Here is a 107,887-nt window from a genome sequence, read left to right on the forward strand (position 1 = left end):
ACATGGTTTATGGCTCAGTATTTATACAAACCTATCCCACTGTGATTTCTCCTGTAAGCCATGATCAAACTAACAAGTTAATGTGGTGCTGTTCACTTCACTGCAAACAGCAGAGTGTGCAGTTTATAAACAATTATCAGTGGTGCTTCACATGCGGTAGCAGCAAGCCAGTGTTTTGATTTACATTGTGTTATCCAGTCACTAGATTGAGACTGGTAACCACATACATTTCTCAGATAAATAAACCAGGTTCTCCTACTGCATTTATCAAACAGAAAAAGTCTTTTATTCAGCTACAATCAGATCTTGTAATCCTGCAACGGATTAATCAACAGCCCTTTGTATAATATTTTCCTTTGCCAGTTTTTCCAGCCTTTTCTCTTCCATAAAGGCACTCTCTTCAAAACATCCACAATTTTCACCTTAACTATTTATAGATTCTTCTCATAAATGTTCACATTTAATGGGTCTCATTTCAGATAGAAAGAAACGTATTTGGTTTCCCCTCTTTTGAGAAGAGCAGTCTCAGGCTGCACGGAAGGTGGCTGAATCGGAGAAGCCCAATTTATTTTACCCATTCAGTAATATTTAATTCATGTTTGTGATAGTGGCAAATATCTGTAGCTCGAGTGCAGAATGAGGGTGTCGGTTCATTCTCCAAGCTTAGGGAATGTCAGTGTTGGCGTTCACCATTCCTTAAATTCCACTGAAGATGTTACCTAGCCTGGTAATAAAACGTTTAGATACCAATTCACAAGCTCAGAGATTGATTCTTGTTGTTTAAAGCCAGTTGAGCTCCAGATGAATAACTCCCCTTTAGGGAAGAGGAGAGCCACCCGGTCATATACTATTCCTAAGGGTCTCCTTTTGGGGGGGGCAGGGGGGAACCCTTTTCTTTAAATGCAATTGCTGAAATGCCATTAGTGTGTTGTCCTTATGGGATCTCTAAAATAGGCTTACTTTTAAAAAACTCCTTCAAACATTAGCAGACCCCTCCAAAAAATGTTAAGGACAAGCCCCCTGATTTCACTCAGAGGCTCCAGCCCCCCTTCTTGTCAAGTGAGGGCCCTTCAATCTCTTTCGCCTTCTAAAATGTTTTTTAAAGTAACCTTTAAAAAGTGAGTGGAAGTCAGTAATAGATACAAGTCAGTGACTCATCCGTAACTGAAAAGGAGGAAGAAAACATCACCACGAATTGTGAAGGTGTTGATTTTCAAGCTCTCTTCGCCTCTTATAAAAGGAGGCAGATTCTCAAGGGGCTAATGAAGGGGGAGGAAATTCCCCCTTTCAGTGGTTTCCTTTCTCCGCAAAGGCAGGCAGGCAGGCAGGCTCTAATCTGGAGTCAAGAGGTCTGATGCTTTTCTTGGAAGAGGATAAACTGAGGCACAAGGAAAGTCAAGATGGCTGGAGGGGGGAACCCGATTGGATCCTGCTGGACCATTACTCTAGGAGGAGGAGGGGTATGCGAGTGTTTTCCTGAGCAGAGGAGTGACGTCATAGTTGTCATGGCATCAGTATCTATGGAATGAAAATCATCGTTGTGACTTTAGATGAGTTGGGTGGGGAGAACATGGCTGCACCTTTGATGTAAAAATCCTCCTGGTATATTGCGTGACATCCACAGTAACTACTCCCTCCATTTGCTCACTCAGGTTGCTAATGTGCACCACAGCCTGACTGCAAGCTGGGGTTGTAAAATGTCTTTATTAGTTCTTAGCCATCAGGGAAAGGGATGGTGATAAGGAATTTTTATCACTATTCAAAAAAGGTCATATGCATCTTGCCAGAGTAATTAACAACAACCCCGTTAGGTAGGCCATCATACATTCCAGGAACAACTAATCTACTGCAGATCTTTATGTGCTGAGTTAATGGGTTTAATATTTGCAGGGTTTATGATGGGTTAGTGCACAGCCAGCTAGATGTTCAGACTGCATTTGGCATTTTTATCCACGCAAATAGTCCTTCCCAAGGACCTGGGATAGGCAGTTGTGGGTATCTGATGGTGTTAGAGGTATCATTGCAGGATGGAATCTGTTCCAACCAAGCTGCCTATTGACTGATAGGGATTCTGTGTGTGTGTGTGTGTGTGTGTGTATCTGTCTGTCTGTCTCTCTCCCTCTCTGTGTGTCTCTCCCTCCCTCTCTGTGTCTGTCTCTCTGTCTCTTTCTGTGTCTGTGTCTGTCTCTCTCTTTCTGTGTCTCCATCTCTGTCGCTGTTTCTCTCTCTCTTTCTTTCTCTTTCTGTCTATCTCTGTCTCTCTTTCTCTCTGTCTCTGTCTCTTTCTCCCCTACCTTGCAGAGAGGTCTTATGGAAATAAAGAAGGGAAAGGGAAATGTTTGTCCACTTGAGCTGCCGAAGGAAAGGCATACTAGAAATAAAGGCAACAATTGTATTTTGGAAGACAGCACTGAGAAAAGAAAGTAATATAGCTATCATTGCTGCTTGCTTTGAGGGGTCTCCCTCTTCTGCCTAAATAGGCAACTTGGGGCTGGGGAGACACAAAGCCTGTAAACTATGCAACAACAACAACAATTTATTATTACAGTCTTAGACCAGAGACCAGAACAAATAAAAGCACTGTGTATATATATATATATATATACTTAAAAATTATAGTATAAAATAATAAATAACAACTAAAATCTATAATAAAACCCAATGCCAAATTATACATGGTCTGACTCAGAGGTGGGTTTCAGCAGATTCTGACTAGTTCTGGAGAACTGGTAGCAGAAATTCTGAGTAGTTCGGAGAACCGGTAGTGTTAAGTTGGGTGAATGAGGACGCAGCAAGCCAGGCCGTGAGTGACAACAGCTCTTTATTGTATGGTGAGAACCCAGCAACTGACCTAGGGAAACAGCTCCCTTTATATACCTAGCAGCTGTGGTGGTCAGCCAATCAGCTGAGGGTCAGTTAGTTTAAACTTCCCGCCTAGCAAACCTATTTACATAACAGGTAGTTATGTAAATAGCCCCCATCTATTCTCTGCCTCCCAAGTCCCAGCTGATCGGGAGGGAATGGGGATTTTGCAGTATCCTTCCCTTGGAGTGGGGAGGGAATGGAGATTTTACAGTATCCTTCCCCTACCATGCCCACCAAGCTATGCCACGCCCTCAAAGCCACGCCCACAGAACCGCTAGTAAAAAATTTTGAAACCTACCACTGGTCTGACTATACGATAGTTGCAATCCCTAAACTGTGTGGCCCATTGCAGATTCAACGCTAAAAGGGAAAGGACTAAGCAGTGCGAAGGGTTTGCCACAATTGTTATATAACATTGTTATGGTGGAGAAGACATGTATTTGCGACGAATCCCCAGTGCTGCTGCGCAGAATCTGGCCACCTGTGCTGTAGTTATGGACGGTTCATCCTTCAGCAGCCACTGAAGATAGGTAGTGTCAGAACGGCCAGGATACCTAGCAGTTATTGGCAGAATATGTTTTTTTCTAATCTCCGTATAAAAGGAACATCTAAGGAGCAAGTGACCCACACTCTCCACCTCTCCTGCGCCGCAGGGACAGAGTCTTTCCGTGAATGGTATCCTTTTATACTTGCCATACAGGACGGCCGATGGAAGCGCATGGCACCGTGTGAGTGCAAATGCTTTCCGGTGGTTTGCTGACTCCAACTGACTAAGATAGCCGGCAGGAGCAACAAGACATCTAATGACATCTGGAGCCAGAAACGACGGAGTTTTCCCTAATTCGCCTGCCTCTCTTGTAAATGCCTGTAAATTATGCCTCTCTTGCCATTGGTGGATTTATCACCTGGCCTCTGCTTTTAAAAATATCCTTCCTCTTCAGGCTCCCTCACTGATGATTTTGCATCTGCAAATCCTGGCTCCCCTTTGAAGTTTTTCCTGTGGACTGATTCATGTTGTCTTTAATAACTGCACTGCTTTTAATAGGATTAAAAATAAACAGATTGTTATATTTGAGATGTGTCATCCTTTCACTGTGTTTGCAGTTTGGTACTTGAAAGCTGTATTATCAGCCGCTTCCAGTGCTGTGTGAACAGCAGATTGTAGCTCATAAATATTAAATATTGATTCAGATAATTATCAGTGATGCTTCCTATACAGAGGTGGAGAGCATCCCAACAACCCTGCAGAGCAGATTATTACCAGTCCATTTGGGAGACTGAGGTAGGAAAGCTGAGGCTGTGGCATCTCTGTGTTAATCCATGGCAGCTGGAAGTCAAATCAGAGCCTTTATGGATCGGATTCATAAAGCTATTAATTTAAGCTAATGAGCCAACATCTGTTCCTTTGAGGCAAACTTTCCACCTTGCCCTTTTCTCCCTATCCTCACTGCTCACACATAACCTTGAATTCTGTTCTTCCTTCCCCCTTCATTTTGCTCTACAACTGCAGACTGCAAGCCCGTTGGGAAAAATGGCAACAGGATTATTTCTGGATTTGTGCAGCAGCACCCTGCACGTGATACAAATTAATTAGGCAGCAAAGTAAACAAAGGGCAAATCCTAAATCCAAGACTATCTTGCTCCTATCTCTATTGTCATAGAGGCTGAAGAACGTTTGTCCACCTTTGTAGATTTTTTCTATCCATTTTCATCCAGCTTTTTTAAAAAAAAACACAACCCTCCTTAGGACCATAATATGTAGCAACAGCCACTCTTTCATTGGGAAGAGACATAATGGCAGGTTTGTAGGATGGAATTTTCTTTATCTTCTCTCCTTATACAACTAAATATTGTGGTGAATAAAGCTAAGCATTTTCTGCTGAAATACTATTGCCTATTTTTTCTCTGGTGCTTCCCTTTCCTTCTCTTCTCTTCCTCCATGGCTTTCCTTCCACTCCTCAGGCCAGCATCTATTATTCTGAGAGATCTTAGAGAAGCTGCAGAAATTAGAAAACAAAACAAAAATTACATCATCTTAACCTTTTGGGCTGCCCACTCTGCAAGCAAAATGCAAGCTAGAAACCAATGGCTCGGCCCAGTCAGAAGAAAGCTAATGGCCAGCTAAAAAGGCTTTAGAAAAACTGGGAAGTGCTTAAAGAGCATTAAAGATGAGACCTGAGAGTTGCAAAGAGAACACTTGTGCCAAAGGACCAGACAAACAGTAATGGGAGTTACAGGAAGGCCAGTATAGGTTTAATGTCAGGACAGCGATGGAGTAGCAAGAGCAGTTTGCTGGGGGGGACCTATGATCTGGAGAGGTGAGGGGCTTCCTCCATTGCATTAAAGCAGAAGCCCGAAGGCTTTTGCATCTTGTCAGGCAAGGGCTTCCCAGTCCAAAGGTGGTAATGCTCAGTAGGCCTTGCCAGGGCTTGGAGGCTAAACAGGACTAGCTGGGTTTCATACTTGGATGGCAGACCACGAGGCAGTCTCTGGGCTGTGGGCAAGTCAAAATGCATCCAGGACGAGACATGCAAATTACTGCCAAGAAAACTGCAGAGTTCTAATGTGATGAGGAAGGAACTGGCAAAGACCAGATTTAAGGCCTCCGTTCATGTAACCCATTTGGGCCAAACATCCCCCCTCTTAAGAGTTAGGATTAGGGTTAGGGTTGTTGGTTAAAACAGGAGGAGACCCTACAGGGATGCCACCTGAGGCCTTAGAGAAAAGCAAGATGTATATCTAGCAACCAAACCAGCTTTATCTGTCTCTTATTATACAGCTTGGATGCAGCTGATGCAAATTACACAATTTGAGGACACAGTCATGTCTTTGTGATTTGTTCAGACTCCTGGGCCTTTCTATGGGTGAAGAAGGTCCTTGGCATGTTCTAGAAACAGATGTTAAAACAAATGTCTTTCAACATTGTGCTATGCCATGGTTTGCTTAATAGTGGTGGACTAAATAAAGCCAGTTCACGGAGTTTGTTTTTTTTTAATTGATTTATATGCCGCCCTTCTCCGGAGATTCAGGGCGGCTTACAATGTGCTCAGCAATAGCCTTCATCCTTTTGTATATTTTATACAAAGTCAGCTTATTGCCCCCACAAACTGGGTCCTCAATTTACCTACCTTAGAAAGGATGGAAGGCTGAGTCAACCTTGAGCCTTGGAGAGATTCGAACCAGCAGAAATTGCAGGCAGCTGGTCTTAATATCCAGCTTAATAACAGGGTGCCTTAGACCACTGTACTGCCAAGGCTCTTTGGTTTGCACAGCCATTCACCAGCCTTTGCTTTCCAGAAATGTGTCACCTCCAAGTAGGTTAAAAATCTGAAGGACCCAGGACTGATCCTCCACATGCCTGGACAGGCAAAGATGTGCTATGAGGATCTAGGGGAGGTGGGGTTGGATTAGGAGCAGGGGGTCGTGGCTTCCAGTTCTGCCTCAGCTGCAGAAGCTCCCTGGGCAACTCATCTCTCTTAACTCAGCCTACCTCACAGGGTTGTCACTGTGATCAAAATACACAGTTTGTATTGCACTACAAGTGGATTATATCTATCTACTCAAAATACTAACACTTTGCATAAGGTGCGGACATAGATATGCCCAACATGGGTTCAGCATGGGTTCTGAACACCAGCTATGGGTGAGTCTGAGTGGCCCTGATGCAAGGGAGATGTTGGGCCAACTACATGAAGCCTTTTCAGGAAAGAACACGACCCATTATCAAAGCAACAGGCTAAGTAAGCAGTTTGCTAGCTCATTGGCACTACTAGAATTTGCAAGCCAAGGTAACTTGGCAAACCCAGAGGGTTTCACGTGTGGAGTACAGGAACCCAATAGGGGTCGGCAGCCCTGGCCAAGGTAAGCTGGACTACAAAGCTCATAACTCACTGAAGCTGATGGGCTGGGATAGTCGAACTGGGGCGGGCACGAGGCTGGCCAAAGCTGGTGGCGTCTGAGCTTGGTGGGGCCGATGAAAAGCCGTTTTCCTCCGCCTCGCCCGGTCTCGAGGCTCTGGTTTAGCTCGGTGCGGATGGTGGGAAGCCTCCACAGGCAGAGACGGGGCGGGCGAGCTCGGCTGGCGGTGGGGGCGGGACACTGCGGAGCGGCCAGGGCAGCGCCGGCAGGATCGCGGGCTGCGCGGCTGGCGGGCGGGCAGGTGGTGGCGCCAGCTCGCCCGTCCCCGCCCGCCGCCGCCCCCTCCTCTCTTTGCCTTCGCAGCTCGAGGCGGCGGCGGCGGCGGGACGATGGAGGGCGCTTCCTTCGGAGCCGGGCGGGCGGGCGCGGCGGTGGAGCCCGCGGAATTCGCCAAGCGGCCCCAGACCCTCCTCAGGGTCATCGCCGGGGTAAGAGCCCCCCTTCCTCCGCCCCCGATGCCCTTTGCTGCCCCCGGGAAAGGGAGTGACGCCTCAGCGCGGGGGCCGCTTGGCTCCTCCCGCCTTCCTTGGCACGGGGGCCCTGAGGCATCCCCCTCGGCCCATCATCCGCAGCCAGCCCGGTCCTTGGGGCGCGCCAAGCGGGAGCCGAACAGGTGGGTGGTGGGAGAAGGGGAGAGCCGGCCAGCCTCTTCCAGCGCTCCGATTCTCCCCCGGAGGTCCCCCTCCCCTCCCCCTCCTCCCCCCGCTTTGCCTTGGGAGCAACAAGCAGAGTCCGCCGGAGACGCGCCCCCCCCCCCGGTCCCCGCCGTGCCAGCCCGCCCTGCCCGGCCCTGCCGGTCGCCATCCCCGAAGCCAGACGTGACGGAGGCGCCGATTGCGGCATCTCGGCCGGCAACCTCTCCGCCGAGGGGGCTCCTCCCGTCTCGGGGCTGCCGGCTCAGCGGCGGGGAAGCGGGCGAGCCTCCCGCCGGGCGGAGGGGAAAGGAGGGCAGCGGCCGCCTTCAGGGGAGCGGGCTCGGGGCTTTGACGGGGTCCGCCGGGGAAGAGCTGCCCTCCTGCCCCACTTCGGCGGCGGCGGTGGGAGCCCCCGGCCCCTCCCTTTGCGAGGCCGCTTCTTCTGCGGTCCCCTCCCCGCCTTAGGTGGGCTTTCCTGCCGAGGCCCCCAAAGCGGCTGCGCTTCTGCTGCATCTTTTGAAGGGCAGGAGTGATTCCCTCGCCGTCTGCTTGGGTGAGGAAGGCGGTGGGCATTTAGGTAATGTCATTAATATACTACAGGCAATTATCCGAAATACTACCAGTAAGATAATTAAAAAGAAAAGGATTAAAAATCTATATTGGAAAAATCTATATTGGAAAAAGACCGGTGGTTGTTGTTGTTGGAAACCTGTAAACCTTGGTTTAATGTTTTAAATCAAGGGGGAAACACTGTCATGAAGCATACAGTACTTTTGAAGACAGGTTTTCCTTCATAACCTGTTTTGGATGTGTTAATTCAGACTGAAGGATAATCCAGAGGAGGCTGTCACCTGAGCATACACAGAGTATTGTATATTCTCCGCTTCCTCAGACCACTGGCCACATTCACAAGGAAACTCATTTCCTTAATTAACCCATTTTCTGGACCTGCACAATATCATGAATGCACTAAATTGGGATGGGTCTGAGCAATATGATAAACCAGATTAAAATTAGCCAAGAGTAGCATTTGAATGCATGCAGTCACTAGACCAGTGTTTCTCATGCTTAGTGACTTTAAGATGTGTGAACTTCAATTCCCAGAATTCCCCAACTAGCATTTCCCCAACTAGCATTTCCTACCTCAGATTGCTGGCTGGGGAATTCTGGGAGTTGAAGTTCACATAGCTTAAAGTTGCCAAGATTGAGAAATACTTCATTTGACCTTTCCGTGGCCTATTTAAATGTTTTGGCCTTTTTCAGGTATGGATTATCTTCTAGAAAATAGATGTGTTTATGGACAGGGGAGAGGGAGAAATAATGTATGGTCATGAAAGGAAAGAAAATTATCTGTGACAGTAACAGAGTGACATTGTTGAAGGCTTCTGTGTTGTGTGTAAGAACAGCAACATGTTTGTAGCCAGGGGCTCTAATGTTTAAAGATCACCTTTTCAGCCTTTAGGGTTCTTGTTCATCTCTCTGTACTTTGAGAGGGTCAGTAGATACCAACAAAATAGGTTTGATAAACCTGTTCACACTATTGCCCTGCTCAGGCTGCACCTATAAAGAGGGTGCAGTCTAGGGGGTTCCTGCAGCCCCAGAGAGGAACTGGCCACTCAGACACAGCTGCAAGTTGAGGCTGATCAAATCCAGAAAGATTCTCTTGGCAGCTGTTAAGATATAAAGCGAGCAGCCCTCATTTTAACTCCCCACCCCACCCATCTCCTGAATCTGATTGCCCATTTCTGAACAGCACTCGCTGCTACCTTCTATTTTGTGGGCACTCTCACAAAATGACTGCCACGGGCTGGGCTTATTAATGGCTGAACTCCCAAAATGGCTGTGACCATTTCCCGAATGCCCACTTATCAGAAGAGAAATAAATAAGATTGCTCCCCTCGAAATGCTTCTATCAGCTTGATTGGGTTTTTGCCTTTTTTTTCTGGGCAACTGACTGAGCTCCCAAATCAAGTTAAAATCAGCAAAATTCACCAATACGTGGTGAAGGTTGGCACCAGTCTGCCCACTCTTCTTCTGTAAAGCTGACCGTCTTTTCCAGAGCTGCGGCAGCTGCAAATTGGGTAAGCAGCCCCTCTGTGTGTTTTCGAGGCCTGCAATAAACATGCTGAGCAGCCCAGAGCCTCACTTCACCCAAAGGGTTTCTGCAGGCCCTCAAGCTTTCTCTGTGTCATATGGGAGTGTTTGCTTGCTGTTGCTAAACTTTGCATTAGTACTACATGCAGTACGAAGTTTATTACCTTGTCAACAAGGATTTTGCTGGGGACTTTATTAGATTCTTAAGGATGCTGTTCTCAGCCACAAGATGCAAGGATAACCGAGTCATCCAACCTGCAGTGGATGAGCTTCCATGATGTGGATGCTGACTGAGCTCAAGAGACGAAGGAAGCCAAATTTAGCAGTTTCACAAGCTGGAATTTCCCTCAGAATTTCCTCTGCTTGAGAACAGCAATGTCCAGGTCCTCAGCGAAGCCATTCTGGTATGATGACATGGCCCTTGGCTATTTCTTCCCTCCAAATGCGGCCTTTCCTTCCATCGAATTTGCTTCCTCTTCATTTTTTGGGTAGGAGAGGCCAGGAATACAGAATAATAGAAGGGACTTTGGAAGTCTTCCAGTCCAACCTGCTGCTCAAGCAGGAGACCAGCCTAGTCCATCTCAGACAAAAGGTTCTCCAGTCTCTTTTTAAAAAGCCTCCAATAAGCCCCCCACAACCTCTGGAGGCCAAACCAAACAAGCTCGGAATCCAATCTGTGTCGGTCACCGGGAAGAGAGGTTTAGTCTTCTGAGCTTTTGGGTTTGTGCTGAAGCAGGTAACATTCTGGTAGAGAGAATTTCTGCAAGGATGGGCTCCAGCACAAGATTGACTTCTTTCTTCTATGTAAAAATGGCTCTAATAATATTGCTACAGGTAGTCCTTGACTTGCAACCACTCCTTTAGCAATCATCTGAAGCTACAGTGGCACTGCAGAAAGTGACTTCCAACCGGTCCTCACTCTTACGATTGGCACAGCATCCCCACCCCCACAGGATGAAAATTTGGGTGCTTGGCAACCAGCAGGTATTTATGATGTTTGAACAATCCCAGGATCATACGATCGCCATTTGAAGTCTTCCCAAGCTGGTTTCCAATAAGCAAAGTTAATGGGGGAAGCTGGATTTGCTTAATGACCACATGAGCCACTTAACAACTACAGGTAGTCCTCAATTTGCAGCAGTTCACTTAGTGACAGTTCGAAGTTACAACATCACTGGAAAAAGTGGCATGACCATTTTTCACAGTTACAACCATTATAGCATCCCCATGGTCATGTGATCAAAATTCAGATGCTTGGCAACTGACTCATATTTATGACGGTTGCAATGTGCAGGGATCATGTGATTTTTCAACCTTCTGACAAGTAAAAATGGGGAATCCAGATTCACTCAACAGCTGTGGCAAGAAAGGTCGTAAAATGGGGCAAAACTCACTTAACAAATGTCTCACTTAGCAACAGAAATTTTGGGCTCAATTGTGATCGTAATTCAAGGACTACCTGTAGTGATTCAGTTAATAAATGTGGAAAAAAGGTCATAAAATCATAGTTGTTTTTAAGCAAAAGAGCTGTGGTTCTGTTTTGAAAAGTTTGTAGATTTCACCAAAGAAAGTAACAGTGATCTAAGAACTAGAGACAAATCAGGATGGGCTCGGGAACATAGTTCCATCAACGATGCTAGCAGAATTGGGTTCTGGGTAAGGTGTATTTCTGGAATCACAGAATGTAAAGGCTGGAAGGCTTCTTGAGATTATCTAGTCCAACCCTTTGCTCAGTGTAGAAATCCACTATAGCATCCATAGCAGCAGAGGTGAAATCTAAATTTTTTTGCTACCGGTTCTGTGGGCGTGGCTTAATTAGTGGGCGGGGCTTGGTGGTAAGGTGACTGGGTGGGCATGGCCAAGTCAATGTCACTTCTTTGCCCTTTTTTAACCTACAAAACAACACAACACTACTGGCTCACTCAATGTAAAAGCAGCTGTGCTAGACCCAAAATGGCCCCTGCAACAAGCAGGAACCTCACACAGCCACAAAAAGCCCAAAAAACAAACTTTCACACTTTACACACACAAAATTCCACATACAGCTTTGTGAGATTTTGTGTGTTTGTGTAGTTAGAGTGAAACACTACAGAAACACACTAAATCTCAGAAAGCTGCACAAATATTATTTTTTTTTATTTATTTTTTATTTTTATATAAAACCAGCTAAATTTAAAACTTCCTAAACTTTAAATGGCTAGGTCTAAAAAAAGAACAACTAAAAAAACCCCAATTAACTATTTTTTTTAAAGCTCCTAAAGGGGAAAAAAACTTACCCAATAGAACAGGGGTCTCCAACTTTGGCAACTTTAAGACTTTTGGACTTCAACTCCCAGAATTCCTCAGCCAGCTTTGCTGGGAGTTGAAGTCCATAAGTCTAGGCAGGCAGGCAGGCAGGCAGAAAGAGCTGCTCACCGATGAGCTTGATTGCAGGCAGGGAGATTCAGTTGCTTGCTGATGCATGGATTGCGATCGTCATGCGATCAGCAGCTAAGTTAAGCAAGCTGGAGGCTGGGAGGGGGAGAAAAAAAGAAACTTTTTTTCTTTTACATGGCTCTGGTGATCCTGATTAGCAGGCAACTCAGCTGGGATGTCAGAGCTTGGCTGGTCAGAGCCATTTAAAAGGAAAAAAAGGCTCTGATGATCGCGGGGCTCAGCTGGGCATAGGGGGCGGGGGCAGGGATTTTTGCTACCGGTTCTCCGAACTGCTCGCCGCCATCGCTACCTACTCACCTGAGCCGGTCCGAACCGGGAGCATTTCACCCCTGCATAGCAGCCATCCAGCCTCTATTGGAACACCTGTAATGAAGAGTCCAGTACTACTTTCCAAGGCACCTCTTACCATTATGCAATTCTTCTCAACATCCATTTGAAATCTACTTTCTTGTAAGTTAAGTCCATTATGTATAGATGCAGAATAGGTGGTACCTGGCTGAACAGTAGCATCTGTGGGAGGGATCTTAGTGTCCTAGTGGATCCCCACTTAAGTATGAGCCATCAGTATGCTGCAGCTGCTGAAAAGCCAATACAGTCCTGGGCTGCATCAACAGAGGATAACATCAGGATCACAAAAATTGGTGGTACTACCCTATATTGCGCTAGTGAGGTCACACTTGGAATATTTCATCCAGTTTTGATCACCACAATATAGAAAAGATGCCGAGGCCCTGAAGAATGTGCAGAGAAGAGCAACAAATTGGTAACAGGTCTGCAGGCTAAATAGTATGATGAACTTTTGCTAGATATACACTGACGATGTTACTTAATTTGGTAATGAAACATCTGCAAGAAAACCACCAAGTTCAGAGAGCACTAAGGACCCCACGGTTAACCCTGAGCTATAAATATTCTCTTCTATGGGAGCTAGGTATGTTTAGCCTATTGAAGAAAAGGATTGGGCGGGGGAGGCATGATTACTAATTTCCAGTACTTGAGGGTCTGTCACAGAGGAGAGAGAATCGACTTGCCCCTTGAGCAGGGGGTTGGACTAGAAGACCTCCAAGGTCCCTTCTATCCTTATTCTATGTTCTAAAAAGTTCAGATTTGTCGCAGCCTCTGAACAGTTCCACCTTCTACATGAAATACATACAAGTCACCAATTATATCTACTACAGACCTCTAACCACTTCTCATAACATTTTTCTTCTAGGACAGGTCCAGGACATGCTCCAGTTCACGGGTGGGTTCCACTTATCTTTGCTAGCAGTTCACAATGGGAGCGCACGTGCTTGCTTCTCTCTCGCGCAGCGCTTCCGTGATGACAGCTGGGCGGCTGGGCAGAGCCTCCCGACACTGTTACTACCGATTCGCAAGATTCGGATCGAACCGGTAGCAACCCACCACTGCTCCAGTTGGTCAGAAGTAGACATTGTGTTCTAGCTATATTTGTATAACCAATGCATAATAGAGAGGAACAAAGACTTTTCTTGATTTTGACACAAAACTTCTTTCTAGCATTGCCATTGCCTTTTATACAGCCGTCTTACACCCCTGGCTCATGTTCAGATTTGATCCATCAAGAAACCTAAATCCATGTTCCATGCACTGCTACCCAGCATGGTCTCCTGTATTCTGTACTGATGTCTTTGATATCTTTCTATAAGATTCTGCATATCCCGTTGAAATTCACATTGCTGGCTTCTGTCCTTTCTTCTTGGTTGTTGCATTTTTTAGCATTAGATCCTCCCATGCTATGTAGCACATTAGGCAGCAAGGGATCGCCAGCATTTTTGGTCTTGGATGAGTACTTCAGCATCTTCCCATGTGATGTTTAGAGGCTTTAAGTCTTCCATGAACACTCTTCACCGTGTAGTTTGAGGGTGTCCTCTTGGTCATTTGGCATGGGAGAGATCCCTCTCATTGCCTTCTTAAGGATTTGATTCTTCTCCATGCAGAAAACATGACCTGCATGTTGGAGTCTTCTGCATTCAACAATGTTATGTAATTTGCAGGAGAAACACTTTTGGAACACTAATAATACAGTAACATGGTCAAAATAGCAAATCTTTAGGATTCAGTGAAGGCATTTTTGTTGGAAGACGTTGAGTCTCTTGTTAATACTTGCTGACACCTTGTAAGTCTCGCTGGCTATTTGGATCACTATGGAAGTGAGCAAACGAAGTCAAGTTCCAGTGATATAGATGATGAGGGCCAAAATTTATTCATCCTCTGGAAAAAAGCTTTTGCTTTTCCAATGCGGTACTTAATGTCCTTCTCTGCATTTTGTGCAATTACACTACCCAAATAGGTAAACCTTCCTACGTCCTCAAGTCGCTGTGATCCGAGTGTAATTCCCTACTGTATATCTGTGCAGTGGAGCTCAGATACATGATCTTCTATTTCTCGGCACTTATCCTGAGGCCAATTTTGGTTTCTTCATCTAAAGCAGTCGTTACTTGTAGTTTTGTCTTATCTTTCTCAAGTAGCACAATATCATCTGCAAAATCCAGGTCACCAAGGCAGTCTTGGTCAGAATAACGAAAGCCTTTCCCAATGCGCGATGTATTTCGCATAATGAAGGCCACAAGGAAGAGGAGCGGTGACAGAATACAGCCTTGTGTAACTCTGGTAGTAATTTCAAACATATTCGTGAGATCATTTTTTGTCTTAACGCAGAAGCTTGATCGTAGGTATAAGTCCTTAAAGATAGTAATGAAGACCGTTGGTACACCGATCTGCCAGAGAGATTCCTGGTGGACATTGCCAAATGGTTTCTTGAAATCAATGAAGGTGATGGCCAGCAGATGTTGATATTTAATGCACTGTTCTGTGATATTTCGTAAGGTGAAGATTTGTTCACAGCAGGACCTTCTGCAGCGAAATCTGGCTTGTTCTCTCAGATGTTGGTACAGGGCACTTTGCAGCCACCTAAGGAGAATTAGGCAAAGGGTCTTTTCAGGCACTGAGAGGAGGGTGATGCCAGGTGATGCACTCTGAGTTGGTATCTTTCTTGTGGATTTTACCAATAGTCCCTCTTTGCAGGCCTCTGGAACTACACCATTTTGCTAACATTTATTAAACAATGTTGTCAGCTTTTTCATCTCAGCCCATTTGCCACATTTTAAGATCTCATCTGAGCCAGCTGTTGTTTTTAAAGCTTCTAATTGTCATCTTTATTTCTTCAGTTATAATTTCACAGTATTCACCTGAAGCTCTTATTAGGCCCACTCTTCATTAAAATTGTACATAGTGGGCGGGTTTGGCTGGTTAAGAATTTCCCAGAAACGCGCTCTACACGGGGCTACCCTTGAAAAGTGTTTGGAGACTACAGTTGGTCCAGAACGCAGCCGCGAGAGCTGTCGTGGGTGCACCTAGGTACACCCACATTACACTAATTCTCCGCGAACTGCACTGGCTCCCTATTGGTCTCCGGTCACAATTCAAGGTGTTGGTTATTACCTTTAAAGCCCTACATGGCTCAGGGCCAGGTTATCTTCGAGACCGCCTTCTGCCGCATAGTTCCCAGCGACTGGTAAGATCCCACAGAGTTGGTCTCCTCAGGGTCCCATCAGCTAAACAATGCTGGCTGGTGGGCCCGCGGGGAAGGGCCTTCTCTGTGGCTGCCCCAGCCCTCTGGAACCAGTTACCCCCTGAGGTCCAGACCATCCCCCACCCTATTGGCCTTCCGAAAAGCGGTGAAGACGTGGCTTTTCCAGCAGGCCTGGGGCCGTTGATCTCGCTGTTGCGATCTGGCGAGATCTGGCCATGAATGGTGTGAATGAGTTTTAATTGTTTTTAATGTTTTAATTTTTAATGTTTTTATATATATATTTTTAAATGCATTGTAAGCCGCCTTGAGTCTTCGGAGAAAGGCGGCATATAAGTTGAACAAATAATAATAATAATAATAATAATAATAATAATAATAATAATAATAATAATAATAATGAAGTTTGGATTTGAGTACAGCAAAAACCACTGGGAACATCAGGTTGAGAAAGTTTTAGAGAATGAGAAACTCAAGATCTTGTGGGACTTTAGGATTCAGACTGACAGGCACTTGGTCCACAACACACCTGACATAACAAGAGTTGAAAAGAAAAAAGTATGGTTCATTGACATTGCAATACCTGGTGATGCACGAATTGAAGATAAGCAGCAAGAAAAAAATCACAAAGTACCGGGACTTGCAAATTGAAGTTGAGCGACGGTGGAAAAAGAAATCGTGTGTTGTCCCGATTGTAATTGGAGCCCTTGGAGCAATATCCAAAGGGCTACCCCGCTATTTAGAAATTCTAAATTTGCCGGATTTGAACATTTTGACTCTACAAAAAACCACCTTACTCGGAACAGCTTACATCTTCCGACGATACCTTAACAGTTCCTAGGTCCTTGGTTAGGACTCGAGCTGCTGAGCTATTAACCAGCCTCAAAGGCTGTGAATCTCACTAAAGATTAAATAATAATAATAATAATAATAATAATAATAATAGTAATAATAATAGTAATAATAATAGTAATAATAATAATAATAATTGTTCAAATCCATTTTTTATTCTGCTCATCTTGGGTGACCAGAAGCTTCCCATTGTTATTCTTCATTGATTAAATTGGTCAATTAAATTTAATTGATTAAGTAAATTGATTCAAAAGAGACTGGACAAACATTTGTCTGAAATGGTATAGGCATAGGGCAGAGGTGGGTTTCAGCAGGTTCTGACCAGTTCGGGGAAACCGGTAGCGGAAATTTTGAGTAGTTTGGAGAACCAGTAGTGAAAATTCTGACTGGCTCCACCCCCATCTATTCTCTGCCCCCTGAGTCCCAGCTGATCGGGAGGAAATGGGGATTTTGCAGTAATCTTCCCCTGGAGTATTTTATTTATTTATTTATTTATTTATTTTGTCGCATTTCTATGCTGCCCAACTCCCAAGGGACTCTGGGCGGCTTACAACAAAGAATTAAACAATGCGAACAATCCCATAAAAATGTTAAAAAAAAACATTAAAAACTTTAAAAACGTTAAAACACATGCACTCCAAGTGGGGTGGGATTGGAGATTTTACAGTATCCTTCCCCTGCCACGCCCACCAAGCCATGCCACAACCATCAAGCCACACCCACAGAACAGGTAGTAAAAAATTTTGAAACCCACCACTGGCATAGGGTCTCCTGCTTAAGCAGCAGGTTGGACTAGAAAACCTCCAATTCCAATGCTCCTGTTCTGTTCTGTTCTGTTCATTTAGTCTAGTCTTCTCCGTATCTCTATTTCTATTGTATTGGTACCCTGGAGCCATTCTTCATTCCAGTCAGTTCTTAACTATATAATAAAAGTTTTGGAATCATTCTGATTAGCTGCTTCTTGCATGTCAATGCCTTTCCATTCCAACCATTCTTCCTTCTCTTTTTGGCAACTTCTCTTCCCCATATTTCCGGTTCGATTTTTTCCCCATTTCATCTACATCTTTGGCTGGTTTTGTTTTCATTTTATAACTTTTCTTTCATCAACCAGCTTACATGGTCTGTCTTGGATCCACTGTTCCTTCTGTTTTCCTCGTCTTCTTCCAATAATACTATGGGCAATTTATAATGGTATTTCTCACTTGTTGAGATTGTCCTAAACCTTGATAAGGTGTTTTCTATCATTCTTTTTTATATCTTCCTTAATTTCAATAATCACATTTTCCAAGCCTTTCTCTAACTCATTTATAACTAACACCTCAGTGCTCTGCTGTGTGTCCCTTGACACTTCTTTCTAGTTTGATGTGGAGCCATTGACACATATTTATTGGGAGCAATTATACAACCAACTCTTGAGTCCAGCTAATGATCCCATAGTTTGGCTGAACATCTCTATGAGGATCTCACAATCTTCCCTTTCTTCGGCCTCCTTCCTCCTCATCCACACCTCCCACCCCTTGAATCTCGATTGCTGTGCAAGACAGAAGCAGCTGGACTTTCTAAAGCAATTGACTTGCTTGCTTTGCTTGAAGTAGAAGAGAAACCTCTACATTTCCAAAAATGAACTGGTGCCGAGTGCCCCATCACTTAAAATAGATCAAACTTTTAAGTTGTTTCAGGTTTGTTCACTCCTGAGATTAGGTGGCTTTTAAATTAAATAAAAATTTCAACCAAAGATATTTGATTTATTTGAGGGCCACCCTCATAAAAATGACAGGTTTCAACAGGTTTCAAAGATTCCATTGCAGAAGGAAAATTTCTTGTGTGATAAACTCCTAAATCCTGAGATTCAGCAACATAATTTGGATTGATTTCCTTAATTTGCTAAAGCGTCCCCCACTTCCTGCTCCATCCTCAAAAGCCTGACTGATATTTTGGCTCATCTGTGACATGAATTAAACATGTCCCCAAGAACCTTTTTAACAGTTTTGCAGTTTGAAAAAAAAAAACCCTTTTGCAGTTTATTTAAGTGCTTAAAGCAATCTATTGAGAAAATTAGTTATGAAATTATAATATAAAACTGCCACTAAGATACAAAAATTGCATTCTAGAATTATGATATTTTAATTCAGCAACACCAGTGAAAAAGTAATAAAAAATTAGCCATATATCTCCATTTGATATTTAGCCTACCTTCAGATACAGGTAAATTGAGCAAGATTGTGAACCTTCTTAATATTCTACCTGTTAGCACCCACCCCTTTCCTAGGAAAATGAAATATTCTAGGAAATATTAAAAAGGCAGAATATTATATTTTCCCTAAAGGAGAAACATGTTTCTAAAGACAAATTCAGAGCCTCAGCCAATCTATCTCTAAGACAAAGGCTGGGCCAGCTTATCTACAATACAAAAGGCATGGTCCTCAGGACATGATAGGATTAGCCCTCACTCAAGATCCAAACCAGGACAAAATTGTGGGAAGTTAGCACCCACCCCTCTCCTAGGAAAGGAAAATATAATATTCTGCCTTTTTAATATTTCCTAAAATATTTCATTTTCGTTGGAGAGGGGTGGGTGTTAACTTCCTACACACCCAAATGTGTATCTGAATGTCCTATGTGCCACTTTGAAGAAACACTTGAGCACTTCCTTTTGTTTGCAAACCCTTCTGTGGCAGGAGATTTTTGTTCACTTTAGGCAACCAGACAAGTGTCTGTAAATTTCCTTATGTTTTCCTGGCAAGGAACAGCATCCAGGGCTGGCAGTTACTGCTGCCATTGGCATATTTTCCAGTTGTTCAGACCCATATCTGAGGCTGTCCCATCCATGGGTAGCTCAACCAGCTGTTTCCCTGGCATACCTGCTGTCCTTTAAATTTAGGGGCTTCTGTACTTGTGTAGGGCAGCCATGAATTCAGTCTGTCCCAAGGGATTCTTTCATGAAGGATCTCTGTGTAATTTGGCATGATGTGTCATAGCCAGGAGATCACTGGGGTTGACTCACTGCCGTCTATTTGAGTGTTCAGAGGTTTCGTCTTGAAGGGACTGTCCTTTAGCACCATCCAGGGGACTTAAGGAATGGCATGGATACAAATGGTCATTTCCAAATCCACTCTGGTCATGGTAGATGTGCTGATGCCTTCTGTAAGCGGGACAAAATACCTTCCCCAAATTGTGACTGTGGGGCTGAAAAACAAGCTATCCAAGATATAGCGGCAAAGTGCCAAAATAGAGACTTTGCTGTGACAAGTGGAGCAAAAAATTATATCTGTAATCTAAACATAATACTTTTTATCTTTATCTCCTATGTTTTGATCAAAACGTGATGTCAATGTGCCATACAATAAATAATAACCCCTGTGATTAATATTCCCCCCCCCCAAAAAGCTACCAGTCCATGGAAAACAACCCTGAATCTTCTGGGCCCAGGAATTCCCGGGTGGGTGCAGCCTCGGTCTCTTTCTGGGATTCAGCCAGGCCAGCTTGGCTTGGGAGAAGCTGCTTCCACAAACTATGCAGCAGTGGTGGGTTTTAACTGGTTTGCCCTGGTTCAGGCGAACTGGTAGTGGCGGCGGCGGGAGGCTCTGCCCACCCGCCTGGACGTCATCATGGACGCTGTGCGCATGCGCAGAAGCGCCACACGCTCACCGTTCCGAACCGGTAGCGAAGGTAAGTGGAACCCACTACTTCTATGCAGACATTCTTGGCTTGAGGCAAGCCAATTCTCTGCCATTTAGGGCATATCTTAAAGCAGTGGTCCCCAACCCCCAGTCCGCGGACCGGTGCCGGGCCGTGGAGTACCTGGCACCGGGCCGCGCAGCGGCCAGGGGACATGAACACTGCAGCGCAAAGGCTCCTGGGCCGTGCGCAATGGGCCGTGCGCAAAAGCTCCTGGGCCGTGCCCCCACCCCTGCACGCGCTCAGCGGGCCGCGGCGATAAAAAGGTTGGGGACCACTGTCTTAAAGGATACCTTATTCGATTTAAGATAATTGGGCTTTTTCTTGAACTGAATGTTTGACCCCTCAGCATTCCCCCTTCCAAATCAGATGAGTCCGTCTTCCAAAATCCAAAGGCTGCTAGAATGTTAGGAAAGAGCCCTGTTGGCCTCTTCCCTCTTCCTGCTAACTGGCTTTTGTCTGCAAGATGGCATTGGATTATATGTTTTTTCAATAGTCCTTTGCAATGCAAAATGAAGTTTTTGCTTAACTTTTTAGCATCATCATCAATATGATAGGAATTACAGTATGATTAAAGCGCACGTGCGCGCACACACGCACACACAGAGACTATGGCTTACAGTCCTCCCCTTCCTGTCCTTGGCCTTTCAGCTCCGTCCTCCATGCTCCCCTGCAGTCTCTTCCTCACTTGCTGGCTTTCCATCAGTTATGGTTGGCACTTCCTGTATACATTTTTTCCTAGCCGGGTCGTCCTTCGCTTTCGTCAAAGGAAGGAACAGCTACAGTTTTGTCAGGTTTCATGGCTGACATTCCTAGGAAGAGAAACACCTCTGTTTATCCAGGGGAGAATTTAACTGGCCAGCATTCATCTGATGCAAAGAAGAGGAGGCATCAGTGACTGAATAACAGATTAACAGAGTTGAAAGGGACCATCGAGGTCTTCTAGTCCAACCCCCTGCTCAAGCAGAAAACGCTATAATTCCAGACAAATGGCTCTCTAGCCTCTTTTTAAATGCCTCCAGTGTTGGAGCACCCACAACTTCTGGAGGGAAGTCATTCCACTGATTAATTGTTCTCATTGTCAGGAAATTTCTCCTTAGTTCTAGGTTGCTTCTCTCGTTGACTGGCTTCCATCCATTGTTTCTTGTCTTGCCCCCAGCTGCTTTGGAGAATAGACTGACCCCCTCTTCTTCTGAGGTGGCAGCCCCTCAGATACTGGAAGACTGTTATCGTGTCTCTCCTCATCCTTCTTTCCATTAGACTAGACATCTCCAATTCCTGCAACCGTTCTTCATATGTTTTAGCCTCCGATCATTGTAACTTTGAAGAGTCGCCACTGCCCACCATGGTTATTTCCTTGGAACAAAAGACCAGAGGCCTTCCATGAAATAAATGTGTTGCTCTGCATCACTGGTACAAGTTCCAAAAACCAGACATGCTTTGAAAAGTGAAAGTCCAGTGGAGTAGGACTCCAGGCAGAGATCTCCTCTATCTTGGCAATGAGTATGAATTTTTCAAAAACTATTATTTTACTTAAATATAGGCTCTGAAGTAACCCAAAGTAAGGAGCAGCAGGACAGGGGATTGAAATGCACATTGCTCCATTAAGGTCCCTGCCATCTTGCAACTCTTCTTGGCTTTGTTCCTGAACTTGCCCCAAACTTACCCTTTCCCATCACCACCATGCAACCTGTTTGCAGAATTGGAAGACCCTCTGTGTCATGTGGTGCAACCTGTTGCTCGATGCAGAAAGCATTTCAGACCGCCCAAGGGGGGGAGGTCATGAAAAATGTCTACTTGATGCCCTTTATCATACATAGAATCTCTGCCTCACAAATCTCACTGAATCTGTTATCATGGCCTTAATTTGCCCTGAAGATCTTGAGTTGCCTTTGATTTCTTCAGACACCGTCATCTGAGGCCATCCAATGCACCACAGGTAAATTAATTAAACTGGTTATCTAATCTGAACATTAATAGTATAAACCGGATATGTTGAGGAATTCACAGAGCAACTCTTGAGTAACAAGGGTATGCACATGAAAGCGATTGAGAGTAGTTATGAAATAACACAGCCAACACACAGATACACTGAGTTGTGTTTACTTTCAGGAAATAGTAATAAGGCACAGTCCAGTAAACAGTCCAGGTCATTCACATATAAAGCAGTAGATGGTTATACAATAGTCCAGGGATAATCCAGTAACAAAGTCTTCTTACCAGTCGTTGTAGTCATACACGATAAACAGTTGCAAACACAGCAAAAAGCACACAGCAAAACAGCAAAGATATCAGCAAAAAAGAAGCAAAGAGAAACAAACCAGGTTTCTAGCTCCCTTTTAAGGACATTGGCTACAGAGCTAACCAATCAGGACACAGTATGATGCAATACAGCAATACAGCAGTCTTAAAGCTATATTCATGGTTTATATATTGCCAACCCAACAAGTTAGGTAATAATCATTTCCTAACAGGATATCCCATTTGTTTTTGTCTAAGCACCCTCTACATTAGGAATTTTAAATGATGAATTTTCTGCTCACAATGCGCTGAGCACATTAGCATTGGTGCTGTAATTAAAATATGCCCCTTTCTGATCTTGCCTGGGCTTTAACTGAGAGGGATGCTAAACAAACACTTTTGAAGCTTTATAAGATTGTTGAAAATGTAGTGGTTCCTGCAGATCTCAGGATCTTGACTGATGCCTAAACTTGCACTAATTTAATGCAGACCCAAACTGCTGGGGAATTGCTAAGCAGCTTGGTGTAGGCTGAAGGCACCAGGCAGAAACCAAGAGACAGTGAGTTCGAGTTCCGCCTTAGGCATTAAAGCCTAAGGGTGGGATATAAATAAAAAATAAACGAGGCTATTTGGAATGGAGAATAGGAGATCCAAGGGCCCTGTCTCATATATTAACCATTGGGAGGTCAGGATTGGTCAGGATTTCCTTCTTCTGTGCAGGCCTGTTATCCAGGTGTTCTTCTTTTTGACAGCTTGTGTGTTGCCACTTCACAGTCCAGAGCCCAGCTTCCATTAGGCCAAAGCTGCTTCCGTGCTGCGCCTGAGAACTGCTGCTCTGGTCCTGCTAAGAAGCTCAGTTTCACAGGGGCTCTGATAGCCCCTCTTGACCGGAGGAGCTTGCAGGCAGGGGGGTCAAGGAGAGAAAAACATCAAGGCAAGGAAGGCTTGAAACGGACTTCCTCTTTTTTTTTTTTTTGAAAAAAACTTTATTGAGTTTTTTAAAAAAACATAAGTATATTGACATTTTCAATTAACATCAAATGTGCAGTGTTTTTACTATAAACAAAAAAATATTTGTGGTGATATTTCAAATTACTTTTTACCTTTGTTTAGCACACCTTTTACTCTTTCTTTCATTTTATCATGCATCCACTTATACCACCTTTCCCACTCAATATAATAATCTGACTTCTCATCATCATTTAATTCATGGGTTAGTTTAGTCATCTCTGTGCACTCCAATATTTTCCTAATTATAAGCTCTTCTGGTGGTTGGGTTTTCTTTTTCCAATACTGTGCATACGCCAGTCTGGCAGCTGTAATTATATGGGTCATTAAGTGGATCTTTTCCTTTCCGTATGGCTTCTTTACTACTCCCAGGAGAAATATTTCCGGTGTTAATTCAGTATCTTCCCCAATTATTTCGTGTAACCATCTCCTGATCTTACTCCAATATCCTTTCGCTTCCAGGCATGTCCACCACATGTGAAAGAAGGTGCCTTGACCATAGCCACATTTCCAACAATTAGGGTGTATATTAGGATATATCTTTGTTAGCCTGGCCGGGGCTAGATACCATCTATGGAGCATCTTGTAATGGTTTTCCTTGTATGTTGCCGCTCTAGTCAATTTAAGGTTCTTATTCCATGCCTCCTCCCATTCACTAAAATTTATATCTCGACCAATATTTTTCTCCCATGCGTTTATTTGATTCTTTGTTATATCCTCAGCCTTATCATCATCTAGTAAATAATTATACAATTTAGCCAAAATCTTTTTGCCTGTTCCCATCAGGACTTTATCCAACCCATTAGTTGCAAATTCTAATCCGTATTGTTCTTTGTCTTTCTGGTATCTAGATTTTATTTGTAAGTAGGTCCACCAATCTAAAATTATTCCTTGCTCTCTCAAGGTATCATTTGATTTGAGATTCCCTCCTTCATCTAAGACAGTGGTTCTCAACCTGGGGGTCGCGACCCCTTTGGGGGTCAAACGGCCATTTCACAGGGGTCGCCAAAGCCCTCTCTGGGCCCCCCCCCCACGCCTTCACTCACCCTCACCCTCTGCCTCTGTTGGATCGCCCGGTCGCCGTTCGCTTACTCCGCCCACTCCCAATCTATTGCTGCCTCCAGAGTCCCAGCTGATGGCTAGAGGGAAAAAAACTTTAAATTCTTGCGGAGGGGCTTCAAAGAGCTAGCTGCAAAGAGGTAAATTCCTGGAGCAAGTTTTTTTCCCCCTAGCTATGCTGGAAAGAGAAAACGAAAGCAGGGTCTTAGCTGCAAAGTGACAAAATGAGGCAGAGAGATTTCTTTTTCTTTTTCCTCACCAAAAAAGGTAGGTACAAAATTGCAAACTACAAACAGTGGGAAATTTAGGGCAAAAGAGGAGGTTCAAGATTTTAAAACACAAAAGAAAAAAAGCTCTATTTAACTAGGGAATTGTAATAATTGAGATACTATTAATTGTATATTGTGTTGAAAGCAGAAACGGTTAAGTTGTGGTTTGGAGGAATATATGGGGGAAATTATTTGGTTTATTATTATTGGTAAATATAATTACTTGATTTGTAAGAAATTGGATTGCATGGAAATAATTGGAATATTCATGTTCATATTGATTAATATACAAAAAAGATAGTTATATAACTAATTGATTTATATTAAAATGTTGAATTTGTATTAAACAACTGCATTACATAATTTTTTTTAATTTTTTTTAAAAAATTTGATTTATATGCCGCCCTTCTCCGGAGACTCAGGGCGGCTTACAATGTGCTCAGCAATAGCTTTCATCCTTTTGTATATTTATACAAAGTCAGCTTATTGCCCCCACAAACTGGGTCCTCAATTTACCTACCTTAGAAAGGATGGAAGGCTGAGTCAACCTTGAGCCTTGGCGAGATTCGAACCTGCAGTAATTGCAGGCAGCTGGTCTTAATAACCAGCTTAATAACAGGGTGCCTTAAACCCCTGTACTACCAAGGCTCTTATTAGGAAGAATTACCTAATGTGAGGATGGATATAAAAATAGATGACAATGCGAAGGGGTATAATATAGAATAGAAGGGAAAAATTGAATTTGATTAAGATTAGAGATGAGGATGAAGGGTAATATTGTTTTTTTAAAAAAATAGATGAGGAATAAATATGGTAAAAAGGAAATATAGAAATTGTAAATTTAATTGAAACGACTAAATACTGTGTTGGAAGAAATATCCTTCTGGGTTCTGCTCCAAGTGGGGAAAAAGACACTGGAAAATGGAGACTGCTTGGAAAGATGGTTTAATGGTGGACAGGATCACATGGCTTGATGGGGCCCATTGTGTTAGTTTCTGTTGCTATTGTGTTGCAAATGTCCTTTGACAAAGGATTGACTTTCTGCCTCTGGCCCATTAACAAAGGGTGGGGGGCAGGAAGGTGGGAGCTGCTTTGTCTGTAAAATATGCTTCTCCATTTCTCATCCAGGTAGGGAAATATAATATTCTGCCTTTTTAATATTTCCCAAAATATTTCATTCTTCTAGGAAAGGGGTGGGTGCTAACCTCCTACAACTGTTTAAATTTGTGAACCGGCCAAATACTCTGTTCAAAGAAAATACGTTGTATGTTTGTATGTGTGTTTCTAATTATTGCTATTTATTGCTATTTGTTCTCTTTTATTCTTTAAAGTTTAACAATTCATTCTTTATTTTAATATCTTAATATTTGTTTGGGGTTGGCTTTCTTCCCTTTCATCTTTTTTATTGTACAGCAATCTTTCTCCTCAAACCTACCACCTCTGTCTTTTCTTTCTTACTTACTTTCTCTTCCCCCCTTCTTCTTCTTCTCCCTACTTCCTCTTTCTTTCTCTTTCTCCTCCTCTCTTCCTCCCTCTCTTACCTTCACTCCTACTCTAATTTCTCTTCCCTTCCTTCATCCCTCTCTATTGCTGTATCCTTTTATGTATATGGACTACTCTGAGGGCTGAAAAAGTTATTTTTGACTGGTCCTCGCACTTTTGACCAGTCCTTGAATATACGACTGTCCTCACATTTTACGTTTTTTGCCCTATCTTATACCATGTTGAAGAGAAGCAGTTGTGAAATGAGTGACATGGTTGTTAAGAATGCTGCACAGGCATAAATGTGAGGATGGTCATAAGTGTGAGGACCAGTCAAAAGTGCGAGGACCTGTCAGAAATGACTTTTTGCAGCCCTCCGAGTAGTCCCTATACATATAGCCATGGCCACCTGGTCACATGACCAGCTAGCCACGCCCACCCAGTCACATGACCTCCAAGCCACACCCACAAAATAAGCCACGCCCACAGAACCGGTAGTAAAAAAATTTAGAACCCACCCTTGGTTGGGGGTCACCACAACATGAGGAACTGTATTAAAGGGTCGCGGCATTAGGAAGGTTGAGAACCACTGATCTAAGATATCTTTATACCTGCCCATTTTCTCCATTCCTCATCTATTGGGGTAGATCAGGGGCTCCATCGTAGAGAGCCAACTTGGGACTTTTTTATAATATCTTTGCCTAATCGGGGTCCATGTTTGTATCAATGAATCTCTAATTTTGTGTCTATGAAAATATGTTTTCCTTTTCTTCTCTACGTCCCAAATGTGGGCATGCCACCCTTTTTGTAAATCGTGGCCTTCTAAGGGTTAAAATCCTCTCATTTTCCAGGGTGGTCCAATATCTTATCCAAACTAGCTTAGCTGCCCTGTAGTATGTTTCCCAATCGGGGAGCCCAAATCCTCCTATATCTCTTTTGCCCCTTAAAATTTTAATGGAAAACCTCGGCTTCTTCCCCTCCCATATAAATTCTCTGATGATTTTATCTAATTCTAAAAAAAACTTTTTGTCTAAATTCACCGGTATATTTTGAAATAGGAATAATATTTTGGGGAGAATATTCATCTTAATTGCGGCTATCTTGCCCAAAAGTGACAATCTTATTTTCTTCCATCTATCGAGGTCTTGTTTCATTTTTCTAATTAAGGGGATATAGTTGTCCTCTTTTATTTATTTATTTATTTATTTTTCATATTTGTATACCGCCCTACTCCCGAAGGACTCAGGGCGGTGAACAGCCATAATAAATACAAATACATATAGAAGTTAAAAACTATTAAGAAACAGATTAAGTAATTTAACGTAGAACATCTTGATGTAATCCAAATTCCTAGGTATTTAATTTTTTTGACAACCTGTAGTCCTAACACTTCTGCTATCTCATTTTTCTGACTCTCAGCTGCATTCTTGGTCAGTACTTTAGTTTTAGTTTTATTCAACGTGAAGCCTGCCACCTCTCCATATTTACCCAATTCCTCTAGCACTTTTGGTCCCGATTCTATGGGGTCCTCAAGAATTAAGGCTACATCGTCTGCAAATGCTTGCATCTTGTAGATCTCCTTCCTAAACTTTAGACCTTTTATTTCCTCGTTAATTCTAATTTTCCATAACAAAACTTCTAGGGCCAAAATAAACAATAGTGGTGACAGGGGGCAGCCTTGCCTTACCCCCTTGCTAATCTGGAATGTTTTTGTCCTATCTCCATTTACCAGGATGCTCGCCTTTTGATTATCATAGATAGATTTTATCATCATTTCAAAATTTGTTCCGAATTTCTTTATCTCAATTTGTTTGGTCATAAATTTCCAATTTAGATTGTCAAATGCCTTTTGGGCGTCAACAAAGATTAAGGCCATCTGTTTTTCGGGGTGTTCTTCATAGTACTCTAGGGTGTCCAGCACAATTCTCAGATTGTATCTGATTTGCCTCCCCGGAAGGAATCCGAAACGGACTTGATTTGCACGATGGAGGCAAAATTGCCCAGTTTTATTTTTCATTGCTACTTCCAACTCTTAGCTTACAGAATTGTGGCCAAGGATACCTGTGCTGACTAGTATCATGAGACATGATAGCAGTGTTCCAATATCTCAGGGGTTGCCACAAAGAAGAGGGAGTCAAACAAGAAACAATGGGTGGAAACCAATCAAGGAGAGAAGCAATCTAGAACTAAGGAGATCCTGACAGTTAGAAACAATTAATAAGTGGAACAACTTGCCTGCAGAAGTTGTGAATGCCCCAACACTAGAAATTTTTAAGAAGATGTTGGATAACCATTTGTCTGAAGTGGTGTAGGGTTTCCTGCCTGGGCAGGGGGTTGGACTAGAAGACCTCCAAGGTCCCTTCCAACTCTGTTATTCTATTCTATTCTATTCTATTCTATTCTATTCTATTCTATTCTATTCTATTCTATTCTATTCTATTCTATTCTATTCTATTCTATTCTTTCCCTCCAACATAGGGACCTTTCCTCAAGTTTCCCTGTTCTTCTCCTTCCTCTTCTGCCCTCCCTCTTCTGGCTTCAGAAAGGGAATCGAGTCTCTCTGACTTACCTAGACATCTTCATATGGTTTTCCTGGCCACAATCGGCAACTCTCTCTCCATGGTCTTTTCTTAGACATTTCCCGCTCTCATCTTGGGAGTCCTTGTGGTTTCTCATCCCCAGAGTAATAGGCTTCCATCCTGCCTAGCTTTCTGTGGGGAACTGAGGTTGCATCATTGCTGCCCTCCAACTGGAACAGCTGCTCTCCGCCACTCAGAGGTCAGCGAAACCCTGGCTTTTTCCAGCCTTCCAGGGCTTCTTTCCAAGCAGCTTCCAAGCCCTGCGGGACTCTTCTGTCAGAAGAAGGCCTGCAGTTCCTCCTGTCCTGTGGCCACAGGGACTTTCTGTAGATCCTCTCGGCTGCTTTGGTTGCCTCTGTCACCTATGCTAGAAATCCATCTGTGGTTCTTTAAAATGCTTTTTGGAACTTCACCCCATGGAGGATAGAAGGTTTGCGAAGATGCCCTGATGCAGCATCTGGCGAATGACCAAAGGTTGGACAGATGAATAGAAAAGGCCAGGGGCCTCGGGCGGGGTAGAACATCCATGAAGAAGGATGCTGGCCATGTCAAAGCCTTTGCTACATGGGACGTACACCGCATACGCATACAAGGCTTAGGTTCTGTGATTGATTAGGTAATGTTCAGTCATGGGGTTGAGATCACCACTTGATTTGACACCCTCCCTTGGTTCCCCCTATGGAGCAAGGCTAAAGTGGAGGGGGCAAGATAACATCTACTTTTAAAATAATCCATCCTAATCTTGTTTCCGTAAAGTACCTTGCTCTCCCCTTGACCATCAGCGAATGGCAGCTCTCACTGAAGGGCAGGCCAGAGGAGACCCAGGCAGGGTGATGGCCTCTGCTTCGGGCTGACTGACTGCCCCCATCCTAGAGGCATGCGCTGTTCTCATCGGGTCAAGTTTTAATAGGGATGAACTTGTACTTGTTTTTCCTCTTTCCTTCCCAAACTTTTCCCCTTTGTGACGTATGTTTTATACAATAATCAGAGAGTGGAGACCTTCTCCAGATACACAAAGACAGGCGTTCTTGATCCTCTCTTGATACGTTTTAGCATGTTTTCTCTGGTTTATATAAGTTGTTTTGAGGATGGACCAGAAATGAAACATGGTATAATATGAATCCTTTTGGAAAGAGCTGAGGTTTCAACTGCACATTGTTCCTCTCTTTCCTTCACCTGCCTCTCCCCCGCCCCCGCCACCCATTGCAGGTGTTCTCTATTGTGGTGTTTGGCTCCATCATCAACGAGGGTTATGTGAACACAGATAAGTCCCCGGTGCTGCACTGCATCTTCAACAGCAATGAAGGCGCCTGCAACTATGGCATCGCAATAGGACTGCTGGCTTTCCTGGCCTGCAGCTTCTTCCTGGTGATGGACCTCTACTTCCAGCAGATCAGCAGTGTGAAGGACAGAAAGCGTGTTGTCCTCCTGGACCTTGGCTTTTCTGGTATGTCTGCTGGGATGGAACGGGGAGCTTGACTCACACAGGGGCTGGTTCACACCACATAGTCAACCCAGGCTTGGGTTCACTAAACATTCTTGTATCCACATAGCATATGGTGCCAAAATAAACAAGATCATGGCTTTGCATAACACCCTGGTTCCCCAAACAGACGAAATCCCACATCCTGAGCCTGACCTAGTGCATCCAGTGAGCGTGGCTTTGTGCCACAACTGCCCATGGACCAAGGCTGGATGGGCTGGCACAAGCGTGTCTTACAAAGTGCAGGTGTGTGAAGGACGGTGTTTAGTTGTGCTCAATTCTGATGGAAATCCAACCAAAGAAAAGCAAAAACAGTTAGTTCAGGCAATAAAACTATTGTGTTAAAATCTGTTTTACAACTTCTCAGATGTCCTTCTTCCTCTCATCTTCTCAGTGTATTCTGAAGGCATTTGGGAATGGCTTTTATGTTTCCCCTGGGGGTGTTTTCCAGCTGGCTGCATTCATGGGTGATGACGTGGTGTGGGAGTGCTTTTGCTTTGAAGCTTGCCTTGGAATTGAAGGGAAGGGTGGGAAGCCCAGAGGGCTGCAGAGCAACAAGAGACAGGACCTTCCTGCGCACACTTGGCCTCTTTATTTTCGACAAGATAACGCAAAGGTTCTGTCAGACTTCTTTTGAGCATGGGAACCCTAGAGCTCACCTAATGTCAGACCTGCCCTAATCTGATCCCTTAGGCAAGAAAGACCCTCAACTCCATTCGGTCGAAGCGAAAGGTTCTTTTACTAAGAGATGTTGACTGCAGTAAAGTCAGGCAAGCTCTGGGTTTCCTGCGCTCAAAAGATACAGAAAGGTTTCCAGCCCTCTCCCTGTGACCAGTTCATCTTCAGCCAATCAGAACTTGATGAAGTGTTTTGAGAATGCTGAGATGTTTTGTGATAATTCACATATTTTCTCAGGCTGCCTGGCCTTGGATGCTGGTACCAACTAGCTCTGAGCTTCTCTGGTCTTTATCACCTGTCATTCCCCCCTCCCCTTTTGCCATCACATACACACACACAGCGGTAAAATCCACTTACCTTCACTACCGGTTCGGGAACGGGAGCACATGGGAGTGCGCGTGTGCTATGCACGTGCCTCTTCTGCACATGCACAGATGGTAAAAAAAGGGATGTAATGACGTCCCAGTGGGTGGGCGGAGCCTCCTGCCACCGGCGCTACCGGTTCGGTGAGCCAGATAGAACCAGGGGGATTTCACCGCTGCACACACAGCTTTATTGATCTTTCTTGTGATAGTTGTTAAGTGAATCATTGCAGTTGTTAACTTAATAACATGGTTGTTAAGTGAATCTGGCTTCCCCATCGACTTTGCTTGTCAGAAGGTCGCAAAAGCTGATCACATGACCCTGGGTCACAGCAACTGTCATAACTACATGCCAGTTGCCAAGCGTCTGAATTTTGATGACATGACCATGGGGATGTTGCAATGGTCATAAGTGTCAAAAACAGTCATAAGTCACTTTTTTCACTACCACTGTAAGTTTGAACAATCCATAAATGAAATGTTGTAAGTCGGAGACTGCCTGGAGTAGAACTTCGAAATAAAGCATATTACAGTATTGTTAAAAATAACAGAGGGCAACCCAGAGTGGAGGTGGTAGAAAAGGCCACCTCGGTGGGCCTGGGCATATGATCGGAGCCCTGCCTCCTTGCAGAGTGGAAGTTGGCACGGGGTGGATCTCTTGCTCTGGCTGACAGCTTGCGCAATCCGGACGTCTAGCCTGAATCCCCTTCAGAAGGGGTTTTTGCTGCAGTCCTGGTTGTGTCCTTTGTGATAAGAGAGGAGGCCTCTTCTGTGTGGCAATCCTGCTGATATCTGGGGGGGGGGCTGTTCCCACACCTCCCCTCAGACACCTTTTCTGTAGGTTGAGCATAGTCAGGGCTTTAACTGTTCCTTACAGGGGTTGGTTTCCCTCCCAGTAGCTCTCCTGTAAACTTACTCCAGTCTGTCACTGTTCATTTGAACTTTGGTGCCCCAAACTGGACACGGTGTTCCAAATGGGGTCTGACCAGGGCAGAGAAGGGCGGCCTGCTTTATTCCCCAGGGTTTGGACTCTGCTCCTCTTTATCCACCCCAAGAGAGCATCTGCCTCTCCAGCTGTTCTTAGAGACAGTGCAGGCTGCAGTGCAGGACTTCACCTTCTTCTCTGTTTGTTTCAGCCCAGGATGTGAGGTTTTGATCTTCTCTTTTCAACTTACGCTTTAGCCACTCTTCTCAGCAGAGTCACCTGCAGACTTTACAAGCATCCCCTCCGATCTCTCATCAAGGTCACTGATGGCAATTGAACTGGACAGAGCCCAGGACTGAGAGGTGCAGCGCAGTACTGGAAACTAGACTCAAAGCTGAAGTGGAGGCGCTGGGTGTGGTCATTCAAACAACTGTGGGGCCACCTAACAGTACTTTAATTTAGCCCATGTTATATCAAGAGCATTTTAGGAGAGATTTAGAGGAGCTACAGCAAAGTTCCAGTTATGCTGTGTCTCAACGCATCCTCTGATCTACCGAGTTAGAAATTCTGCCCAAAGAGATAAGGTTGGCCAGGCACAATTTGATGGCCACAAACCTTTGCTTAGTCCTGTTATTTGGAGCATGTTGTCCAAGTGCACATAAAGAGGCCCTGGCTCTGACGTGAAGCTGACAACTCCACAGTTGATAGTTGTTCTCCTCTGATCTTCCAGGATGCCAGCAGCCTCCACGAGTTCCTTGGTCTACCTTGAAATCTATCCAACCAACCGGGGTGCTGACTGTTTTTTCTGCTTGACAGGCTCCTGGTCCTTCCTCTGGTTTGTGGCATTCTGCTTTCTCGCCAACCAGTGGCAGCGGACCCCTGCCAGCAAAGGGGCATCCCAAGGAGGAGATGCTGCCCGAGCAGCCATTGCCTTCTCCTTCTTCTCCATCATTTCCTGGGTAAGAAAAATACATTCTGCTCCCCCCCCCCCCGCCCAGGTGAGGGGTAGCCTGCAGGCACTAATTGTGCCTTAAGTGTTCATGTTTTAAAATGCTATATTTATATCCTTCACGATCCCTGACAAGAAAGGCATCTGTATGTGTATTGGTGCATGTGTGTCAAAACGTCAAGATGTATACATACTTGTGCCATATGATGTATAGAAAAGTGGGGCTCTGATTGCACAGTCCTGTTTAATATTTTGGGGCTTTGTGTGGTGTCTGAATTCCGGTGAACAAGACCTGGTGGGGCTTCGGATAAGTTCCTCAAGTATAGACAGCAATAGCAATAGTAATAGCACTTAGGCTTACATACTGCTTTACAGTGCTTTACAGCCCTCTCTAAGCGGTTTGCCCCCAACAATCTGGGTCCTTATTTTACCAGCCTCGGAAGGATGGAAGGCTGAGTCAACCTTGAGCCTGGTGAGATTCGAACTGCCAAATTGCGGGCAGCTGGCAGTCAGCAGAAATAGCTTGCAGTACTGTACTCTAACCACTGCACCACCTTGGCTCAGCTAAAAAATTGACAGTTGCCTGATGCTAATAATCACAAGAGTAATTTCTCCCAAGCCAGTCAACTAATCAGATCCCTTAGTTAAGAGTTTACTTGATAATGGTTTTGTGAAAAAACACATGCTAAAAAACTTCTGTTAAAATCAACTAAATCATGAGACTCTTTCTGGCATTATGTCTTGAGAAGCTGATGCTGAATTCAGAATAACATTCAGATAATATGCAACAAAAGGGATTCAAAGCACTTCTAGGAAGTCAATGGGAAAACTGTAAAAGGGGAAAGCATTAATACATGTTTTTCTCTCTACAAATGGGAAAAATCTAGTTTGCATTTCTTCAGTAAATGAAACAAAGCTTAAGTAGACTAGAAAAGTGTTTTAATCCTTCCTTAGGTACAGAAACTGGCTGGGTGGCTTTGGGTCAGTTCCTCCCTCTCGCCAGCTCACTTCTTAGAGAGTTGAGGGGTCACAAACAAAATGCTTTTCAAAGCAATGAACTTCCAGCTGCCCCTGGAAGGTCCCCAGGCAGAGGAAGGTCGCCCCTCCTTTGGTGATTGATGCCTTTTTTATTTTTTATTTTTATTTTATTTTATTTTTCAATTTATATACCGCCCTTCTCCCTAAGGACTCAGGGCGGTGCACAGCCAGAATTAAGAACATGAACTACAAATATTAAGAACAATTAAAATATATATACATTTGGCCCAAAAACTTAAAAATCACAAACCAATTAAAACATTTAAAAAATTTAAAAATTTCTTCTTAAACCAGCCCGGCTTGCTGGAAAAAGTGGGTTTTAAGGGCACGGCGGAAGGCACTGAGGTCTTGGATTCTCCTTATCTCTGGGGGCAACTTTTGACCTGTTCTTAATATTAGGATTTTTTTTTCAACATTCAGATGACTTTATTGTAACTGAAATCCATTATTCTGTATTCAGGCATCTAGTTCATCTTTTGTGTAATACCTGAAGATTGACCATCTTTCCTCATCAGATACAGTTTCCAGTCCACATTTATTCAACGGAAAAAAGGAAGTCAGCCCTTACAAAAATGAAACTGAGAATGACCCAAATTGATTTATTAGCTTTTTTTCTCAACTCAGCAAAACGCAGTGACTAAGAATAGAAAATTAATACAGATGCTACATCTCTGGTCAAATTCTTTGCTGGAGGTGAAACTTTGCCCTGATATCTAAGCCTCCTTCCCCCAATTGCCTTTTTAAAAATTTCCTGCCACTCTATAGATGTTGGCATTAACAAGTAAAGAGTTCTAAATTCTTTGGAACTTTTGTTTTAAATTTGGAGACATTGATGAGATATTGAACATTTTTTTTAAAAAAAGATCTGTAATATATTCTTTAGCAGCTAATGATAAGAATATATGATTATTTATTTACAGCTGCCCACTCCAGCAGACTCTGAGCTGCTCTATATTATGCCAAGTAGAGGAAAAACATTTGCAAAACAGGCACCAAAGACCTCTTCTAAGGCGAGAGAGGGCTGCCCCCTCCCCAATGCCACTTGCAGAGTCATTTTAGAAATTGGGATATATATATATAAGGGCAGACAAAAGAGGGGCCTCCTTTTCAATAAAAGCATTCTCAAGAGATGCCCAATAAGATAAGCAGAAAAAAATAACAAAAGCTTTAACACGTTTGAAATAGGGGATTGCTTTTTATATTTGGAAAGTACAAGAGTATCAGAAAGAAAAGAGGGTTTTGATTTTTAAATGAGGTCCTGCTGTAATACTTTGGGTCCTTTAGTAAACTATTAGAAACCTCTTAGTTTTGCTCAGAGAATACAGGACATAAAGGAAAAAAAAATGCAGGGGATTTAAGTAGGGGTCGTAAGATAGTGAGCTCTATTTCTGTAGGTCAAAAAGAAAAAAGTTTTATTCACCAAGTCATTGTATGAGATGATACTTTGCAGGGTAGAGCACCACAGAAACACATTTGTGCAAGCTGTTCCTTATGATGGTGTCCTTTGCTCTCAGCTGGCAATATTCTTTTATCCAGTCATCAGTGACAGAAGGAGGACAAGATCCCCAAACTTAGCATTCAAGGATTTTGCAAGTAGAAGACCATAAATCCAGTCCAGGTCCATCTGAAAGTGGAAAGGTCTTCCAGAGCTCCTTAGCCCCCAGCATGATGAATACAGTCGATTCATCCTAATATTTGCCTTGGCCTTGGCCTTCCTAAGGAATCTTGTGTGCTTTAAAACTTTTAAAGATGATGATAATGATCTCTTGCAAGCCATTAACATCCATCGTTGTCTTCCCAGAATGCTTTTGGACCCTCTGTGATGTCCTGTGATAAAAAGCTATTTCCTTCAGCTAGGATACTGTGTTTCCCTGAAAATAAGTCTCTGTCTTATATTTTTTGAACCCTGAAATAAGTGCTTGGCCTTATTGCCATGCGTTCAAAAGCCCGATTGGGCTTATTATCAGGGGATGTCTTATTTGGGGGGAAACAGGGTAGTAATACCTGATCCTAAGGAAGGTGGATCTGTGAGAAGTCACAGGGAAGGAATAAGAGAGCAGAGGAAAATTAGAAAAACAAAAGCAAAATAACTTTGGCTATTAAAGAAACAAGTCTAGTGGCCCCACACAACCAGCTAAACTATTGCTTTACCAATTAAGTGCAGGAATAGAAATTTATTGAGAAGAGTTCAGTGTATCTCATACTAATCTGTTCACACAAATTTATTACTAATAGTTATAATCAACTTCTTATATTATAATCATGAATATAAGAAACCGCGTAGTTTGATTGGTTGACTTGTCACTTCCACTGCTGGCGCAAAAGTCAATCAATCAGAAGAGAGCTGGAAGGGACCTTGGAGGTCTTCTAGTCCTCGCCCCTGTTTAAGCAGGAGATCCTATGCCATTTGAGACATGTGGTTGTCCAGTCTTTTCTTAAAAACCTCCAGTGATGAAGCACCCACAGCTTCTGAAGGAAAGCTGTTGCACTGGTTAATTGTTCTGTCAGGAAATTCCTCCTTAATTCCAGGTTGTTCTCTCCTTGATTAGTTTCGGTTCTTGTCTTGACTTCAGGTGCTTTGGAGAATAGATTGACCCCCTCCTCTTTGTGGCAGCCCCTCAAATAATGGTATATTCTACTATCATGTTAGCCCTAGTCCTTCTTTTCACTAGACTAGACATACCCAATTCCTGCAACATTTCTTCATATGTTTTAATCTCCAGGTCTTTAATCATCTTAGTTGCTCTTTTCTGCACTTTTTCTAAAGTCTTCACATCTTTTTTGTAATGTGGTGACCAAAACTGGATGCAGTATTCCAAGTGTGGTCTTACTAACATTTTATAAAGTGGTATTAATACGTCACATAATTTTGATTCTATGTCTGTTTATACAACCAAGGATTGTATTAGATTTTTGGCTGCCGCCGCACACAGCTGGCTCCAAGGTCCCTCTCACAGTTACTGTTTTTGAACCAGATTTTGCCTAATCTGTAATTGTACCTTTGGTTTTTCCTGCCTAGGTGTAAATCCTTGCTTTTCTCCACATTAAATTTCATGTTGTTGACAGACTTGAACCCACTGTTCAAGTCTGTCAAGATCTTTTTGGATCCTGAGCTTGTCTTCTGGGGTGTTGGCTGTTCCTGCCAGCTTAATGTCATCTGCAAATTTGATGAGTTCCCCTTCTATTCTCTCATCTAAGTCATTTATGAAGATATTGAAGAGTCCTGGGCCTAAGACGGAACCTAAGTGCTAAGAAACCTTTCTTTGCTGTTACAGGTTGCCCTGACTGTAAAAGCCCTCCAAAGATACCGGATGGGGACTGACATGTCTCTCTTTGCCACGGATCAGTTTGGCCCCGATCCCATGACAGGATATCCGGGACACCCTCCCACTAGCAGTGGCATCGAAAGCACAGAAACCTATCAGAGCCCACCATTCTCCGACACCCTGAACACCAGCCCCAAAGGTTACCAGGTGCCAGCTTACTGAAAGGGCAGGTGACCCTCTCCCAAACGGGGTTTCAGAGCAAACCGAAACCAGACCCAGAAAAATGGGCTGACATACCACAAGGTGCAAGTATAGTCAACAGATTGGTTGCAAGTGTATTCAAAAGTACTTTCCTTTTTTTTTTTTTTTTTTTTTACATGTGGAGAGTTATGTGCTGGGTTAAACTTACTCTTAGCTAATGGTGCAGTGAATTCTGTACAGTGGTTCTTGTCTTATCTGTCCAAGGATATTTTTATATTAAAAAGAAAGAGAAGGGCAACAGTGTTCCCTCTAAGCAGGAAACTCTAGAAAAGCTGTAACTCCCATTTCCCTGACTACAGTGGCGTTTACTCATGTGACACTTGGCTGCAAGTGCACACAAAACCTGGCAAGACACAGGGGCGCTGGAGAGGTGTGGGTGCCCCCCCCAACAAGATGATCAAAGCCCTATTCCTTGTTTGTAGGTGTCATGAATACCCAAGGGGCCAGCCAGATAGAGTGCCCATCTCTCCTGGCCAGCTAGTACTTCAAGTACTTCCAAGGTAATCCAAAAAAATAGTTCTCCCAGATACCCTTAGAAGTCACTGTCTTCTCTTTCCCTCCTTTTCCATTTTCTTTACTCCTAGAAAGAACTTAGAACTAAGTTAAAAAGGAATGTGCCAAATTAAAGTACCAGAAAGAATAGCTGTCTATTCTAATATCTTCTCTGATGTACAGTTGGGTGTATATAAGTGCTATACTTGGGACAATAAATGTGTATATATATGCTGCACATGTGTTTCTGGTATTCCAGGACACTTTGTTGTTTAAATTGTGCACTTAAAAAGCTAAACCTTATTCCAGACAGGAATCAAACCAATAGAAGTCCTTCAACAGCAAGAAATGTAGCATTTGGCCAACTTAGGTGCCATCTCAAGATTTGGTGGCTCCTCTTCTTTGAAGAACCATCTTTCTTTTTGAGAAATCAGAAAGGGGAGGGAAAGTTGGGAGGATACACAAAGACAACAGTGGAGTCTTGATTCCACACACTGGGTGGCCCTCAGATATTGGGGTAAAGATTACTGACATTTGGCATGCTCTTTTTCAACATGAATGAGACCAAAATGTTGTTCCTGCCACCCCTTTAAAATAGCCATGTCTCATGTTGAGGCTACCTATACTTTCCTCTGAAACAAATATCCGTGTTGGCATAATAAGCATTATAACATTGAGAAAATTCTCTCTTTCCTTTGCAACTCAAGTAACTGTTTCATAGGGACAGTGAGATCCTTAAGTTTCAAAAGCAAAAATATTCATAATATAATCCCCCCATAAAGGACCAGAAATACTGAAGGCAACAAAACATGGGTTTTGGGTTTGAGGTGACTGAGGTGATATAAAACAAAGATAATGGAAACAGTTTTTTATAGGAAAAAGAAATTATTCTAAATAATTTCAGCTGCAATAGGGGACCGTGGTCTCAGGATCCTCCTGCAGAGACAGGTGTCCCAGTATTCTTTTAAAGATCTAAATGTAGACTTTTCCAAGTGCAAGAAAACATGAAAGTGGGATAATGTATATTTTAGCTGCCTCAGATATCTTGGAGCAGGAAAGGCAGAAACCAAACAGAAATAGTAAATAACCAATACACTAAATTTTCAGAGACTGTTAAAATGGCCATGGTCGTATTTCAGCCTTAAAACACACCAGATTTGATTTTGTAAGGTGATCAAGTCAGCCTTGGCAGTTCAAAAACAGTGCAAGACTGAAGATGTTTTTAAAACAGGGTAGAATTGAAGCAATACAGTATTTTCCTTAGAGAGAACACTGCGACATTAGCAGCCCACAAAACTTGTGTTTCAGCATTTTAGGAAGAAACCCTGCAGATTCAGCAGCAGTCTCAGAAGCAGAATTATTAAATATTTAAATGTTTCTCTCGATTGTACGTGTGAAATAAATGTCTGTTCAGTAGTATACTTTTTTCCTAACTATAAAGAAACCCTTTTCAAACTACCCTTGTGCTAACTGTAAGGAAAAAAAAAGAAAAAACGGGCGATTATGTTCTGTCAGAGTGGTAGAAACGTCTTGGTCACTGTTAATGTGCTATAGATTACCGTTCTGAATGTATGCACGTGCTGCCTACGCATGTATTTCCTTCCTTTCAGCCTCCTGAGCTTAAGGGGAGAGGCGGGAAGCAGTTCGGTGGCTTGGACAAAGCTGTGTCAATGTGCCATGCAGCGTTCACAACTCAGGCTGGCACTGAAAGCGGAATGGACTAAAATAGACGGGTGTTGTGTGTGCGTGTGCAGCAGCGGAACCAGCCTAACCCAAAGTATCGGCCTTGGCTCAAGCCAGAAGCTCCGCTGCGCCCACTTCAGCCCAATTCTGGCTCAGGGGGACGGAGCAAGATCACCCCAAGTTGGTGGCTGGGCCGGCACTGCACTGGAAGCGGCTGCTGGTGGGCTGGAAGTGTGGGAGCTCCGGATCCCCCTCCCCACGCCCGTCAAGGGCCAAGCGGCTGACGACATCAAGGCACAATTCCTCAGCACAAACTTGTAGCAAATGGGTCAGAGCAGCCATGTTGCATTCTGTGGCAATCCTTTCCTTAGCTGTGGTGAAAATGGCAGTTTTTTCTCACTGGGGGCTTCATCCTGAACAACTTCCTACCCACCCACCCACCGACCCCCCTGCAAATATAATCTGTTATGTTAGGATTGTCCCAGTTCCAAAACTCTTTTGTGGGGCTGTTATAACTTTCCCAAATAATGTTCTAAAATGAGAGCTCCAGTGCACCCGATTTGCTCTTGGGAAGCCAAAAGGTTTCCACCCTGCCCAGAATCAGGCTTTACACCCGTCATGTGGCCTTTGCCCACCGTCAAAGGTGTGAGAGGGGCAGGGTCTGCCTCCACAGCTGAAGCAGCCATACAAGCCACACAAATGCCGCCTAAGCAGGACGACCCACAAGACAAGTAGTAGGCTAAGCTTTTTGGGTGATAGGGGAGCAGAGCCAGACCCAAACCCTCCATGATGCTCTTGGCCCCAGCCAGGTCCACAGCTGCAGGTCCTGGAGGCCATAAGAGCAGCTCACCTGCAAGTATTTTCTTCACTCCCCGTTCAGTCCTCCATGGATAGATGTGGCCAGGGCTGCATATCCCTTCCTTTTTTGAATTCATTTCCTACTCCTTTTCACTCTTCTGTCTTTGAATTCCAAGACAAAATCCCATGCGTACATTTACACACTGCCAAAACAGTACCCATCCTCTCCTGCTGCTTTCCTTCTGCAGAAAAGATCCCAAACGCAATCCAAGGACCCCTGCCATCGGCCTTTCTTCCTTTGCTTTTTTCCAGCTCTATCTCAACCTGCAATTGTCCCAGAGCACTGCAGGGATGGAGGGGCATGACGACACAAACCATCACCACTTCAGACGGGGAGGTGGTTCCTGTGGAGTTCCAGGCAGGGACACAGGTGCCCCAAGGCCAATACAGCTTGAACTGGAGCCTTTTGGGGCAGCTGGAAGTCTCCCGAGCAGCAGCCTCAGCCCACCCAGCAGCCCCTTTTACATCCCAGCAAGCGGCAAGTTGGCATTTCAAGGATGACATTGTGTTGTTAATGCTGCAGAAGCAGAAACCGGTTAATTCTCCCTTTAGATCAATCCCAGCTGCAAAAGGCCTCCCTTTTCATGGCCCAGCACTTTGGCCTTCTCTTGCCCAAGCAAGAAAACCTTGTTTTGCCTGAGGAGTCCCTCATTTAATGCAGAGCAGGCGGCCAATTTCCCCAGACAGGATTCCTACCTGCAGTAGGTTCCAGTTCCCCTTAACCCCAGCAACCATTTTGTGTCCTGCCAAACGACCACAACTGGCAGAGGCCTGGTTGGAGGGGAGCGATCCCTGTACAAGAGAGAAAAGTCTGGAATTGCTGCAATGCCATTTTGGCTTCTCCTTGTTTCTTGTCAAGGTTAATTCAGAGTTCGAAGAGGCTTCCATTTATCATCAACAGCAGGAAAAAAGTTGCCACTGTAAGTAATCCAACATGCACTGTGACAGAAAAGTGGACCATGTGAATTTTTTTTAATGTTTACATTCTTATGTATATAATTATAGGTATACATTTTGAACAACAGATTAGTCTGTGATTGTGCTAATTTAACTGTTGGTGTTGCAATTACAACTTATTTTCCAATAAAGAGCTTAAAAGGAAGAGCCTGAAACTTGTCAAAATGTTCCTGGGGAAGGGAGGCCATGGGGTGATCCAAACAGCTGGTGCAGACTTATTGAGAGCCATCCTCTCAGGAGGGCAGGACAGCATTGCCAACAGTGCTTCTTTTATGTCACCCATGGCAAAAGCATTCCTGGATGCCAGGCAACTGAGCGGGAGCAGCTATCCTACCCAGCCTGAGACCTGATGAGTCTTATTCTCATGGATCAAGGAGCCCCAGTCAAACCGAATTGGGGGGGGGGGTGCAGTGAAGCAGCAGCTTCTTTGTCTTCCTGCTCAAACTGTAAAACTCTACAACATGAGTCATTACTTTCAAGGGAGATCCTCAAAGAAGCAGGAACTTGGGGCAAAAAGCAGCCCCACAGAATCTTCAGGGCCCATACAAGGTCTCACTGCAGGGCATTCAGGAAGTGAGAAAAGGCGATGTCCCCACCAGTAGGAACAGGCCCAATGTGGGGGTGGGGATGGGCGAAGATGATCCATGAATATGCTAGGTAAAAGGACTTCCTTGAACCGATTTGCACTCCCATGCCTGGGCTGAAGTTGAAAGGAGCCCTACATTCTATTATACTTGCACTGAAAAATGTGGAAATAATTGAAAAAAGCTGGCTGAAAAGCACAAATTTTAAGACCCAGAAACAGTAAATTGAACTTTGTCTAATGACAAAATAAACTTGTCTGAGATTGAGGCTACAGGTCTTCTTACAAGCATTGCCAACATAAAAGAACGTTCATTTCAGTTTTGAACTCAATGGCCAACTTGATACAGCAAAATGCTCTGCAAATAGTGACTTTAAAAAACACTAATAGCCCATTTTTGCTCTTGAAAATTGAGGGGCTGCAACACCAAATCCTCAGCAATTAAAGACAGCCCACAAAAATGAATGTGGCAGATCTGTAGATTATACTCAGTTTTGCTTTGCAAGACACATCAAAGGTTTCTGTCGTCTCCCCCTTTAAATAGAGGCAGTGGGAAGAAGCACAATCCAATTATATGCCACATACATACACATGTACACAAAATGAAAATTCAAGGGGCCTGTGCTAGGTCTTGAATACTCACATGTGGCAGTGTGTGTGTATGAGAGAGAGAGAGAAAGAGAGGGGGGAGAGGGGAGAGAAAAAACACAGATAATTGTAAATCATATTTATAATGTCTACTGTTGAATGTAAAAAGCTAGTGGTGGCTCTGACCAACTTTACAGTCTCAAGAACCTTTCTGTGGAAGCAACTCAACTCTGCTGCTGGAGATGATCTGGAGAAGAGGACAGAACTCATGGATAGCAGCTGGCAACACCCTGGGCATCCAAAGTCACTGGGGCAGAGATCCAAGCAAGCAGCCCTTTTCAAGAACATGCCAGGATGGCACTTAGGCATCAGGAATGGGTCACTGCTGAGCAGCGTTTAATGAGCCACGACCACTCAAGACCATGGAAATAACTGAACTCACATCACTGGACAGAAACCCACACTTACAGTGAGAAGTAAAGAAAGCGCTGAATGGTACCTTTTCCCCTGCATGCAAGTCTAACAGAACAAAAGGAAAAAGCCAAGGTTTCCTTTAGAAACAACTTGAGAGAAACAGATTCTGAGTTCTTGGGCAACTCTTCTGCCTGAGGACTCTTCCCTGCTGGGACAAGCCGCAAAGTCCTCTCTGCAAAACACTGTGAAGAACGAGGGAAAGAAGGATAGAGAAAGGCCCCGCAGCATTCTTTGCCCGATCCTGTCTCTCCCATCTTCTGGAATCCTTTGGGACAAACCCTGTGAGCCGCTCTCCGTTATTTCCCAGCAGCCAAGCCCAACCTTCCCCTCTTCAGAAAACAGCTGCAGCCCTCTGTGGCCAGCCAGGAGTTAAGGCCCATCACCCTGCTGCTCCATCCTATTCTGCAAGGGAGAAGGACTGCCCCCAGGTTTTGATAACAGCTATGGCTTCCTTTGGTCTGTCACCATTTAATTCCCCCTGCTTTTCTTCCTCAGGTCCCAAGGCCCTTTGGCCCACACACACAGCTGGCTCCTCTCCCCTGGGTAGAGAACCTGCCTGAGAAGAGCCACTTTTCAGAGGGAGACTAACTTTATTGGTCACCTGGGACAGCTAGCTGATGATCCGGCTAATGGCCTGCAAGGAAGGGAACTCATCCTCCTCCAGGTGCAGGGCTTGGTGAGAAACGAGGTCCTGCTGGGTCAGCACCTGCTGGCAAGTGGGGCAGACGCAGCAGTCAAGGTCAGAAGGCGGCTCTGTGTGCCAGACCCCCTTTCGGTTCTTCTTGGACCAGGTCAAGGAGGAGGGCGGGGAGGAGCCAGCTGGAGCTTTGCCCTTCAAGTCCTGATATGCAGAGAGCAGTTCCTGTTGCTTGGCTGTGTCTGGCAGGAGGACCAAGAGCTCATTGAAGATCTTCTTGAAGTTCTCACCCAAGAGCTCCTGGCAGCTTTTGTAGTACTGCTCTGCTGAAATCAGACCCTAGGAAGAGAAATTGGACAGTCAGGAAAAAGAAATGAAAAAAGCTAAGCCTGAATTGGAGTTGACACAAACTGGAAGCTCAGATCTGTGGGTGGCACAAACATATTAGATCACAAACATGTGCAAGAATGAAGAAGAGATCCCACGGAAGTTTTTTCTCCAAGGAAGTCATCCAGGAACCGATCCTTCTCCTACTTTGCATAAGGATTTGGCAATTCCAGCAGGAGAAAGCAAGGGAACAGAACTCATCAAATTTGTAGATAACACTAAGCTGGGGGGAGGAATTGCCAACACTTTAGAAGACGTGAACACTGGGCCCGATCCAACTCAATGCAATTCAGTGGTGTAAAAAGGAAGGTTTTATACTTTGGCAAGAAAAACCAATGTGCAGGTATAGAATAGACGGTACCTGGCACAACAGCAATCTAGGAGTCCTAGTGGCCAGCTGTTACTGCAGCTGCCAAAAAAGTTAATGCAGTCACCTGAGCTGCATTAATAGAGGGACAGAATCAAGATCATGATAAGTGTTAGTGCTGCTTTATGCTGCGCTGGTGAGACCACAGTTGGAATAGCTCTGGGCACCACAATACAAAAAAGATGCTGAGCCCCTAGAAAGAGTCCAAAGAGCAACCAAGATGATGAGGCTCCTGTAGGTTAGACAGCCATTCGTCTCTGTGTGCTGGGTCTTGGCCAGGATCAGGGCAGATACTTTACCATGAAAACTTCAGCCATTTCTTGAAATACAATGTCAGGAAGACAAGGCTAAGAAGCAAACAAAGCAGTCAAAGGCACTAAAAGCAACCAAAAAAGCTTTCCGATCCTCTCTGTAATCAGAGTGCTCATGTTGGACCACAGCCTCAATTCTGAGAGCTTCTGGAACCTATTATGTATTGAACTCAGGAAGAGCCAGATCATCCCCCAACTGCAGTTTGTTAGGGATGTCAAGGTTTCAACTCTCATCTACTTACTAAGTAATTAATAAATCTGAAGCACATCATCACTATTTTTTTTTAATGAAGCAGAAGCAGATAAAAACAACAGATAGCAGGTAGCAGGTTCTGAAATGACAGTCCTATTTAGGGTGCCTCTTAGTTTTAAGCATCACTTCTGGGCTGATCCCTAGTTTCTACCTTAGTGATCAGATCCAAGAAACCCCAGTAGCTGTCATCCTCTGTCTCCTCTTGAGGTTAAGGGGCATCATCTCCTGAGTGTGGAGAAAGGCTCGCTTGGGAGAAGTCCTCCCTGCTGTCACCCACGCCACGGAGAACTGCATGCCTCCTGTCAGGCCTTGCTTTAAAGCATGGCTCCTCCTCGCAGCAGGAAGATCCGATTCTCACTTACAGATCCTACTCAGGATCAAAGGCAAAAGTCCCACTTCCCCCCAGAGTCTTCTGCTGAGGCACAACAAGCTCTCGCCCTGTTTCTGAGGCTAATGCCAAGTCCCCAAGGAGATCGGTCAGTTAGCCTGTTTGAAAAGCAATATTCCTGTTTAACCAGAGAGCTGGCTGGTTGATCACTATGTCAGTCTCACTTCTATCAACAATAATGAATAGTTTCCCACAAAGAAATGTTCACCTAAAGACAGATTCTGGGGAAAACCCCACATGCGTCAACTGTTGCCACGAAATTACTGGAAAATTAATTTCCTGGCTACTCACCTGCCTGAACTGTCCCGAATACGTCTTAAATTTGTTGAACTGAGATTCATCTTCTTGAAGAAATTCTCTGATTGACTGAATTAGCTGGATGTTCCGTTGCTGGAAGTTTTCCAGGATCAGATAGGGTCCCTGACAGAGTTTGGGCCTGTTTTCAGAAAAAGAAAAACGTAGCTATCTACAAAAAGAAGCGCCAGGTGATCTATTGCTGTTGTTCTATGAAACTGTGATGAATATCCCCGTCAGAAATCCCTAAACCGGATGCCAGAGTCCAGAATCAAGGATTCCTAGAGGTAGAAGAGGCCACCACTTGCCCAGGGTCAGAATCCAAGCATTTCAGACAGAAGCGTGTCCAAACAACCACACAGCCAGGACTCGTCAACATTCTGCTGCAAAGGGCCTTACTTTTTGGGGGGGGAGGGGCGCTCAGGACTCTTGTTGTGCAATATCCCCACCCTCCCACCCCGGTTATCACAGATCCCTCTAACCCATTATTAGAAAGGGGAAGTTTGCTTCAGAAAATAAGAGCAGATTTTAATGACTTGTATCCTCATTGTAGAATGTGACAAAAACAGGCACAAAAAGTTAGAGTTATGGAAGATTTGAAACTCAAATGGTGACTTGGAGTGCAGCAAGGAAGCCTTGTGGCACTTGTCCACCAACTCGTGCACCTATTGTCACACATCTCCCAAAAAACTATGGATTTGTTTTGAGGACGTGCCAATTGGTACATCATGACATGTAGACATAGAGAGAGAAACTCTCTGCAGGTGACAAGTGAAGCAAACTGGTACTTGGATGGGAGACCACACAGAAATTCCAAGGCTACAGGCTAAGACCAGGAAGTTGTAGAAGGCTGCAATGGCAAACCACTTGCATGCTGTTGACAAAAATTATTATTATTATAAATAATTATTCTGTTCTAAGAAAAATCTGAGATCTGTCCATGTCCTCAAAATTCAAGGAAGCCTCCTTGCTCTCTTATCATCTGTTTTGATATTGTTTTGAAATTGAATAATTTTAATATGAAATTGGCTGCAAAATATTAGCAACAGCTGTTTAAGCTGTTAAGTATAAATATAAAACGGACAAGCATAAATATAATCTCTACCACCTTGAGCAGAAACCCCAGTCTGATCCTCCTGGGGAGAGCCTCTCCCGTTAAGGCCCCAAGGGCCTTCCTTCCTGGCACCACCACCTGAGACCAGGAAAACGGGCACTGGGGCTGTTCGGTAGAGGCAGAAAGCACCAGGTACCCAGAAGGGCTACTCTCACACTTACTCTTTCACTGGAGCTGGGGCATTTTCTGAAGTACTGGTGGTTGGAATGGGAGTGAAGCCAGGGGGTGGCTTACTAGGAGGCACCGACAGCCCAGGAGGGGGTGGGGGGCTGTTAAGTAGCACCACAGAATTGAAACCTAAAAAACAGGAGGGAGAAAGTTAGACAGCAGTTAGAGCAGACGCTGACGGCCCCCGCAGGTGCCTATTAATCACCACTCTTGCTCTTGTTGAGTCCTACCCCCCCATCCACCCTAATCCTAATCCCACTTCAGTAAAGCTTTTATAAAGCCAAGAGGTGTAAGAAGCATATGCAATTCAGTGGTGGACAATGTCTGAGCCATGTGGCAAGATCCCAGGGCGACTCCTGCTAAATGGATCCCAGGCAGATGATCTGGAGGAGCAGATGACCCGGAGTGAAGGGTCAAAGCCTGACCCAGCAGCTGCATCTACTGCATGCCTGACCAGCTCTCAATGAAGGGCTAAGGAAAGGGCCAAATGTCCTCAACCCATCTTGCTTCCCAAAGCCAGATTCAACGGCCATTTTGCTTTCCTACAGCTCCCCAGGCCCTTCCCCAAACCTAGGACTGAGGAGCACCGCAGCCCTTACCTGGGGGTGGAGGCATCCGAGGTGGCCCGGCATTCCCAAGGGCTGGAAAGTCTTCCTGAGGCAACAGGCACTGGCCACCTCCAGGTGGCTTCTTAAGGCCAGGGGGCTCTTTGGAAGCCCTGCATGACAGTGTGGGCTTTTCTGAGTGACCGTTCACCAGAGTGGCAGATGTGCTGGGAAGATCAGGAGTGGCAGCGACGGATGAGGGCTGCTCAGCATCGTCTGCCTTCTCGAGAGAATGGGGGGCGGCTGGCACCTCCTGCAAGACGGAGGGTGAGGCTGTTCTCAGCTTCTCAGTCCCAACTTTCTTCTTCTTACCCACTTTGGCAAAAGTCTGAGAGTTGGAGGCTGCCAGCAAGGAGGACACATCCACCATTGTTGGCGCACTACGGATCTCCTGAGAGGATACGCTGCCGCTGCTGTCCTGAGAGTTGCCAGGGAATACCACCTTGCTCTTTTTGCTTGCTTTGCTGCTGCTGGGAGGGGGCCCTTTTCTGGCCGGCTGGCTGGCTGTGGCCGTGATGGCTCGGGCCATGTTCTTACTGGAGCCACCACTCCAGGCCGAGGCGAGGGTCGACACCATCCTACTGCTTGGTCGGACTTTGGAGACCAAGGCAGGGAAGTCCTCCTCCTGAAAGCCCGTCTTTTGGGCTGTAGCCATGTACGACAAGGGCAGAGTGGCAGAGACCACAAGTGGAGCAGAGGAGAAGGAGAGCCTGGGAAAGTCCTCTTCATCAAGTTTTACTGGCGCCAACTGAGATGCGCTGAAAGAGAAAGCACTTATCATCAAGCACAGAGCCTTGATGGTACAGTGGTCTAAGCACCCTGTTATTAACACAGCTGCCTGCAATTACTGCAGGGTTCGAATCTCTCCAAGGCTCAAGGTTGACTCAGCCTTCCATCCTTTCTAAGGTAGGTGAAATGAGGACCCAGTTTGTGGGGGCAATAAGCTGACTTTGTATAAAATATACAAAAGTATGAAGGCTATTGCTTAACACATTGTAAGCCGCCCTGGGTCTCCGGAGAAGACCGGCATATAAATCAAATTAAAAAAAAAAAAAATCTTATGCAGGACAACCCCTCTCTCTGCCACTCTGATATAATTTACTTGGACTTCAGTATGGCATTTGACAGACCAATAACCTACTACTAGATAAAGCAGAAAAATGTGGGTTAGACAGCATCACCACCAGATGGATTCGTAACTGGCTGACCAACCGCACTCAACGTATAGTCCTCAATGGAACTGCATCTACATGGAGGGAAGTATGCAGTGGAGTACCCCAGGGCTCTGTTTTAGACCCAGTGCTCTTCAACATCTTCATCAATGAGTTGGACGAGGGGATAGATGGGGAACTCATCAAATTTGCAGATGACACCAAGCTGGCAGGAATAGCCAACACTCCAGAAAATAGGCTCAAGATACAGAAGGATCTTGACAGACTTGAACACTGGGTGCTATCTAACAAAATGAAATTCACCAGTGAAAAAAGCAAGGGTCTACATTTAGGGAAGAAAAACAAAATGCCCAGGTACTGTATATGTGGTACCTTGCTCAATAGTAGTAACTGTGAGAGGGATCTTGGAGTCCTAGTGGACAACCATTTAGATATGAGCCAGCAGTGTGCAGCAGCTGCTAAAAAAGCCAGCACAATTCTAGGCTGCATAAACAGAGGGATAGAATCAAGATCACATGAAGTGTTAATACCACTTTATAATGCCTTGGTAAGGCCACACTTGGAATACTGCATTCAGTTTTGGTCGCCATGATGTAAAAAAGATGTTGAAACTCTAGAAAGAGTGCAGAGAAGAGCAAGAAAGATGATTAGGGGACTGGAAGCTAAAGCATATGAAGAATGGTTGCAGGAACTGGATATGTCTAGTCTTATGAAAAGAAGGACTAGGGGAGACATGATAGTATTATGATATCTCAGAGGCTGCCACAAAGAAGAGGGAGTCAATCTATTCTCCAAAGCACCTGAAGGCAGGACAAGAAGCAATGGGTGGAAACTAATCAAGGAGAGAAGCAACTTAGAACTAAGGAGAAATTTCCTGAAAGTTAGAACAATTAATCAGTGGAACAACTTGCCTCCAGAAGTCGTGAATGCTCCAACACTGGAAGTTTTAAAGAAGATGTTGGATAACCATGTGTCTGAAGTGGTGTAGGGTTTCCTGCCTAAGCAGGGGGTTGGACTAGAAGACCCTTCCAACTCTGTCCTTTCCAACTCTCTTTTATTCCATTCCATTCCATTCCATTCCATTCCATTCCATGGTGCCCATCCGTGATTCCAATCACGGTGGGGGTGGGGGTGAGAGACTCCTTCCAAGCCCAGCTGAGGCCAGACGGGGCTCGGAGGGTAGAGAGCAGAAGGGCAGTCTAGAACCAAGTACATTGGTGACTACTGAAGGTTTCAAGGCAAACACTCCACGTGCCTTGTTTTTTAAAGGCACAATTGTTCAGAGGACTCCCAGAGAGCAGCAATTTTAGTCTCGGGGGGCAGCCCTGAAAACACGAGAGGCCGAGCTCTTTCCCACAACAGCCGCAGGAGTAAGCAGAAGCAGCCTCACCATTGCTGGCATTAAGACTCTAAGGCTAGAGGGAGGCTTCCTACAGCACACACTGACCTTTGCCTCCCAATTCAGATCTGAAGCTTCAAGCTGGCATAAGGAAACGGAGCCAGTTTGGAGGGAGAAACAGGGGTGTCTGTGAGGACCAAGCAAAGGACCATCCCAACTGGAGAAGGGAGAGGTGTCTTGAAGGGGCCTCTGAAGACTGGAGTCTGATCTCTTTCTGCAAGGTCTTGTTCACATTTTGGCCAGTTTATTTCTCCACGCTACCAAAGACTCACCTCTGCACAGAATCCACGCTTGGCAGGCCAATGGCAGGAAAGTCATCTTTGCTTAAGGCAGCCTTGGGAGCCACTTCCTTAGGAACTTGGGAAAAACAGAGAACACAATCTAACCAAAAGGCCACCAAGAACTCCAGCAAGAGACAGCAAGGCCATCATCTCACCAACATGAAGAAACCCACTGTCTGAGACAAAGCCCAGTTCGGCTTTTGGGGACAGAGCGAGGGCTCACCTGGTTCTTCGGATAAAGGCTTCACCCCTCGCTTAGAGACTGTTGGCTCAGGATCTTTGGCATCTTCCTTCTTGGCACGGCAGCTGTCCCCTTTGTCTTCCACCCGGTTTTTCTCTTCTTGCCTTTTGGCAGCTACTGAGGCCCGAACGGCTGCAGCAACATCTCGGTCTTCTTCCTCTCTGCAGAATTTTCCAAATCAACAAAACCAAGAGAGGTCACAGAGAGATCTTTCCCATATTTCCCACAAGGGGAACAAGTAATGCTAAGATACTGTGGGCAAGATGTAGGAAAGGCAACCTGTTATGGGGAAGGGGATGGATAACACCAGGAAGAAATTATGAAACCAGACATCTCCCCACCTTTGAATCCCAGCTGGGAGACCCAACAACCAGCCTCCATAACATCCTCTGGCCAGAAGCCCTTTTATAATAGCTAGCACTGGGGACCCACCAACCACCCAAATATAGAAAGCTGCTGTGGCCACATGCACCTGAAATGCAGCCTCAAGCCCAGCTCAAACTCCAAGGACCTGGGGAGTGTGTGGGGGGGGGGGAGGAGAGAAAAAGGAGCCGCGATGACCCTGAAGCTGACTCTGCTGGCAATTGTCCCGAATGACTCAATCCAGCTGCCAGATGACCAGGAGCCTGATCCCAGGCGACTTCAGTCCTGTAGCGTAGCATGCTACTCTCCACACCGAGAGCAGCAAAGGCACTTAGTAGGTCTCACCTGACATGGTCAGTCCTGGCCTTAAGTCCTGGCCCAGCAACAGTTGCCCAGCTGCAGCCCGCTGAAAACAACCATCTAATTTAGATTGTGTGCCTGCACCTGTCACTCTCATCCTGGACCAGCTGCCAACTACCCACCAATGTCTGGACTCTTGGTCTATGACTCAACACTTCTGCCTGCTGTCTGGATCTCTTTGCAGATAAGCTTTGGATTGTGTTTGGCATTTTGCTAATGTGGACCTACGCTCTCTACTTTCTGCTGCTATTGCTGCTAGCACTTTGCATTAAACAGAAGGAAATCTCTGTAGGAGAAAAACCAGCTGAGCTGGAAGGTGGAGTTAAATGTGTCATCAGTTTAGAGTCATTGGGTTGCCACAAGAAACCCAAGTCCAGCCCCTCCCCCCAAATTCCATCAACTCTTATCTAGCACCAATTTAGGCTTGACCGTTAGTTGACTAAATTCTTGTGTATCAAAAGCAATAATAAAACCATCTGTGCTTTGAACTCATTGGATATTTTTGGTTATTTGTGCCTGACAATTCTTGAAACCTGCTCTCAAGTGTCTGCATATCTGATGCAAGGAAGATAAAGGGTAGCTCTTGAGGAAATAAGCAGTGGGTACCCAAGGTTCTGTCTTAAGCCCAGGACTCTTCAATATCTTCATAAATGAGGGAATAGAGGGGAACTCATCAAATCTGCTGATGACTAAACTAGCAGCAATAGCCAACACTCCGGAAGTTTTGGTCACATTATTATCAAAAAGATATTGAGACTTTGGAAAGAATGTATTTGTATTGATGTATTGATGTATTTGTTGGGCTCACAACATTCAGAAGTGGCTAGGCACGCCCTTCATTTTGCCCTGAATACCAGTCATGATTAAGCACGGCCAGAAACTGGAAGGGGAAGCTATCATTTAAAGTAGGTTTTCCGTTAAAGAAAGCATTGCTGTAGGTTAATTTATAGAGCACAAGGCAAAAACAAAAAACGATAAAATGGATTATGCCATGAGAAGCGAGGAGCGTTTACTGCCAGCTTCCTCTCTGCGCAGCTCCTGGCCTGGCTCTGCCTGCTGAAGCCCAGTAGCTCCTTCCCACTTTGCCCATCTGAATGGAAACCCCCAACCAACCACTGTGGCTCTTACCTCTTGTATCGCCAGCTGCCTCTCCTGTTCTGCTGCCCACCTCGGGCTCCTGACCTGCTTCCTCTCACCTGCCTGTTATACCGGTCAACTTCGTCATAGTCTTCACCACTCACAACACCTGGAACACAAATACAACACTAAAACAATCTCAAAAAAGAAAGCTGAATTCTAGGCTTGCCCTATGTGCAAGTCAAGTTAGTTAACGTATTTATCCTAGTCGGAGGGGAGCGCAGGAGACATTGGCATCCTGGCACCCCCAATTTCACCAGGCAAACCCGTCACCCCATCAGGATGGAAACATGAACTTTTGAAATACTACAGACAGTGTTTGATGTATGACCATTTGTTTAGTGATGGTTCAAAGTTACGATGCAAGGGTGGGTTCTAAAATTTTTTACTACCGGTTCTGTGGGCGTGGCTTATTTTGTGGGCGTGGTTTGATGTGACAAACAATTATTTAGGATTTAGCAGAGGTACTGGTCTACCAGGCTTTTAACTGCTTGCAGAGTCTACCTATTTGTTTTTGGAGTGTTCCGATCTACCTATTTGTTTTTGGAGCGCACTGGTCTAGCACCACACTGCCTTTTACTGCTGATCAGCTGTAGGGTGGCCCTTTGAAGTGCCTTGGCAAGAGTTTAAAGAGTTTTTTGCCGCTCTGCCACCACCAAGAGCATCGGAAACCGCTTTCAGGCAGCTTGGCCTCAATTGCCAATCTACCACCACTGAGCAGTTTACAAGGAGCCGATTCTAGCCGATCGGTTCTAGACAATCAGTCAGGAGGCTTCTTGGCTTCTCAATTTAAAGCTAAGGTGTCTTGTTTTTGTTCCCCTCTTTTTTGTGAAGTGAGCCCTGATTTTTTCCTTCTAGCCGATCAGCTGGGACTCGGGAGGCAGTGAATAGATTGGGGGCGGGGCCAGGCAGAGGTGGTATTTACTGGTTCTCCGAACTACTCAAAATTTCCACTACCGGTTTGCAAGAACCGGGGAGAACCAAGCAACCCCCCACTGTTACGATGGCCTTGGGAAAAAATGCCCTTCGGTCTGTACTTGCACACAGGACACCTCTGGAGTGCCAGGATCGCAGTTTGGATGCTTGGCAACCGGCTCACATTTACATCCAGTTGCACCACAGTTGTAACTTGCAACCTTTTTTTTGCAATCTCTGGCATAAAACTCATTGTGGAAGTTGGATTTGCTTAACAATGACAAGATTCACTTACCAACAGCTGTAAAAATTGTCATAAAATTGGTTCCCATTTATGACCACAACTACTTATGATGGAAATTCTGGTCCCAATTGTGATCGTAAGTGGAGGACTAGCAGCAAAGTTAAGATTTGGAAAAACTTTTTGGCATTTTTCACTAAACGTCTGTCTGAACAGGCATTCTCTATTTTCTCTATTCTATGAGGAATGGTGAGAGAGTAAAGAGCCCATCAGAAAAACCACAATGCCCAACCATGCCCAAAAGGACACTTCCACCCGGTGGGGGTGCAGCCGCCAGAGACTCCCTGCCCTCCCTTCCGCCCCGACCTACTCTCGTTTCTCCGCTGGTGTCTCGGGGCATAGTTGAACTGCAGGTCAATCTGCCGATTCTGCCTGGCTTCAGCCCGGTTTTTGCTGTGACAAGCCGTCTTGTGGGCTTTGTAGTCAATTTCGGTCCGAAAGGCGTGGGTGAACTGCTCGGTGCTGCACCGACCTTCTTCGCAAAGGAAGTGCTTCTCCCGGAAGTGTTCGCGGAGATACTCATAATCGCTGCAAGAGAGAGATACAGCGCATGGGGTGCTTGTGGGCTCCTCCACGCTGGTCTCAGATGGAGGCAGTGATAGAAAGGGAGGTCACCCCAAAGTTATTCCACTGCACCAGTTTCTGGAACCATCCTGCAATTTGTATTTTCAGTACAAATCTTAAAATGCTCACCTTTTCACAGGTATTTTTTACCATAAAGTTAGAAGGGACAGAAGACAGGTAGTCCAACCCCAACCTCCCTTCTATGCAGGATCTGCTAAATCCACAGACTACACATATTGTATATAAAGCTTCTTAAAGTGTTCCTCATAGGTCCAGTCACCTTTTGAAAAGCTCTTCTCTGAATTTGCTCGTTTGTCAACTTTGACAGCAAGACCAGGCACAGAATTCCACAGGAGAGCTGAGGGAGAGCAGAGTCCAGTAGAACTGCTTCCCATTATCTAGAGTTTAAGTTTCTGTTAATACAGAATCTCAAGACAGTGCTTTTTAGCAGCTATGCCACACCATTGTCTCTCATTCAACCGGTGATCTAGTAAAACATCCAAACCATTTTCCTGTGAATCTATATTCTTGAATTAATTTTAAGTATTTGCACAACAATAAAATAGCAGTATAATGGCACTTTATATATTCTGTTTCCTGTAAACTTCTGTTTATTAATTTTCAATTTTTAAAGAACTGCAAAGAACTCTCCAGAGTATATTGAAAATTAGTCAGATTAACACCATAATAAGAAAGAAACCTAGAGAAGTAAGAGCAACTAGAACTATAAAGCCTAGATATAAATAATTGAATGCAAGAAGAAATAAAGGTGTTATCAGTCAATATTAATGGGCTGAATTCACCAACAAAAAGGAAGACTTTATCTAAATTACTGAAATTAAAATTAGATATAATAGCACTTCAAGAAGTGTACATTAAGAGACAACAATATAAATTACTGGAATATTCTAAATTGGGAAAACTATTCTATTCAATACCACAGCCAAAAAAAAAAAAAGAGGGGTGGTACTTTATGTGAAAAACAATAAATGCCAAACAAATTTTTAATGATGAAGGAGGGAGAATTTTGATGTTGGAGGTGACTCTGTATCAAAAGCAAACCCTTAAAATTATTTATGCACCAAATACTGGACAAGAGAAGTTTTATAAACAACTTCACAAAAAGATTCTAGAGATAAAATATGAAATATGAATATAGCACCTACTATCTGGAACGAGCTCCCCCTGGAGATACGGAGGATCCCGGATCTGCGCACCTTCCGCCGCGCTCTAAAGACCTTATTATTTCACCAGGCGGGCCTGGCCTAATTTTCTCCCTCTTTTATAAAAGATTTTTAATTTATTAATATCTTTTAGTATTTTATATATTCAAATTTTAAAATTGGTTTTAAATAGTTCGGGGTTTTAATTTGTCTGGGCCAAAACTATTTAATTTGATTTTAATTCTACTTTTAAATTTTGTATGTATGTGTTTTATTGTTTTGGCTGTGCACCGCCCTGAGTCCTTCGGGAGTAGGGCGGTATAGAAATCAAATCAAATCAAATCAAATAAAAATAAATAAATAAATAAAAAAAATATATCTTCACACTTCACAGTGAAACTTCACACTTGGGAGATTTCAACACTATTGTCAATAATGAACTGGACTACAGAAGTAGTAAAATTAATAAAAAAACTAGAAGGACTTTACCAGAAACATTGATTAAAATGATAGAAGAATTATTTATTTTGGACACATGGAGAGAAATGAATCCGGGGAAAAAACAATATACATTCTATTCCAATATGCATAAATCATGGTCCAGAATAGATATGATTTGGATGAATTCGGAATTATGTGGAAATGTACAAGAGATTGAAATTGAACCAAATTTATGGGCAGACTACAACCCATTAAAAATTAGTTGGAAGGGACAAATGAAGAGAACAAGGTGGACTTTAAACCAATCAATAATAAAAGAGAAGTAATTCATTCAGATGATGGAAAGAGAATTGGGGTTCTTTTTTTAAAGAAAATAGAAAGGAAGAGACTCCGTTACAGAATGTGTGAGATACTGCCAAAGCAGTTATAAGAGGATTAGCTATAAACTATATGGCACAGAAAAAAAAAAAAAGAAACAAAATCAAAAGGCCCTGGAAGAAGAATATAAAGAACTTTAATTAAAATCACAAAAAGAGCCACAAAGAATAGATTTAAGACATAGAATGGAGCTGATTAAACACAAATTAAATCTTACAGGACAGGAGGAATTGGCACAACAAATAAAAAGAACGAAGCAAAATTTCTTTGAAAATGCCAATAAACTGGGAAGGTAGTTAGCCTATAGATTGAAAAAAGAAAAAAAGAAGAATTGGATAAGGACAAGGAAGGCATATTACATAGCCAACTTGAAAAGAGAAGAGATATAGTTCATGATTTTTATGAGAAATTATACGAAGCTGATAAAATAGAAGAGGAGAGATTAATACAATATCTGGAGAAAGCCAATTTATCTAAAATCTCAGAAACGGTTAAGAATAGGCTGGAGGAAAGAATAACAATGGCAGAGTTAATGAACGCAATCAAAAAGCAAAAAATAATAAAACCCCGGGACCAGATGGTCTACCAGTAGAAATATATAAAGAATTAGAAGACACCTTGAGTCTATCGATGCTAGAAATATACAATGAAGTGTTAATCGAAGCTAAAATTCCGAACACATAGAAAGAGGCCTATATTACCCTGATCCCCAAAGAAGATTCAGATATAACTCAAATTAAAAACTATAGACCAATTTCATTACTAAACGCAGACTATAAAATCTTCGCATCAATAATTGCGGAAAGATTAAAAAACTTTTTAAATGAATTCATTCATTCAGATCAAAATGGGTTTTTACCAAAAAGACAAATAAAAAATGTTAGAATAATCATGGATGTACTAGAATATTATGAAATACATTATGAAAAACAACTAGCATTAATATTCCTGATGCGCAGAATGCTTTCAACAATATAAATTGGCAATTTATGTTGCAACAATTAAATTTTATGGAATTTTATGGAAAATTTAGGAATACAATTACAGCAATTTACACTCAACGGAATGCAAGAGTATTGGTTAATGGAGATGTAACAGAAAGATTTAGTATACAAAAAGGAACAAGGCAAGATTGTCCCCTCTCCCCATTATTATTTATTTTAACATTAGAGGTATTGACGAAGAACATAAGACAAAATACAGAGATAAAAGGAATGGAAATTAGAAATGAAAAGTACAAACTCCAAGCTTTCGCTGATGACTTAGTGTTTATATTAGAAGAACCCATAGAAACTGGTCCTAAATTGATAAAGAAAATTGAGGAATATGGAGAGGTGGCAGGGATGAAAATAAATAAAGATAAAACCAAGATATTAATCAAAAATCTCACCAACAAACAGAAAAAGGAATTGACAGAGAAAATTGACTTACAGATAGAAAAAAAAGGTTAAATACCTTGGTATTTTCTTACCAGCTAGGTGTGGGACAGTCAAAGAGGACAACTATACAAAGCTGATACTTGGAAAGAATGTACAGTTATTGATGATAGGGAGAATTGCAGTGGTGAAAATGAACGTACTATCAAAACTACTTTCTATTTCAAACCATACCAGTAAAATTAGAAAAGAAATTTTTTGATGAACTAAATAAAATGACACTGCTATATATTTGGCAAGGGAAAAAATCGAGAATAAAATTGAACATTTTACAGGATTCTAGGATTCTAGGCTTTGGGCTCCCAGACTGGGAATTATATTACCAGGCTGCAGCTCTTACCTGGCTAAAAGATTGGGTAAACTTGAATAACAGAAGACTATTATTACTAGAAAGGCATGACTTACAATTAGGCTGGCATGCCTTTCTCTGGTATGGCAGAAATATGGCGCACAAATATTTCCAGAGGCATTATTTGAGGAACGTGTTACTTAACATTTGGGAAAAAATCAAACTACAACACTATAGGGAAGTACCAGTCTGGCTCTCTCCAATGGAGACAATAATATATCCAAATCTTATAAATTGGGGGAAAATTGTATGTTACAAGGATATTTTAAATGAAAGGGGTGATCTTAAATCCAGACAACAATTGCAGAAGCAGGAATTGGATTTATCTTGGTGGCCGTATTTGCAGACCTAAGCAAGACACGAAAAAGTTGTTAAATTATGGGGTGTAAACAAAGAACAAGCAGCATTGGACAAAATTTTAATGGGGACGGATGATAAATTGATTAAAATATATATATATAATTATTTACTGAACTCTAAAATGGAGGAAGAGATAGTTAAAGAAACAATGATTGCCTGGGCAAAGAATTTTGGATACAACATAAAATTAGAAAAATGGTTAAAAATTTGGGAGAGAAACTACAAATTGGCGACGGCCACGGCACATAAAGAAAACCTTTACAAAATGTTTTATGGGTGGTATTTGCCACCAGCAAGATTGGCCAAAATGTGTAAGAACTCCTCTGCCAAATTTTGAAAATGCAACCAGATTCCAGGAACATACTACCACATGTGGTGGACATGTAAGAAAGCAAGGAGTTACTGGGAGAAAATTCATAAATGAATAAAAATGATAACTGAGCAACATATTGAGTTCAAACCAGAAAAATGCCTCTTAGGTATATTGTCAGAAAGTTATGACAAAGCAACCATTTACTTAGTGTTACATATATTGACAGCAGCTAGAATTACATATGCTAAATATTGGAAAAATGTGAACACCCCACCGGACGACATTAGGAAAATTTGGGATTGTGCTGAAATGGACAGATTAACTTTAAAAATTAAAGATAATTGAAATATATAGGACATGGAATATATTTTATGAATGGATAGAGATAAGAGGTAGAAATAAGAGGGAAGTTTATGAATGTCAGTAAAACAAAGATGCATAAAACTATGGATATAATATGGAAAAATTTGTAAATAAGCTAATGTAAGTAGAAACTTACATCATAAGCATCTGTTTACTGTTAACATAGTACAGTTATAGTTATTAGCATGTATGTTAAGATTTACGATGATCTCTCTGGCTTTGCTTTATTTGCATTGTTATCCTGACATGGCACTATCTTTTCAATAAAATTATTATTTTTTTTTAAAAAAAGAAAGCAAATAAAAGGGAAATAAGCCTAGCTTGACTATCAGCATGAAGACTATGGCAATGCAAGGCACAGCACTTCCTCTTGTGAGCTACTGTTGTCTCTCTCTCACCCAGTAGCAGCTCAGAGGGATCCTGCAAACTGTTCCAGAGTCAATGATGTCATGTGAGCAACTACTATGATAACCTTGCCCCAACCAGGATACCCTCCAGCATTGTAGCCAAGAATAATTGCGAGTTCACAAGTGTTCCCAGGCTGCTGAAGGCTGTACTGGTGGTAAAATAGGGTTGGCCCATCCCCTGCCTTTCCAGCGGAAGAGGCCTGCTGCGGATCCTATCAGCCAAGGAATTTTGGCTGGAAGGTCTAGGAGAGGACTCTTTTCCAACATGGGAACATTCTGCTGACGTGAGTGAGATCTACCCCCCGCCCTGAAGACCTGGCTCTGCTGGCTGGCCTGGAGCACCAGTGGAGACGCTTCAGGCTGGAAATGGTTGGTTTGGGGACAGGAGGTGCCACTCCAGTTCCATGGGAGCCCTTGGGGTTATTTTTACTCATTTTCTCTATTTAATTCTTGTAATTTTAACTGTTTCTGTATTTCTAACTGAATGTTATGTTATTTTACTGCACTGTAAGCTGCCCAAAGTTGCTCTCGACAGGCAGCGTATAAATTTAGTAAATAAAATAAAAGTAGCATCCCAGACCTACTATACTCCATTTACCAAAGGAACAAGCCACCTGTATCAAGGCCCTAAATATAGGAGGCTGTGACTATAAGCAGTGAAGAAGATGGTCTTGATGGAAATATACAGGACCCGTTACTTAGGCAGAAGTTACTGAAACATTTTCAAAGTCCAGGACGAGACAACACATGGAAGTGGCTCAGGCAGGCACCTCTCTAAATCAGGGGGGAGGGGGGGAGAGGAGGGGGAGCTATTACAGCACCAAGATTGCTGTCAGCCCCACTTAGAAAATCAACCACACTAGGAAATCAACTCCACCAGAAGGCTAAATCTATTTTTTATTGAGACTGGCTCAATAAATATTACAAATATTACAAGACTGATTATGCTGTGCCTTCTTCTTTCTAGAGTTCAGTGAATTAGGGAGGCATCTGCCTGAGCCATCTGGATATTTTTATCGAAATCTTCTTTCTTACTCTCTAGCATCAATCTTGGGAGTAAGCTGGAATCACAGACCTGTAATATTCTTGAGCTCCATCGGAATCACAGAAGTGGCAGAAATAGTGGTCTCTCCTCAGGTGCTTTAGTAACTCATCATTATCCAAATATCGCTCATCACAAAATTTACACAAGGGGTGCCCCCGGTGAGATGTGTCATCAGGATCCCCATGGATTCTGTGCCGAGCAAGATCCTTGCGGGAATACCATTTGCGCTCATATGTAAAGATCTGGAAGGTAAGAGGGAATGTCCTTCACGTTTTCAGTAGAAACAGATCCCCCCTCTGCCCCTCTCCCCTGCCTCACTCCCCCCTGCTTGCCTTCAGGTGCTTCACGCAGAGCTTGCAGCAAAAGAGCTCATGCTGCTTCCTCATGTGCTGTTCCAATTCCACAATGGCAGGAAAGGCCCGGGAGTCCGGGCACAGAGGGCATTCGTGTTGCAGGAGTTTCCTAGGAGTGGAAAAAACACACATGAGGGACAACAGCCACATACTGCAAGATGCTTCAGCCACTGATACCAGTTCTCACATTGAGGCATCTTTCCCTCTGCGGGCACACTTTCATTTTTCCTTTCTTTTTCTTTCTTTTCCTAGGGTCTGAGGATGTTTATTAAATAAATACATAAATGTAAGCTTTTGCATAAAAAAGCTAAGTAAGTTTATTTTGCACAATTCTTTCTGCACAGTGCAAGAGCCATTTCCCTTCCGTTTGCTTAGCTGCCTCCTAAACACACTGACAAAAAGGCTAGTGGCCAGAGGGACAGGTGAAAGTCCCTCATTTGCCTCACATGAAATATTTCACATTTGAAAGCAAAAGTATTTGTTGGAATTCTTGTATAAACACGTTATATTTTCTTAATTCATACTAACTGGAGCTTGGAGACACGTTTCTTGATCATTTCCAGCCTAAGAGTTGCTACAGGGTCTGGCAAGTGCTGCCCAGAGCATCTCCTGGAAAAGTCATTCATTCCATCCACTCTCCAGACAATTTTCAAATTGTCTGATATGAAAATCATAGTTGTTCCTTTGCTGACTGGCCAGTGTGCCTGTATTTTACCCTAAGAGAATAAGCTACAGAACATTTACCCATAAAGAGCATAAATCTTTCCATCAGTAAAATAGATGTCATATTTCTTCTCATGTTGTAACTGGCTGAGTATGATTGTTGAAAAGGGTGGCAGCTTCTTCCCAAAAACCACCTGTGGGGAGAGAAGCGGGAAGAGGTAAGGAACACAGAATGTCCAGGCCCCAAATAGCTTGCGGCACAAGGAGGCTCCACGGGGCACCTGTGATAGCAGAATTAATATTCACAAGGAAGATCATCATTCAGAGGAAGAATATAGGGAACTCAAATCCCTAATAAATGCCATCCCAATCTATCCTGCACAGTGAAGGAGGAAAAAACAAAACTGAACAGGCCCACAGCACACATTTCTCTCAAGAGGCCCAGAAGAGTGGAAGTGGTGGTCTCACTGGGCTTAGCTATTAAATACACAGGCATCTTGAGAAGTTCAAATATCGCTTTCAGTGAATTAGAGGTTTGTCTCATGGCTGCAATAAGTGGCCCAATAACTTGGGCAATCGTCACTGAAAAAGCACAGAGCAAATAAGTTCTCACACTTTCCAGCAAGGTCTGGGGAAACTGCCACTGAGAACATAGAATAACAGAGTTGGAAGGGACCTTGGAGATCTTTCTAGTCCAGTCCTTTGCTCAAGTAGGAGACCCTGTAGTGTTTCAGAGAAATGGATGTCCAGTCTCTTCTTAAAAACCTCCAGTGATGGAACAGCCTCACCTTCTGAAGGCAACCCCTTCGACTGATTAATTGTTCTCACAATTAATTGTTAATTAATCTCACAATTAATTAGGAAATTTCTCCTTAGTTGCTTCTCTCCTTGGTTAGTTTCCACCCATTGCTTCTTGTCCTACCCTCAGGTGCTTTGGAGAATAGACTGACTCCCTCTTCTTTGTGGCAGCCCCTGAGATATTGGAAGACTGCTCTCATGTCGCCCCTTGTCCTTCTTTTCACTAGACCAGACATACACAATTCCTGAAACTGTTCTTTGTATGTTTTACCTCCATCCCCTTAATCATCTTTGTTGCTCTTTTCTGCACGCTTTCTGGAATCTCAACATCTTTTTTATATTGTGGTGACCAAAACTGGACACAGTATTCCAAGTGTGGTCTTACCAAGGCCTTATAAAGCGGTACTACTGCTTCTTGTGTTCTTGATGCTATCCCTCTGTCTTCATGGCTGGGAGTGTGAGAATGGAATTTTCTGCTCTTTTTCAGCTCTTCTCTACCGGAAATAGAAAAGGCGTAATCACTTTCTATTTCCTTCCCTCCCTCCCATCCCAAGTACTTTTCTTGATGAAGGACTGGACTGCCCTTTGTGTATTTCCATCACGTGGAAAGGCAGAGGACAATTCTACTTTTTGGAGACAGGCCACATGGTGGCAATGGAGAAGGCATCTTTCCCAGCTGCCTTCTGTGCAACAGATTTTGTGGAAGGAATGGATGTCCTGCCTGGCCCTAACAGATATGAGGTTGTATGGGTTGTATCCATCCCACTCCCTTACAATCTCATTCTCCCCAAACTGTGCTGCTCCACTCACTCACTCACTCACTCACACACACACACACAAACACACACATGTAAGTGTGGTTCAGAGAGTTCATTAATGTTCCCCAGCAATTCCCTTCACCCCGGCCTCAGAACTGTCCCGAATAAATTCAGCCAGAAGCAGGCCAAGATTAGTCCACAAGGCAATGGCTGATAGTCCGTAAAACAATAGAATGTTGCTCCAACAAGTCCACCAAACAAACCTAAATCACCACCAGGTAAAACCAAAAGTACATCCACGAGAGCTCACTGGCAAGAGAAGTTCAGTCTTCAAGGCACAAAATCAAGCAGGAAGCATGAGGAATAAACACACAGAGCCGTAAACCCAACACGTTGTTCCCAGCAATGCCTCCCTCTGCCCACCGTGATAAATAGCTTTCCGGTACAGCCCATCAAGATGGGCGGGGCTGCATTGGAGTCATCTGGCAAATCTCCGTTGCTCTTGTTTTTTTCTCTGCCCTGCGTGCTCTCGGATCCACCATGGAAGGCAGCTCCTTCTCTTCTTCACTGGCCTGCAAGCTGTCCCCAGCAGAAGCCTCCTGTGTCCCATAAATCTCTTTCGACTGGCAGTTACAGAGTCATTAATTAACCCAGTTCTTGAAGTGCCAATAATGAGCTCATCCTCCCTCCAGCCAGCCTCTGAGGAAGAGTCAGAGGAGTCGTCCAAGGGAGACATCACATTAACTTAATGCAAGACTCGTACACCTCAGGTTAGCAACAACAATCATATGTTCAAGATTTAGGGGGAGGGGGGGGCTTTCACTATTCTGAAGAGACAACCGAGATTACACTTCATCAATTTCATGGGAGCCCAGGGTGAATAAAAATCAATGATTTTTTTAAAAAAATCAAAAAAATCAAAAAATTTTTTATTTAAATTGGATTTTTTTTATTTTTATCGAATTTATTTTAATAAAAAACTTTTGTGGTAAAAATCTATCGTAAGATAGTTTTCTATTTAAGATACATAAATAATTTCGTTTATTCAGCATGAAATGGAGCTTAGTTATGTAACATGAGGCTGTATATTCTGCAACACTGGGACTATCGGTGAGTCAACAGTGGGTCAAAGGAGTAGCAGAGATGACAGTTGCTCTTTAAAAATTATGATTTAAATTGAGTTGATTTAAATCAAGCCTTTTTACTAGTGATTTAAATCATGATTTAAATTGTGATTTAAATCAACTCGATTTAAATCAAATCCACCCTGTGGGAGCCTAAAAGAAAGTTACAGAGATCCATTTGTTGCTCACCCCACCTCCTTTAGAGGTGAGGAGCTTGGCTAAGGTTCCATTTCCCACAATTTAAATATGATGTAACAGGAGATGCCTTTGGCTAGTGACACACTCTTCCAGGAATAAATGGGATGCATCATTTAATCAGACACAAGGGGAAAACCCCCGACAGAACAAGTCATAGAAGATGACGGGAGCAAAAGAAACTACACAGAGGAGAGAACTTTTTCTAGAAAAACGGGGACCACAAGCCAAGGGCACCCACCGTTTTCATAATGACTGAGCGTCTTTTGCATACAGTACTTCTCAAGTCAGAAATAATGGAGCCCACACAAAACACATCTTCACTGCCAAGAGAGACACAGAAAGACTGAAAGGAACTCGTCCTTTGAGTGGTCCAGAGGCTGCACATGATGCTCCCTCCTTTTTTCTCTTCCTTAATGATGGAATGGTTCAGCAGCAGAATTTAAACTGCTATGTAAGAGGTCTCAAGCCTAATCCCCAGGACTCCCTAGTAGCAGGGGAGAAGGAACAAACAGGGAGAATGTTTCTGAAGACTCTCTGCCAATTACAGGGGGCAAGGACGGGTCTGAGCCAGATTGGCCCAAATGGCTCAAGAGCCTTCCTGCCAAGGCCAGAGGGAGAGGGGAGCTTCTTCCCCAGCCTGGGACAGCTGGACGGCCCAGCCTGTTGTGGCACTGCTGGGTGGATGCTGACCGCGAAATGGGGTATTCTCCCACCTCCAAATTTAACCCCCTTTGCTATTACAAATATTCAAAGTTCTGCCCACCGCAGAGCCAGTACAAGGAAAGCCCAAGATCCACACCTCTATTTTGACATAGAAAAGGAGCAACAACAGAATATTGTGCTACAAACACAAAGAGGAAAAGCCAGATCACAATTAAGGAAAATAATGGTAAACCGCCTTTCAATTAAGCACAAGAAATACAAATGGAAACGCACAGGAAGTATCCCAGCACTTTTCTCTTCTTCCCAGAATGGAATTTTCTCTTTGAGGATCTATCCCATTCTTTTTTTCCTGTTACCAATTCTATTTTGATTTTTAAAAAATTGCATTTACAATGAAAAAGCTGGTAAGAGAAAATATCCGACTCATACCTTCATACCACCTTTCATTGGAAATCACTCTACAATTCATATAGTAATATAAATACATTAAGTATAAAATATGATTACATATTATAGTACTATTTGTTAAATGTGTAAATGAGAGATGACACCCAACGTCAGTCTCTATTCATAGTCCCCTCAGACCTTCTGGGGCAGTGTCCCTCCTGTTCTTCCCTGCCTGCTAAAAGCCTTTTTAGATCTGTTTCCTCACTCAAGTAAAATATGCAAATGTACCTGGTTTTATAGACTGGGACCTGAAAAGCCCCAAATGTCAAGAGGCAAAGGCCTCCTGAGGCAGAAGAAAAGAGTTCACTGGACCTTGACTCTCAAACAAGAAATAAGCAGCTGCTACTCCCAGAGCAAAATTGACTTACTTCTGCCTGGATGGAAGCCAAGGAGAAAAAAAGCACCACCACAACCATTACTTTCCCCACTAAATAGCATAAATAGCCACAGCTCCACAATAGGACATCTCTAGCTAGAAGCCCACTGGCAACGTTTATTCCACTCATGTTCATATTCCTTTGCTAAAATAACTACAGTACCAAGCAGATTCCCAAATATCCCAGGAATATTAAGGAAAAGGCTGGTTCTGCACAGGGCTGGCAAGGACTTCTTATTCCCTCTTTGTTTCGTGATTGCAATCTGGTCCTTAAGTTGGCAGTGAAATGGTTGCTAGGCAAACACAGGAGAAAAAGAGAAACAGAGTGTGGAAAATCTGAGCGTGAGACTGAAAATCACTGATTGCTGCCATTCCATTTAAGCTCTCTAATGGGCAGTATAAATGTTACTCTCATTCTTGTGTGTGTGTGTTTGTCAGGTGTGCAGAAATTTGGGCACCCATGACTCAGAAAATGATTTTTTTTAAAAAATACTGTTGTATTTGTGAATGGTTGGTAAACAAGGTAGCCACTAAACAAGGAGAGGCTATATAGGGGCTTTTCAGTACAGAAGAGACGACTCAGTTGCTTAGAGAGGGATCAAGTCAGGAAACCGACCCTCAGTATGACACAAAAGAGTGTCATACTGTTGAATTCCAGGAGCCCTAATTAACAGAATCAACTGTCTGGGGGTTTCGACACTCACTGCGGGTGAGACAGAGGGTCCCAAGCCCCGCAGAGAAGCACACCTGAGGAGGTGTGGGCCAAATCCCATGTCGATATTCAAAACATTGAACAATTATAGAATTGAGTCAAGAAGACTATTAAAAAAATTCCCTGCATAATCTGACAACCCTACATTTGTAGGACTTGGATGACAAAATTCAGATGAGCACTGAAATCTTGCAAGGTCCAATCCTTATAAGGGAAGGTTAAATTTTGTGAGTAGGAGAGTGACAAGGATCAGGAGATCAGTGAAAGTTGGACTGGAATAACACCAGGGCATTAACACAGCCTCCTCCCTCCACTTCAGTACCCTTTAAATTTTAAACTTTAAACCAGGCTCAAGGCTGACTCAGCCTTCCATCCTTTCTAAGGTAGGTAAATTGAGGACCCAGTTTGTGGGGGCAATAAGCTGACTTTGTATAAAATATACAAAAGTATGAAGGCTATTGCTTAACGCATTATAAGCCACCCTGAGTCTCTGGAGAAGGGCGGCATATAAATAAAAAAAAAATGTGCTAGATGGCAATTCCCAGCTTGGCTAGCAAGGACTGTAGTTTATCATATCTAAGCAAAAAGGCTGCCTTAGAAAAGAGAGACTGCAGCCAAATAATACAAATTATTCTGTATTTATTTGGAGAAGCAAATGTCATTATACATTTTGGGAATTCTGGGAGCTGAAGTCCACAGGTTGTAAAAGGGCCACATTTGCCCACTCCTGTCCTACGCTATGTGCCTTGGGTGTTGTCTTTGTCTGTCTATTAATTTTCACTGCTGTTTTCAGCCCACATCTCTTAACTTATCAAGATCCTTTGGAGCTGTGTTTCTGTCTTCTATGACTATCGCATTCAGCTTTGTATGATCTACTAGTTTGACAAGCTTCTCCTCGCTCTTCAACCGATGAAAACTGGGCAGCAATTAATGCAAACATTGAAAAGCGCCAGTCCCGGGACTGAATCCTCTTTTAAAAGCTCTCTCCACTTGGATCTGAACCGGCTGAGGAGGCCTTTCCAGTCACCTAGCAGGCTATCACAATGCCATGTTTACCTACCTGGTTAATCAGGATGTCACTGGCTGTTCAGCCACACACTATCCTGAAATCACAGCAAATTATATCCACAGGTTTCTCATGATCTGATAATGAAGTTTTTATCATTTCAAAGCAAGAATTAAGGCCTGTTTGCGCAACTGCCACGCCGCAGATCTTGAGCATATCCACGACTGAATGGCCGCTGAATCCTCGTTTTCAAGATGAGGAGGGCACGGGGAGCCTCCACTGTAGCGGGGCCTGCCCAGAGGACACCCGGGAGCACAGAGGCCAAAGGCAGCGAACAGGCGGAGGAAAACCCGGTGGGAAGAAACTGGGCTGCCAAAAATGGTGGGAAGGCCGGAAAAAGAGGCACCGGGCTTGCTTGGCTTGGCGGCAGCGCAGCCCCGGCCGATGCCCCTCCCAAAGCGCCGCCCCGCTTTGCTGCCCGAGCGCCCTGCCACGGCAGCAGCCTCCGCCTCGAGGCCAGTGCGGAGGGCGGCTCCCGAGGAAGCCCTTTCGGCCGAGAGCGCCGCTTCTGCCCCCGTCCCCGCTCGGCTCAAGGCTCGCCCTCCCCGCTCCCAGCCGCCGCGGTTCAGGCGGAGCCCGTCCAAAGCGCCCCCAGCCGCCGCGGGAAGCCCTTCCGGGACGCCGCGCCCGCCGGCCCAGAGGCCTCCCCGCCGCAGAGGCCGCCCGGGTAGACGGCGCCCCCGCCCCAGCCGCCTCCCCGCTCTCGGCAGCGGCCCCGGCGCTCACGGAGGCCCAGGGGAGTCGTGGTCGGCTGGCGGCTGCCGGTCCCGCCCTCCGCCGCCCCTGCCCGGCGGGCGCCGCTCACCTGGGCCAGCTCCTCTCGGCAGACGGCGCAGTAGCGGACCCCGCAGAGCGCCCGCATCCGCACGGAGCACCGGTAGCAGATGGGGTGCTCGCAGCGGCCCAAGGCCACCACCTCCAGCTCGCCGCAGCACAGGACGCAGCTGCCCGGGCCCTCCGCGCTACGCGACTCCGACGGAGGCGAAGCCGCCATGACGCCCCACAGCCCGACTCGACGCGGCTGCCGGACGGCCACGCCGCCCCGCCGCTCCTGCGGCCTACTAGGCCCTGCGCGCAGCCTAGCAACCACCCCTCGCCCGCATAAAGATGGAAGCCTAGAGCGCCGCCCCGCGCAGGGCCGCAGAGCCGGACGGCCACGCCCCTAAAGGAGGGCGCTGGCCAGTCACTTCCGGGCTCCTCGCTGATTTCTCTCTCTCTCTCTCTCTCTCTCTCTCTCTCTCTCTCTCTCTCTCTCTCTCTCGAGCGCCCCGCCAGAAGGCTCCACGGGAGGCCTCGGGATTTGGCAGCCATTCGTGGTTGGTCTGCCCAAGACCCCCCGCCAGGCACCTCACGGCGGGAACGACGACTTTGCACTCCTCGGGCCTTAAATCGGGCTCTGCTTTATTCTGGGGGCCGCCCCGGGATTTCCTCGTAGCGCCCCTTCCAGGGAAATATCCTAACCTGACCCTGCTTAGTTATTGGGGACCCAGCAGGTCCATCTGGGGTCAGAAGGGACCACAAGGATCATTTACTCTGCAACGTGCAGGAAAACTTAATTAAGCCTTCCTGAAAAATTGGGATTTGCTGCCCTTCTCAATTTGGGGCGCTATTCAATACGTCAGCCAGTGCAGCTTCTCTGAACAGTTCTTGGTAGGTGTACCCGGAAGTTCGGTATGCAAGCAGCTGTCTATATGGATTTGTCTCCCTCGTCCGCTGGCTTCCCTTCTCCCCGCCCACTCTTCGCTCGAAGTTGCTCTAGCGCCGCCTGCCGCCCGCTCAGTCCCGGAAGTCCCACCACGCAGCAGCCGCAGCAATCCGGCGCGGCGTTTGGCGCCCTCTTCAGGCAGGAAGTTGTGCTGCTGGCAGCGTGGAATCTGAGCTCACGCTGTTAAGACGGTGCTCTTCAACATCGGCCGCTTGGAGCCGGGTGGACTACAACTCCCAGAATCCCCCAGCCAGCCCTGTAGGAATTCTGGGGGTTGAAGGCCACCCGTCTTCAAGCAGCCGAGGTTGAGAACCACTGAGGAAAAGGGCAGGAGAGAATAGCTGGAGCAGATGAGCTCCGCTGCACCACAGGAGAGAACTGCAGACAGGCGAGAGTAACTAATGGACATTCATTCATTCATTTATTTAGCCTGCTACGGCATTTCATATATGGACTGGCACTGATGGACAGTTATGGTTTGAGTCAAGTGTTCTTTTTATGCCCAGGGTCTATGCATGGCTGCGTTCCGTCCTTTTCCTAAGACGTGAGAACTGGTTCCATCTGGCTCAGATGCTGCTGGGGTCCCAGGAGAACCAGTGGCACCAGGACCGATCGGAAGGAGGCAACTAGTCACACTGAGTTGGGGGCTGCCTGGGCCCTGGGGAGGAGAGCCTGTCTCTGTCAGGTATAAATGCTCTGCCCGTGCCAGGGATCAGCTATAGCGCAATAGTGCAGGGGTTAACCCAGACTCCCACCTGGTCAGCTCCTCCCATAGACCCCTCCTTACCTGAATCCCCGCCCACAGGTATAAAAGGTGGGCACACTCCTCCATGTTCCAGTTCCTGATGTACCCAAGTGATGATATGATGAACCTGCAAATAAAAGTGAGATATTTTACTTGATGACTCAAGTCTCTTTATTGGGCCCGATCCACCATTCCTCGTAACAAAATGGTAGCAGAGGATGGTTGGTAAGGCCCAAAGATCCCAAGCCACAAGACAAGGACCCATACCTACCTGCAGAATGGCGACACCCCCGAAGCAACGGGAAGGCAACCCACCGGACTCGCCAGAGAAGGCAGGATCCTCAACCACCCCCAAAACCACCGCAACGGAAGAAAAGGGGGAGATCGAGAAAAGGAAAAGGCCACCACGGCGACCAAGAAGGAGAGGAGCTGCGACTCGACGTCCTACAGCTGTTAAAGGAGAGAGCCGGCGACAAAAACCTCCTTGCCGACCTGCGGAGCTTCATACTCGATCGCGAGGCGGCAAGGAGCGAAGAAGGCTCAGACTCAGAACTCGAGGAGCTGGACTCGGTGAGTGGATCGCCCAAAGGGGCACTTCCAACGACCACCGAGCCCCAAAGCCCCGCTCTAAATTTGAAACGGCGGCCATCTTTGTCCACGTGCTCAGACAAGATGGCCGACCTCCAACCAATCGAAAGCCAGAGTTCAAAATGGCCGGCGCGCGAAAAATGCCGGACCATGAACCACGAGGAAAGTGACCGGGGAGAGGGGACCGAATCCGACTCTGACCCCTGGTACACCCCCAGCGAGCGACAAGTAGATAGGGCCATGAAGACCCTTGCCGCTGCCTTCGGCCCAGGCCTCAAAATTACAAAAGAGAAGCCGGAGAGGCCAAAACAGAAAGGAAGGCGAGGAGAGGGGCAACGAAGCACCCACCCGAGAGCCACCGACGCCCGTGCCAGCCCGCCAGCCCACCTTCGCACCCCAGGGACACCGCGCCTCCGATCGCCCAGGCCGCACACCCCGGACCGCGCAGACTGGGGCAGCTACTTGCAGCCATCACCGGAGCCTCAATGCCGCCAGGATCTTCACTCCAGAGAAGCAGCCGCTGGACGACGCCCTCCGGAACACACCTGGACCCCCAAGTCCGAAGCCGAGGCCTACCCGACCGGCAGAGGCCTCTACAGCGGAGCCGCGATGAACAGGTCCTTCCTCGGCGACGGCAGAGCTGAAATGGACTTCGCGCATGCGCTCTTCCGCCTAGAGGAAGAAAAAAGAAAAAAATTACAAAGCGGGACTTTTAAACTACCGGCAAGCGTTCCCATGCCTTACTGCTGCTATAGGCACATAAGGAACCATGGACAGCAGCCAGCAGTAAGTAACTTTACTAATAGTGCTGGAAACTTACCAGTAGACTTTCCCAAGTTGAGGATGGATGGGGGCAATATCCTAGAGTGGTCACAGCAGCTCCAGGTGGTGTTTCTGAAAGAAAACATGTCTCATTTTATTAATGACCCTCCAGAGAGACCATGGACTTTAGAGCTGGATTGCATGCACCATAGGGCATTCTACCTTTTAATTGCCAGTATTTCCCCCACAATTTACCACTGTATTGGCCATAACCTCACAGTATCAGAAATTATAGGGAAAATGTTTGGGTTGTTTTACAGTGAGAGTGTGTCCACCACCACACAAATTTCCAAAGACTTCTTTTCCGCCAGACTTAAGCCAGGGACCCCCATGAGTGAGCACCTAGTGTCCTTAAGCGGTACCAGAGCAGAGCTACACCTTAGGGGAGAAGTTATTTCCGACCAAATCATGAAGAGTGTGATAATCAACTCTTTAGATCACTCATGGAATAACTTTCTGACACACTTAGACACAGTTAGCCTAGGGATGCTATCCGTGGAGAAGCTATCCAACAAACTTATCGCAGAAGATAATCTGAGGAGGAGCCGCCCCGGCCCTCCCAGAGAACACAAGAGTGAAAAGAGAGTAGTCTTCCAAGAGAAACAACACAACACGCCCGAGTGCTACATCTGCGGGTCGAGGGGACACATCAAAAGGGACTGCCCCAAGAACTATAGGGAGAGAGGCAGGCCTGAGCATAGGTACAGACAAACAGAAAGGCACACATCCGAAGAAAGGTATAGACGTAGAGACTCACCCGTTCCCAGGGATAAGAGGGGGAACAGAGACAGTTCACGCGACAGCAGGACAGGGTCCCTATATGGGATAGGGGAGCACACACACACCACACACCAAGACAAGGACACCAGCTCTTGGCTCCTGGACTCGGGGGCCTCCAACCACACCACATACAATCAGAAACTACTCTCATCATTCAAGAGAGAGGATTTTTCGATCAAAGTTGCAGACCAAAACCAGGTTAAAGTAACAGGCAAAGGGACAATTACATTACCAGGCGTAGGGAAAATAGAGGGGGTACTGCTAGTCCCGGAGATACCCCACAACATCCTGGCCGCAGTAAAGCTTAACAAGGAATCAGGGGTTGAGATGATATTCACAAAAGGCAACGTCAAGGTTAGCAAGGACAGGAAAGATATAGGAAGAGTAACCATTAACCAAGGGTTACCCTACATAACTTTCTATGAGGATTACACCCACAGCATAAACACCAGTTCAGAGAACGCAGAAGACACTGACCAAGGCAGGACTGAGGGTGAACAGGTAGGCGGGAAAGAGGTAGATAACGATAGTAACACGACACCAAAAACACAACACAACAAACACACCCAAAAGAGGCCCTCAATAGGCAAACCAATGCATGACAACTGCGCCCATCTGCTGCACCGCAAACTTGGACACGCCAGTTTTCCCGTGATACAGAAAATGGCCAATTGTACCGAGGGTGCCATAATAAAAAACTGTGAAAACTACCTCGAGTGCTCGGTGTGCAAGTGTTCAAAACTGAAGGTAAAACCCAGACCCAAGAAGTCGTTACGTGCCGCCAACCAAATATTCGACTTAGTACACATGGACCTGGTAGGGCCCCTAAGGCCATCCATAAATTATAAGAAAAAGTACTTCCTCACCATAGTGGATGACCATAGTCGATATGGCTTCGTCTACACCTTAAGAAAAAAGGATGAGGCCTTCCAAAAATTCAAAGAGTTTTATAAAAGAGTAGAAACCCAAAACAACAAACAGATCAAACAGATCATGACCGACAGAGGGTCTGAGTTTCTATCTAAGGACTTCTCACATTGGCTCAGGTCCAAAGGCGTGATTCACTTTACGTCATCCCCGTTTTCCGCCTTTCAGAACGGGGTCGCAGAACGACGGAACTCCACGCTGCAAACGATGGTCAGGTGCGCCTTAGAGGACGCGGGCATTGGCCAACACTTCTGGTCTGAAGCCCTGGTCTACTCCAACTATACATTAAATAGAACATGGTCCAGTGTGATAGATAAAACACCATACGAGGTCATGTATAACAAGAAGCCACAGATAGCACACCTACATGTGTTCGGTGTAACGGCTGATGTACACATACCCAAGCAGTTGCGCAAAAAAGGGGATAAGGTGTCCAGAAGGCTCAGGTTTATGGGATACGAGCCAGGAACCAAGGGCTTCAGGTTTGTGGACAACAATAATAGGTTTGTGATCTCTAGAACAGCGGCATTCCATGAGCAAGCCAACTGGTCCAGATTACACCTAAATGAGGTACCCACCGAGCGGGAGGATAGCCCAATCGAGCAAACTCAAAACAAAAATGAGACAGTGAGTAAACAGGAAGGGAGCAGGCCCAAGCCCGACCTCCAAGGCATCAAGGTTGAGGGATGGAAAGAGAATCATCCCAAGATAAGTGTCGAATCACTGACACAAAGAGAGGCCAGATATCTGCATGACACTGAGCAGGCAGCAACCAGACCGGTCAGGTCAACCAGAAACCAGCTGCCAAAAAGGCTGAATGATTACGTGATGCACGTGCACACAAACCACGTTACGCCAAACTCCTACGAAGAGGTACTGAGACTACCCCAGGGGGAGAGGGCAAAGTGGGAGTTAGCCATGGCCAAAGAACTGGACAGCCTGAGGAAGCTGGAGGTATACACACCCACCAAAGTACCAGAGGGCAAGAACACAATAGGCACCCGGTGGATATTTAAAATCAAGAACTTAGAGGGCGGCCAAAGCCTATACAAGGCAAGATTAGTTGCCCAGGGGTTTGCTCAAAGGTTTCCGGAGGACTACACAGACACCTATTCGCCCACCGTAAGAACAGAGAGCGTCAAAAGCGCCTTGGTCATCGCATCCTTGCTAGGGCTGGAAGTGCACCAGTTCGACGTGCAGACCGCCTACCTGCACGCCAAACTAGACAAAGAGATATACATCAGAGCCCCCCACAGCAAAGAAACCAACAGAGGGGACACCTGGTTACTTCATAAGAGCCTGTACAGACTAAAACAATCAGGCAAACGATGGTACGAATGCCTGGTAGAGGCCCTGAAGTCTATGGGATTCACGGCGACCATAGCTGACAACTGTTTCTTCACCAGGAAAGAGGGGGACTCACCAGAATACATCCTAGTTTACGTGGATGACATTCTATACATCAGCAAACACGAAGCCAACCGCAACACCTTCGCCAGCAGGCTGAGCGAGCATTTCACCCTAAAGTACCTTGGGAGGATAAACCGATACCTGGGGGTACAAGTCAGCCAGACGCCAAAAGGTTTCCAACTGTCACAGAAAGAGAAAATAGAAGAGTTACTCCATAAGTGCAACATGGCAGACGCCAAGGGATGTGATTCACCCATGCAGGCGGACTTCCTAAAAAACATGCATGATGAATCACCCGAATTTGGAGACAACACGCTGTACAGATCAATCATAGGCTCCCTCCTGTATATCGCTAACTGGACAAGACCGGACATTGCTCTATCCGTTAATTTACTATCCAGGCACGTGAGCAAACCCACCACATACCACTGGGACGCAGTGAAAAGGGGGCTAAGATACCTGAAACAGAGTGCCAATGCATGCTTAACCCTAGAGCCTGAAAAATCCGAAGAACCCATCCTCTCATGCTACGCTGATGCTGACTGGGCCGGAGACGCCAAAGGCCGCAAAAGCACATCTGGGTACATATTCTACTTAAATAACTGTCCGGTGCATTGGTACACAGGCAAACAAATCTTGGTGGCAACCTCGACTACTGAAGCTGAATACATATGCCTCTCCAAAGCCGCCAACAATCTCATCTGGTTCGACGACCTTCTTGCCAGCGTGTGGAGAGAACCAGCTTACCCAATAAATATCTACGAAGATAACAAAGCCGCTATAGAAATATCCATGTCTGACGCTGTAGGGCAAAGGTCAAGGCACATAGACATAAAGTACAAACACGTTAGACAGCTCTCCAGAATTGGTTTCATAAAGGCCATACACTGCGATACAGAGGAACAGACCGCAGACATACTCACGAAACCCCTACAGGGCAAACAACACTCACACTTAGTTTCCAAGCTCAACATCCACCCCAGGATACCGACCAGTCAGTCAGGCCTACAGACACGGGTTAGGCATTTAGAGGGGGATTTGTCAGGTATAAATGCTCTGCCCGTGCCAGGGATCAGCTATAGCGCAGTAGTGCAGGGGTTAACCCAGACTCCCACCTGGTCAGCTCCTCCCATAGACCCCTCCTTACCTGAATCCCCGCCCACAGGTATAAAAGGTGGGCACACTCCTCCATGTTCCAGTTCCTGATGTACCCAAGTGATGATATGATGAACCTGCAAATAAAAGTGAGATATTTTACTTGATGACTCAAGTCTCTTTATTGGGCCCGATCCACCATTCCTCGTAACAGTCTTGGCCACTTTGAAGCAGGAAGGGCATTTTCTTGGGTAGCAGGTGTCAGGGTTCCCAGTCCAAGCAGGTCCCGGAGCCTTTGTCCTTTCCTGGATGAGGGGCTGATAGCAAGAGGGCTTTTTGTCTTATGACTGGTAATCTGATCCAGTCAGAAGCCGAAGCATTAGCTGCCAACTACATGAATATGGCTACATATTCATGTATTCAAGACCTTGCCATTCAGCAACTCTCAACTGACACCCAACATCCCTGTGAACCAACAACTAGCAACCAACATGCAAATCAACATGCTGCAAGTGACAAAAATAAAGGCTGGGAAATAAGCAGATTAATTAAACTGCCTAAAAGGACACTCAATTATTTTATTGGGGAGCAAGCTTCTCTGATCTTTACATCTGAGCATATTTTTGCAAAGTGGCAGGGGGAAAAAGATGGACAGGAATACAAAATGGAAACTCTCTTCACCCTGCAGAAGACTCAGTGGTTTTAGCAATTTAGATAAATGCAAAACCTGAAATCCTGTCTGTTTCAGTGGTAAAGATGTCCGTGGATATAGATGTTCAGTTGGTGAGAAGACAACACTCACCAGCCTTCAGGGAAAGGCAACCGGAGTGAAAAAGACAAGTTGGAGGGTGGAGAGGTGATGAATGATGACGGCATGGTATTAATTCTAATTATCCCATAAAGAACGCCAGGGTTGTAATTACTGCTCCCCCCACCCTCCCACCCTCCATCTCTATCTGGATGAACAATACTTTGGTGGTTGTTTTTCATGTCACAAGAGCACCAGTCCAATTTGGGAAGGCAATTAGCACGAAACGAGCAAGCAGCGACAGACAGGAATGGCCCATCATAAGTGTCACTTGTCTATGAAAGACGCAAGAAGTGAAGTGATGCATCCTGCAGTTTGGACGGTTGGAAATACACCACTGCTAATGAAGCACCGTGCTCGCTCCCTTTTCTGTGCTCAGGCGATGCTCATCCTACTATGGATCCAACCGGAAGCTTCCCTGATTTTCTCTGAAACATCAACCTAGTGCCAATTTGCAGTGACGGTTGGGGAGGTGAATTTCTCCCTTTTTTCGAATCCAATGCAGCAATATTTCAGTTCTTCCTCTCATTGCAAGGCAATCCAATCTGTTTGGCAATCGTATTGCCAAACAGATTGGATGGAGACAAGTCACCCATTTGCTCCGTGCCTCCTGTGAGGTAGGCCAGGGAAGGCAAAAAAACCTTGCAAAAGAGTATTTTTCAACTTGGAGATGCATCTGAAATGATCTGGCTGTCTCCTAGATCATCTTCCCTATAGGAAAAAGACTTTAGATCCGGGGTGTCTAACCTCAGCGACTTTTAAGACTTGTGGACTTCAAGCCCCAGAATTCCCCACCCAGCCGTGCTTCTCATCCTCAGTCTTAAAGTCACCAAGATCAGACACCCCTGCTTTAGATGTTTCTGACAACTACAAGATGTAAACTGAATCTTTATTAAGAATTTATGAAGAATATAAACTGAGTTTTGCAGCACAAGGACTGCAAGGGGGAGGCTTCAGTGCCAAATGTCCAGAAGGCTGAGATGCAGTTTGTCAAGAACTGGAATCCAATCTGTTGAGGCTTCAGTCAGGATAATAGAAAGTAGCCTGAAAATGAATTTAGTAGAGAAAGGCTGATGGCACTCTGATTAAATACAACTGTTGGAAAGAAATGGTTTGTTTATCAGAAGCCTTTAGCAAGAACAGTTACCATATTTTCACTGGCAAAATAGTGGAATCTTTTGCTTCTCCTCTGAAGCAGAGAAGGAAAATAGGATGTTCTTCATCTCGGCGCCTCTGCAAAGTACCAGTTTGGTGAATGTGTAGAAAGCGAAGCCCTGTGTGAAAACACCTGCCTTGGGCTTCTGCATGTCTGAAGGATCCCGGCCTGCCTTTTGACCATCCCAGGCAACACCCAGCTGACTTTCAGTGATTCCCCCAAAAGCCGGAGCTCTTTTTTGAAGAGAAGCTACCTGGAGCCCCCAGAAGTGGGAGATCAAAAGCTCCTTTCCTTCTAAATCCCAATACATGCATGCCATAGGTTCACCATCATGGTTATAGGCTAATGACCACACTGCCTCCCTTTATGGCAGTTGGGGGTTGCTTCTGTGTATAATAAATAAATCAGCCGGGAACTGAGCTGCACGTGTGGGAATTGAGAATCCCTCCAACAGGCAGTGCCGGTTCCTGGCCCCCTGCCTGGCATTCCTCATTGCAAGGGGACTTAAGGTATGGCCGACGGTATCTCCCTCTGGGAGGTTTTTGTGAGAAGGAAGTGTCACTTCTGCACCCCTTTTCTTAGTTCCAACAGGAGTGCATTTTCTAGAAGCCAAGCCAGTTTCCCCCCACTCACTGCACTTGGCCAGGAATGCTGGTTTATTTCTTTCACCCAAAATGCTACTTGGGACTATTCATTGTGGGAATTCTCGAGGGGCTTCTGGTCCCATCCCTGGTCTATAGTTCTGAGTCATTGTGCCTGGAGAAGGAGGCTCTTGTCTCCCCTTTGGGGGTCACATGAGAAGGCTAAGAGTTATTGGGATCAAAGAGAATCCAGAAAAAGAAACTGCTTGGACATTATTTTATCAAGAGTATAAACTTTACTGAATAAATCCACATTGGCACAGAAAAAAGAGAAACCAGCTCTGGGCTTCCTGCACAAACACACGCATAATTCATTTCCCCTTTCTCCATGGGCCATCCAGACTCCATTATGTCCACTAATCACTTCTGTTCATTTTGTTCTGGGAATCAGACGATCACACTGCGGCATCTGCTCTGGGTGTCCTTGAGGAGGGGAGCAATGTCTCACGGGAACCAATGATGCTTGGAGCCCATTCCCCCCACCCTTGCATTCCAATCCACACACACACACCTCATTCTTTGTCAAGCTGTGAGCAAAATGGAATATAGGTGAAAGTTCCAGTCAGTCTTGACAGTGGATTCTCCCAAGTTGTTCTTCAGCAGCAAACACATTGCACATTTACATTTCTTTGAGAAATGTAAAGTTGGGGAAATGTAGTGAAACTATTCACTCTCTTTCTTCAACCATGGATTCAGTGGACAGCTTTGAAAATCCATGCATGCTCAGATTTATTCAGTGAATAGATGAAGATGAGAATGCATTTGTGTTTGCTTTACATACATGTCTAATTTCTTTTTCAATAGTTTAACTATTTAACTGCAGCTGCTAAGATTAGAGTGTCAGGTTTCGATATCGTCTCTATGTCAGCAATAGAGTAAATGCAGGTTGAAGTGCTAACATCGGGCAGGTTTAGCTTGCCTTTAATTGAGTCTATGACAGTGGAAGGACTTCATTTGGCCTCCTTCCTTATTTGTAGTAAGAGATCCTCATCTGTCTTTTCCTGGATTTTTCTGTGTTGAACACTAAAAAAAATCACAAATTTAGTCACAATATAATTATACTATTACCACAACTTTTTCTCTTTCTTGACATGACAAGAAAGTTCATTCCATGTGGTTGATATTAGAAAGAAGAAAAACTAAATGTGAATTAGCTGCCTGCTGAAATAAAAGTTATGCTCTTGGGGACTTGATCAAAGTCAAGGGAATGCATTAAATGAATTGCCAAAAGTATAACCGACTTGAATATTTGGAGAAGTATCTCTTTTTTCTACTAAGACTATTTTGACATAGGCAGATTTCTGTTAAGGAGGTAACAGCCAAGAGAATTGGGAAAATTTTAAAATTTTATTACAAAATATCTGATTTTATAAAATTGCCTTAATCTAGACTTTACTTTGTAAAGTAAAGAATCTATTTCTGTGGGTTTGAAATGGTGTGGAAAGCTCCGGGCCCTTGCTGTTAAGTGGACTTGTTCTTCTCTTTTTTTTCTTTTAAAGTTAGGGTCTAAATAAAAATGGAATCTCCTCACTCAGTTCCAGTCACTGTTCATTTACACCGCTCCTGCACATTCCTTTGTTGCCTCAGCTGTCTGAGCTTCATGGCAGCCATGATGGCTGCCTCCTCTTCTTGTGGATGAGAGGGAAGAAGCTGGTTCAAGCAGGAGAGTTGCTTCTCTCTGTGACCTGCAGAGTGCCCCTCTTTTTTTCACCACTCCTACAGGGTGGCTTTAGCTCCTTTCGAAGCCCTCCAACAGGGAGAACTCTGCCTGGGAGCACAGAGACCCGCCCCTCACCTCCGATCTCACCATGATGTCAGCTGGAAGTCCTTGCTTCTCTTCTGAAGCAACCATCAACCTAAGAAACTTTCCAGGGCCTTGTGGTCTCCTTGGCTATTGCTCTATATGAGCTAGACTTTGGCTGGACTGAATTGGGTCAGTTCTGGGATTTTTGTGAACGGAATTGCAGGGGAATATTAATAAACTCATTAAACCACAGTTATGTGTGTGTGTAAGTGGGACAGCACAGTCAGCTACAAACTAGTACCGACCTTTATACCATATGCTAAACTTAGTTAGGCTTAATATTTTTTTTCTTTGCATTGTTTTGTGAAGTCAGCTTTTAGATTAAATAATTGATTATTATTGTTGAAATATATCAGTATTCAACAAGACGGGACAATATATGTGTAGGCTTATTTTTTATTCACTTTTTTGTCTTAGTTTTTGGTTTCTTGTTTCCCTTTTTCCTGTTGAAGTTGTATTTTAACTCTGGAAATAAAATACAATAAAATTATCAAAACGGTGTCAGAAATTATCAAAACAGAGTCTTAGTTGGATTTCCTGAGGTTGAGAGAGTGGCAGATGGTATGATAAAAAACAAGCCTGATACTTTCACATTCAGATTTGTTCATTTTTTATTAGACAGAGTTTCACAGATAACAAAAACAGTAACAGGGAGCTACATATCTACATACATTTATAAATATTAAATGGCATTGCAACCCTTGCATAACATGAACATAACTTTCTGGATCTCCGCTGTATCCACTTTATACAAATCTGAAATGCCTCCGGTCCAAAGCATTTTGCTTTTAAAACCCAGAATGGCAATTGGCATCCATGTCCTAAAAGGCAGCTGCCTCCTGATATATATATATATATATTTAAAAAAAAAACAACACCCCCCCCCCCAGCAACTGAAGTGTTTAAACAAAACAATGAATGGTAAAAGAATCTGACATCTCTCAAGAATCCATCTGGGTTTTGGTTTCTGAAGAACTTTGTAAATATAAATGCTTTAAAACTGGTTACACTGTATTTAATTCTGTTGCTGTTTGTCATCTCTGAAAATTGTTAAATAGTTTAAATACTGCCAGAAAAATGATGATATAAATTGTTCTGCTGAATAACAGGCAAAATTAAAAAGTGCTGTACTAATAGATTTGTTGCCGAGAGAGAGAATGCACTAATAACATTTTTATGTTATGTGTTATTTAGCACCATATTTTATTCTTTTTAACAGTGTAATTTAGGAAGATTATATTCTGCTCGGGGACCAGCTGCGAACATCTACATTCAAGACAATAGGAGTCATATCCAGACCCCTCCCCCCCAAAAAAAATATCGTTGTTTTTTGTAATAACAAAGCAAGATGACTAGACACTTGTTTGGAATCTTGTAATTTAAATTAAATGTGTTTATTATAAAGAATTCTGCTGAGATTACTGTCTTGCAATATTCCCTACAGCTCTGGAAACACCTCCACAAAGAAATCAAGTTTATTTTTGCTTTGTGATGCATTATATTATTGGTTAGATGTACTATTTCACAAACTACTGAAATGTCTTAAAGTGGTGGCCACGTCCTTCGATTCTGACTAGCAAGAGAATTAGCACAGAACCAGCATTTTCTATCGGGGGGGAGGGGAAGGAAGAAAGAATAATATTGAATGATGGAGTCAGGCAGACACGCGGGGACAGTGCTCTGCCACACAGAACCTGGCCAAAGAAGGGCTTCTCTTAGGCTTTTCTGATCAATTACTAGCCAGAAATCCCAAGATGTCTGGTAGAACCATTTCTAACAATCAATGTAGAAGGTCACGAAAGGATAGTCAAGGTGCCACCAGGCTCCTGTTAATGTCTGGTTGCCACAGCCTAGTTCGTCTCTCTTCTTACATCTGCCATATTCACTTCAATTCCCACACATGAACTAGCTGGGAATCAGATCCAATTTTGGTTCACTTTGACCTCCACACAACCCACAAGTGAAGTAGGTGGCTGTCAGGTTGCAGCAGTTCTGGGTCATGCTCAGGTCATCCTGGTCTCACAGAGAAAAGGTGCCATTAGATGACTGTTTGGGATGGACTTGATATGCTTAATTCGACCACTCATGGCCACTCTGTCCATACCGAGCTGTGCAAGATCTGTGAGAGATTTTGTCTGCATCCCCACCGCCCGCTCACAGATCACAGAAATATTTGTTTGCTTTCTTACATTTAAGAAATAAAATACAGTCCATTAAAATGTGTTTCATTTTATCGACACACCAATATGAATATTGCAATTCACATGTGCAAGAATTTTAAAAAGCTGAAAAAGATAGCCACCTCTCACAAATAAAGCCATTGCCTGAAAGACTTATAAAGGAGACTTCTCTGTGACTGCTAATGTAAGACAATTTTTTCTGAAAGAATGATGGAAGGAAGTCGATAACATCTCCTTGTTGATGGACAACAGTCTTACCAGGATTACCCACCCCAGATATGATGACTATGTTGGCTTGGAGGAACATTGTATTTCAAAGCAGGAATCATAGCAGAGGAGAGTGAAAAATAAATAAAAAATAGGAAGAAATGTTCCTGTGGTTTTTAAGAAGAGACTGGACAGTCATTTGTCTGAGATTGTATAGGTCAGTGATAGTGAACCTTTTTGGCACCGAGTGGCTAAACCGGAACATGCATGCGTGCACCGAAAACTCAAAGACCAGCTGGCCGGCACACATGTGTGCACCAGAAACCAGAATAGCAGCTGGCGACAGCGCGTGTGGCCACAGAGAGGGCTCTGTGTGCCACCTCTGGCACGCATGCCATAGGTTCACCATCACAGGTATAGGTTCTCCTGCTTGAGCAGGAGGCTGGACTAGAAGACCTCCAAGGTCCCTTCCAACTCTTCCCTTCCCTTCCCTTCCCTTCCCTTCTATTCTTAGTGAGGGGCAGGAAGAGACTTTCAATGAGACAAGGAGTTTATCATTCCAGGGTCCCAGAATCAGAGCTCTTGGCATCTCTCATCCTTCTGTGAACTGATTGGGACTGTGAGAAGATGCAATCCAGCAACATCCTGAGGGTTGCAGGTTCCTCACCTCTGGCTTAAAGCTGTGAATGCTGGCAAAATGTAGCTGGCAAAGAAATGCATATTGCAGCAGTACTTGGAAGTCCCACCTTCCTTGGCCCCCTTATGGGTGTCTATTTCTTTGCACCCTGGGCAAAGAAATAGACACCACCATCCCACCCGGCAAATTATAAAGCAGGGTGGGGTCTGGCCTCCTCCTAGCATCCTGAACTGTGCCACTAGGTAAGCCAATGTTTGCCAATAAGCTGTGAGGCAGCTGCCTGTCTGGAAAAAAAAAATTCTCCGTCAGGCTCAGCATCCATTGAGGCCCCCCCTTACGCTTGCAAGTACTTCAGATGGGCAAATTCAATGAGGTCAAAAGGTGTATTTGGGGATGATGGGACCTCTTGGGAGTTTCCAGGCCTTTTCAAGCAATTGCTGTTTGGAACTATCCAAGGTTCTGAAACCTCTGTCAGATTCTGCCTCCGACTGTACTCGACACTCTCAATGTTCCTAGAGTGCGTCAAGCAACACAATCCTGTTAGTGATGGAAAGGGGGGTTGACCAGCAAGGTGAAAATCATATGAGCTTCCGTCTGTTCTGCCTCCCCGTACCCTTCCTGTAAAGCCATTCCCTGCAGATGCCACTGTTGCTCTCCCAACACTGTTCCCCAACAATTTTCTTTTTTGCTTCTTAACTGCCAATTTCCCAATAATTTTCATCATGCCTTCTGACTGCAAATTGGTGTTTATGGATGTGTTCTGCCAGCCTTCTGCCTGTTTATCCTACACACTGGTTGTGGCAGTCCTTACATTGTATGTTGTAGATGACTCCTGTTTTTTCTTCTAGGGCTGCTGGGTCTAAACAAACCAAAAGACTGGCAGCCAGAATGCATCCATGAACACCAACTGGCAGTCAGAAGGCATGATGAAAATTCTTTAATTTCACAACATATAGACAGATTTAACCATAGTTTCAATTGGGAAAATGTGACGATCCTAGACCAGGCCAAATCCAAAAATGTCAGAAAATTTCTAGAAGCCTGGTAATCTGAAAATCAGCCATCAACAGACACATAGACATTAACAATATCTATTCACTATGCAAAAGAGACAATCAACCAGCCCAAAAGAGAAAAGGACTCCAGCACCTCTCCACCAGTGATCAGCACCCAGATCAGCATAGATTAACTGCAAGGTTAACTTCAGACCAACGATCAAGTAAGCAACACCCCAATCAAGAAACAACCAAAGAGCTTGGCTGGTGGCCATATTTAGATAGAATCCAGGTACAAGACAGACCTGGTGCAATTTGGATACCAAAAAGAGCCATATGAATTAGACAAAATTTTACAAGGAACGGATGAGAAAATGATAACTAAAATATATAATTATTTATTAAGATATAAATTAGAAGAAGAAGTGGTCAAAGAAAATATGATAATTTGGGTGAAAAATTTTGGGTATAGCATCGAATTGGACAAATGGGAAAAATTATGGAATGTAAATTATAAATTAACGATGTCTATACCCTACAAAGAAAACTTGTATAAAATGTTCTACCGGTGGCACCTCCCCCCGGTGCACCTAGCAAAAATGTTTCCGAATACCTCCCCAATGTGTTGGAAGTGTAAATCACAAAAAGGAACTTACTATAATACAGTATGTGGTGGTCATGTCGAAAGGCGAAACAATATTGGCAGGAAATAAGGACACAAATAGAAGAAATCACAAATCAGAAATTGGAAATGAAACCGGAAATCTTTCTACTAGGAATAATTACAGGCCATTACAAGAAAGAAATAAAATATCTAATTATCCACATACTAACTGCAGCACGCATACGCTTCACTCAAAACTGGAAACATGAAGACATACCAACGGAAAACAAAATAATCATCAAAATTATGGAATGTGCAGAAATGAATAGACTTACAAAAGAATTACAAGAAAAAGACGATACAGACTATTATTTAGTATAGCAAAAATGGTATAACTGGTTAGAGAAAAAGAAAGGAATATAAACATAGGGACACAAAAGAGGGGTCAAACTAGAGACAAAAATTGAGTACCAACTAAGGAACATAACAAATTAAATATGGAGTCTATCATATTGTCTTATATGTAAATATATAGATATATTGCTTAGCACATTGTAAGCTGCCCTGAGTTTCCAGAGAAGGGCGGCATATAAATCAAATTAAATATAGATAGATAGATAGATAGATAGATAGATAGATAGATAAGTATATAAAAACAGTCTACCAATGTGATAGCTTTAAAAAGGAAGTCGTAAGACTCGGTTTATGTTTATTTGTTTTGTATGTTGTATTGTTGTATCTATGTTTGTTTGTAATTTTTAATTAACAAAAACTTTATAAAAAGAAAAAAAAGAAACAACCAAAGAGCCATCAGTAAACAGCCCAATCAAAGAATCTCTAAGAAGCCCCCACCCACACAGACAGGCAAGAGCCCAGAATATAAACTGAGAGCAAACAGCACTCCTTACTAGCACTGATGAAGTTTACCTAGTTAGGCTAATGAAACGTCTGCAAGAAAACAAGCAAGCTCAGGGAGCACCAAGGACTCCTCAAATAGAATAATAAGAGTGAACCGTAGGGTTGGCATAACAACGTTGGGTTGTCTTCTAGGCTGTGGTGTCAGTGGGCATGTGGCTTTCTTGGTACATGAACATATTCCAATGAAGAACTAAATTAATATATGCTGCCAGGACAAATTTTTATAATGTTTAGAAATGTCTTGAAATATTATAAATTTCTGTTTTTCCTTTTTAGTGTTTGCTTTTGAAAATGCATACTGCTGTTCAGCAAAAGCCTACATTTCTGAATTGCTTATTTTGGAGGGGAGGCTATCATTTCCCACCAAGGGAGATCCTTTTAAAAACTTTTCTCCAGTGTGCAAGTCAATCACACACTCACACAATTGTTAAGACAATTTCTTCATTGGCAAAAAATACTGCAAATCAAGAACCTTTTTTTTCCTACAAAATGGGCGGAATGACTAAAAGTTTTACATGGGTAATAATATGCAGGAAAGACCTTGTAGACTAGGCAAAGAGACACTGCCAGCCAAGGGAATGGTCAGAGAAAAGACAGCAGAGCCCAGAGATTGGCAACAGCTCAAAAGGGACCCTTCCTAGTATCCTGGACTGTAAAGGAGACGAGGGAGAAGGTACTTTTAGACCTGCAAGATTCTCTCAACGTAGCTTTAGGATCAAGTAGAATTAGCTCACCAGGTCAGGTTTCCTGTCTCTCTCCCTTGTAAAGCTGACAGCGTATCTCTTGGTGCTTGTACAGATCAACTGAAAGGACATGGAGAATAGCTCATGCGAAGGAAGGGGGCAAAGGCCCCTTGGAAGACACCTAGATCCTTTCAGGACTCTCCCTCCTTTCCAAATCAAGACCAACTGGACCTATTATACTCCTGACTCACACGTAACAGATGAAAGAAGAAAAATTCTGCCATATTGATCAATAGAAAAAGCCACTGACTCACACCTTATAATTTTATTATTGAGATAAATTAAGGCTGCCAGATTAAAAAAACAACTCAAATTGAATTCTCATTGCCCTACAGAAAAAGTTACAGATTTTCTTTTTCAAAGCATAGGAAGTGAGCTAAAATAACCTTGCCCTATGCAACAGGGGTGAGCAATTAATTTTCCCAAGGGGCCCTATGAGAAACTGGGACTGTTGTAGAGGACTGCCATTGCACACACACACACCCCTCTGTGTGCTGGCCCTGCCCCCCACAATGCTGCTGACGCTGCAGGCAGGACTGGGACTACCCGGGGGCCGCATACAGCTCACGGATCATAAAACGCCCAGCTCTGTTCTATAGTCTTTGAGAGTAAATCTGAGAGGTTTAGACTGCAAGACTCCGTCTGTTGGCGTGGGCAAATACAGAGCTGAACTTTGGCTGGATTGGTCTAGTCATTGTTGGGCTGGGTTTGCACTTCAGAATGTTCAGTTTCCCTTCAATCCATTCTTCTTCTTCTTTTTTTTTTGCTTTCAGCTTTTCTTTTGTTAAGCTCTGCAAGGCCTGAGCGCAGGGGACTTGGGTCTGCAACCAGATACCCTCAACCATCGGACTGCACCACTTAATTTTGTGATAGGCTTGCTGAACACTGGCAGCCTGGTTTCCTGTCATTTGTGGATGTAAAGCAAGTTTCAACCCAGGCGCAACTCCAGGCCCAGAGCCTGGAAAGCCCTGGCAAGCTCAGCCCAGCCACTTCCAGCCTGGCTCTGTTCCCTGGGGATGTTTAGTGCAGCCCAGTCAGCAAAGTCTTTTCCAATCCTGGCGAACCAAGTGAGAAGGGGCTCCTAGGAAGTGCAATCCTGGCTCTCGAGAAACCCATGGATGAACATGGTTTCCTCTCTGGGTTGCTCCTGGCCCCCTCCAGGTGATCCTTCTGGCAAGAATGCAGCCACAAGGCAACAGGAGAGGAGGATGAAGCTGGAGTGAAGGCAGTTGTGGGGAAGGGGAGAGGATGAGGCAACTCACCCCTTCCCTCTCTTGGGATACTACAAGCAGGGCCTCAGTTCACCCACACACCAGTGCCCCAGAGTGATGGAACTGAGTTGGGGCTCCTGGATGAGGAAGAGCAGGACAGAATTAAATTAATTAGTGCCTTGTTGTCAAAACTACAGCTGCTGTTCACCCTGAGCTGCTTCTTTCCCTTCCCTCTTGGTTCAGAACTGGGCTGTCTCTCTGGGATCAGCCATTTGTTCTCATCCTGCCTCTTCCTCTCCCCCTTCTAAGGAAGAAGGAAGATGACGTGCACCCCTGTCATGGATGAGCACTGAAATTTCAGAGGTCAGAATATTTCTGCTATGAAGAAAAGCTAAGATGCAAGGGGTTGGGGTCTTGGGGAAAAGAGGTTTCCAAAATTAGAGAGGCCTTTTTCTCTCTGGGCTTCGGTATTAGCACCTGAGCAGCCTCCTCTAGACACAGAAGCCAAAAATAGTCAGGTACGATCAGTACTTACAGGGGAGGTTGCAAAGGCAGACTGGGATGGGGTGATCACAAAGTTCTCTCAACAGCATAAAAGTGGCCCTGGATAAGCCCCATTCACAGAGGACAAGCAGACGGACACCTGTTTCCTGCGCCAAAGAGATTTGCCTCCAGCTCTTTACACAGAATAGTTGAGAAGATCAGGGAATCTGAACACAGATTGTCATAAATACAGCTTGTGCTGTGTTGTGAAACACAACAGTCGCTAGATTGTTTTTCCATTGTGGCCTCATATTTTTATTACAACTAATCTGCTTCCCTCTGCCTGGGAAAGATATTCTTGCGGGGTTTTGCTTTACCAGCTCTAAGGCTGCTTCCTTACAAGGAGGCGGCAACCTCTGGGTGCTGCAGGAGCAGGGAAAGCAGAGAGCCCAGTGGGGCTGAACCTGGGGCCAAAGAGAGGAAGGGAGAGACAGCCTGGGTCTTGCAGTTGGTAATAAATGGTTTCCATTAGTGTCTTTTCTAGCTGCTGCAATAAAACTTGTCTTATCAAGAGCTGTGATCTCCAGTATCTGCCTGTGAGACTTCTTGCTCTGGTTTTGGTCTGGCTGACAGCTGGATGGGAAGTCAAAACAAATATTCTGGACAAGAAGTAGTAAATCACTTGCATATTATTGCAGGGATGGTGTGTGTGTGTGTGACAATGGTCATGACCTTGTGACTGAAGCCTGACCTATTTTTCTTATAGTATATGACATTATAAATTGAATTGAATAAATTATGCACACACGAAACCAATGTGTGTTACATGTGTTACACACGCTAAAGGGGGACATTGTTTAGTTTGGACCTCCACCTTCATTCTCCCTGCAGACATCCTGGCAAGAAAATTGTCTCCTTCAAGTCACTGGCGGTGAAGCAGAATTCAAAGGAAACCTCGATTGTTTTTACATACAAATCGTAGTTGGTGCGTGGAGGTTTGCAGATCGCTCTCCACTGTGAGAGCTTCCATGGCTCAAAACAGGGCAAGGCACATTTGCTGGGCGAGGGGGAAGAGAACTATCAAGAGTTATAAAAGCTAAATGGACTCTTCTTATTCAGAAGTTGTTCACCTACTGTAGGTCGTAAAAAAGACAAAGTATCACTTTCATCTTTATTTATCCATTCATCTATATTTATATCCTGCCTTTATTATTGATAGAAATAACTCAAGGCGGTGAACATACCTATTTTTCTATGAGGCGAGTTAGGCTGAGAGAGAGAGACCGACTGGCCCAAAGTCACCCAGCTGGCTTTCATCTCTAAGGTGAAACTAGAACTCTCCGGCTCCTGTTTTCTAGCCTGGTGCCTTCGCCACTTTATCTCCTTTGCTGTAAAATGCTGAAAGCTCTTAGAAATCAGGGAATGGAGCCAGGACCTCTGGGTCCTGATCCAGCAAGGGGCTTAGGCTATGTATGGTTATGCTTCTTTCAGCGGCCTCTTCAGTGAAAGAAGCGCAAATGCTGCAATCCAAACTGGATTACCAAGGTGGGTAACACCCCTGTGGGGTGGGCACTTCACGAAGGAATGTTCCCCAGTCTTGGCAACTATCAGGCAGGCGGCCTTCCCCTCCCAGAATTCCCCAGCCACACCTCCACCTGTCTTAGAGTTGTGCCAGGGCCGAGAAACGCTGGCTGTCCGTTTGTACCTGGACTAAACAGGGCCAGGAGCCCAGCTGCTGGTGACCTCAGCCACAAACCAAAACCTCCGCAGCTGGGTTCTCAGACAAGCGAGCCGGGCTAAAGTGGATCGGGGGCCTTGTACTTCAGGGGGTTGTGGAGCGGCCTTCGGGTTTTCTTAATCTGGCGGCGGCCACGGCTTGCAGAGGCCAGCAGGCGAGGCGCTGCATCGGAAAGGAAGGGGAAGAGCAGGGCAGCGTCGCCTCTTGGCCGCCAGAAGCGACGGGGCGGAAGGAGCCGCCGAGTCTCCCTCTTTCCCGCTAACCCCACGTGAAGGTGGCTCCTGGCAGATGCGGCCGCGGGAGGCAACGGCGAACCAAGTGGAAAGAAAAAGTGGAAAGAAAGCCGTCCTGAGCTCCGCGGGCCCAGACCGCCGAGGGGGCATCTCCTTGCGGGCCGAGCGCTGCCCCGACGGCCCTTCCGGAGGAGCCGCCCACCGCCTGGCGCGGCTTGCAGGCGCGGGCGGCGGGAGGGCCCGTCCCGGGGGAGAGAGGCGGGGGGGGCGCTGCGGCGGCGCTCCGGCTCTGCTCCCCCCGTCGGGAAAAGGGTGGAGCCGGGCGAGCCGGGCCCGCGCCGCCTCCGCCCCCTCCCCCCGCCGGGCTTATATCCCGGGCGGGCGGGCGCGGCGGGGGCAGGTCGGCTGGCTGGGCGGCTGCGGGTGCGAGCGGCGGGTCTGGCGCGGGGCTCGGCTGCCGCATGGCGTCGGGGCACGGAAGGCTGGGCGGGCTCCTGCTGTTGCTGCTGCCGCTGCTGCTCCCGGGCCCGGCCGGCGCCTGGTACAAGCACGTGGCCAGCCCGCGCTACCACACGGTGGGCCGGGCGTCGGGGCTGCTGATGGGCGTCCGCCGCTCTCCCTACCTGTGGCGCCGGGAGGAGGCCGGGCCGGACCCCCGCGGCAGCTCCTCGCCCGACGCGGCCCCGCGGTGGCTGCGGCCGCACCTGCAGCCCTGGCCGGACCCGCCCCGCCCCGCCAGCCGCTGGGGCCGCGAGCCGCTGGAGAGGCCGCCTTGCCTTCCGCCCGAGGGCGCCTGGGCCGGACTGGCCCTCCAGCGGGCCCTGCGGAAGCAGACGCCGCCCGACGGACCGCGGGAGCCGCCGCCCGACAGGTAACGGCCAGGCATGGCGGGCGGCGGCGGCGGCTCTGCCGGGAAAAGGTCCCGGCCGCCGCGGCAAGCGGGAGCCTCGTGGGGGGGTCCCGGGGATGCCGGGCTTGGAGCCGTCGAGGCGTCCTGGGGCGGCGGGAGAGGCGAGGCGAGGCGAAGCGCTCCGGTGGGACCACTCCCGCCTCTGGCCACCCGCCGTCGAGTTCCGCTCCTGGCGGCTGAAAGCGACGGAAAGGCAGCCGAGCAAGCGGACTCCCGGCGACTTCCCGCGGGTGGCTCGCCAATCGATGCGGGCGGCGGCGGGCGAGAGAGTCGAACCGGCGGCGGGCCAAGAGCCTCCGAGAGGCGGGGCGGGCTGGCCGTGGCCGGACTCGAGGGCTGCTCCCACTCCGCGCTTCCCCAGGCGCGCCTTCTGCCCCTTTGCCTGCCCCGAGGGGGGGGGAGGCGGCGGGGCTGGAAATGAAGCCGCGCAAACCGGCCTCCGCTTCCGAAAGCTCCGCCAAGACGGTGGCTGGATGCGGCCGCCTCCCTTTCCTCCCCCCATCGAGGGAAAAGTAACTTCCTCCCTCCCCCGTTTGCGGAGGGAGAGAAATCGGGGAGGGGCGAGGAGCCCCCTTACCTCCCTTGCGCAAAAGCTACGCAGTTCCTCCGCAGCGTCGGGGCGCTTGGGCGAAGGGGGGGGCGGCCGGAGGTCCGGAGGAGATTTAAGGAGCCTGTTTGGGGCAGCCGGGTGCCCTCCTGGCCGAGCGGGGAGCCTCCCTTCAAAACGAAGACTGCAGGCTGGGGATTCTGGGAGCTGGAGTCCCACCATGGGACAGCCCAGCTGAGCCCTCTAGAAGAGCTGCAGGCTCAACCCCCCTCGGTTGCTGTCCCAGTTGCCCCTTTGGGCCTTGACCTGACCTTCATTCACTACATTCACCACTAAGTGGGTTTCCTGCAGCCTGTTTTGGGGAGCAGACCCTCTTCTCAAGGCATTGCACAGTTTGCTTGGATAGAACATAGGCTGTTTGGTTTCCTGATTAAGATACCAGGCTAGGAACCCGCAGACCACGAATTCTGGTTCCACCTTAGGCGTGAAAGCTGGACAATCCCGTAAAGTCCAGCTTGGACAACAAGCCAGTTGGTCAGTTCTTGTCGCAACCGATGGAACCAAAACAAAAGCAGACTCTGCACTTGCAGGAAAACACTAGGAAGAAAATCAAAGTTCCACTAACATGTCTCATGTTTGGTTAAGCAGATTTAGGATGCCATGTGAAATGAACCACGGTTCAGAAATGGGCCTCCTGTTTTAGTCTGATGCATTGTGAATGCAGTGACTCTCCTCTTTCATGGGCGAGAGATGGCTGCTCCTATAACAAGAGAGAGTTTTCAATAACACCTCACTGATTGGTGATGGATGTGTCACAAGGCTGCCATTTTTGCAATAATTTATTGTAATGTTGAGCTCCATTCTGGAAAGGAAAAGTTTAAAAAGTTTTTATCAATACAGGAAATTTGGGGCATCTGCAGGGGAAGTTTTAAAAAGCTGAAGATGGCTGCAACAGCTTGACAAAAATTCTTTCTTAGATGTGGGGTGTGATGTTTGTGAGGAAAGGGTTTGAGTGACTGCTCTTAGCCTCCTTCCTGACTTTTTTGCCCCTCCCCAGGAAGAGACCAAAACAAGGAAGAGCATTCCTTTGGTGAGATGCAAACAGCTGCGAAGACACACAGTCACAGTCACTCATGCCCTTGTCACCTCACCGTTAGATTATTGCAACACGCTCTACATGGGGCTACCCTTGAAAAGTGTTTGGAGACTACAGTTGGTCCAGAACGCAGCCGCGAGAGCTGTCGTGGGTGCACCTAGGTACACCCACATTACACCAATTCTCTGCGAGCTGCACTGGCTCCCTATTGGTCTCCAGGCACAATTCAAGGTGTTGGTTATTACCTTTAAAGCCCTACATGGCTCAGGGCCAGGGTATCTTCGAGACCGCCTTCTGCCGCATAGTTCCCAGCGACCGGTAAGATCCCACAGAGTTGGTCTCCTCAGGGTCCCATCAGCTAAACAATGCTGGCTGGTGGGCCCGCAGGGGAGGGCCTTCTCTGTGGCTGCCCCAGCTCTCTGGAATCAGCTACCCCCTGAGGTCCGGACCATCCCCCACCCTATTGGCCTTCCGAAAAGCGGTGAAGACCTGGCTCGCTGTTGCGATCTGGCGAGATCCGGCCATGAATGGTGTGAATGAGTTTTAATGGTGTGAATGAGTTTTAATGTTTAATGATGGCTGCAACAGCTTGACAAAAATTCTTTCTTAGATGTGGGGTGTTTTTTATAATGTTTTTTATAATGATTTTAAATGCATTGTGAGCCGCTCTGAGTCTTCGGAGAGGGGCGGCATACAAATTGAATTAATTAATAAATAATAAATAAATAAATTCACCAGCTTCTCTTTTCATCCCTTTCAGTATTTTTGCACCTGAGATGTGATTTCATGTGATGCCACATGTCCCGTGGGAGGAACGGCCTGAGAAATGCCACCAGAGGACCACAGAAACTGATTTGCGAAGCAGAATGTGAGCAAAGCCTCTGGTTCCTGCATCTTCTATCCCCCCCACCAGGAAACCATCTCCCCCCCCCCGCTTGCCTTTAACTTGCCCGGACTTGCTGGAGGCCACAAACAGAGTCTGGGCCCTTGGAATTGAGGCTCCTGTTTGATTCTCTTTTGCTTTTCAACTCTTGGATGCAGGCAAAAAACTCCTGCTGTCTTCTAGCCAACTTCACGCTGACATCTTAGAGTGGAGAAGAAAGAAGGAAATATATGAAGTTTGTTATTCCTTTTCAGATGTCTCTGAGGCTTTTTGCTATATGATGTATACTCTGTCTTTTTCCCCTCTGGGATACTGTACTAATTAAAACTGAAATGTAATCAACCCGCTTTGAAGTCATAATAAAAGATTAGATAAACATTGGAGGAGGAGGAGGAGGATGGGACTCTCGTCAGCGGGTGCAGCTGGTGATCACCAAACAGTGGACGGCCAAAATAGGAGTGCTAAGGAATAGAAGGAAAATATAAACCGGGGTTTGCTTTGAGAAATATAACATAGGCTATGGCTCTGATGTGAGTCTAGGCCCTTTCTGCTACTCATTACAATGATTAATTGTTTTCTAAACTTCCACAGTGCTTGAATTTTTTTCAAGGAATCCACTCAAAGTTAACACAACTCTTAGAAACAGTTGCAGTTACCGCAGGTTTCTGCAGGAGCCTTTCAAATACCAGCCTGCTTTAATTTGGAACAACAACATGCTGGGTTCACTCAAGTGCTACTTTGATTATTTTCAAAGGATTTTAGCAATGTTTCCCAATCTTGGCAACTTTAGGATATGTGGACTTTAACTCCCAGAATTCCCCAGGCAGCTTGCTGTCCACATGTCTTAAAGTTACTAAGGTTGCGAAATGCCTTATCAGAAACCCCCTTTCCCTCAAACCCAGCAAGACCCAAGTGTGCGTTTGAACGTTGGAACTCTGCAGCGAGGAATCCACTTCTGTGGGGTGTGATAGGTTATCAATCTGGCAAAATTCAAGGGCCCCAAAAGCTTCTCTCGACTGTTAACAGGCTTCAGAAATGGCAAGTGCAGTTCAATGGGTATTTTGTATTCTGCTTTTCATTAAAATCTCAGAATGGTTTACAATCAAAGTTGAAACAATCTCAAGTGCAGCTCAGTTTAAACAATCATAATATGGTGCATGTTATGTGCCAGAAGCTTCTCCTATCTCAGTGGGAACGGAATTGTCAGTGTCTGAACAGGAAAGGAAATCTCAAAGTCACACTGGATTTTTTAATGAAAAGACTTACGTGCCCAGTTTCACCCCCAGTGAATACAGGCGGCTGCTGGAATTCCCACACTTGGAATTATTAGGAAGTGGGTTGAAAACAGTACAATACTACCATGCTTAGATACAATCCAAGAGGAAAAGAATTAGTTCCAGTTCTGGTTGCTTCAAGTCATAAAGCATATTCTGAAACTGGGAAAAAGGGGCATTCACAATGATTTGTGACTCCTTATATCTGAAGAGGATAAGGGGGTCTAGAGACTAACCATATGATGAATGGTTAAGGGAAGTAGATACCTTTAGCCTAATGAAAAGGCTAAGAGATGTCTTCTGGTACAGGAGGGGCAGCCACAGAGATGAGGGAGTCAACTTACTCTCCAAAGCACCTGAGGATAAGTCAAGAAACAATGAGTGGAAACTTGTCAGAGGGAGATCCGTCGTGGAAATGAAGAATGGATGGTATAAAAAGGGGTCTGGATGGGTTCCTGGAAGATCAAGCTCCCAATGGCTGCTCATACCGATGGTTGGCTCTGCATACCAGCCAATTGCCCAAGGATGCTGCAGAAGACCAATGGGGTGGCATCCATCTATAGCTCCGTGGGGAGCTCTGCCATAGAGTTAGCCCTACAAGAAGACATTGTATGGAGCAACCCCAGCCCAGGCCCACCCAGGGAGAAGAGCAAAAACATTTTGCAGGCAAGGTCCACAAATAACCAGGCCCTTGCTGAGCATTTTGCCAGCACCTTCAGTGGTACCTGGCAGCTGCCATAAGCAGTGGATGACCACATGTGAGCTTCCAGTATCATCAGATGCCCCCAAACCACATACAATAGCAATAGCATTTACACTTATATACCGCTTCACAGTGCTTTACAGCTCTCTTTAAGAGGTTTACAGAGTCAGCATATTGCCTCCCCCCAACAATCTGGGTCCTCATTTTACCGATCTTGGAAGAATGGAAGGCTGAGTCAACCTTGAGCCAGTGAGAATTGAACTGCTGACTGCAGGACTGCATTCTAAATGAGCCTGCAGGACTGCATTCTAAACGATGTGCCACCACACAGGTCACCAGCTGGCCCTCCCAACATGATGTTACACCATCCCCACCAAATCCCTCTCTCACCTGGGCAGTACGGGGGTCGAAATATAGGTTTGAGGTGCTCTACCCCATCAATACCTTCTAATGCAAGAACCAAAAGTTCAGTACCTTACAACCACCTTCATGTGGCAAGAATAAAAATATAAATATTTTCATCTCAAAGAAGGTACAAGAATCAACATGGTTGTCCTTACATTGGGATTTGTTTGTTTGTTTATTTATTATTTTAGTCTATGGGTCAATCTGTTGAAAGCCAAGAACCTAAAATGTTATTGTTGTGATCCGCCAGCAGCCTGTGGAGCTGGCAGCGGAGTTGGATAGTGAGGAGGCTGGGGAGGAACATGGGCCAGTCCTGGAGTCTGGGGAAGGCTCAGAATAGGGCTCTGCACTGGAGGAAGAGATGGGGCCAGGGCCATCTAGGAGTTATGCACTCCGGAGCCTCCAGAGTCGGACATCAGAGAGACAGAGGAAGAGGAGGAGCCTGTTCCATGGCACGCTTGGCAGTAAGGTCTGGAGATGATTGGCCCCTCTCATAAGGCTTAAAAGAGGGGCAAAGGCACACGGGCACTTTGCAGGAAAGCAACGTTGTTAATTCTGTTCCTAGTCGACATCTCTGTTTGATTCTGGACTCCATGTGGCTTTGCCAAGTACGTCTTTGGCAGAGTGTCAAGGGAGATAAAGGTTGGTGATTATCCTGAAGGACTTCTCCCGAAGGACTGTTTGCACCTAATTGGGACTCAGCTATGAATGAAAATAATTCACAACTGTTGCAATAAAAGAGGTTTTTGGGACTACTCGTGGGTTTTAATGACTCAGCAAGCCGAGGTCACAAAAGTTATTGCTGTTTGGCTGCCTAAGATTATTGGCTGACCCAGGGTAGCCTTTTTCAAACCCCCAGCTGACTGCTCCTCCCATAGCCATCCTATGCCAGTTCCTGAGCATGTGCCAGAAAGCCAAAGTTGCCCTTCGCTTGGGCTACCCACACCGTCACCCCATGGTTTAAATCTGACTGCCCCTTGTCACCAATCGCAAACAGTTCACAACTGCGCAGTTGAGAGAAATATGGATTATTCCTGTAAAAAGCAGAAGAAGAGTGGAGCCATATTTATCATTTATATGACCTAAAACGCCAGATGTGAGGCAGTTATGATTACAAGGCTTTTGAGTGGAATAACAGCCATAATTTGATTAAGCACATTTCATGTCAGGTCAGGCTAACATTGGAGGGAAGAGAGTTGTCATATTGAGATTGATAATATAACATTTTGTTATGACCAAGATGGGGCAATTATCAGGGGAATGTTCTTATCCAGGAAAACAGTTGTTATTTAGCCAAAACGCTTCTTAAGTAAGTAATTAAGTGGCGTTCTGAGGAAGAGATTTTTACACTGAAACAGTATTTAAACTTGTAATCAAAAGTATTCTGTACTCTCTTTGTGTCTCACATAAGCACAAAGGGGTCCCTTTTGCAAAAGGTACAATAAAAGCTCTTTGTATTGTTCATGGAGTTTCCTGAGTTGTTCATCTGGGATGTTTAAATCTCACAACAGTTTTGAATCAGAGCTTGGATGCGCTTATCCTTTTACTACTGTTCTCGGATCCAGCACAACTAATTAGAGCTACACATCACTGATCCCCATGAAGTTCCCAACTAATGTAAGCAGAGGCTCCTCTAAATTAGTAATCAGATCATTACCCAAAGTTGTCTTGCAGCTCCTTTCCCAGATGTCCCATTGTGAAAAAGAGAGCGAGAAGTGACGGCAGCAAATGAAATAGCAAGCTATAAAGTGGAGAATCTCTTACACGCTGCATACACACCTGTTGCACACTTCTCCCAGCGGACCCTTTTCTCCTTGCTGCCTACCTCACACCCTACACCTGTTCCAGAGAACAGCTGGTTGTCATTCATTTTTGTTGCAATATTTTTAGGATCAGACTCAATAATAATATTTAGAGTTAGAGATTCAAATATATTTCTCTTTAATTATAGTAGGCATTCTATATTCACTGAATATTCACAGATAGAAGCAAGGAAAATGGCGAAGGTGGCTCCTTATATATACAAAGGGTGGAGCCAAGAGTAGGAGTGGTGAATTGTGAATACATTAAGAAACAAAGAATAAGTTAACCCCTGATATCCCATATATACATTATTTACACATTAGGGAATAAGGCATTTACATCTGACAAATCCCCCTCTAAATGCCGGTTCGCTATACAACACCAATTACATTCAGATTCAGGACAATATAATACATACAATCTGGAAGTTAAGTATTTGTGCTGTTTAGAAGGTAAAGGCTTCGTCAATATGTCAGCCAATTGTTCAGAGGTATCGCAATGTACTGCTTTGATAAATCCATCTTGGGACAGTTGTCTCACATGCTTAAATTTTATATCTATATGCCTGGACCTTTGTCCAATGGCATCGGATCTAGATATTTCAATGACCGCTTTATTATCTTCATGCATAACAAAAGGCAAAGCAGGTTTTTTCCAAACATCTGAAATTAAATCATTAAACCATACAAGGTTATTTGCAGCTTTAGATAAACAGACATACTCCGCTTCTGTGGTTGAAGTGGCTACCAATTCTTGTTTACCAGTGTACCAGTAAACTGGACAGTCATTTAACAGAAAAATATAACCAGAGGTACTTTTTCTGCATGATGTATCTCCAGCCCAATCCGCATCTGCGTAACATGTAAGTCTTGGTTCTTTGTTATCACTAGGTTCTAATACTAGACAAAAGTCCAATGTACTTTTCAGATATCTTAAAATTCTTTTGACAGCTTCCCAGTGATACATTGTTGGTTTACTAACGTGCCTTGATAATAAATTGAGTGGTAATGCAATATCTGGTCTGGTCCAATTAGATATATAAAGAAGTGAACCTATTACTGATCTATAGAATGTATTATCCTTGAATTCAGGGGAAGATTCAATAGTATTTCTAAGGAAATCAGTTTGCATAGGAGTGTCGCAGGGTTTGGCATTGTTTAAATTACATTTGTTTAGAAGTTCAATAATCTTATCTTTCTGAGTAAGTTTGAAACCCTTTCTAGTTTTGTTAATTTGTACACCAAGGTATTTGTTTATTTTACCTAGAGATTTCAACGAGAAATGTTCATTTAACTTGTTTACAAAGATTTCTCTTCTCTCTCTGTGTTTTCCTATATATAAAATATCATCTACGTAAATCAATACAAACTCAACGTGATCATTACTCTTTTTGACAAAGAAACAGTTATCAGCAGTGGTAGCTTTGAAATCCATGGTTTTAAGTACTTTTACCAAGCAATCGTACCATCTTTTGCCAGATTGCTTTAATCCGTATAAGCTCTTGTTCAATAGCCAAATTTCATTTTTATTAGTGTATTGACTGTGAGGTGCTCTTACGTATATCTCCTTATCTAGTTTTGCGTGTAGGTACGCAGTCTGTATGTCATATTGGAATACATCAAGATTGAGTGTGGATGCTACTACTAGAGCTGTTTTAACACTCTCTGTTCTTACTGTGGGGGAGTATGTGTCAGTATAGTCCTCCGGATATTTTTGTGCATATCCTTGTGCAACCAATCTAGCTTTGTATAAGGTATTGCCTCCTTCTAGATTCTTAATTTTATAAATCCACCTGGTACCAATAATTGTTTTATCTTTGGGTGCAATCGCAGGTGTGAATACATTTAATCCTTGTAAGCTCTCCATCTCCTTTTTCATAGCTAGTTCCCATTTTTCTTTTTCCTCACGAGGTAGTTTTAATACTTCCTCATATGTATTAGGTGTTATTTGTTCACCATCCATATGCATTATGTAATCTTTGTATTTATTTGGTATTTGATTTCTGTTGTTCCTAATAGTTCTTTCTGGTTTGCTATGGTAGTCATGCAAATATCTTGCTTCCTTTTTTGTTAATGTGTCTGTCTTTATTTTGTGTTTACTATTTGTCCATGTTTTGGTTTTGTTTTTGCTCCTGTTAATATTTTGATTTTTTATCGTCCCTTCCTCACTAGATTTGATATCCTTGCATTTGTTCGGAAATATTTCATTAAGATGTAATTTAGACCAGTTGGCCTGTTCATGGAACACAGCTGTTCTGGAAACTATAAATTTATTATTATTATCAATGAATCTGTACCCTTTGGTGCCAGTTTCATATCCCATAAATCTTAATCTTCTGGATACGTTTTCTCCCTTTCTCCTCAATTGTTTGGGTATGTGTACGTCTGCAGTGACCCCAAATATGTGCATGTGTGCTAATTTTGGTTTCCTATTATACATCACCTCATATGGTGTCTTATTCACAATACTGGACCAGGTTCTATTTTGAGTGTAATTTGAATAATGTAGGGCTTCTGACCAAAATTGTTTGCCTAAACCAGCATCCTCTAATGTGCATCTAATCATGGTTTGTAGTGTGGAATTTTTTCTCTCTGCAATCCCGTTTTGGAACGCAGAAAATGGACTAGATGTGTAATGTAACATCCCTCTATCCTTTAGCCATTGGGAGAATTCCTTAGACATGAATTCACATCCCCTATCTGTCATGATTTGTTTTATTCTGATATTATGTTGTGTTTCTATGCGTTTATAAAATTCCTTAAATTTTTGAAAGGTTTCATCCTTGTGTTTTAATGTGTAAACAAAACCATAGCGACTATAATCGTCTACTATTGTTAGGAAGTAACGTTTTCTATAAGTGACTGATGGAGTTAATGGACCAACTAAGTCCATGTGTACTAAGTCAAAAATTTTGTTAGTAGATCTGGTGGATTTTTTTGGCCTGGGACTAGTTTTTAATTTAGTAGATTTACATACTGAGCATTCCAAATAATTTTCACAATTTTTTATTTTGACACCTTCTGCGTGTTCAATCATTTTTTGTACTACAGGAAAACTTGCATGTCCTAACTTCCTATGTAAGATATGAGCACACTCGTCATGTATTGGTTTACCTATTTTTGGTTTTTTCTCATTGTGTGTATCTGTGTGATCATGAGATATTTTGCATTCATCATTGTCACTGTTACTAATATTTTCATCATCTGCCTCAATGCAATCTTCCATATTTGAATCAATATTATGTAACCATCTTTCTTTTGTTATCAGATAGGGTAGGCCTCCTTTAATCATCACAGTGCCTACATTAGTTTTATTCTTCTCTAAAGTTGCTTTTCCCTTTGAGAAAACTATATTGATGTCAGAATCTCTGCTTAATTTTATGACACTTAGTATGTTATGAGGTATTTCTGGTATTAACAATACCCCCTCTATTTTTCCTAGACCAGGCAAGGTCACATTCCCTCTGCCTAGTACTTGAACTTTTTCTTGGTTAGCTACTTTTATTACAAACTTATCTTCTGTAAATGAAGACAATATATTTTTGTTATTAGTGGTGTGATTAGTTGCTCCAGAATCAATAAGCCAATTATTGTTCTCATTTGGTTGTGTTTTGGTGCTATCTCGTTTATTTAGTCCATTCAGTGAACCAGATTTTTTCTCTTTTGAATTTTCTCTGCCCCCTCTATTTTCTCTGTAATTTGGTGGGCTTCTATATTTATGTCTGTCTGTGGAAGACTGTCTATAATTGTATTTATTCCTATATTCTGACCTGTGTCTCTCTTTTGAGATTTTGGGGCAATCTCTTCTATTGTGTTCTATGGATCCACAATTGTGGCATTTAAAGTTTTCATTATATTTTTCTTGAAAAGCTACCTTCCTAAAAGGTTTGTGTTCTGTGTGATTGCTATAACGATTTTTCCTTGAATTGTCTTCTGCTATCAATTTGTTAGATAGACTTTCTATTGACAAATATCCTAGATTGATGGTGTCTAAGTGTGACATAAAACTATCCCATGATGAATCAAGTGAGTTGATAATAACACTTTTCATTGTTTGATCTGAAATCACTTCCCCCCTCAAATTCAGCTCAGCTCTTATTTTGTTTAAAGATATTAAATGCTCACTTATGGAAACCCCTGGTTTTACTCTGGAAGAAAAGAAGTCCTTAGACATTCTTGTGGTGGTTGCTACACTATCGCTGTGAAACAAATTAAACATGCATTGAATTATTTCTGAGACAGTTAGATTTGGTTTGATGCTATGATACATTGCAGGAGACACGCTAGATATTATTAAGAAAAATGCCTTATGGTGTAAACAATCTATTTTTAAAGTCCAAGGTCTTCTTGGGGGACTAGTGATAAAGAATAGTAAATTTTCTTTCATAAAGACAACCTGAAGCTGTTGATACCATTCTTGTAAATTAATGCCATCAACTCTAAGTTTTGGGAAGTCATTGGGTAAGTTACCCACATTATTTTGTCCATTACTTACAACCTGAGGCAGTCCGTGGTCTCGTAAGTGTAGAAAATTGCAAAACGGCATGGGAATGCTCGCAACGAGTCTGCGCGGTTCTCTGGCCAGTTCAAGTCTTTCCGGACCGTCTACGTAGTTTCGCACATGCGCGTTGTTCATTTCTTCTTTGACGTCGTAGTGGAAGGTTCTCTCCATTGCAGCTCGCTCGCTTCGTTCCTCTTCAGACGAGTCGGTCTCTGGCTCGGTCTTAGGAGTTCTGATGGCGGCGGCTGTTCTTTTCTTTCTTTTGGGTGCGTTGGCACTTGCTTCGGTCTGCGGTGTAGGTCGGAATCGACATGGCTCTCTGGGCTCGGGCGTCGTCGTTCTTGAAGTCAGGATGGGAGCGTGCAGGTCTTGAAGCATCGGCTTGTTCGCTTGCTTCTTTGTTGGCGCTTTGGAAATTTTTAATTTTGGCCCGAATGCGGCAAAAAGCGTCTTCATTGCTGACTTTACTTGGGATTTCGTTAAGTCGTTCTCATTTTCTGATTCTGGCTCTTCCGAGGAATTTGAATCCTCCTTTTCACTTTCGTTGTCTGATAACGTTTTTGGCGCCAGAAATTTTGAACTGAGCATTTTGATTGGCTCTGCTTCGCTCACTTTGGAGGCTTGTTGAAACCAAGATGGCTGCCATTCAAAATTTCGCGCGGGATCACATCTTTTCTTTTTCATAACGACTCTCTCTGTAGTCACATCACTCACAGTTTTTTGGTCTTTGGGTTTCTCTTTAGCGATGTTTTTCTCTCTCGCTGCTCCGCTGTTCTTCAGCATTTCTTGGAGGTTCGCGATGAGGCTTTCATCATTCTTCTGGCTTTTTAGAATCTTTAGTATCTCTGACCTGAGTTCGTTGTTTTCTATTTCGATTTCTTCCTGGCCATCATTTTCATTTATTAGTTCTTCTTCTTCAGTGGTATATTCTTCGGATTCTCTCGAAATCGCGTTTGTGGATTCGTTGATTATTTCTTGTTCAGTTTCTATTTCTTTGCTGTAGGCCCTGGTGTTGGGCCTATCTTTCTTAGACATTTTTAGGTATTTATTGAGTCAATTAACCATCCTCTGCTACCAGTTTGTTGCAATATTTTTAGGATCAGACTCAATAATAATATTTAGAGTTAGAGATTCAAATATATTTCTCTTTAATTATAGTAGGCATTCTATATTCACTGAATATTCACAGATAGAAGCAAGGAAAATGGCGAAGGTGGCTCCTTATATATACAAAGGGTGGAGCCAAGAGTAGGAGTGGTGAATTGTGAATACATTAAGAAACAAAGAATAAGTTAACCCCTGATATCCCATATATACATTATTTACACATTAGGGAATAAGGCATTTACATCTGACAATTTTGTTGTGAAATATCATTACACTTTACAAGAGACTATTTGGGGGCCTGGGATTCTTGATCATGGAAGTTCAGGTCCTGGTTCCTGTTGCTTGATCCATCAATCATCCTTCTTCTGGATCTTCTACTCCTTGGCACATGTTTGTTTTAGGCCCTCCTAGGATGCTGCTACACTTCCATGTTCCTCTGTGTGAGCTGAGATCAAGGATTCACCCTACAGTTCACGAAGCCCATCATCCCTTCAGATCACCATAAAAGATGCTTTGCTGGGCCAGCAGCCTGGAGGTGCCGTTCTGTCCAAACAGGTTCTCTCTGATTCAGCCACTTCTGGTTTCCAACAGTCAGGATTGTAGGGATAGCTTGGATTACTCCCGAGAAGACTATTACTGTCAGGGAGAAAAACACCCTCCCTCTCCTGAGGAACGTTGTTCTGCAGCCGCAGGTGGAGAAAGGCTGGCACAAAGCAGGTGAAAACAAGATACTAGACCAAGAAAATGCAAGGGTTTTCTTTCATGAGTCATAACAAGCACCAGATTTGATTGATATACTGATTCATATCGGTAATCATCATGTCACTAATAATTTCCCCTTCTCAGATTATTAAACATGGCAGGTAATTGGATCCAAACTTTGATGAGTTTGGGAGATCCCAAAGTCTTGGGATCTCAGATTCAGGCCTTCCTGTGTGGTTGGGTCTTTCTCCAGTTTAGAAAGTCATATTTTCTTCTATTCTTATCTGATGTTGAAGTAGCCTGTTTAATGATAAAAATTATCTTCATAAAAATTTACAACTCACATTTACTAAGGAAATGTATTGTTTGGGCTTCTGTCCTAATCTCTCCCATGAAAAAAGCACTGTGGATCCCACCTGAAGTGTTAGATATGGTCAGCTTACTTAAGACAGTTGTTTTATTAAATAACTTCCTTATTAAACTTTTTATGTATTATACTGCGTTGTTTATAATTGTTTTAACATTTTGTATTGTTAATGATTATTTATTTTGCACTGTTTATATTTTAATTGTGGGTTGCCCAGAGTTACGTGTGATGGACACCTAAATAAATTGAATGAATTAATGAACTGAATGAATTCTACTTGTGGTTTTTCTCCTGCCACAAAATTTAGATATATCCTCTTGCCACTGTTTAAATGGTATATCAGCTATCAAAAGAGTTATTGCCTGAAACAAAGGCATCATTCTAGGCAGGGCATTCATTTTATCCCAAAATTCTTCCCAGCAATGACAATGTCAACTGTCCCAATATGCTAGCCAGCAAAAGAAATTCCTGAGACACTCCTTTTCCTCCAAGAGTATAACTTTACCGAAAAGCCATGCGGGTACAGAAGTGGAAAAACTTCTAACATTTCGTGCGTGAAACCATAAGATAAATTCCTCGTTTCCATCCCTTCCCCCTCCCCCTCCCGTCCTTGCATGTTCCTTCTCAGAGTTGGTACCCTTGAGTGTGTGTGTGTGTAATTGTCCACTTGCATTCCAGAGTTTCCCTCCCAAATGACCCTCACACTCCAGTGCCTTCCCTCCCACTCCCATTTTTGTTGTCTGGTTGCGAGCAGACTGCGTAGTGAATCAACCATGACAGACAATTGTAGTTTCTCCCATCTTAAAATATCTTTTTAAATTTCATTCATTCTTGTTTAACATAGTTATTTTGACATGACATACAATTCATATTTGTCACAGTGATAAGCAGATATTCAACTTTCTTCACAATCTTAAAATCCCCTTTATCCAACAATTATGTTTGATCTTCTATTTTCATGTTTTTGGTTAACACCTTTGTCTTCCATTTAATAATCTTAAAGCCTATATAAAAATTGTAATTCAGCACATTCGATTAGATTTCCCATTCATGTCTCAGTTCCCTTTAAAGGTTCTTCTAAAACCAGCACCAAGTCATCTGCAAAAGCCCTTAATTTATAAGCCTCTTTCTTAATCTCTGCTCCCACAATCCTCTCCACTGACATCTCTTTTCAGCCTTTCAAGGACTAAAACGCAGCAGAGAGGAGACAGGAAGCATCACATCCCTCGTCTCCGTTCCCGAGAGGTGCTTTGCAAGCAGGCCCAGGGAGAGAACATGTAGGCAGTCTTCAACTTCTGACCACGGTCGGGGCCAGAATATATGTTGCTAAACAAGGCAGCTCTTAAGTGAATCGTGCCCAACATTTGATCTTTTTTTGCCACAGTTGTTAAGCAAACCACTGCTGCTGTCCAATGAATGACGTGGCTGATATGTGAATCCAGCTTCCCCCGTTGACTTTGCTTGCTGGAGGCCAGCTGGGAGGTCACAAATGATGATCATGTGACCCTGGGACTCTGCATCCACTGCAAATAAATGCCCGTTGTCAGGGACCCAAATTTTGATCATGTGACCATGAGGGTGCCACAATGGTTGGAAGTGCGAGGTCCAGTCATAAGTCATCTTTTTTTCACTCCCATTGTAACTTTGAACGGTTTCTAAATGAATGGTCATAAGTCAAGGTCTACCTGTATTAGCTTCTTAATACGAAATCACGATCTTCCTATGGTCTCCCCTTTGTTCTCTTGCCAGTAGAAGCAGAAATCCCACCTGCTCCTTAAGGCCCCAGAGGCCTGTTCAGCCTCCTGGCTTGTCCATTCCCTGGTTGTTGAGGAGCTCTTCCTGCCTGGAGAATGAGTGGCATGGACTATGTATCCTATCCTATATATAGGATATGTATGTATCCTATGTATCTTCCTTGCTTCTGCCTGTCGCTTGCCAGCAGACTTGCTCCTTGACTCTTCCCCTTGTGGAGAGGGTTTTTTTGTGCCAGGCTTGTTGTAATCCTTCCCTTTTCACACTAATACATCTGTTTTCATTGGTGGTGGTGGGGGTGGTATGAGGATGCCTTCTGCCACAATCTTGCATTTGCTGCCAATGTGAAGGCCTCCCACACACATAGCTTTGGTGTTACAATTTGGTGTTACAACGGTCATCCCTATCTTCAAAAAGGGAGACCCCAACCTAGTCGAAAATTACAGACCAAACTGCACCACCTGCAAAGTCATGAAGTCAATCATCATTACCCTCCACCTAGAAACAAACAAACAACTCTTTAATAAACAATTTGGTTTCAGAAAAAAATTATCCTGTAATCTACAACTTCTAGACTGCAAAAACACATGGACTACAAATCTTAATCAGGGCAAAGCAATAAATGCAATTTACATAGACTTCTGTAAAGCCTTTAATTCAGTGGTACATGACAAACTACTTCTAAAACTAAAATCCTATGGTATCTCTGGACCCCTACATAATTGGATAACCTCCTTCCTGTCAAACAGACAACCAGTGGTCAAAATAGGGAATGCCCTATCAAATCCTGCACCTGTTAATAGCGGTGTCTCCCAAGGCAGTGTTCTAGGACCAACACTCTTCATACTATACATAAATGACTTTTGTGATCATATTATAAGCAACTGTGTTCTCTTCGCTCATGATGTAAAACTATTTAACACCACCAACAATGCTGCTACCCTTCAAAAAGACCTTGACTTTGTGTCGGAATGGTCAAACAATTGGCAACTCCAAATCTCAACAAACAAATGCTCTGTCTTACACATTGGCAAAAAGAATCAGAACACAAAATACAAGCTGAGTGAACACGACCTTGTAAATGATCCTCACTCTGTCAAAGACCTTGGAGTATTCATATCAAATGATCTAAGTGCCAAAGCCCACTGTAACAACATCGCCAAAAAGGCATTAAGGGTTGTAAACCTAATCTTACGTACCTTCTTCTCCGGTAATATTACACTACTAACCAGAGCATACAAAACATTTGCTAGACCAATTCTCGAATACAGCTCATCTGTCTGGAACCCGCACTGCATAGCAGACATTAATACAATCGGATGAGTCCAGAAATATTTCACAAGAAGAGTCCTCCACTCCTCTGCTCGCAACAAAATACCTTATGCCACCAGACTTGAAATTCTGGGTTTAGAAAACTTAGAACTACCCCGCCTTCGGTATGACCTAAGCGTAGCTCATAAAATCATCTGCTACAA

General features: G+C 44.4%; 3 protein-coding genes across 6 annotated transcripts; 2 read left to right on the plus strand and 1 right to left on the minus strand.

Annotated features, from left to right (window-relative positions):
- The first annotated feature begins 6,954 nt into the window (after window positions 1-6,954).
- SYNGR3 (synaptogyrin 3) lies at window positions 6,955-41,763 on the plus strand. 2 transcript variants are annotated; one of them, XM_034420664.3, is made up of 4 exons: window positions 6,955-7,211; window positions 29,876-30,113; window positions 32,931-33,073; window positions 37,377-41,763. In XM_034420664.3, the coding sequence occupies exons 1-4, from the start codon at window positions 7,113-7,115 to the stop codon at window positions 37,587-37,589; spliced, it is 693 nt and encodes a 230-aa protein (XP_034276555.1). In that variant the 5' UTR covers window positions 6,955-7,112; the 3' UTR covers window positions 37,590-41,763. The 2 variants fall into 2 exon arrangements, with proteins under 2 accessions (XP_034276555.1, XP_087734933.1); XM_087878807.1 differs by having other exon boundaries at window positions 7,061-7,211; window positions 39,731-41,763.
- Window positions 41,617-69,244, minus strand: ZNF598 (zinc finger protein 598, E3 ubiquitin ligase). Of its 3 annotated transcripts, XM_087878806.1 has the most exons (13): window positions 68,739-69,244; window positions 62,975-63,083; window positions 61,873-61,985; window positions 61,108-61,237; window positions 60,806-61,017; window positions 54,267-54,484; window positions 52,732-52,849; window positions 50,863-51,041; window positions 50,631-50,715; window positions 47,782-48,545; window positions 47,176-47,311; window positions 45,898-46,042; window positions 41,617-44,239 (listed from the first exon to the last, which is right to left on the minus strand). In XM_087878806.1, the coding sequence occupies exons 1-13, from the start codon at window positions 69,242-69,244 to the stop codon at window positions 43,874-43,876; spliced, it is 3,081 nt and encodes a 1,026-aa protein (XP_087734932.1). In that variant the 3' UTR covers window positions 41,617-43,873. The 3 variants fall into 3 exon arrangements, with proteins under 3 accessions (XP_087734932.1, XP_034276553.2, XP_034276554.2); XM_034420662.3 differs by lacking the exon at window positions 62,975-63,083 and having other exon boundaries at window positions 68,739-69,006; XM_034420663.3 differs by lacking the exons at window positions 62,975-63,083; window positions 68,739-69,244 and adding an exon at window positions 67,928-68,455.
- A 21,410-nt stretch (window positions 69,245-90,654) lies between these two features.
- On the plus strand, window positions 90,655-94,141 carry NPW (neuropeptide W). Its single transcript, XM_034420719.3, has 2 exons — window positions 90,655-91,234; window positions 93,677-94,141. Exons 1-2 carry the CDS (start codon window positions 90,825-90,827, stop codon window positions 93,696-93,698), a joined length of 432 nt encoding a protein of 143 aa, XP_034276610.1. The 5' UTR covers window positions 90,655-90,824; the 3' UTR covers window positions 93,699-94,141.
- The last annotated feature ends 13,746 nt before the right edge of the window (window positions 94,142-107,887 follow it).

This window comes from Pantherophis guttatus, chromosome 14, assembly GCF_059756535.1.
Source record: "Pantherophis guttatus breed Tessera chromosome 14, ASM5975653v1, whole genome shotgun sequence".
NCBI classification, from domain to species: Eukaryota; Metazoa; Chordata; class Lepidosauria; order Squamata; family Colubridae; genus Pantherophis; species Pantherophis guttatus.

Bases quoted from the DNA above. Each gene is read 5' to 3' on its own strand.
- SYNGR3 (XM_034420664.3), top strand. From the start codon at position 7,113: ATGGAGGGCGCTTCCTTCGGAGCCGGGCGGGCGGGCGCGGCGGTGGAG. The intron at 7,212-29,875 runs GTAAGAGCCCCC...CACCCATTGCAG, and splicing joins TCCTCAGGGTCATCGCCGGG to GTGTTCTCTATTGTGGTGTT. The intron at 33,074-37,376 runs GTAAGAAAAATA...TTGCTGTTACAG, and splicing joins TCTTCTCCATCATTTCCTGG to GTTGCCCTGACTGTAAAAGC.
- ZNF598 (XM_087878806.1), bottom strand. From the start codon at position 69,244: ATGGCTGCCAAATCCCGAGGCCTCCCGTGGAGCCTTCTGGCGGGGCGC. The intron at 61,986-62,974 runs GTAAGACCACAC...CTCTCCCCACAG, and splicing joins TACCGCTTTATAAGGCCTTG to GTGGTTTTTGGGAAGAAGCT. The intron at 54,485-60,805 runs GTCTGTGATTCC...TCTCTCTTGCAG, and splicing joins GGAGCTCAAGAATATTACAG to CGATTATGAGTATCTCCGCG.
- NPW (XM_034420719.3), top strand. From the start codon at position 90,825: ATGGCGTCGGGGCACGGAAGGCTGGGCGGGCTCCTGCTGTTGCTGCTG. The intron at 91,235-93,676 runs GTAACGGCCAGG...CATCCCTTTCAG, and splicing joins CGGGAGCCGCCGCCCGACAG to TATTTTTGCACCTGAGATGT.